Consider the following 144,179-nt stretch of genomic DNA (forward strand, 5'->3'; position numbering starts at 1 on the left):
GGAAATACAAAATATGTAAAAAATTTTAAGTAATTTTTACTTTTGGTGAAAAGGTGCTTGGATCTTAACTTTTAGGCTGTGTGCACACGTTTGCTTGTTTTTTTTTTCGTTTTTGCAGTGTTTTTCCGCTGCAGTATCACCGCGAAAATGAAAAAAAAAAACGCATTCCATGCAATACTATGGGATTACGCAATGCTGTGCTAATGCTACGGATTTTTCCGCTGCGGAATCGCATAGCGGAAAAATCTGCAGCATGCTTATTCTTTTTGCGGAATCGCGGCGATTCCGCACCCATAGGTTTGCATTGAAATGCTCATTTTACGCATGTGGCTATGCTCACCATGCGTAAAGTGAGCGCTCAATGTGTGGATGGTACCCAGGGTCTGGAGGAGGGGAGACTCTCGTCCATGCCCTGGGCACCATAATCCTGTAAACAATAAAAAAATAGATATATAATCACCTTCCGACGGCCCCCGGAGTCCTTCCCGCCTTTCACCACGCTCCCGGTATCTTTCGGTCCTAGTGATGCTTTGCGTGAATCACCTGAGATGACGTTGCACTCGCGAGCGTGACGTCATCAGCGGTCATTCGCGCAAAGCATCACTGGACCGGAAGATGCCGGGAGCGTGGTGAAAGGCGGGAAGGACTCCGGGGGCCGTCGGAAGGTGAGCGTGAGAATAACAATATTTTTTACTCTTTTTATTATTTTATACATTCTATCTTTTACTACTGATGCCGCATAGGCAGCATCAATAGTAAAAAGTTGGTCAAACTTGTCAAGCACTATGCTTGACAAGTGTGACCAACCTGACAATCACATTTCCAAGCGATGCTTCATATCGCTTGGAATGCGCAAGCATTCCGCAAGCGAAAATGCTTGCAAAACGCTTGTTTTTCGCGGGTAAAATGCATGCGAATTTGCATGCGTTTTACCCACGGCAGGAGTTGCGGAAATGTTGCAGAAATTTCCGCAGCATTTCCGAACGTGTGCACATAGCCTTAAGGTTTTTCACACACAGCAGATTTTCTGTACAACGGAGAAAACCGCATTTATACTACATAAGAACGTGCCTATAGGTCTGTTTCCACTATTTCCTTCGCTCAGCATCAGTGGCGGATTATAATGAGGTCAATTTGGGCAGTTGCCCCGGGCCCAGTGGGGTTAAGGGGCCCACAGCCCAGGCCAGTAAATTGCCCCATTATAATCCGCCACCGCGCAGGGCCGGATTATAGGCAGGGCAGGCGGGGCTTCAGCCCCGGGGCCCCCACCACAAGAGCTTCTAAGGGGGCCCCCACCACATTCCTGCTGGCTGCTGCAATGGCACTCCATCTTCTCCCCACCTAAAAGTGAGTGACCGTGGGGGCGGCATTATGTGCTCTGCTACCAGCAGCATCTACAAGTAGCCTGAACGCTGATGCTGCTGGTAGCGTGCAAAGGCTTGTGATGAGATCACAGGAGGTAAGGTGTCAGGGCCTGCGATCATGTGACCCCTGTCTCCTCCCCTCCTGTGACCTCATCACAGGTCCTGTGCGCACAGCACAGAGCACTGAGAGCAGCCATGTATGTGGAGTGCGGCTCTGCGGGTGGAGGTAGGTGCTGGAGGCTCCATTATTCTCTATGTGGAGTGTGGCTCTGCGGGTGGAGGTCGGTGCTGGAGGCCCCATTATTCTCTATGTAGAGTGCGGCTCTGCGGGTGGAGGTCGGTGCTGGAGGCTCCATTATTCTCTATGTGGAGTGGGGCTCTGCGGGTGGAGGTCTGTGCTGGAGGCTCCATTATTCTCTATGTGGAGTGCGGCTCTGCGGGTGGAGGTCGGTGCTGGAGGCTCCATTATTCTCTATGTGGAGTGCGGCTCTGCGGGTGGAGGTCGGTGCTGGAGGCCCCATTATTCTCTATGTGGAGTGCGGCTCTGCGGGTGGAGGTCGGTGCTGGAGGCCCCATTATTCTCTATGTGGAGTGCGGCTCTGCGGGTGGAGGTCGGTGCTGGAGGCCCCATTATTCTCTATGTGGAGTGTGGCTCTGCGGGTGGAGGTCGGTGCTGGAGGCTCCATTATTCTCTATGTGGAGTGTGGCTCTGCGGGTGGAGGTCGGTGCTGGAGGCTCCATTATTCTCTATGTGGAGTGCGGCTCTGCGGGTGGAGGTCGGTGCTGGAGGCTCCATTATTCTCTATGTGGAGTGTGGCTCTGCGGGTGGAGGTCGGTGCTGGAGGCTCCATTATTCTCTATGTGGAGTGCGGCTCTGCGGGTGGAGGTCGGTGCTGGAGGCCCCATTATTCTCTATGTGGAGTGGGGCTCTGCGGGTGGAGGTCTGTGCTGGAGGCTCCATTATTCTCTATGTGGAGTGCGGCTCTGTGGGTGGAGGTCGGTGCTGGAGGCTCCATTATTCTCTATGTGGAGTGGGGCTCTGCGGGTGGAGGTCGGTGCTGGAGGCTCCATTATTCTCTATGTGGAGTGCGGCTCTGTGGGTGGAGGTCGGTGCTGGAGGCTCCATTATTCTCTATGTGGAGTGGGGCTCTGCGGGTGGACGTCTGTGCTGGAGGCTCCATTATTCTCTATGTGGAGTGCGGCTCTGCGGGTGGAGGTCGGTGCTGGAGGCCCCATTATTCTCTATGTGGAGTGCGGCTCTGCGGGTGGAGGTCGGTGCTGGAGGCCCCATTATTCTCTATGTGGAGTGCGGCTCTGCGGGTGGAGGTCGGTGCTGGAGGCCCCATTATTCTCTATGTGGAGTGCGGCTCTGCGGGTGGAGGTCTGTGCTGGAGGCTCCATTATTCTCTATGTGGAGTGCGGCTCTGCGGGTGGAGGTCGGTGCTGGAGGCCCCATTATTCTCTATGTGGAGTGCGGCTCTGCGGGTGGAGGTCGGTGCTGGAGGCCCCATTATTCTCTATGTGGAGTGCGGCTCTGCGGGTGGAGGTCGGTGCTGGAGGCTCCATTATTCTCTATGTGGAGTGTGGCTCTGCGGGTGGAGGTCGGTGCTGGAGGCCCCATTATTCTCTATGTGGAGTGCGGCTCTGCGGGTGGAGGTCGGTGCTGGAGGCCCCATTATTCTCTATGTGGAGTGCGGCTCTGCGGGTGGAGGTCGGTGCTGGAGGCTCCATTATTCTCTATGTGGAGTGCGGCTCTGCGGGTGGAGGTCGGTGCTGGAGGCCCCATTATTCTCTATGTGGAGTGATGCTCTGCGGGTGGAGGTCGGTGCTGGAGGCCCCATTATTCTCTATGTGGAGTGCGGCTCTGCGGGTGGAGGTCGGTGCTGGAGGCCCCATTATTCTCTATGTGGAGTGTGGCTCTGCGGGTGGAGGTCGGTGCTGGAGGCCCCATTATTCTCTATGTGGAGTGCGGCTCTGCGGGTGGAGGTCGGTGCTGGAGGCCCCATTATTCTCTATGTGGAGTGTGGCTCTGCGGGTGGAGGTCGGTGCTGGAGGCCCCATTATTCTCTATGTAGAGTGTGGCTCTGCGGGTGGAGGTCGGTGCTGGAAGCTCCATTATTCTCTATGTGGAGTGTGGCTCTGCGGGTGGAGGTCTGTGCTGGAGGCTCCATTATTCTCTATGTGGAGTGCGGCTCTGCGGGTGGAGGTCGGTGCTGGAGGCCCCATTATTCTCTATGTGGAGTGCGGCTCTGCGGGTGGAGGTCGGTGCTGGAGGCCCCATTATTCTCTATGTGGAGTGCGGCTCTGCGGGTGGAGGTCGGTGCTGGAGGCCCCATTATTCTCTATGTGGAGTGCGGCTCTGCGGGTGGAGGTCGGTGCTGGAGGCCCCATTATTCTCTATGTGGAGTGTGGCTCTGCGGGTGGAGGTCGGTGCTGGAGGCTCCATTATTCTCTATGTGGAGTGTGGCTCTGCGGGTGGAGGTCGGTGCTGGAGGCTCCATTATTCTCTATGTGGAGTGCGGCTCTGCGGGTGGAGGTCGGTGCTGGAGGCTCCATTATTCTCTATGTGGAGTGTGGCTCTGCGGGTGGAGGTCGGTGCTGGAGGCTCCATTATTCTCTATGTGGAGTGCGGCTCTGCGGGTGGAGGTCGGTGCTGGAGGCCCCATTATTCTCTATGTGGAGTGGGGCTCTGCGGGTGGAGGTCTGTGCTGGAGGCTCCATTATTCTCTATGTGGAGTGCGGCTCTGTGGGTGGAGGTCGGTGCTGGAGGCTCCATTATTCTCTATGTGGAGTGGTGCTCTGCGGGTGGAGGTCGGTGCTGGAGGCTCCATTATTCTCTATGTGGAGTGCGGCTCTGTGGGTGGAGGTCGGTGCTGGAGGCGCCATTATTCTCTATGTGGAGTGGGGCTCTGCGGGTGGACGTCTGTGCTGGAGGCTCCATTATTCTCTATGTGGAGTGCGGCTCTGCGGGTGGAGGTCGGTGCTGGAGGCCCCATTATTCTCTATGTGGAGTGCGGCTCTGCGGGTGGAGGTCGGTGCTGGAGGCCCCATTATTCTCTATGTGGAGTGCGGCTCTGCGGGTGGAGGTCGGTGCTGGAGGCCCCATTATTCTCTATGTGGAGTGCGGCTCTGCGGGTGGAGGTCTGTGCTGGAGGCTCCATTATTCTCTATGTGGAGTGCGGCTCTGCGGGTGGAGGTCGGTGCTGGAGGCCCCATTATTCTCTATGTGGAGTGCGGCTCTGCGGGTGGAGGTCGGTGCTGGAGGCCCCATTATTCTCTATGTGGAGTGCGGCTCTGCGGGTGGAGGTCGGTGCTGGAGGCTCCATTATTCTCTATGTGGAGTGTGGCTCTGCGGGTGGAGGTCGGTGCTGGAGGCCCCATTATTCTCTATGTGGAGTGCGGCTCTGCGGGTGGAGGTCGGTGCTGGAGGCCCCATTATTCTCTATGTGGAGTGCGGCTCTGCGGGTGGAGGTCGGTGCTGGAGGCCCCATTATTCTCTATGTGGAGTGTGGCTCTGCGGGTGGAGGTCGGTGCTGGAGGCCCCGTTATTCTCTATGTAGAGTGTGGCTCTACGATTCGTGACCCCCGTCACGTGACGAGGGGGGCCCACAGAGTCTGAACTGCCCCGGGCCCTGGCTACCCTTAATCCACCCCTGCTCAGCATAGAGGGATCACTTCTTGTGACACGGCACCTGTAAAGGTATGAGATAAATTAGGCAGTAAGTGAACAGTCCTTCCTGAAGTTCATGTCTTTCAATCATGAAAATAAACACATGTAATTCTCTAAGCACTTTGACAAGGGACAAAATATGATGGATGGGACATGATTTAGAACATCACAAAAATGGTACTTCATGTGAGGTGTTATCAGAAATGACCAACCAAAAATGGACGTAAAAAAGAATGGGTCATAGGTGCCCAAGGCCATTGATGCCAAACTAGTAAAGCCTATCCCATAGAAAGCTAGCACAAATTGCTAGAAAAATGAATGCTGCCTATGATGAAAAGGCCACTAGATATAATGGTTGGGCTGCAATGACAGTTGTCCAATCAAAGGTGTCAAGACACACAGGGCATGACAGCTTAATTGTGTATGGGGTTGTGCAGCTACAGATCGGTCAGTGTCCATGCTGATCCCTGGCCACCACCGAAAGCATATCCATTGGCAATGTGAGCCTCTGAATTGGACCATGGAGTTATAAAATTGCCAGGTGAAGGCAGCATTGTGCATTCAGCAGGAAACTTTGGGTCCTGGAATTCATGTGAATGTTACATTTTTTATAAGATCATCAAAATTATCCGTACAGTAGAGAACAATATAAACATACAATGTCTGTGTCATCAAAAATGAGCTAAGATACCTGTGACCACGAGAAAGACCCATACCAACCCACCCACTCATTCATACTCCAGCATGTGCACCATTTAAATGTAACTTTACTTTCATGAAAATTTGCATAAATCATGCAGTTAAATATAAGAAACTTTTTGGAATATACCATATCAGAGAAATCACCTTCCTTCCCCACTTATGAGACTCTTTTTCCCTTCCTCATTGCTTTCTTAACTTATCATCCACTCTGATTTACTCAGAAAAGACGGACTGCCTGCTCACAGGGCCGGCCCGAACGTATAGGCGAACTAGGCGGCCGCCTAGGGCGCCGACCCAAAGGGGGCGCCAGAGAAAAAATAGAAAAAATTATAAAAAATCTTTTCAAAAGGCAAAAAATTTTAGGGATGGAAAGAAAAGTGTACATATTTAAGGGCAAATATGACGCAAGAGAGGTTGGTTGGGTTGGCAACAATTTCGATAGAATCTGAAGTTGCTAAACAAATTAATCTCGGTGACTTAGTGTCATCCTTTTCAAAAAAAGGCAAGGAAACAAAAATTTTAATTACCTATGGTCGTTTTTGTTTTGTGTTATTGATTACTTTGTATATATTTGTCCTATACAACTTCTCAGAAGATTAAAGAGTTAGGAGAGAGTTAATCATTGTTGTGGTTTATTTTGCTCCTAAATTTATATCCCAAGTTTTCATCTACTGCCAAGAATAGTAGGGGCGCAACAAAATAGTTTCGCCTAGGGCGCCGTAATCTCTCGGTCCGGCCCTGCCTGCTCACTGTAGTATCCTGTGACACAGCCCATTATACTCCAAAGAGAGTTAAGAAGGAGCAGAGTGAGGAAACAAGCAGAGGGAGACGCAGCTGAGCTTTCTAACAGGTCCTTTCCTTTACCTTCCCCACAGCTGGATTCACGTCTACACTGCTCACTAATGCTGTGCAATTTCCTCCATGCCGCTGCTTTTCTCCATGTTTTAAGAAAATAAATGATGAGCAGGAATCCCACCTTGTGGGCTGCGCAGTGTATATGAAAGTTCATAGCAACTAAATTGCAAATTAAGAAAGAGAACCAGAGGAGGAAACTGGTGAAAATCTAGGATACAAGTCATATAATGGCCAGAAATAATGAAAATCACAATGTACTTGAAAGTTTGGATACTTTAATGTCAAGTTTAAAGATATAAGGCAGCAAATATGGAAATATTACATCACATTTGTATTATGACATTTCCATGTGACTTTTCTTTTAGATAAGAGCAGTTTCAATAAATCTTTTCTGTGGTGTGAAAAAATGTGTCTGTTTTTTATCTTCATGGTTGCCTCTGTCCAATCCATGTGCAGAAAGAATATTTTATTAAGCACTAGCTGAAGAGCCCGGTGCTGCCCGGGCATAGTAGCTAACTGTGGATAGTTATAACAAATTATAATTATCCTCCATCCCATAGTCGCGTGCCTATATACCCATCATACATATTCTCCATCCCATAGTCCCAGTGCCCATATACCCGTCATACATATCCTCCATCCCATAGTCCAGTGCCCATATACCCATCACACATCTTCCATCCCATAGTCGAGTGCCCATATACCCATCACACATCTTCCATCCCATAGTCGAGTGCCCATATACCCATCACACATCCTCCATCCCATAGTCCAGTGCCCATATACCCATCACACATCCTCCATCCCATAGTCAACCATTATGACATCATAATGAGCAGCGGGGCTTGCAACCTATGATGACATCAGTGTCGCCATGGCAACCATTATGACATCATAATGAGGGGCGGGGCTTGATGCGCGCGCACTTTTTCCCCATTATGTAGATAGGGGCAAAATTGTTTGGTGAATTGGAACGCGCGGGGTTAAAATTTCGCCTCACAACATAGCCTAGGATGCTCTCGGGGTCCAGACGTGTGACTGTGCCAAATTGTGTGGCTGTAGCTGCGACGGTGCGGATGCCAATCCCGGACATACAAACATACACACACTTGAGCTTTATATAATAGATTAGGCCCATAGCTGAAGGAGTGGGATGATCCCAGCAGTGAAGAATGCTGTCACACAGTACTGCCTGGGGTAGTGGCCTTTTTTCAGCAGGATAGCCTGCATTTCTCCAACTGGTGGATATCTTACACTTGCACAACAGCTATCTTATCCCAGCACTTACACGAGGAGAACAAGGAGAGTTCTTTGTGCATGATTACAGCAGATCCAGTATGACTGGTCCAGTATCAGGGGACTAGTAGAGGTATTTAATGTTGCGCAACACTTTTGAAGGGTTTTTACACTGCTTAGACACTGGCTGGCCTATCCTAGGGATATAGTGCCTTGTGAAAGTATTCGGCCCCCTGGAAGTTCTCAACCTTTTCCCACATATCATGCTTCAAACATAAAGATACCAAATGTAAATTTTTGGTGAAGAATCAGCAACAAGTGGAACACAATTGTGAAGTTGAACGAAATTTATTGGTTATTTTATATTTTTTTGGAAATACAAAAACTGAAAAGTGGGGCGTGCAATATTATTCGGCCCCTTTAACTTAATACTTTGTTGCGCCACCTTTTGAAATTCTTGCCCATTCTTCCTTGGCAAACAGCTCGAGCTCAGTGAGGTTTGATGGAGATCGTTTGTGAACAGCAGTTTTCAGCTCTTTCCACAGATTCTCGATTGGATTCAGGTCTGGACTTTGACTTGGCCATTCTAACACCTGGATACGTTTATTTGTGAACCATTCCATTGTAGATTTTGCTTTATGTTTGGGATCATTGTCTTGTTGGAAGACAAATCTCCGTCCCAGTATCAGGTCTTTTGCAGACTCCAACAGGTTTTCTTCCAGAATGGTCCTGTATTTGGCTCCATCCATCTTCCCATCAATTTTAACCATCTTCCCTGTCCCTGCTGAAAAAAAGCAGGCCCAAACGATGATGCTGCCACCACGTTTGACAGTGGGGAGGGTGTGTTCAGGGTGATGAGCTGTGTTGCCTTTACGCCAAACATATCGTTTGGCATTGTTGCCAAAAAGTTTGATTTTGGTTTCATCTGACCAGAGCACCTTCTTCCACATGTTTGGTGTGTCTCCCAGGTGGCTTGTTGCAAACTTTAAACAACACTTTTTATGGATATCTTTGAGAAATGGTTTTCTTCTTGCCACTCTTCCATAAAGACTAGATTTGTGCAGTGCACGACTGATTGTTGTCCTATGGACAGGCTTCTCCCACCTCAGCTGTAGATCTCTGCAGTTCATCCAGAGTGATCATGGGCCTCTTGGCTGCGTCTCTGATCAGTCTTCTCCTTGTTTGAGATGAAAGTTTAGAGGGACAGCCGGGTCTTGGTAGATTTGCAGTGGTAGGATACGCCTTCCCTTTCAATATGATCGCTTGCACAATGCTCCTTGGGATGTTTAAAGTTTTGGAAATCATTTTGTATCCAAATCCGGCTTTAGGGTGTGTGCACACGCTGCGGATTCTGCTGAGGATCCACAGCGGATTTGGCCGCTGCGGATCCGCAGCAGTTTTTGCTGCGGTGTACAGTAACATTCAAACCTATGGAAAAAAAAAAACACTGTGCAGACGCTGCGGATTTTTCCGCGCGGATTTGCTGCGGTTTCAAAACCGCAGAAAGAATTGACATGTCAATTCCTTCTGCGGATTCCGCTGCGGTTTGCCATCTCCTCCATTGTGGAGATGAAAAACCGAAGGGCAAAACCGCAGGCTAATCCGCAGGTAAAACCTCAGGTCTTTTGACCTGCAGATTTACCTGCGGATTTTATGAAATCCGCGCGGCCAAATCCGCAGAGCATTCCGCAGCGTGTGCACATACCCTTAAACTTCTCCACAACAGTATCACAGACCTGCCTGTTGTGTTCCTTGGTCTTCATGATGCTCTCTGTGCTTCAAACAGAACCCTGAGACTATCACAGAGCAGGTGCATTTATACGGAGACTTGATTGCACACAGGTGGATTATATTTATCATCATTAGTCATTTAGGACAACATTGGATCATTCAGAGATCGACAATGAACTTCTGGAGTGAGTTTACTGCACTGAAAGTAAAGGGGCCGAATAATATTGCACGCCCCACTTTTCAGTTTTTGTATTTCCAAAAAAATATAAAATAACCAATAAATTTCGTTCAACTTCACAATTGTGTTCCACTTGTTGATTTTTCAGCAAAAATTTACATTTGGTATCTTTATGTTTGAAGCATGATATGTGGGAAAAGGTTGAAATGTTCCAGGGGGCCGAATATTTTCGCAAGGCACTGTAGGTGATAAATATCAGATTGGCTGACTATCCAAACATTCAGCTATTATCAGCCCGGCAGCAGCTGGATCAAAACACCACAGTTCAATACATGCAATGCCGGATGATGGGTACTCCAGATTATCCTCCATTCAAACGATTAGGACCTGATCTGCAATACCCAGAATGTGAATATAGCACTGGTGGGTGGGGTAAAATTATGCAATCACGTTGTGTTATTTCAAATACGCTGCAAAATTTTTTGCAGCTGTATAATTGACAACTTTCTCTTTAAAAAGATTGGAAGGTGCTTTGTTGTTAGTGTGTTGATATCATCTATGACAATCCCACCACGTAACCCCCCCGGAGCTCAACAGCTTTTATGGATGACTGCGAACGTTCTCTGTGTGGTCAGATTGTATTCTGAAAATAAAGTACCATAAAAATTACTCACTGATGGAATGGTTCCAATAAATGTCATGATGAATGTTTTGTCGGTGTTCTGGCTATTATCTGGTGTTACGGAGTCTGTTAGGTTTTTCAGCTGCTGCAGGCAAAAGATGACATTTACAGACTGGACGTGTTAATGGCAGGTTTGATTTTTCTCACATTCTCAGCTCAGCTTTGAAGTAATGACTGTGATATATTGTGATGTCATGTTCAGCTAGAACTCACTCTTTGGATATGTCCTTCTAGATTTATGTCATCATCCTTATATTTGTGATAATCCGATGATGCAGAAGATATTCTAACATTCTAAAGCCTAATATAACTTACCAGAAGTGGCAGGTTCGGGACCTATTTATAAGGGAGTATTGCTCTCTAAATTTTCTGAAACTCTATAAAACTAGTTGGCCAGTGCGCAATTTTCGCACATTGATAGTCGCGGGCGCAGGCAATTTCAGAAAAAGCAAGCTGGTCAAAAGTAAATGTATTTCATGAGCTGATGAACACAGATAGGTATTTATATATGTAGATTGGTAATACAATGAATTGGTTTGATAAGTAGAGGCCAAAAATGTCTTCCGGTTGAGGTGCCACCTGCAGGTCATTGTGTCTTTCTGCAGGTTTATGAAAATGAATGTTTAAACTGTATTTAGTGATAAAATCGTGGATGCGTGGTTTGTTTGGCTGTTTTCTTGCTGAAGGGAGCAAGTTTACCTTTCAAATGGTGTATCTTGTGTGTGTGTGTGTTGTGTGTGGGGCGAAGTAATCCCCGAAAAAGCAGTGCATGTATACAAATGTGTTGGTAGTGTACTGTGGGTTACTGTGGTGCCACCTGCAGGTCATTTTTCCTTACTGCAGGTTTATGAAAATTAATGTTTATACTGTATTTTGTGATCAAATCGTGGATGTGTGGTTTGTTTGGCTGTTTTCTTGCTGAAGGGTGCAAGTTTACCTTTCAAATGTTGTATCATTTGTGTGTGTAGGTGCAGTATGAATGGGGATACAAAGGAATCACCGAAAAACAGTTTTTAGAAATAATAGAATAGATCCCCAAGCAGCCGTGATCGACAACAATGATTTTATATAGCATAATAAACTAAAGTAGATCTTAGACTACGTTCACACATGTCTGTCTACATAATCATCTCTTAGTTTTTAATCACTCTCTTGACATATTTCTAACTTGTAATCAAACTGCAGTCAACCAACTACTTGTCAGACCAGGGATTTGAATTTTCTTTACATCACAATCGGTCAGTCTCTTAATTAGTTGTACATGCTCTTATTACGGATTCTATTCTGAGGATTGAAAATTTCTGAGTCTGCAGTAGTTGTTAAAGTGAATCTGTCACAAGGTTTTTGCTATCCATCGGAGAGCAGCATAAGGCAGAGACAGAGATCCTGATTCAAGTGATGCGTCACTTACTGGGCTGCTTGCTGTCATTTTGATAAAATCACTGTTTTATCTATTGAAGATCTAGCAGGGATGAACTTGGTCTAACCTTACCCATCCCACTGATTATCAGCTTTGTGCAGATTTAAAATGTACGCAGAAAGCTGCCAGTCAGTGGTAGGGGCGGGGTTTATGTAAAGCTCATAAATGTGGTTGACTACCTGGTAGGTTTACTAGTCCTCTAGTGATAATCTCCTGTTAATAAAATTGTGATTTATCAAAACTACAGCAAGCTGCTCAGTAATTGATACATGACTGAAATCGAGGTTTTTGCTCTTATATTATGCTGCAGTCAGATTAGGTGGAAAAATAGCTTAGTTACGCACCGATAACGGTGTTTCTCGGAACCCATGACAGCACCACGGAGAGAGGGGATCCGCCCATCCTGGACAGGAATCTACAGATAAAAAGGGCGGTACTTCCCCTCCGCCTTCAGTTGGTTACAGCGCATCAGTGGGTCTCCAGATTAGTTAAACAGAAGTATATACACAACATTATAATATTGCTTATTATCAAGAAGCACCGTGCCTAAACGGAAACACTCCACGGACAGTAAAACGTGCTCACCACACTCGTGAAGGGGGGAATAAGCGGGTGCTGTCATGGGTTCCGAGAAACACCGTTATCGGTGAGTAACTAAGCTATTCTCTCTCACCCATGACAGCACCACGGAGAGAATTACAGAGATTGGTAGATTAGGGAGGGACCACCGCCTGAAGGACCCTTCTCCCGAAGGTCAGGTCAGACATAGAGGCTAGCTCTAAATGATAGTGTCTGAAAAGAGGTAGAAGGTGTTGGCCGGGTGGCCACCTTACAGATCTGTTCTATCGATACCTCGGATCTTTCAGTCCCCGAGGTCGCTACTGCTCCTGTGGGATGAGCTCTCAACCCCTCCGGAATGGTATTCCCACTGGATGTATATGCCAATCTCATCCCTTATCCATCTTGCCAGGGTACTCTTAGATGCTTTGAGTCCCCTCCGAGGTCCCTGGAAACACACAAAGCGAGAGAGAGAGCCTTCCTTCCTACAACCTTTGGTGGCCTCTAAATACTGAACTAGGCACCTCTTCACATCTAGGGTTTGAAATCTTTCTTCTCCCCGATTCCTGGGATTTGGGTAGAAGGAAGGAAGGACTACCTCTTGGGACCTATGAAAAATGTGATGCCACTATAGTTAGATATGCCGGGTCAGGCTTCAAGATGACTATCTTCTAGAATTTTGGTCAATGGTGGCGCTGTTGATAGAGCCTGAATATTGCTTACCCTGTGAGACGATGCTAGCGCTGCTAGAAGCACAGTTTTAATGATAAGATATTAAGGGGAGCTGACTGGATAGGTTCAAATGGGGGACCTGTTAGTGCAGATAGTACGAGATTTGGTCCCATGATGGTAATTTCAGGCTAACTATTGGCCTAGACCTGGTTGCGGCCCTGATAAACCGTGCTACCCAGGGAATTGCCTGCCACATCCTGGTTATAAAAGGCACCTAAGGCCGCTATCTGTACTTTCAGTGTGTTAACCACCAGTCCCTGCTCTAAGCCCCTCTGCAGAAATTCAAAAATTTTGTCAATCTGGACTCCATCCTGGACCCTGGAGGTGGACAGAAACTTCCTTCAAGTTCTCCCATAGGCTCTTGTCGTGACCGGTTTCCTACTCTTTTGTAGTGTAGAAACTAGGCTTTCAGAGAAACCCCTTTCCCTCAGCAGTGCCCTTTCAAATTCCATGTGTTAAATGGAGGTTCACTGCTCGAGAGTGTAACACTGGTCTCTAAGACAGTAGGTCTGGGAGATCTGGTAGGACTCAAGGGTCGGTTATTGAGGGCATTCTCGGCCAGGAGAACCAAGTTCTTTTTGGCCAGAAGGGAGTCACTAGTATCATTCTCGCTCCGTCCTCTCTGACTTTCCTTATGACTGCCGGAATGAGAATGATCGGGGGAAAGGCATACATTAGGCTCTGTGTCCACGGGAGCATAAGAGCGTCCAGGGCCCGAGTATTCCCTCTGGGGTCTAAGGAACAAAAAAAGGTTTCACTTTTTTGTTTTTGTAGTTGGCATACAGATCTATGTCTGGGGTTCCCCACATTTCTACAATCTGCAGAAAAAAGGACTGTTTTAGGACCTATTCTCCCTGGCGTAATATGGTGCGACTCAGAAGGTCTGCTCTCCAGTTCTCTGTTCCCCGTATGTGCAGTGCCAAGAGAGATACTCTGATAGGGTGAGGATTTTGGAAGACGGTTTCATTAGGGCTCGGGACCTGGTTCCTCCCTGATGATTTATATAAGCCACCATCACCTGATTGTCCGAAAATATGTGGACATGATGACCTCACAGCACGGGTAGGAAGTGTGTTATGGCGTAGCCTACTGCCCGAGTTCCTTTTGGTTCGAGGAGGCTTCTAATTCCTGGCCTCCCCCTTCCCTCTGGACCACCCTGCTGTTCATGTATGCTTCCCATCCTGTGGGACTGGCATCCGGGGTAATTATATGTGGATTTTTTTTTTCTTACCCAAGGAATCCCTTTGGATCGGTTGTCTTTGTTTCCACGCCAGGCTAGGAAATTAATAGTTTTAGAATCTAGGGTAATGCGGCCCCCTAAGTGACCTTGTAATGCTAACTGGCTGGCTAATACATCCTATTGGAGAGGTCTCGTATGTAGCTGTGCCCATTGGACCGCCCGTAGGCAGGCAGAGAGAGACCCTAGTAATGACATTGCTTTTCTTAGTGTCATGGAAGGGTTCTGAATCACTCTTGTTACCATTTGAGCGATGCTCTCTTTTTTGCGGTCCGGGAGGTATTGCTCTTGGGTGTTTGAGTCCAGTGTTAGTCCTAGGAACTCCCGATCGTGTTGGCTCCAACCTCAATTCTCTCAGGTTCAGAAGCTAGCCGAGGTTCTATAGAGTGTTCATCACTCTGTCCCTCTGTTCCTTGCATTTTAGGGGCGAGCCGCTATTAAAAGTCATCCAATATGGGATTATTAATTTGTCCTGCTCCCTTAGGCGGGCCATCATTTTTGCTACTAGTTTTGGGAATACTCGTGGGGCTATAGATATTACGAACGGCAAGGTCCCATATTGGACCCCTTTTATTTCGCCCTCTATAGCGACCGCCAGTCTGAGGTATTTTCTGGAGTCTTCGTGGATGGAGATGTGATAGTACGCGTCACTGAGATCTAATACTGTCCTGAAGCAGTGTGGGAACAGGATTCTGGTGGTTAATTTGATTGACTCCATTTTGAATTTTTGTTTTTTGACAAACGTTTAGACTTTTTAAATTTATAATTTCCGGAAGGTGCCGTCTGGTTTGGTCACCAGAAAAAGAGGGGAATAGAAGCCTCTGCCCCTCTCCTGCAGGATAACCTCATGAAGGACTCCTTTCTTTACTAAGCTTAGGACCTCGTTTTCGAGAGCTTTTATTCTCGTATAGAGGATCTTAGTGGAGTTACTATGTATTTTTTGAGGTGGGAGAGAGAGAGAAAGTCTATCCTTAGGCCCAAGGCGATCCGAATTAATAACCAAGGGCTGTCCGAGATTTCCTTCCAAAAACTGTCAGAAGGTTTTTGTCGAGAAGGCCGCCTGCTCCCCTTATTCTTGGAATAGATTCCCGAATCTTTTTCCCTGGGTGTACCTTCCCTCAACTATTTATCTAGTTGATCCACCCATACCATAAGGCTCTGGAGGTACATGTTGCCGCTATAGCTTGCATATTGCTTCCCAAGCACCCTTGAGGAAGGTATCGGCCTTTTTATCTAAGGGGTGATTCAGAGTACCCCTGTCCTCAAAGGGGAGTGAAAACTTTTTTTTTTTTTTTTTGAGGCCTTGGCGACAGCTACTTCAGATTTCGAGGCCTTGTCCCAAGATGTGGACGCCCCTTCGTCTTTCCTCTTAAGGGAAGAGACTGGGAAGAGACTGCCTATCCGGCTTTTCCCCCTTTTTTTTCCTTTTTTTTTTTCCCCCCTGTACATTCTCGTTTAGCAGGAACACCCTGCGTTTCTTTTGGCCCAGTCCCCCTACATTATGTCCTGGACTGGCCTATCAGGGCGAGGGTCTGCCACCCCCATGGTAGATCTTACTGCCTTTACCAGCGTGTCTACCTCCTCTAGGTAAATCAATGACGGCCTCCCGTTTGCTGGTCTTAGGATGATGAGCCGGTGTCCGAGGTATGTGAGGTAATCTCCTGTGACGTTGAGACATGTGACTGGGAACCCGCTATGGCGTCCCTCCCTTTAACTTTTTCCCCCCATGTCAGGGATGAAAAGGGGTGTACTCTGAACCGATTACAGCTCTTAGGTCCGTGGGATTCACGGAGCCTATTATCTCATGAGATTGTTAGGGATCTGCTACCAGTGGGGCATACCCCGTTCTTTGTTTTCCCCCTTCTTATTTCCCTGATAAGGGAAAAGAAGTTTGTTACAATGGTGAACATTCTCGAAGGTCACTCACCAGGTATGCGCGGTTGCAGGTACCAGTTCGGGAGGTGGATTCAGATCCCGTACGGGCTGATCCAAGGATGGTGACTGCTCCTTGCAGCCGATCTGCTGTGCTGCGTGGAGTGGCTACTAGACCGGTCACCACGCCTGTCCGCTCTTTTTTGCTGGAGATGGTGGTGTCGCTGCTGCCTGGCTCCTGCTTGGGCTGTTCCCCTGTCCCCCACTTCCAGGATGCTTCCAGCCAGGAGCACTTTCATTTTCGAATCTCTCGGCGTGCGACGTCACCTCCTCTCCCAGGCTGCACCGCTCTCTGTCCGGGGAGTGCACCGTGCGCATGCGCCGACCACGGGGACCCGGAAGTCGTTTGTTCATTTCCGGGGCAGCGCCATATTGGTACACCTCTGTTCCATAGCATGGCCCGCACGTGTCCTGGGTCCCCACCAGCCCCAGCCTGCTTTCCGGAGTGGCGGCTCGGTCCTCTACCCCCCGCCCACCCTGTCGAGCCCGTCGGCTGCAGCGGTGGCGGCTTCAGGAACCGACCCCGCCGTGACAGGGGCCTCCCCGCTGTCAATCCTTGGACGAGACGGCCCTGGATCTCCTCTTAGGTAAGCTGCTGCTGCTGCTGCTTGTTCTGTAGGTCACCCATCAGGGACAGGAACCCAACTGAAGGCGGAGGGGAGGTACCGCCTTTTTATCTGTAGGTTCCTGTCCAGGATGGGCGGATCCCCTCTCTCCATGGTGCTGTCATGGGTGAGAGAGAAACCAGGTAACAGAGTCCCTTTAAAGCATCATTTTGTGTTTAATTTGGAGAATCCACTTGTGATGAAACAAGAACAAGTGTGTAATTTGTGTCATGTTACTTGTTCTTGTTTCATTGGTTTATTGAAACCAGTTCCAACATAGAAATAGGAGCTTATCTATGTGACCAGCCTTAAGGCCCCGTTACACATAACGATGTCCCAGCGATCCCACCAACGATCTGACATGGATGGGATCGCTGGGACATCGTTAGACAGCCCCTCCAGCGATCAGGACCAGCCAGCAAGCTGGTTTCTAATGTAAACATCGGGTATCCAGGAGCCGCGGCTCTTGGATACCCGCTGTTTACCTTGGAAACCGGCGTACACGCTGGTTTCCAAAGTAAACATCGGGTATCTAAGAGCCGCGCGGCTCCTGGATACCCGCTGTTTACCTTGGAAACCAGAGTGTACGCCGGTTTCCAAGGTAAACATCGGGTATCAAAGAGCCGCGGCTCCTGGATACCTGATGTTTACATTACAACCAGGGTCGCTGATCTCTCGCTGCCACACGCAGCGATGCGTGCTGGCCAGCGGGAGACCAGCGATCAAAAAATGGCCCAGGCTGATCGAGGACGATCAGCGATACCCGGCAGGGGGGCCGGTCGCTGATCTCTGTCGCTAGCGAGATCGCTGTGTGTGACGGGGCCTTTAGACACCGCACAGATAATGTATTGTTTGATTACACATACACATGGAAATCCAGTATATGCCGAGCATTTAGCAAGAATCATATTTATCTGCTTTAAGATTTATTTACATTCTGACTAAATCAACAAGAACGCAGATAAGAAGCAGTTATCAGGTGCCTCTTTTAAGATAAGTCATTTATTGAAGGTTAAGGCAGGATTCACACTTATGTTGGAGCCTCTATTTCACAATAGGAAAAAAAGCTCAATGCTGCAATATGGTTTTTCTGATAAAATGGCAGATAACCTATTGGAAACCAAAATTACCCCATTAGAAACCTTGTTCCATCATCCCATCAGAAGTTTGGGTCAGGTGCCCCAACGTAAACTTCACAAAGCTAGCAAAAAATGAGAAGGGAGAATTTTGGTGGCTTGGTGATAACAGGGGTTGTGTGGATCGTCTGCACGTGGTGTACGGTAGAGCACTAGTTCACCTGTGAGTTAGTTCGACTTAAAGGGGTTGTCCAGTCCAAATTGATAAGTCTGCAGTCACTACGTTTGACTGCAGACTTCTGAATCCCCCCGTGCACACACTGTGTGCTGTGGTGATTTGCCGCCTTCTGATCCGGGACAAGAGGGTATGTGTGCGTTATACATATTCTTGGCCAGTGGGCACAACCTCACTTACCGTATTATTCGGACTATAAGACGCTCTTTTTTCCCAAATTTTTTTTGGGGAAAATGGGGTTGCATCTTATAGTCAGAATATACCTACAAAAACTGTGGCGGCAGCAAGAGTAGGGAGATTCTGCCACGGTCCCTGTCCGATGCTGCCGGGTAATGATTACACTCCCTTCCAGGCTGGTGCAGCAGGTTTAGCAGGTGTAGCAGGTTCGGTGGTGGTGATCTGGGGTGCAGGGGGGCTCAGACAGAATTTTGTGAAAGCCCGAAGGCCCAGCATATCCATTACGGTGGCCTCCAGGAAATCCCATCCCAGGCTTGTTGCTGAGATCTCAATCTGAGCATTTTCCCGGAGGCCACCGATGGAGCCCCGAGCACCACCATCGGACCTGCTGCACCAGCCTGGGATGGGATTTCCCGAAGGCCACCGCACCAGCCTGGAATGGAATTCATATCGCCGGACCACCAAACATCTCCTGTGACCCCACTCCACCAGCGCTGCTGATTTTTCCCCGGGTAACCTGAATTAAGATTGTAAGACGGGCCACCATTTGACACATTAATTTTTTTCCCTATTTTCCTTCTGAAAATTTGGGGTGCGTCATATAGTCCGAAAAATACGGTACATACATTTGTACGGAGCCAGGCTGCGCCCTCTAGTCGACCACACCCACTGGCCGGCCTCATCACTAGACGAGGTGCGGCCTCACTCAATACAAGTGTATGGAGTGAGGCCACACCCACCAGTCGGGCTCAGGCCTGAAGTATGTATAACTAATAGTGTTGAGCGATACCATCCGATACCCTAAAATATTGGATCGGATGGTATCGGCCCGATACGAAAAAAGTATCGGGTATCGCCGATTCCGATACCGGAAGTCACATTCAAGTCTATGGGACTTCCGGTATCGGAATAAGAAAAACCCTTTTCTGTCCTTGTACAGCCTCTCGGGGGTGTGTACGGACTGCCGGGGGGCTGTGCCGACTGTCCGGGGGTCTGTGCGGACTGCCCGGGGTCTGTACCGGCCTGCCGGTGGTCTGTGCCGATTGTCCGGGGGTCTGTGCAGGCTGCCGGGGGTCTGTACCGACCTGCCGGGGGGTTGTGCCGGCCTGCCGGTGGTCTGTGCCGACTGTCCGGGGGTCTGTGCAGGCTGCGGGGGTCTGTGCAGGCTTCGTCCGATGGGACTACAAGTCCCATTGGGCGATGCCTGCTACCATGACGGTGATTGACACATTAGCCAATGATGGGACAATAGTAGTCCCATCATCCGGCTAATGTGTTGAATGTAAAAAAGTAGTATATATGTAGTATATATGTATGTTGCATGCATGTAGTATGCATGAAGTATATGTGGTATATACTACATGCATGCAACATACATATATACAACATATATACTACATGCATGCAACATGCATACTACATATATACCACATATATACTACATGCATGCAACATACATATATACTACATATATACTACATGCAACATACATACTACATATATACTACATGCAGGCAACATGCATACTACATATATACCACATGCATGCAGCATGCATACTACATATATAACAAATATATACTACATGCATGCAACATACATACTACATATATACTACATGCAACATATATACTACATGCATGCAACATACATACTACATATATACCACATGCATGCAACATATATACTACATGCATTCAACATACATATATACTACATACAGTCATGGCCAAAAGTATTGACACCCCTGCAATTCTGTCAGATAATACTCAGTTTCTTCCTGAAAATGATTGCAAACACAAATTCTTTGGTATTATTATCTTCATTTAATTTGTCTTAAATGAAAAAACACAAAAAGAATTGTCCTAAAGCCAAATTGGATATAATTCCACACCAAACATAACAAAGAGGGTGGACAAAAGTATTGGCACTGTTCGAAAAATCATGTGATGCTTCTCTAATTTGTGTAATTAACAGCACCTATAACTTACCTGTGGCACCTAACAGGTGTTGGCAATAACTAAATCACACTTGCAGCCAGTTGACATGGATTAAAGTTGACTCAACCTCTGTCCTGTGTCCTTGTGTGTACCACATTGAGCATGGAGAAAAGAAAGAAGACCAAAGAACTGTCTGAGGACTTGAGAAACCAAATTGTGAGGAAGCATGAGCAATATCAAGGCTACAAGTCCATCTCCAAAGACCTGAATGTTCCTGTGTCTACCGTGCGCAGTGTCATCAAGAAGTTTGAAGCCCATGGCACTGTGGCTAACCTCTCTAGATGTGGCCGGAAAAGAAAAATTGACAAGAGATTTCAATGCAAGATTGTGCGGATGTTGGATAAAGAACCTCCACTAACATCCAAACAAGTTCAAGCTGCTCTGCAGTCCGAGGGTACAACGGTGTCAACCCGTACTATCCGTCGGCATCTGAATGAAAAGGGACTGTATGGTAGGAGACCCAGGAAGACTCCATTTCTTACCCAGAGACATAAAAAAGCCAGGCTGGAGTTTGCCAAAACTTACCTGAAAAAGCCTAAAACATTTTGGAAGAATGTTCTCTGGTCAGATGAGACAAAAGTAGAGCTTTTAGGGCAAAAGCATCAACATAGAGTTTACAGGAGAAAAAAGAGGCATTCAAAGAAAAGTACACGGTCCCTACAGTCAAACATGGCGGAGGTTCCCTGATGTTTTGGGGTTGCTTTGCTGCCTCTGGCACTGGACTGCTTGACTGTGTGCTTGGCATTATGAAGTCAGAAGACTACCAACAAATTTTGCAGCATAATATAGGGCCCAGTGTGAGAAAGCTGGGTCTACCTCAGAGGTCATAGGTCTTCCAGCAGGACAATAACCCAAAACACACTTCAAAAAGCACTAGAAAATGGTTTGAGAGAAAGCACTGGAGACTTCTAAGGTAGCCAGAAATGAGTCCAGACCTGAATCCCATAGAACACCTGTGGAGAGATCTAAAAATGGCAGTTTGGAGAAGGCACCCTTCAAATATCAGGGACCTGGAGTAGTTTGCTAAAGAAGAATGGTCTAAAATTCCAGCAGAGCATTGTAAGAAACTCATTGATGGTTACCGGAAGCAGTTGGTCGCAGTTATTTTGGCTAAAGGTTGTGCAACCAAGTATTAGGCTGAGGGTGCCAATACTTTTGTCCGGCCCATTTTTGGAGTTTTGTGTGAAATGATCAATGTTTTGCTTTTTGCTTCATTCTCTTTTGTGTTTTTTCATTTAAGACAAATTAAATGAAGATAATAATACCAAAGAATGTGTTTGCAATCATTTTCAGGAAGAAACTGAGTATTATCTGACAGAATTGCAGGGGTGTCAATACTTTTGGCCATGACTGTATATACCACATGCATGCAACATGCATACTACATACATGCTACATGCATGCAACATGCATATATACTACATGCATGCAACATACATATATACTACATGCAACATACATACTACATATATACTACATGCATGCAACATACATACTACATATATACCACATGCATGCAACATGCATACTACATACATACTACATGCATGCAACATGCATACTACATACATACTACATGCATGCAACATGCATATATACTACATACAATACATTCATACAATACATACATATAGACATACAGTACATATAACACAGAGTATATACTCACCATCACTTGTCACTTTGTTCCCCGAAGCCATTGTCATCTATGGAATAAATATTAAAATAACAAACCACCAATATACTTACCCCTGATCCGCAGAAGTCCACGAGTGTCCCACGACGATCTTACGTGGAGAACAGCAGCATCAGCTAGACTAAGGACTTTTTTTTTTTACTGTGGCGGAGGAATACAGTGCGGAAGGATACCTACCTCCCTTCATTGGATTCCTGGAGCCCGTAGAGAACGGTAGCATCAGCTGATGCTGCTGTTCTCCACGCAAGATCGTCGTGGGACACTCGTGGACTTCTGCGGATCAGGGGTAAGTATATTGGTGGTTTGTTATTTTAATATTTATTCCATAGATGACAATGGCTTCGGGGATCAAAGTGACAAGTGATGGTGAGTATGTACTCTATGTTATATGTACTGTATGTCTATATGTATGTATTGTATGAATGTATTGTATGTAGTATATATGTATGTTGCATGCATGTAGTATATATGTAGTATGCATGTTGCATGCATGTGGTATATATGTAGTATGTATGTAGTATGTATGTTGTATGTAGTATGTATGTTGCATGTAGTATATATGTATGTTGCATGCATGTAGTATATATGTAGTATGCATGTAGTATATACAGTATGTATGTTGCATGCATGTGGTATATATGTAGTATGCATGTAGTATATATGTGGTATATATGTAGTTTGTATGTTGCGTAGTATATATGTATGTTGCATGCATGTAGTATACTGTATATGTGGTATATATGTAGTATGCATGTTGCATGCATGTAGTATATATGCTGTATATATGTATGTTGCATGCATGTGGTATATATGTAGTATATATGTTGCATGCATGTAGTATGTATGTATGTTGCATGCATGTAGTATATATGTAGTATGTATGTTGCATGTAGTATATATGTATGTTGCATGCATGTAGTATGTATGTTGCATGTAGTATATGTTGTATATATGTATGTTGCATGCATGTAGTATATATGTAGTATGCATGTTGCATGCATGTGGTATATATGTAGTATGCATGTTGCATGCATGTGGTATATATGTAGTATGTATGCATGTTGCATGCATGTAGTATATATGTAGTATATATGTATGTTGCATGCATGTGGTATATATGTAGTATGCATGTAGTATATATGTAGTATGTATGTTGCATGCATGTAGTATGTATGTTGCATGTAGTATATATGTAGTATATATGTATGTTATATGTATGTTGCATGCATGTAGTATATATGTGGCATATATTTAGTATGCATGTTGCATGCATGTAGTATATATGTTGTATATATGTATGTTGCATGCATGTGGTATATATGTAGTATGCAGGTAGTATATATGTAGTATGTATGTATGTTGCATGCATGTAGTATATATGTAGTATGTATGTTGCATGTAGTATATATGTATGTTGCATGCATGTGGTATATATGTAGTATGCATGTAGTATATATGTAGTATGCATGTTGCATGCATGTGGTATATATGTAGTATGCATGTTGCATGTAGTATATATGTATGTTGCATGCATGTAGTATATATGTGGTATATATATGTAGTATGCATGTTGCATGCATGTAGTATATATGTAGTATGCATGTAGCATGTTTGTTTATTTTTTTATGTTTTTTATTGTTTTTTATGTAGCATGTATGTAGTATATATATAGTATATACGTAGCATGCATGTAGTATATATGTAGTGTGTATGTTGCATGCATGTAGTGTGTATGTTGCATGCATGTAGTATATATGTAGTGTGTATGTTGCATGCATGTAGTATATATGTAGTGTGTATGTTGCATGCATGTAGTATATATGTAGTATGTATGTTGCATGTAGTATATATGTATGTAGTATATATGTAGTATGTATGTAGTATGTATGTTGCATGCATGTAGTATATATATGTAGTATGTATGTTGCATGTAGTATATATGTAGTATGTATGTTGCATGTAGTATATATGTAGTATGTATGTTGCATGTAGTATATATGTTGTATATATATATGTTGCATGCATGTGGTATATATGTAGTATGCATGTAGTATATATGTGGTATATATGTAGTATGCATGTTGCATGCATGTGGTATATATGTAGTATGCATGTTGCATGCATGTGGTATATATGTAGTATGCATGTAGTATGTATGTGGTATATATGTCGTATGCATGCAGTATATATGTTGTAGGTATGTATGTTGCATGTATGTAGTATATATGTGGTATATATGTAGTATGCATGTTGCATGCATGTGGTATATATGTAGTATGCATGTATATATGTGGTACATATGTAGTATGCATGTTGCATGTAGTATATATGTATGTTGCATGCATGTAGTATAAATGTGGTATATACATGTAGTATGCATGTTGCATGCATGTAGTATATATGTAGTATGCATGTTGCATGCATGTAGTATGTATGTAGCATGTATGTAGCATGCATGTAGTTTGTATGTAACATGTAGTATGTATGTAGTATGTTGGTTTTTTTTACATTCAACACATTAGCCGGATGATGGGACTACTACTGTCCCATCATTGGCTAATGTGTCAATCACCGTCATGGTAGCAGGCATCACCCGATGGGACTTGTAGTCCCATCGGATGATCCTGCACAGACCCCCGCAGCCTGCACAGACCCCCGGACAGTCGGTACAGACCACCGGCAGGCCGGTACAGACCCCCGGGCAGTCGGCACAGACCACCGGCAGGCAGGCACAGCCCCCCGGCAGGCCGGTAAAGACCCCCGGCAGTCGGCACAGACCCCCCGGAAGGCCCGAACTGACGGCGCATCATGAGGCGCACAGACCGCGCATCATGATGACGTCATTTCGGCAGCCAATCAGAGCCACAACAGTGGCTCATTGCATTATGGGAACTTCCGATTCCGATATCGAAAAAATATCGGTACTCGGTATCGGAATTCCGATACAGCGAATATCGTCCGATACCCGATATTTGCAGTATCGGAATGCTCAACACTAATAACTAATACATAATCTAGGGTCTACAGAGTGACAACCCCTTTAAAGGGAATCTGTCACCCTTTTTTTTGGACTATCAGCTGCTGGCATTGACATCAGGGGCTTATCTACAGCATTCTGTAATGCTATAGAATAGTGCTGTGCGCAGGCGCCAGACCTCTCCCGACGCCTGCGCACTGCAGGACTCTGCCCTCAACAGGACAGAGCAGTACGCCTGCGCCGGAGCTACTACAGGAATGGAAGAAGAGGACGGCATCGTATGAAGATGGGAGGCGCCGGACCGGACTGCGACACCCATTGGACCGGACCGCCCCCTCCGGTGAGTATAATCTAACTTGTTTTTCTTATCTTTCAGGTTACATCAGGGGCTTATCTACAGCCCCTGATGTCAATGCTGGCAGCTCATAGGGCAAAAAAAAGGGTGACAGATTCCCTTTAAAGCCAATTTCACCTGGGAAAATAGCAATGTACTGGAAACCAGTGCTGGCTTTGGCCTTTGAAATTGGGGGCATTATTGGATTGGAGGCTTATGCTAGCCATACACATCAGATAATTGTCAGCAGACAACTCAGAAGACTATCCCGACTCCCGCATACACATCAGCAACATGAGCAACAAGCGTTCAACATGTGTTGTCAATGAGTGAGAAGATAGCTATCATTAGAGAAGTATCCCCTGAAAACTAAAGAATTGACTGCAGAAATTCCAACAGCTTAATTCTTCTTCCCCCAACATCATCTGTCAGAGGAGAGTGGAGAGGCCCTCATAGCCATCAGATGATTGGCTGGTCCAACGAAAGTTGGTCAATTAGGTCCACTTTCATCTGCTGTGTATTTTGGCCAATAGAGCTGTTTGCCTGATAAGAATGGAAGTTAAGCTGGAAACCCAAAGGCATGCCGAAGGGCCTAAGAGTTGCTCTATTGAGATTAACTCGGCATACTTGAGCTAGTCTTTGGAAAGGAGTTCAGTAGGCTTAGTTGAGAGGGGTAAGGATTGAGTTAATACAGTGACTGCTTATTTTTACACTTGATAGGAGGAAGACTGTTAGTGGACAAGGGTGCTCTGCAGTGTTCTGTGAATGCAGGCCAGAGATCCAAAGCACCGAAAAATCTCCTTCGAAAAAACTTTAATACCAGTGTAGAAATAAGAAAAAAAAATGCAACATTTTGGCCACACAGGGACTTTTCTGTGCACGCCGCTGAGGCAGTATAGTGATACAGACAAGACGTGCACTCTGTGGATATGAGATAGGTGCAAGCTGAACCTGGAACTTAGTCCAGATGGTCATCCAGTGAAGAGAAAACAGCTGCACTCTGGGAAATTTTGATTTTCAATGCAAAAAAATTGCAGTGGAATAGTCACCTCAACGCACTATTCCCCTGTGGTGTCTTCAATAAAAAAAATTTTCGCATTGAAAATCAAAATTTCCCAGAGTGCAGCTGTTTTCTCTTCACTGGCTGAGGCAGTATAGACAGAATGTACTGTCAGCTTGGGTGGGGATAGCACTGTGGAAAGTCTCCTGAGCCTGGGGATAGCGTTTGCTTTCAGAGCAAACTATGGAAGAGTTAGCAGTCCAGCGTTGAAGCCTGGAGGAGGATAAAATTCTGTGCAGTCAGTGCTATAAAAATAAGCCAGTTTTCTTGAGACTTATAATAATAATAATAATAATAATAATAAATTTTATTTTTATAGCGCCGACATATTCCGCAGCACTTTACATTTCAGAGGGGATTTGTACAGACAATAGACATTACAGCATAACAATAATCACATACAGTAGATTATAACAAATAACAAGAGGAGTGAGGGCCCTGCTCGCAAGCTTACAGTCTATGAGGAAAGAGGGAGACACGAAAGGTGGGTGGTAACAGTTGCTCTGATTGTATGGACCAGCCATAATGTTAAGTGTGTAACAGTACAGACACAGAGGGCTAATGGATGCATAAAGCATGTGGGAACATGATGCTGGGAACCTGGTTATGGTAAAACTTTTGGCTCTGCCACACAGGGATAGGTTAGGTTAATGTGTTGAGGCGATAGGCCAGTCTGAATAAATGCGTTTTCAGGGCACACTTAAAATTGTGGGGATTGGGGACTAATCATATTGACCTGGGAAGTGCATTCCAAAGAATTGGCGCCGCACGTGTAAAGTCTTGGAGACGGGAGTGGGAGGTTCTGACTATTGAGGATACTAACCTCAGGTCATCAGCAGAACGGAGGGCGCGGGTAGGGTGGTATACTGAAACAAGGGAGGAGATGTAGAGTGGTGCTGAGCCATGGAGGGCTTTGTGGGTGAGGGTAATAAGTTTATACTGAATTCTGGAGTGGATGGGTAGCCAGTATAATGACTGGCACAAGGTAGAGGCATCGGTGTAACGATTGGCGAGGAATATGATCCTGGCTGCAGCATTCAAGACAGATTGGAGAGGGGAGAGTTTGGTAAGAGGGAGACCGATTAGAAGAGAGTTACAATAGTCGAGACGAGAATGAATAAGAGAAACAGTAAGAGTTTTTGCAGAGTCAAAAGTAAGAAAAGGTCGAATTCTAGAAATGTTTTTGAGGTGCAGATGACAAGAGCGAGCCAGTGATCGAATGTGGGGGGCAAAGGAAAGCTCGGAATCAAGTATGACCCCAAGACAGCGGGCATGTTGCTGGGGAGTAATAGTGGAACCACACACAGAAATAGCAATGTCGGGTATAGGATTTAAATAATCCAGTTCTGTGCACACAAGAGAAGAACTGTAGTGGAGGCCATACAGTCTGTGTGGCCTTAGATCCTCTTGAAGAATTATCCATGCTACATACAATTGGTTATGTTGGCTTTACTGATGTTATATGTATTTTTTTTAATTAGGATGCTCCCTACAAGGTAGAATTACTCCTATCCATGAAGGTCCATGTCCTTGTCCATATAGTCAATGGGCCCAATTCATCAAAGCATTCATGCTTGAATTCTGGCTTTAGAGCTTTGAAAAGTTGCAAAATTTAAATACAACTCAGAGTTGCGCCTAAATTTTGAGGCTTATGGCATCTTCATGCCAGTTTCTCCCAGCTCTGCCGAAATTGAAGAGCTGGGTCAGGACGGAGATGCGGCGGGGTTGGGAAGCAACATCCCATCTAATTCATGACAAGGTGTGGCGTTCCCTACGCCAGAAATCTCACTCCCTAACCTACCTGGAGTGAGATTTCTGAAATGGCGCGTGAATGGAAGCGCACACCACTTGCAAGACTCTTCAGACAAGACCAACTGGATCAAGGTCTTGAAGTTCAGACACTTATTTCATATTAGCATTTTGAGACCCTGACACTGCAATGTAGAAGATATTTTATCATTAATGTTAATAATTTGAGGATAAGTGTGGAGTAGATTTGGTAACTCGGCTGAATTTATTACAATGTACTAAAACTTAGAGCAAATTCTCCTTAATCCTGTAATAGATGAATCTTGACGTTTTGTCTCAGTAGAAAAATTCCATCTGAAAACATATTCCAGTCACACAGCATGAGAACTTGTGTCCTCCTGCTCCCAATGAACGATTTTCTTCATAGTTTATTAATCTTGACATTAAATGTTTTTAACACCTTCAGGACTTAGGCTGTTTTGTCTTTTAGGACTGAAGTATTTTAAGTTTTCAGGATTCCCACATTCAGGCCCAAATGTGGTAAGCCAAAAATGTCCAAAATTCTATGATGTGACATTATGTATCTTTTTCTGTTGCAGAACATGCTGTACTTTGTCATAACAATATGTTGGAGTACACGCTGTATTTATCAGTTTTATTAATTATCTTTAATCTAGTTACAAAATGTATTAAGGCTGTAGCAGTAACGTGGATTACAAATAAGTATAACATATTTGGTAAATATTGATTTTCTTTTTAGCCAATAAGGGATTTTCTTTATTGATCGGTTTTCATTTGCAGTTTATAATATACAGGATGGCCGAAAAAAAAGAATACGCACTTCGATAGTGGTTATGCCCCTTTTAAAAATTTGAATTAAATTATGGGAAATGCGATGGGAAAATTAAATGTTATTTTAGTTGCATAATAATTCTGCACACTAATAGTTGCCCAATAGTTATGCGCACATACAGTAGATAGTCTCCTGATAAGAAAGTACCATAACAGTGATGATTTGTCTTTAAGTATTACCTTTGTGAGTGACAGCACTGTAGTTGTTCATTTACCTTTTCAAGCCATGGCCATTTTCATTTTTTGTTCCCCTTCTTCCAGAAGCCATAACTTTTTTATATTTCTGTCATTATAGCCGTGTAAGAGCTTGGTTTTTTTTTTCCAGGACCAGTTGTAATTTTGAAAGGTATCATTGATTTTACCATATAGAGTACTAGAAAATAGAAAAAAAAATTTCCAAGTGCAGTGAAATTGCAAAAAAAAATTGCAATTCCCCAATGTTTTAGTTTTTATTTACCATGTTCACTATATGGTTAAACTAACCTGGCAGTATGATTCCCCAGGTTAGCATGAGTATGTAGGTACCAAACATGAATAGTTTACTTTTTATTTAAATGGTGAATTTAAAAAAAAAAAAAATTGTTTAAAAAAAGTTTTTGTGTTTCTCACCATTTTCTGAGACCATAGCATTTCCATTTTTCAGGATCTGCACCTGGGTGAGGGCTTATTTTTTGCTCCCCTAGCTGACGTTTTTATTGATACCATTTTGGGGTAGATATGACGCTTTGATCGCCTCTTATTGCATTTTATTGCAATGTTGCAGCTGCTAAAAAAACACATTCTGGCGTTTTGATTTTTTCTCGTTATGCTGTTTAACAATCAGATTAATCTAATATATAAAGCTCAATGTGGGTATGTCCGGGATAGGCATCCGCACAGTCACGTCTGGACCCCGAGAGCATCATAGGCTATGCTGTGAGGCGAGATTTTAACCCTGCACGTTCCAATTCACCAAACAATTTTGCCCCTATCTACATAATGGGGAAAAAGTGAAAGGAAAAGTGTTGGAGGCAAATTGACAGATGCCAGATGTGAACAAGGGGGACTTAAAGAATGAGAGCGATGACGCCAAACAGCATATACCGTACAGTTGCTAAGGTGGGGCCCTGACATGGAATACTCACCACACACGGGGATATGAACACACACAAAATGCGCCACACACTACCACGTGCTTCAACACCTATACCACCCTCAGCACACATTTCACCACACAGACACCAACCTCGCCACATAAAAGTCGAAACACAAAAGTCACCACTCAAAACTCGCCACGCTGTCCCAGAGCTGTTTAAAAGATGAAAAATGAGCTGTGATTGGTGGCTATCAGCAACAGTTTTCTTTGTAGACAGTTGTGGTAACTGAGGCCTATTATTCTTATCATTTCTATGGTGTTATCGTCCTTCTGTAATGCTGGAAATAACCCAATTTATTACCGTGCCAACACAGACCACCCTCTGACACAGACTGCAGGGGGAGCCCAGTATCACACAGGATAGGTTTAGATACACGGCTTAGCACACAGTATCACACAGGATAGTATTAGATACACGGCTCAGCACAGTATCACACAGAATAGGATTAGATACACGGCTCAGCAGTATCACACAGAATAGGATTAGATACACAGCTCAGCAGTCAGTATCACACAGGAGAGGATTAAATGCACGGCTCAGCAGACAGTATCCCACAGGAGAGGATTAGATACACGGCTCAGCAGTCAGTATCACACAGAATAGGATTAGATACACGACTCAGCAGTCAGTATCACACAGGATAGGATTAGATACAAGGCTCAGCAGTCAGTATCACAGGATAGGATTAGATACACAGCTCAGCAGACATCACACAGGATAGGATTAGATACACGGCTCAGCAGTCAGTATCACACAGGATAGGATTAGATACACAGCTCAGCAGTCAGTATCACACAGGATTATATACACGGCTCAGCAGTGTCACACAGAATAGGATTAGATACACGGCTCAGCACAGTATCACACAGAATCTCTGATTAGATGCATGGTTTTTATGTGCAATATACTCATTATAATTTGTTATAACTAACCACAGTTGGTTACTATGCCCAGGCAACGCTGGGCTCTTCAGCTAGTTTACTTTATATTTTGATAGATCTGATATTTCTGAACACAGTGATACCAAATATGTGTACTTTTTTAATAGCTTGATCTCCGGCTGTCATGACAACTCATGGGCACCACGCGTTCACGTGACAGGGGCAGCTGGAATGACGTGTCCATCTGGTCCCTGTTAAATGCCGCTGTCAGAGAGTGACAGCAGGAGATAACAGCCATGGGCGGAGTTCCTATCGACTCGTGGCTGTTTTTCTAGCTTTACATGACTTGAGCCCCTCCTCTAGGTGCCTGTTACGAACTGTTCTTCCCATGCACTTCACCCCAGCTGCCATTTTCCATTCCTTTTGTAGGTCACTTGATGTCATCCTGCGGTTGCTGAGTGACATTTGAATAAGATGGTCATCCCGGTCAGTGGAGAGACGTTTTCGCCCTCTGCCGGTCTGTAGCTTTGTTCTCAATGTCTGCTGCTTGACCCTGTTGTAATGGACTGCCGTCTTAGAAATTTTAAGGATGGAGGCAGCTTGACGCTCACTGGATCCCTCTGCTCGTAAAGCCAGAATTGAGCCCTTCTTTTCCTCACTCAAGACTTTTCTTTTTAACTCCTTTGGCATGGTTAAAAGTTATTTTTTCATTCCTATTACTTTTGGGACATTACTAGCACTTGTTTTGCCATCCAGCTTGTCCTATTGCAAGAGGATTGTGAACACCACAGCAGGGTTTTTCTTTATACTTTCCTTTGCTAAATAAGATTTGGTTCAAGTGATCACCTAATCAGAAGCACATTAAGTACAATGAGGTGTACTCTGGTTGGAATTCAACTGACACTGGAATGGAATGGTTGTCAGACATGTAGAGAAGCTGATTTTTATAAAACTGTGCAGTGGTTTCTTAATTTTTGCCAGAGCTGCATATATGTATACACATACATATACAACACACAAACACACATTATATTCACCTCAGCCTAGTGTCAGTTTGTAACTGAAATACTGCCACCATGTGGTTGGATGACCTCATAACATGCTAAGGTATTTATATATGTTGGCCAATAAATTAGGATTTGACACCTAATTGTTTATATTGTAGAAGGCACTAGAATCCAACATAATGGGCAGCACTTTGAACACATTTTATAAGTGGTCATAAACTTGTAAATAGCTCATGAAAGAATAGTTACGTTCAAATCAAGCACACCATTGTTTTTCTTGTGAAATTCTCAATAAGTTTGTGTCACATGACCCTCTTCCCATTAGAAAAAATAAAGATGGATTCAAAATGGCTGACTTCAAAATGGCCACCATGGTCACCACCCATCTTGAAAAAAAATTTTTCCCTCCCATATTCTAATGTGCCACAAACAGGAAGTTGATATCACCAACCATTCCCATTTTACTTAGGTGTATTCATATAAATGGCTCACCCTGTAGTATAATGGGGCTCTGACACACCTTCTACTACAGGCAACCCACCAGATGGAGACCCAACTTGAAGTCTCCACATTTCAAAAAATTGTTTGTAACATCAGCAACAGTAGGCACAGAAGCCATGACCAAGGTGTCACAGACTGCAATAACGCAAGATCAATGCAGCACACTAAAAACTACACCATCACCTAGTCTGCGACTGGGTTGCAGAAGTCATTGGAGATCCATGACTTGTTTATCTTGATGAAAGTTAGGCAGTCTATACTTTCAGGGGACAGCCGGATGCGCTTATCCATTAGGACACCACCAGCACTAGGTCTCCCAGTACTTACCTGCATTCAACCTCCAATCCTCACAAGATCTCCTTCCCTACTCCCCTCTTCCCAAAATCGCATACAAGATATCTCACATGCATCTCCTCTACCCCAACATATCAGAATCTTGACTACTATGAAAACTATTAAATTCATTGCAAAAAGCAGCCTAGCTGTCCTTCAAAAATATCTCCTCCTTTCTCGCAAATCAAAGCAGAAAACTTCAGTGGTATCGTGAGTGATCTTGCAAAATCATACCAAGCTAGGGGGATGCAACTTATCCTTGAAACTTCATTTCTTGGGCTCACACTTGGACAACTTCTCAAAAATCTTGGAACTGTCAAATTTCTACGATAGAACAGAGGTACCAAGTCAAGGGAAGCCCAAGTATGCTGGCTGACTATTGCTGGACCATGAAGAGACATCCAGAGAGTAAAATTTTCCAGTAAATCATCAATTATTTTATAGGTATGGTGCATTTCATATAATGTTGACTTCATAAGTCATTTTTTATATTTCCTAAACCCTGTCTGATGAAAAAAATAAAAATCTGAAAGACCATTTGATTTCAGTGCAAAAAATTTATTTAGATGCAGTTAATTTTGTTTTTGTAAGTAAAAAAAAATAAATTTTTTGTCGACCAGTGTAATACATGTAAGAATTATATCCATTTGGAAGAGCAAATTAAATACCCGATACATTTCTGTGCTTATTCTATGTGGCAAAGCCGAATGCTTCTCTGTCCCTCGGGCACTACCATATGAGCTCCTCATTCTGAGTAACTTTTCTTTATTCTTGGTGTAGTAGTCATAATTGCAGGGTCCATTAGTAAGCGGATGTCTGGCAACGGCAGAAGAGAAACTCTTAATGAGGGACGATTACATGCTGCTTGATTCTCTCCTGAAAATGATTAACGTGTGGCCCATAGTAGAATTGCAGCGACCTGTGAAAATTGTCCTAGGAGTTTACCTCGTGCTGTTCTAATTTCAGAAAACTTAATTAAATACATTTTTAACAAGAACATTTTCCCCGATGTCACCTCAGTTTTTAATCAGCTACCAAACATACTGAAAAAAAAAAAAATAAAAATTTATATATATTTTATTTGCTCATTATCAAAGCTGTAACACTAAGATTTTGGACCCCAATTCATCAATTCTGGCATTTTGTACACCAGTCTTGAAGAGTGCGCTGGAGTAGGTTGCGCCAAGAACCAAAAAGAGCTGTGCACTTTTTCACAAATTTTGTGCATCTGTTTTGTACCACCACCAGAAAATATACAGCAGAGACTGGCACACATTTCTGTTGTAATTTGCCATTTTTGTGGCAAAAATTCTAATGGATTTGTTGGCCTTCATCAGCCTCAGCTGGCTGAAAACATACTTTTCAAAAGTTTGGGATCAGTGTAAAAATGCTAAATATTGATTCTAACAAAATTGCGACTTTTCAACATTTTTATGCCAGAAAACTAGGGCACACAGTGTGCTGAATCAGCCCGTTAGATTTAGCGGACTTAACGCCACATTAGGATCACATGATGAGTGTATAGCCAAAAATACACAAGATTCCCAAGAGCCTCACGTCAAGGTGCTCTTTACTACACACATTATTGTAGTACTCCAGCTGTTTTTTTATACTAACCCATCCTTTAGCTTGCAGTAATACGTGAACACTGTGCATTAGGATCCTTACCACCACTGCCTGCTTTACTTTCCTGCACTATGACAGAAGACAGGATTAGCAGACCCTCTCAGTGGCTTGTATGTGGACCGGATGTCACTTTCTCTGCAAGTCTATGAGGCTCACAAAGAACTTGCATGGAAAAAGCAACTAAGAATCCACTGTAAGACCCAACCAGGTATAGCAGGGGCACATGGTGCAGGACGGGCCCTCAGCATTCCTGGAAAGAAGTGACTGCATGATACTTACCCAGGATCTGCACTGTTCACATACTATAGAAGGGTAAAGGACTGGTTAATCTTTTACTTAAATGTAGGTATTTGGGGCCAAAAATAATTGTATACAATGTTTGAAACTGAAAAGTTTACCTTATTTTGCCTATTTTTTTGCCATGTCAGTTCTTTTTATATTTTTAACATTCTCTTATTTTAGGAGTGCTGGTTTCCTCTTGGTCTTCCCTGTTTCTTTGATCAGAGTGTGCTGCCCCATAAAGATTCATATTCCATATTGAGGAAATTTATATCGTTATCACTTGTCTATTATTTTGGAAATTTACAGATTAACAATACTGTATTAATTTTATACTATTATGATATATATGTATGATATCTGCTATTATGTTCCATTTGTATGTGACAAGGCACGTAAATCTGTGTGTCTATATAGGGGCAATGCCCTTTTGGTATTTGAGTTAAGTCTGTCTCACAAACATATGGATACTAATACTAGTCACTATACATCTTATTATATTACTTCTAATTATGATGCAATGTCGAATATGTCCTGTGTTCTATTTGTGATGACGTGATTTATCCAACAACCAAGTTAGATTTCCTCAGATCCATTATTGTCTTTTAGCGTCTATACCGATGATTTGTGGCTGTGTATGCAAGAGTGTCATATCCTCCCTCTGTCCTTCGGCTCTCGGAGTCTCTTGGGGTGGCTGACGTTAGGTCACATGGTGTGCGCCCTGGCGCCGCCTCCCCTTGACTCGGTCGCCGACGGACATGGGGGATGCCTTGACTGTGCATGAGTCGTATGCGGCGTAGATGATCAGCATTCTTTATACCGCTATCGGGCCTCCCATCGGCCTGTTTTCTCCTGCATCCCCGTTGAGGTAGTGCTGTGCAGAGTTTATCCCGGCGCAGCCCGGGTTAATGCGGTGAGGGCGGCCGACTTGGATGTTGCCCTGGCAACATGACAGCACTTCGGGTTGATACTGATTAGTTCCGGCCCCTTTTTAAACACCTCACTATTGTTCACTGTACGCCCCGACGAAGGCATTGCCGAAACGCACGTCGGGGTGACACGAGTGTGCTGGTGTTCTCCTTCTCCCCCCTCTTTGCCTCCCTGGTGGTCCACAGGATATTCATTGGTATGCTTATTAGTACCTTAATTTGCATATGTATAACTGCTGTGTGATTGCTCTGCCCATCTATGCCCACCATGATGTATTGTCTGGTGAGCTTTTGATAGTGAACTATATATACTAATTTAATATACTATTGATGTCAGATTTCTCTGGGGCGAATATATTATAGCAGTTGTATATTCTATATGTTTTTTACCATTATAATTTGATATAATACCATATAACTGCTACGCCAACACACCTACGTCCGGTGTTTGCAACATATCTTTTTTCTACCTTTTTAAGCATGTTTCCTTAATTGTATTTAATAAAGTATCTATATATTTTAATACAATTTGGACTAGATGATAGTTTTCTCTTTCTTTTGTTCTGTTATTATTTTGCCTATGTGTTGCACTCCCTAGTTCTTGTTGCAGAATGAGCTAACTCCTTAACTCTCCATTAAGTAGCATTGGACTTCAGAGTAGACTGAGAAACAGAGCGCTCTACAGACAGCAGATGCCGGCTGTTTTATACAGCCGGCATCTATCTCCAATAGCGGCAATAGGACACACGCCCCCCGTGGCACAATTGCAGAGAGCCGATGGGCTGCTATGACAGCCGAGAGACGACTATGACTGGGCGTCATAGGAGAATGTCATCTTCATTATATAGACCAAAAGTAAAGGCCACTTTTAGAACCATCTACACATACTTGTAAAAAAAAAAAAAAATACATAAGCATGTGAAGAAATCATCAGACAAGTGTAATATAGACAATCATTTTATTACAAAAACATGGCAATGACAAAGGAAGAAGACACTTTAAATAAGTAAAACACTGTTCTAGTGAATGCGAGTACATGGAGAAAGTAGGCAGTTGCAGAAATCGCAGACATTTCCCAAGTGCATTTAAACTGGAGATATTTTCTTATCAGATCTGGTAGCTGCTATTGCTGGGAATAAAACAGGTCATTGAATCCTAACCTAAAAAGGTCAGCCGAGCCAAGAATGGCAGCCATGAGAGTATATGCCGTCTTCTGCACCACATGACCGGAGATGTGACCTGCCGGATCACGCCCGTGTCTGCTGTGCGCACCGACCCTCCTCAATGCCAGTGTACAAGACTCAGGAGGAGCTTTCATACACGTTCATTAGAAGAGATAGTGACCATTGACTTCTGGGCAGTCAAAGCTGCGGTCACATGCCAGTGTAGACTAGTGCACAAGACGGCAACCAGCAAGTAATTTATTATACACAGTGAACAAACATTACTGTTGCCACTCTGGCGCTGAAATTAATAAAAAAAATTAAACCGCAGATGTACTTTTTAGGATAGAGATGCCTAAATCCCAGCCGGGCTAGCAAGGCCAAGATATGGTGTAGCAAAGAAGCTGGGAGCTGGACGTTCATGATTGTAAGAAGTGGAGAGAGGCTGCCTAAAATATCAAGAAAGGGGTTGTCCATTTTTGGGGACAAGTTTATTTTACTTAATTACATGTATATTGGCTAAAATTCTTATGTTCGATTCCATTTGATAAAACAGAAAAAAAACAAACAAAAAAAAAAAAAAAACATTATTTGCCTTCTATATAGCCTCTGAATTGCATAGTGTGTTGCCGGTTGTAATGCGAGTCAGTTGAGAAGCTTGTCAGTGAGCGCATTCTGAGGGTCAGACAGTTTATAACTCCTTTATAATTTTCTGCGCTTTCAGATAATTTCTGACCAGAGATCATATCAAAGTTCAATGTGCTGGGGAACAGCCTGTAAAAGCCAAATAGTACAACATTTTTAATGAAACCCCATGACAAAAATAATTTTGAGCCTGAAATATATGCATTTGTGAGTTAAAAAAAAACATACCCAAAAGGAAGATAACCCCTTAAATGATTTACATCTTGTGCCTTAGAATATAGGACTTTATTAAGTACAGGGAGTGCTCATTTAAAACTAGGAAGAAAAATACCAGGACAAACGTAACACATCATAGGAAAAACAAATGTAGTTTAAGGGAAACCATCAGTAGCTTTTTCCGTACGGATCTCTGCAGGGTAAACCATAGAAACATGCAGCAAATGCCCGGGATTGAGCATTCAGAAATTATTAATCCTAAACCTAACATACTTTATATTTATGCTCGATCCTGGGCAGCCTCTATCCTACATGCCCATCATTAGCTGCCTGTCTGGGATGGAGAAACATGCATAAAAAATAGCTTCTTTCCAGGTAAACAGGGATTTGTACGCCCAAGAGACCATGTTGGAAGTCGCTCTTGTGCCGCCAAAAAGAGACTTTGGATGTCATATGGTTGCCTACTGGATATGAGCGAATGTGCTAGGATAAGATGTTATCCGATCATGCTCAGGTGCTAAGAGTGTCTTCGGCATGCTCAAATACTATGTTCGAGTCCCCGCACCTGCATGTCTTGTGGCTGTTTGACAGCTGCAATACATAAATGGATTGACTAACAAACAGGCAATCCCTCCATGTGTTGTGGCTGTCGAACAGCTGCAAGACATGCAGCCGCAGGGACTCGAACATAGTATTTGAGCACGCCGAAGACACTCTTATCACCTGAGCATGTGGATAACACCTTATCCCAGCAAATCGCTCATCACTACACAAGAAAACCACCCAATCACCTCCCAATATCAGCTCTGGACTTCTGGTGGGACACAAGAACGCCAGTAATATCGAGGGTGCCCTATAATGCAGATGTACCCTTTATTTCATCTCAAACCCTGTGCAGAGGGGTTCCCATAAGCCGCTGGTAATGAGCTGCTGAAAAACTATTAGTTCCTTCCAGCTTCCATCAGTATTTCGAGAAGGTCCGTGATCTACAAGTTATACTACAAGGCCAGAAGTGTGGTTAATGAACCAACCCTCCTCTAGGTCTCAAGCTTCCTTCACCGTCTATAGAGCAAATGAAACATCAGTAGTGAAAATGAAATCCAAATACATGCAAAAAAAAAAAATATGGAGGGGAGCGCACCAGGGTCAAAAACTATGGCCAGTAGCCATTATAAGACTATCCACAGTCCCAAGTAATTCTCATCTGTTTCTTTCTCCATTGTGTAAGACCTGAAAAAAAAGCAAAGAATTCACAATAATATAAAAAAAAAGTTTTACTGGTATAAACTTAGGCCTCATTAAATGTTTTGATTTTGCACATGAAAAGAAAAAAAAGAATTTCATCAGTATGCTGGATCTGATTTTCAGCCATTTTTGGTCACTATTTTTACCATCAGCCTACTGTAATTTATTTGGTAGAATGGATTTACGCTGCAATACTGTAAGGAGAGATGTATATCCATAAGATCTGTAAAATATGGATCAATCTGCAGACAGGCCGTAATGTAGACCCTTCGCTTTATGGAACGTAATATATATATGCCGTTCCTAAATACAATTAATCAGATCAGTAATCAATGGCCCCAGAGCACAACCATATGGAAATCGTTATTCCTTGCTGAGCAAAAATCTAATAAGACATCACTTCTATTACAGAAAAGAAGCGTGTGTAATACACAATACCAATTACATGGTCCAAAAACACTAAAAATGTCAGGGGGTTTTCTTTTTTCTTAAAGTGCCTCAGTCTTTATCCTGTACCCTAAACCATATGATTATGTACAGTCTGAAATGTAAATATATTCTGAAATGTATTCTTCCGATTGGAAGACACAGATACATTAAAGGAGGTCTAAAACAATTGGGACACCATCAGCCCAGGGGTCTCCTTCATGGATGATAGCAGGATGCAAGTATGCTCAAAGTAGGGCGACCTCAAGGCCTCGTTCTGTATCCATATAATGAAAAGTAACAACAGGCTCGACCAAGGTCCATATGTGTGTCGGGGTTGAAATTTTGTTGTCTCCCTTTACTTGTGATGAAGAAATAAAGAAGAGATTTTGCGATTCTGGAAGCTTTTGCTACTTTTGTTTTTCACTATATGAACATTTAAAAAAGACCTGTAAGATTTACCATATATGTTGTAATATGTAAGGAAACATGGAAAACCTGAAGCAGGGAATGTTCACATTGCGCATTTTGGTTGCGTAAAATACGCAGCGCTTTATAAAACCAGCGTAAATCAATGAGACTTCTGAAATCTCGTGCACACGACGCTTTTTTTGTGTACGTACTTTGAGCCCTGCTGCAACCCATTCTGATCAAATTATATCGCCTTGCAAAAACAGAAGGAAACATGAAATATGATGTAGTGACTGGGTAATAGCCATGTCTGATAATCAGTACTTGCTTTCTTACTGTTTTTCCAGATTTTTCAACACCTCTTTTGCACTAAGGAGATATATTAACAAAAAAAAAAAAAACGACAAGAGTTATAGAAAAGAATTGGGGAATTTCCTTGTTGAGTTCACAATATTAAAAGTTAAAAAAAAACCCCGAAACAATGCCGTGAAAACTAGGCAAAAAAAATGTCCTTGGACCTCAGCATTATTGGCTAGGTAATGACTAAGGAACAGGATGCGCCTTGCTTAATCCTGGCAATTGTCTGGAAGGTTTATGATGCTGCAAGTAACCTCTCAGAGAGAAAGAATCTAGGATAAGACACTGCAATATGCAAAGAATATTGTTTCATCTGTACCTGTAAGACATTTTACCACCCTATAGATTTTGATGATAGAAAAAAAAAAAAAAAAAAAAAGTGGAGTATTGGAGAATGCCAACTTAATAAGTGAGGACATTTATATTTAGGGAACATTCCTATTTAGAAGGTTTAGCGGACTTTAGGCGTTTGTAAAACTAGCATGATTAAAGTGACGGACAGATAGATCATATCCTGCCATGGCCTAAACACTAAAGGGATGAAGTAGACGTGTACATTTTCGGTTTGATCACCTTTCTATTTCTCACATTGGGACAAAACATTAACCAAAACAAAACAAAAAAAAACACCTAAAAATAACAAACAATCACTTACATTACATAATAATTTCACAGTTCTGCAAAACGGAGCAGGTTACAAATATTCTCAATTTACATTTGTTACCAAGGATCACAATTGACACGATATGGACTACAATGAGCTACAATCGGCATCACGAGCTCCGGCATGAAACCACTGAAGACATCGGTATCTACACTCATGGCGTCCAAATTTACAGGCCTGTATGTACACTTTAAAACTTGCATGTGAGGTCTATCGTATGATTTGTGGGACCGTACTTGTTAAACAATAAAATGGGGGTCTTAGGGTGGCTTTTGAGGTATTCCATTTAGTTTCACAATGCATACCCATTCTGAAGGCTGGTGAATCCATCATACACAGCTGGAAGTCCTTCAGCCTCTAGATATAGTAGACAGCTTGTAATAGTTCCAGTAGTGTGGGATGAAGCATAGTTAAAAGGTAATGGTGGCGCAGGTATGTGGCGTCTAAGGCACCTCCTCCGTGTCTGGGAAATCTGTTGCTCTGCTTTGCTTTCATACGTACAACAAGAACGGAGAAGTAACAGGCGATGCCCAGGATGAGTGGAGAAGTAATGGGCGATGCCCAGGAGGAGCGGAGAAGTAACGGGCGATGCCCAGGAGGAGCGGAGAAGTAACAGGCAATGCCCAGGAGGAGCGGAGAAGTAACGGGCGATGCCCAGGAGGAGCGGAGAAGTAACGGGCGATGCCCAGGAGGAGCGGAGAAGTTAAGGTGATGCCCAGGAGGAGCGGAGGAGGAACGGTGATGCCCAGGAGGAGTGGAGAAGGAACAGAGATGCCCAGGACAAGCTGATGTACACAAGGTGCTTTCTTCTGGACAGAACCAAGTCAATTACATCAACGGGGAGAAAAGCCTGTTGCCAAACTGCAACCCACTGTTGGTGTCATGTCCCAGATCTATAGAACAGAAAACCAAATATTACATATATATATTTTTTAGACAGAAGAATACATTAAATTTGGTTAATGACCCCCATCCCAATGTATATTATACGTATAGATTATAAAATGCTTGTTTTCCCATCAAGAAAGTTGTGCACAAGTGTCTTAGGCCTTGTTCAGATGTTCACGTTTGGAATCATGCACTAAACAGACAGTACACAGACTAATGTAAGTGAATGCACTAGTCTCTTCTGTTTATCAGACAAGACTCCAGCAAAGAACGTAATAGGTGCATACTAGTATGGCACTATCCACATGGCAGTGATTACATAGGAAACAGTAAGGTTTAGTGAAGCTTATCATTTGCTTTACAAAGTTTTCTGCTGCTTGAACCATAAATTTAACATAGTATGGCCACATATACCAAGACTAGAAGAAGAGAACCATATATATATATATATATATATATATATATATATATATATATATATATATATATATATATATATATATATATATATAAAAAAACTAATTTTATTAATTACTTTTAAAAATTGTCAGTAAAAAACCACATCAATATTGACACTACAATAGTACCCCAAAAAAGGGGGGAACGCACACCATAAATAGATCAAAAATTATTAGTTTGTAAAAAGCACACAAATAAATCTATAGGCTTATATAGAAAAAATATATATGTTTTTGCATCCTTTTAAAATAAAATTCCATGACAGAGAAAAGGGGCTATGCGTGTTATAAACAGTGCCTAAAGCATCTCATAGCATAACATATATCCTTCCTGGATCACTTCATGTATTAATTATTTCAAGTGCAACATAACTAATATATAGCCCAATTAGAAAAATAGTGCTTCATGTAACATCCTTCATAAAGTAACCCACATTATTTTCAATATATTACTTACAAATAAGTCTCTATCAGAGTGTAAATAGTGGCGGTCCAGGAAGGATATATGTTATGCTATGAGATGCTTTAGGCACTGTTTATAACACGCATAGCCCCTTTTCTCTGTCATGGAATTGTATTTTAAAAGGATGCAAAAACATATATATTTTTTCTATATAAGCCTATAGATTTATTTGTGTGCTTTTTACAAACTAATAATTTTTGATCTACTTATGGTGTGCGTCCCCCCCTTTTTTGGGGTACTATTGTAGTGTCAATATTGATGTGGTTTTTTACTGACAATTTTTAAAAGTAATTAATAAAATTAGTTTTTTTATATATATGGTTCTCTTCTTCTAGTCTTGGTATATGTGGCCATGCTATGTTAAATATATGTGTTTTGAAGTGCCATATGATGATTATTGGACAAATTTGGATTTAATTGTTTGAACCATAAGTGGTCTTAAATCCAGATGGGGACCTTCATTATAGAGTTATTATTTGCTCTGAAACAAGGCAGCATGATAGATTAGGAATAGTGATGAGCGAGTATACTCATCGCTTGAGTTTTCCCGAGCAGGCTCGGGTGTCCTCCGAGTATTTTGGCGTGCTCGGAGATTTAATTTTCTTCGTCTTATCTGCATGATTTGCGACTTGTAGACAGGCTGAATACATGTGGGAATTCACAAACAAACAGGCATTCCACACATGTATTCAAGCTGTCTAGCAGCCACAAATCATGCAGCTGAGACAACAAAAACTAAATCTCCGAGCACTCCAAAATACTTGGAGGACACCCAAGCAACGAGTATACTCGCTCATCACTAATTAGGAGTAGAATTAAAAATGAGCCAGGCACAAGGAGAAGAGTCCACTTCTCCCAACTCCACTTGGGTGGCAGGTCTCTCCTTGTACATGAATATGCAGAATCCCATCTATCAAACCAAGCAGATATGGAGAAGCTGCCCAACGCTCACTTTTCCCTTTGCCAAATCATTTTTTAAAACAATATTTTCGACAAAGCATTTCAGAGTAAAACATCGTTCCTACAATAAAGGATCCAGATGGTATTTAAAGAGGTTTCCCACTAATCAGACAAACCCCTTCTAAATCCCTAGGTTTTCCCCCATTAATATAATACATATACTCACTTGAGAGGTTGGCGCCATTCTAGCAGTGTCAGCAATGGTTCCCCCGGGCTCTGGCTTCACTCCCCTCTCCTTCAGGCAAATCGAGACATCCGGACAAGTGAGAGAAGCCACAGCTCTCACTTCTGTTGGCTGTCAAATATGTCTGCAGGAAAGGGTAGTGAAGCCAGAGCATAAGGCCACAGGGATCACGTGACAGAATGCCACGCAAGCCCCGGGGGAGTCAGTACTGACACTGGTGGGGAGTATAGAGGTTCTTATTTTACTGAGGGGAAACACAGGAATTCAGAAGGGGTTGACCGAGTAGTGGACATCCTGTTTAACGCTGCTTGTAGTTTTGAACAGTATGAAACTAATGACAAGTTACCGTTAAATGTAAAATAACGCTATTAACCTAGAGATATGGGGTACATTTTTTTGGTTACTAGTGTTCCAACAGCGCAAGAGCTCCGCTGAGAAGAGGAAATTAACAAATTAACTTTTTTCTCCCCAGGCAGCATTCAGCCTACAGTCATAGGGATGGTGCCGTACGGCTGTAACTGTGCGCCCCTGACACTGTCTTACCGCTAGGCGCACAAAATTTCAATAATCAAATGTTTATTTATACATCCACAGTTGCTGAGAAACAGACCAAAAGGAGTAGTCATCCACGACCTGTGAAATGTGCGTTACCTAGATCACAACATGTGAGGATTGATTGGATTGTCTCGGACTCCTCTATTAGGGAATTAAGGCGTCAGGAAATGGAAGCACGTTTCCGCAGCAGGGGTTACCCCATTCAGGTACTTGAACAATCCGTATTCATTAATATTACATTACATGTTTTTTCCCACGACCGAATTTTTCCTTTGTTATATTTTTAACATTTAATCTGTATGTTCCTGTTTTGATATACGGTAACTTTGCAATTATGATTAGACTTGTGATGGTTTGCTAACGGGTGCAATGGTACAATAATTTGTGAGTGACATTATATGAATTCATTATCATTACTATCATCTAGGGAATAATGGTTTGATCTAAATAATGATAATGTCACTGGTACTTATCAGAGGCATGATGTATAATATTCAGAGAGAATCGAAAACAATATTTAGTATAGTTGGGTTACTTTATTATCAATCTATCCTTTTCTCCTTTCCCTTTTAGCTCCAAACGGGTCACACCCGTGGGAAATAATTCCTTTCATCCGCACATTTAAATTGGCGACGGCGCACTTGTTCTTTAAAAACACTGGCAACTATTCCGACTGAGCTCGGGACTTTCTGGTGATCTCCCGACACATGACGCTCATCGGTGAGCACACTTTGGCTGTTTCCGCATGCGCACTGCAGTTCACTTTCACGGATGCTGATCTTTACCCCGGAAGTCTATAGTCATGTTGACATAAGAGGGCACGTGTGCTCACATGGCAGCGGCAGAGCACCTCTCCCCGCGGATTGATGCGTATCGGCACGTCATCCTGATATCCTCACATAATTGGTGTGTTTTAACGGAGCATATTATCTTTGCTTGGCTAGATACTGCACCTCAGTATTGGTTTTCCTTTTGATGTGGCCCTTTATTATGCATTTGTTTATTTTCGTTATATAAGGTAACCCACACTTTCAATGTGCTGTAAGCATAGGAGGAATCCTGCTGATGCTTTAGGACCATTATTCATACAGGTATTGGATTTATGTGCATCTCAGAAAATAACATATTGGTTTGTTATACACAGTGCAAATGGGAGGAGTCTTCTCTCGGATAATAATTGTCTATGATAATTTCACGAGTCGTATCAGTAGTATCATGATGCGATTATTTTTTCAACATGTTTTATTTTTGTAATTACATTTAGTCTGAGACCTAGATGTAACACATGAACTGATGTCTTTTTGTACATGAAAGACTTTTTTTTCTTTTACTTTTTTGATCTTTTATTGTTTGGTTTATTTCAGATAAATTCTTGATAAAGGCTCAATATCGATTTTTTTTTTTTATCTGTGGATTCTTGATTACTTGTATCAATTTTTTGGTCCGTTTTTCAGCAACTGTGGATGTATAAATAAACATTTGATTATTGAAATTTTGTGTGCCGAGGTTTTTCTATGTTATATTAGCAGTGAGCACCCCAATTATCTTTAATAGACTGTCTTACAGCTGGTGCTAAAGCTGAGCTGCTGTCAGTCACTGCCGAGGGCATGGTTACAGCCGACGCTCTCTGTAACCATGCACCCCTGCACTGACTGACAGCTGGCCCTAATGTGGAGCTGCTGTCAGTCAGTGCCGAGTGTGCGGTTACAGCCGTTGCTCGCTATACACAGAGCAGTGACTGAGCCCGTGTCTGCGTCATATTGATGACTGGCAGAGTGAGCCTGCCGGGAGAATAGCTTAGTTACTCACCGATAACGGTGTTTCTCGGAACCCATGACAGCACCACGGAGAGAGGGGGTCCGTCCATCAAGGACAGGAACCTACAGACAAAAGAGCGGCACCTCTCCTCCGCCCCCAGTTGGTTACAGAGCATCAGAGGGTCTCCCGGTTAGTTAACAACAAAAGTATATACATAACTTTACAATTTGTATACTTATAGAGAAGTCTCGTGTCTAAGAACACACTCTGCACACATTAAATCGTGCTCACCGCACACGTGAAAAAAGGGGGGGAATTAAGCGGGTGCGGTCATGGGTTCCGAGAAACAACGTTATCGGTGAGTAACTAAGCTATTCTCCCTCACCCATGACAGCACCACGGAGAGAATTTCAGAGATTGGTAGCTTAGGGAGGGACCACCGCCTGAAGGACCCTTCTCCCGAAGGTCAGGTCAGACACAGAGGCTAGATCTAGGCGATAGTGTTTGAAAAAGGTAGAAGGTGTTGACCAGGTGGCCGCCTTACAGATCTGTTCTATTGATACCTCTGATCTTTCTGCCCATGAGGTCACCATTGCTCTCGTAGAGTGGGCTTTTAGACCCTCCGGGACGGTATTCCCGCTGCATGAGTATGCCAGGGCAATCGCATCCCTTATCCATCTTGCTAGGGTACTTTTGGACGCCCCGAGCCCCTTACGAGGTCCCTGGAAACACACAAAGAGAGATCCTTCCTTCCTACATCCCTTGGTGGCCTCTAGGTAGTGCACTAAGCACCTCTTCACATCTAATGTGTGAAATTTCTCCTCTCCTCTATTCGTAGGGTTTAGGCAGAAGGAAGGAAGGACTACCTCCTGTGATCTATGGAAGTGTGTTGCTACCTTGGGCAAATATGCAGGGTCAGGTTTCAATATAATTCTATCCTCCATAATTTTAATGAATGGGGGTAATGCCGATAAGGCTTGTAAGTCACTCACTCTGCGAGCCGATGTTAGGGCCACTAGCAATATCGTTTTTAATGATAGGGTCTTTAGTGGAGCTGACTGAATAGGCTCGAATGGGGGTCCTGTTAGGGCTGACAACACTAAGTTCAGATCCCATGATGGTACTTTCTGGGTAGCTATTGGTCTAGACCTGGCTGCGGCCCTCATGAACCGTGATACCCAAGGGTCGCTTGCCACCTCCTGATTATAGAGGGCGCCTAGGGCCGCTACCTGTACCCTCAGTGTGTTAGTCGCTAGTCCCTGTTCTAACCCCCTTTGGAGGAATTCCAGGATTTTATCCATTTGTATTCCATCCTGAACCTTTGCCCCCGAACTGGATAGGAATTTCCTCCAGGTTCTACCATAGGCTTTGATTGTAATTGGTTTTCTACTTTTTTGTAACGTGGAAATTAGATTTTCTGAAAATCCTTTCCCCCTCAGCAGTGACCTTTCAAATTCCATGCTGTTAAATGGAGGTTCACTGCTTGGGGGTGTAGCACAGGACCCTGCGATAGAAGGTCGGGGAGATCTGGTAGAACCCAGGGGTCGGTTACTGACATTATTCTGAGCCATGAAAACCATGTTCTTTTTGGCCAGAAAGGGGCTATAAGTATTACCTGAGCCCCCTCTTCCCTGACTTTCCTTATCACCGCCGGGAGGAGAATGGTCGGTGGGAAGGCATACAGTAGTCCCCGTGTCCATGGGAGCATAAATGCGTCCAGGGTCTGAGGATTTCCCTTGGGATTTAGAGAACAGAATGCTTCCACTTTTTTGTTTTTGTGGTCTACAAATAAGTCTATGTCTGGGGTTCCCCACATTTCCACAATCTTCTGAAAAACGGACTGATTTAGAGCCCACTCCCCTTGATGTAGTTGGGTACGGCTCAGAAAGTCTGCTGTCTGGTTCTCTACTCCCCGTATGTGTAGCGCCGATAGGGACAGTAAGTTTTCCTCGGCTAACCTGAATATCTCGGAGGATGCCTCCAATAGCGTTCTGGACCTGGTTCCCCCCTGGTGGTTTATATAGGCCACTGTTACTCGGTTGTCCGAGAATATCCGGACATGATGGCCCTTTAATGCTGGCAAAAAGTGACTCAAGGCATAATTTACTGCTAGCAGTTCTTTTTGATTCGAGGAGGCTTTTAGTTCTTGACTTCTCCATCCCCCTTGAGCCACACTGATGCCCATGTGTGCTCCCCATCCCACAGGACTGGCGTCGGTGGTAATTACATGTGTGATCTTGGCCTCCCAGGGGATCCCTTTGGACAAGTTGTTTTTGTCCTCCCACCAGGCTAGGGAATGAATAGTTTTTGAAACTAGCGTAATATGATGTTCCAAGTGGTCTCCTAAGGCCCGCTGGTTGGTCAGGATATCCCACTGCAGATCCCTCATGTGTATTTGTGCCCACTGGACCGCCGGCAAGCATGCAGAGAGGGACCCTAACAGGGACATTGCTCGTCTTAGTGTCATAGAAGGGTTTTGCCTCGCTTTTTGTACCATATGGATAATTCTGTCCTTTTTGTGATCTGGCAAGTAACACACTTGGATGTTTGAATCCAGTGTCAGGCCTAGGAACTCCTGGACTCTCCTTGGCTCCAGCCACTTTTTCAGGTTCAGAAGCCACCCGAGGTTTTTTAGAGTGCTCATCACTCTGTCCCTCTGTTCTGTGCATTTCTGGCCCGAGTTGCTCGCTATTAAAAAGTCGTCCAAATAAGGCACTATCAGAACATCCTGTTCTCTTATGTGAGCCATCATCTCTGCCACCAATTTCGTAAAGACCCGTGGAGCAACCGAGATCCCAAATGGCAGGGCCTTGTATTGGAATTCTCTTATTTCTCCTGCTATCGAGACTGCTAGCCTGAGGTATTGCCTGGATTCTTTGTGAATGGGGACATGGTAGTAGGCATCGCTGAGGTCTAAGACCACCATAAAGCATTGCGGAAAGAGAATTTTGATGGTCGATTTGATCGATTCCATCTTGAATTTTTCGTTCTTGATATAGCAATTCAGTCTTTTTAAATTTATGATGGTGCGGAAGGTGCCGTCTGGTTTGGTTACCAGGAAGAGAGGCGAGTAGAACCCCCTGCCTCTCTCCTGTGGGGGAACCTCCTGTAGGACTTTTTTGTCCAACATACTCAGGACCTCCTTTTCGAGGGCGTCCTGTTCATTTTTTGACGACCTTATCGGGGTAATTATATATTTTTGCGGCGGGAGAGAATAAAAGTTTATCCTTAATCCTGATCTTACAAGATTTATCAGCCAGGGATTGTTGGATATTTTCTCCCAGGCTGGGAGGAAAAACTTAGTCTCCCTCCCACCCTGGGCCCACAGTCACTTGGCGGGTTTTTTATCCCGGGACGAGTTACCGAAGATGAACCCCCTGTCCCTTCTTCTGTCTTCCCATTTTTGGTCTCTCGGGGGTCTCCTCTGAAAGAACTTTTTGTTCCGAAAGGACCGTTTAAAGCCTGTGGCGCTCACTGGTCCTAGGTTTGGGAAGCCTTTCTTTTTGACGCCTGCCTTTTAGAGGATGTCATCCAAGGTTTCCCCGAAGAGGAATTTTCCTTCACAGGGAATGGCGCATAACCTCATTTTTGTCTGGAGATCCCCAGGCCAACATTTTAACCATAAAGCTCTTCTAGCTGCATTCGACAAGGCTGCCGTTTTAGATGACAATCTTATCGAATCAGCCGAAGAGTCGGCCAGGAAGGCTGCCGCCCCTCTTATCATTGGCATGGATTCCAGGATTTTATCTCTGGGAACCCCTTCCCTTATCTGTCTCTCCAATTGGTCTATCCATACCATAAGAGCTCTGGAGGTGCAGGTTGCCGCTACCGCCGGCCTGATGTTTCCCCCTGCTGATTCCCAGGTGCCCTTAAGTAGGGTATCCGCTTTTTTATCTAACGGGTCTTTCAGGGTACCCATATCTTCAAAGGGGAGAGCAAACCTTCTCGAAGCTTTGGCTACCGCCACGTCTAGTTTGGGGGCCTTATCCCACGATGTGGATGCCTCCTCATCAAATGGGTACTTTCTTTTGATGGAAGGAACCGTAGAGCTTTTCCTATCCGGTTTTTCCCATTCTTTATCTATGAGGCCTTGGACGTTCTTGTTTAACGGAAATACCCTCCGTTTCTTTTGACCCAGTCCCCCGAACATAATGTCCTGGACTGATCTATCAGTCCGGGGGTCTTCCATCCCCATAGTGGATCTTACCGCCTTTACTAAGGCATCCACTTCGTCCAGGGGGAAACAATGACGACCTTCCGTCTCCTCTTCGGAGGATGACGAGTCGGTATTTACAGTATGGGAGGTGACTTCCCCTGACGACAAGCTCTCTGATTGGGACTCTATTACCACGTCCCCCTTCCTTCCTTTCCCTTCCCGTTTTTTGGATGAAAGGGCACTCTGAATTTCTGCGCGGATTACCGCCCTTAGGTCTGCGGCATGATCCGGGGTTTCACCGCCGAGGACCTCCTGTATACAGGAGTCACACAATTTTTTCTCCCAGGGCGTTGGTAATGGCTTCCTACAGGTGGGGCATTCCCTGTTCTTGGTTTTTTCTTTCTTCTTTCCCTGATAAGGGAAAGAAGTCTATTACAATGGGGAACATTCACGAAGATCCACTTACCCCTCATGCGCGGTTGCAGGTACCGGTTCTGGAAGTGGATCCAAATTCCTCACTGGGCGATCCACGGCAGGTGACTTGCTCCTTGCAGTTGAATGTTGCGTGGAGTGGCTACTGGACCGGCTCCCCCGTCCGTCTTTATCCTTTTGGCGGTGCTGGTGATGCTGGCTATGTTGCTGCTGCTGCTGCTTAGGCTGCTGTAGCTCCTCATGCGGGTCGCTATCCATCGCGCCTGAACGCTTCCAGCCCTGAGGCTGCTTCAGCGTTCCAAATCCAAATTTGAATAAGCCGCCCTGGCGTCACCTGTCTTCCCGGCCTGCACCGCTGCTTCCCCCGCGGAGTGCGCACTGCGCATGTGCCGACCGCGGGGACCCGGAAGTTCCTCCTTCTACTTCCGGGGCAGCGCCATCTTGGTACACCTCTGTACCCGGCGCTACCCCTATACCGGCGTCCCCTGGCCCCTACTCCTCCCGGAGCGGCGGCCCGGTCCTCCCCGCCCGCTCACCCTGGACAGCCCCTCAGCTGCAGCGGTAGCGGCTTCGGCAACCGACCCCGTCGCGACAGGGGCCTCCCCGCTGTCTGACCGCGGACGGGACGGTCCTGGATCTTCACCTTCCGGTAAGCGCTGAGCTCCTGCTGCCGTGGTTCACCCGTCAAGGACAGGAACCCAACTGGGGGCGGAGGAGAGGTGCCGCTCTTTTGTCTGTAGGTTCCTGTCCTTGATGGGCAGACCCCCTCTCTCCGTGGTGCTGTCATGGGTGAGGGAGAAAAAGTGAATTTCCTCCCAGAAACCGGGCTTTCACTGCGCGTGCTGTAAAGTGTCAGAATACTATTAACCTGCAGATTAACCCCATATCTGCTGGCTAATAGCATCATCTTACATGTCAGGTTCCCTTTAAAGAGATTTATCTGTACATGGACACAAAATGTACAATAATACAGTGTACGAGTACTTCCAATTCAACTGCAGGCCCATGCCAACAGTGCCGACCCCCTCCACTCCTTGTGCCGCTGACATGATGTATAGTCAGAATGAACATTGTGCACAGAGGATCATCATCAGGAGCGATGGGGGATGTAGAACACTGACCAAGCGGAGATTCCAATACCCCTTTAACTGGAGGAACCCTTTGCTGACTCTCCAAAAGGCTTTTCCAAGTTACTGTATCCCTATCTTAGTCATCTCTATGCTGTCAGTCATCATTTATCTAATTCTCTACATCAGCTCTTGAACTAATTTGAAAAAACAAAAACGATACCTTGACTAGTCGATCTGTGCCACATGTAACCATAAGGCCTCGGGAGACATCCATTGTCATAAAGCAGATGTTGTGTTTACCCTCATGGAACGTGGCCAACGATGCTCGGCTACACAGAAGTATTGGAGGCAAAAAGGCTATTAGTACCAATGTGTTCAACCATTATCCACTCCCCCTCCACCCCCCAAGATGCCACTCTGTACACATGGCAGTTCTTTTCCCTTAAAACACATCTTTACCAGCCAACGTAACCCAATAGGGTCTGATCCACCAAGACTGGCGATGTTCACACCAGTCATAAAGAATGCAGCGCTAGAGTGAGATGCATCACATTCATTAAGGCACGTGCATGTCACTTATAGGGAATTATCACCAGTTCTTTCACTACTCCAAGTGAGGGGCAGCATGGTGAAGGGGCAGAAACCCCGATTCCAGTATTGTGTCACTTACTGGGATGCTTGCTGCAATTGTAAAAATAAACAAATCAGTTTTCTGTGATGCAGATCTACTAGTTCATTGAATGCAGAGCTCTGTATAACCTGCCCACACCACATATTGTGAGCATTCTGTGTACACTGTGCATAGGCAGAAAGCTGCTAATCAAGGGTGGGCGCAGGGCTGGATTACAAGGCAGCAGGCCAAGTGGTCCTCTATTGATTATCTCCTGCTGATAAAACTGATAATAAAAACTACAGCAAGCAGCCCAGTAAGTAATACATGGCCGGAATCAGGATCTCTACCTCTACATCAGGGCACATCTTACAACCGGCAGTCACCGTCTCAAAAAATGTTACTAGAGTCAGGAACTGGAGTAGATTACCAAAGATTTTGATAAATTTGCTAGGTGGGCGTAACCACAACTTATCCCACCCACATTTGCAGATCTGGTTGAGACTGGCATAAAAACGGCAAAAGAGAATTTTTGCGCAACTTCGAGCCACGTGAAGAGTTTGTGACATTTCAATGTGGTTTACAGTAGAATTCTGGCCCACAGACTTTAGTTCTTTTCTAACATTATGCAGCCATTATCGCGGGAGATTTCAGACTGGATTTTACGCTGAAGATGGTTATGCGCACAATTACACTGCCGTTTTGAACAGTCATTTTGAACAGTCATTTTGTAAAGCCCTGTTCACATTGCGCTTCTGCAGTGCTTCCCAGTGTTCCTCTCATATTCTCCTAAAAGCAGGATTGAGACAAACCCCCAACAGGGCCAGAGACTGCAACAACATGAATGGAGTTCAAAATGTGCTTTTTGTTTTTTTCTTTTTCACCCTGAAAGTGTCCATCTTTTCAGACGGCCACAGAAACTGACTACGCTCCTGCGCCCGTCTGAAAAGACAAACACTTTCAAAATAACAGAAAAAAAAACAATTAAAGTTCATTTTAACTCCATTCGTGTCTTTGCTGCCTATTGCCCTTTCTTGGGTTTCGTCTGAATCCCGAGATTCAGGTAAAACCACTGAACACATTGCGGAAAAGCAGAGTGAACCGGGCCCGATTATTAGAATAATTCAGAGTAAGCCCTCATGTAGGAGTGTCAAATGATCAGGATATCGCAGCTACCAACTATCCTCAACTGATTTTTAAAGGGTTTGCCCCTTACTGGTCTCCAACAACATCCAACCACGGTGGTGATGCTAAACCAAGCCTAGGTCGTCTGCAACGACCCAAGTAAGGGTCACCAACTTCGCCTGCAACGACCCAAGTAAGGGTCACCAACTTCATCTATAGTGACCCAAGTGGGTATAATTAAGGCTGACAACACCTGTAACACTGCAGTCATCTTTTCCAGCCATCTGGCAAGGGGGCATGTTACTCTATGTGGACATTGCGGCTGTCTGCTGTGGATCCTAGAAAAAGCTTGCCAGTCAAACATTTTTATGCCAGAGAACCTCTGATTTAGATTTAATGGTTGACCAACAGTTTTAACTATGGGACTGTGAACAACTACAATGCAATCAGTCAGAATACTCACTCCTCGTCTTTTATGCTCTCATAGCAGAAGTCACAGACCCGCACCTGGAACTCGAAACCCATAATGGGGTAGCTGGACCTCTTGGAGCTGCATTTCCCACAGACTGCCTGGCCGCATTTCCTGCAGTGATGCTACAGCGACAAAAGGAGCAACACAAAGCTCCTCAACATGTCAAGAAGTATGACACAGACACTGAGAAAGTACTGAAACGAGGCAGAGGGACAGCATCCTTCTCTCCGTTCTATTACCTGGCGTAACCCCATAGTCCTTGTGTCCCACATCTGTTTTAAGTTCCAAAAGAAGGGCTGGGCACACTTTTGACATGAGTCGCTTTCCAACCATTGAGGAGCCTTGAATACAGAAAATAGGGAGAAATTAATTCCAATTTGTAATCAAAACATGTAAGCCTCTGTTCACATCAGAGTTGTGGTTCCACCATGCGGGGTCAGAAGGGTGAAAGGACCTCACTGACTTATAATGAAATGTGATGACCTGAAATAGGGACTCCTGAAAGAGTCACCAACACATGGCATCTTAGCTTCCTATGGAGCTACATAGGAGAACGTCAATGGCATCATATACCACAATACTGTAGTTCAATAGAAGCTATCTAGCGATCGTCAGTTCAAGTCCCTTAAAGAGATTAAAAAGTAAATATATTAACCCCTTAGGCTACTTTCACACATCAGGTTTTCGGCGTCAGGCGCGATCCGGCATCGTGCCGGAATGCCGGATCCGTCTTGTTCTTGACAGACAAAACCGGATCCGTCTCATCCGGTTCATCCGTTTTTCTATCCGTTTTTCGACGGATTACGCCGGATCTGGTTTTTAAAATTGACCCTTGTGGCCTTCCGAACGGGATTGGCTACTGGAAAACTATATATAGCATGTTCCTACAGCCCTTCTTTGACAGGTTGTAGAGGAGAAAGTGCAGGTTGGAGAGAAGAGCAAGTTACTGGCGAAGATGGATGTTGTCATTGGAAATATTACCACTAGAAGTTCTGTGACGGTTTCAGTAATGATGGACATTTTTGCACTATACTTTATGTCACCTCAAGGCAGAGTACACTGGCAGGATGACAGAGTGTGAAAGATTTGTGCCCTAACCAAACTTGTGTACCTTCTGGACCAACAGTATATACCTTTGCCAACCAAAGTTGGCTATCTTGTCATGGTCTTACTATTTTTAGCTTTAGGCCACAGGTGTGTACCTGGTTGTGTTTTATGCAAAGTATTTCACCTTTTAACAAAAGTTGTGTACATTGTTAGGAAATCACCAACAATAAACACAACTTTTCAGGTGAAATACTTTGCTTCAAACACAACCAGGAACACAACTGTGGCAAAAAGCTAAAATTTACCCACAGTTATATACCTGGTTTTGAATACCTTTTTACCTTTTAAATACCCTGTATTTAACCTTTTTTTTAAACATATTTCGCCGCAGAAAGAAATGACAGACAACCATTGTGAAACGATAATTTAACTTTTATTTAAAATATTGTTTTTTGTGTAAACTGTTTTTAAAGTTAAAAAAACTTTTTTAATAAAGGTTTGAAACCAACCAAATGGGCATTTTTATTACAAAAAAAACATTATAACTCGGTGTAGTGTGGGGTGGAAATACTGCTGGAGGGGCTGCGGGACACTTCGACAATGGGAGTGTGGAGAGAGGACTGGGATCGTGGTGGGGAAGGTACAGTTAGAGGTGATGGTGTGGAAAAAGCTACAGAATGGGTGGACATGTGGGAGGCAGAAGAGGTGGTGGGCGGTGGAGTGGAGGGTTGGGCAGGGACTGTAGGAGCAGATGATGTTGATGGAAAGTTGTATGGGGAAGGAGCTTGGTACGGGGGAAGGAGCTCGGTACGGGGGAAGGAGCTCGGTACGGGGGAAGGAGCTCGGTACGGGGGAAGGAGCTCGGTACGGGGGAAGGAGCTCGGTACGGGGGAAGGAGCTCGGTACGGGGGAAGGAGCTCGGTACGGGGGAAGGAGCTCGGTACGGGGGAAGGAGCTCGGTACGGGGGAAGGAGCTCGGTACGGGGGAAGGAGCTCGGTACGGGGGAAGGAGCTCGGTACGGGGGAAGGAGTTTGGTACGGGGAAGGTTGCTGGAAGTGGGGAGATGTCTGGTACTGGGGAGGTTGCTGGTACTGGGAAGGTTGCTGGTACTGGTGAGGTTGCTGGTATGTAATAGGAGGGGGAGGATGGAAAGTGGCTGGAGGGGGTGCAGATGTAATAGGAGGGGGAGGATGGAAAGTGGCTGGAGGGGGTGCAGATGTAATAGGAGGGGGAGGATGGAAAGTGGCTGGAGGGGGTGCAGGTGGAGGAACTACAGTGGTGGGAGGTGGAGGTTGGGATGTAACCTGCTGTAGAGCACCGTGGCACGAATGCATTACATGCATCTGCTGGGTAGGAGATAGTGTTGCCATGCGCTCCACAACAGACCTGAAAAAGGTGTGGTTTGGCGAAGATCTTGCTTCTGAATGCATGGTTTGCAGAAGTGTCTTCACCTCCAGAATGCTGGAGTTGATCTGCTGAAAGCCTGCGGAGATTTGCTCTGACAAGACTTTTAGACAGTTCTGGAAAGATGCATTCAGATGCAAGAACTCTGGCGCATAACTCTTTTCCTGACCCCTCTGCCGCTGCCGCCCAGTACCCGCAGGTGTACTAGAGGTGGCAGGGGCAGAAGGGTGGGGTAAAGGGAAAGCGATCTCCTCACCAGCAGCTTCATGTAATGTAGGCGGCCACGATGCTCCTGTGCTGGTGGATGGGACAGATGGGTCGAATGTGTGGGAAGGCTGGGAAGGTGCAGATGTACCGGGGCGGTCGAAGTGTCCCTCGGTGCCGGTCTCCTCAGGGATCGCCTCAGAAGGGTCCAATCGTGCAGGCTCCCGAGTGCTGCTCACCGTGCTGTGGAATAAAGAGAAAAAAAAACAATTAAAATACTGACATGGTATGGCCCTGGCTGAAAAAAAAAAAGTTACATCTAACATTTTTTTTCACATGTGGTGTGTAATATTTACCTTCTAGTGACCATTGTTTCCCGGAGGAACGACAGGGCTTCTGCGTACTTGTACTTGCTCCTGCGTCCTCCAGATCCACTCGGGGCCCGCATCTCTTTATTGAACTCCTTCTTGAAACGATCCCTCACAGACCGCCACCGATTCACAATTCTGTTCCCTGAAACGAGAAAGGAGTGGTTAGTATACAACATCAGTGTTTCACAAACTCCAGTCCTCATGGTCCCCAGGGGTCATGTTTTCAGGATTTCCATAGTAAATAGAAATCCTGAACACATGATCCGTGGGGACCACGAGGACTGGAGTTCGGGAAACACTGGTTTACATCAAGCAACCGGTACTGTATATACTTACGCTCTTTAATCTGGGCCCGAACATCGAGGTCCTCCCAGCGGCCCACAAGGAGCGAACAGATTTCCTCCCAGAGTCGTCGGGTAACGATAAGGTCAGCGTGGCGGCGGTCAGCCATATTCCAGAGCGGCTCCCTTTCTCTGACGAGATCGATGAGGTGGTCCACATCGAGTCCTCCATCCTCACCGTCAGAGTCGGGAGCACGCTGTGAAGGCTGTTAAAGAAAAAGACAAAAATAACAATTAGCCTCCACAAAAGAAATGAAATAAAAAGTGCAAAAAAACAAAGCAAAAATATTTATACTTACACGCTGGTGACCGCCGCGTTGCTGTCGCCGACGACCCTGGGAGGCACTGCGAGGACCTCTTGGCCGAGCACCAGATTGGGAAGACTAGAGAAGAAAACAAAAAATGTTATGTCTTTGGATGTAGGCATTTGTTTGCTGTGTGTGGTCTGCAGAACATTGTTTTCTATGTGTTGTGTGTAGTGTGATGTTGTGTTTGATGCAAAAAACTTACCAATTGTGAGCCCACTCCAAGTGTCTGTCCACCCCTTCCTTCTTCTTCTGGGAGCTCCTCTTCATCTTGTGAATCCTGTTTTGAAATAAAAGGCAATGAATAGACATATATTACAGAGATGATGGATTTTGGAAATAAAAACTTACCGTCAAACGCTGACGATGCGAGGGAGGGCTCCCAGAAGATGATGTGCTGTCTTCCTGGTGGCCACACTCCATGCCTGTGGGTGGTGTTCCAGCTGCTGCCATTGCTGCTGCTGCATCTATTGGGCGGCTGTTGAATAAAGAGAAACAAAGGGCCAATGAATATCTTGATATTCAATAGCCCTAGTTTGGAGGAATGGGGGATTTGATAATTACCGTCTCTCATCTGCTGCTGGCCTCCCCTCCTCAGCATGTTCCATTTGCTGCTCCATTTGGGGTGGTGGTGGTGCTGATGGTGCTGCAGTGGTCTCCTGCCTTCTCCTGCTGCGCTTGGTTGCTTTCTTGGGTGGCATGTTGGGTGTGGCTGTGGGTCCCACTGTCTTGCTTTTATATATGTCTTGTGGGCAGAGCTACTGAGCATGCTCAGACCAAAAAAAACGGATCCGGCCACCGGATCCGGCTTTCGCCGGATCAGGCGCATTGCGGCGCTCATAGGCTTTCATTGTGTGAAAAAGCCGGACGCGCCGGATCCGGCGTGTCCGGCTTTTTCGCCGGAGACAAAAAACGTTACAGTAGCCGTTTTTTCCAGACGCCGGATCGCGACACATTGCCGGATCCGGCGAAAACCGGATGAAACGCATGGCCATCCGGCGCGATCCGGCGCAAATGCAAGTCAATGGGGGGGAAACCGGATCCGGCATTGCATTTCGCCGGATCCGGTTTCTGTCAAAAGCGCCGGATCGCGCCTGACGGCGAAAACCTGATGTGTGAAAGAGGCCTTAGTGACAGAGCCAGTTTGCAGCTTAATGACCGGGCCAATTTTTACAATTCTGACCACTGTCACTTTATGAGGTTATAACTCTGGAATACTTTAATGGATCCCGCTGATTCTGAGACTGTTTTTTCGTGACATATTGTACTTCATGTTAGTGGTAAAATTTCTTCGCTATGTCTTGTGTTTATTTATGAAAAAAACGGAAATATGGCGAAAATTTTGAAAATTTTGCAATTTAATTTTAAAACTTTAAATTTTTATGCCCTTAAATCAGAGAGATGTGTCACACAAATTTCTTAATAAATAACATTTCCCACATATCTACTTTACATCAGCACAATTTTGGAAGCAAAATTTTTTTTTTTGTTAGGAAGTTATAAGGGTTAAAAGTTGACCAGCGATTTCTAATTTTTACAACAAAATTCACAAAACCATTTTTTTAGTGACCACATCATATTTAAAGTCATTTTGAGGGGTGTACATGACAGAAAATACCCAAAAGTGACACCATTCAAAAAAAACTACACCCCTCAAGGTGCTCAAAACCACATTCAAGAAGTTTATTAACCCTTAACGTGCTTCACAGGAACTAAAGCAATGTAGAAGGAAAAAATTAACATTTAACTTTTTTTTGCAAAAAATTTACTTCAGAACCATTTTTTTATTTTCACAAATGTTGAGAAAATGAACCACAAAATTTGTTGTGCAATTTCTCCTGAATACGACGATACCCCATATGTGGGGGAAACCATTTTTTCAGCGCACGGCAGAGCTCACAAGGGAAGAAGCACTGTTTGACTTTTTCAACGCAGAATTGGCTGGAATGGAGATCGGACGCCATGTCACGTTTGGAGAGCCCCTGATGCTCCTAAACAGTGGAAACCCCCCACAAGTGACCCCATTTTGGAAACTAGACCCCTTAAGGAACTTATCTAGATGTGTGGTGAGCACTTTGAACCTTCAAGTGCTTCACAGAAGTTTATAACGTAGATCCGTGAAAATTAAAAATCTTTTTTTTTCCTCAAAAATGATTTTTTTTAGCCAGCTATTTTTTATTTTCCTAAGGGTAACAGGAGAAATTGGACCACAAAAGTTTTTGTGCAATTTGCCCTGAGTATGCTGATACCCCACAAGTGGGGGGGGGACCGCTGTTTGGGTGCATGGGAGAGCTTTGGAAGGGAAGGAGTGCCATTTTGGAATGCAGACTTTGATGGAATGGTCTGCGGGCGTCATGTTGCGTTTGGAGAGCCCCTGATGTCACTAAACAGTATAACCCCCCCCACAAGTGACCCCATCTTGGAAACTAGACCCCCGAAGGAGCTTATCTAGATGTGTGTTGAGCACTTTGAACCCCCAAGTGCTTCACAGAAGTTTATAACGCAGAGCAGTGAAAATAAAAAGTCTTTTTTATTTCCACAAAAGTGATTTTTAGCCCCCAATTTTTAGACCCCCCAAAGCTGGTAAATAGTGGAAACCCCTCAATTCTTGCTCCAACCCTAACCCCCAACACACCCCTAACCCTAATCCCAACCGTAATCCCTAACCAAAAATGAAAAAAAAAAAAAAATTTTCTTTATTTCACTATGTTTGCCTAACTAAGGGGGTGATAAACAGGGGGGGGGGGGGGTTATTTACTATTTTTTTTATTTTGATCACTGTGATAGTTTATCATAGTGATCAAATTGAATGAATGGAATCTGCCAGCCGAAGCCTGCAGATTCCCGGCGGGCGCACTGCGCATGCGCCCGCCATTTTCTCCGGACTCAAGATGGCTGCGCCCACCGGAGGACGCAGGACCACCGGGAGGGGACCCTGGACCATGGAGAGGTACGGGGGGGGGTAAATCGGGGACCCTCTTTCTCTCTCCTCTGATGTGTGATCACATCAGAGGAAAGAGAAATTAAATGCAAAATCACGGCTTTTTTTTTTCCACAGCAGAAACCGACCCGATTCATGTTCTCTGGGGTCTCGGCTACCCCCTGCAGCCGAGACCCCAGAGAAAATCCGACACTGGGGGGCGCTATTTACTTACTAAACAGCGCTGTGGTTTAAGTACCCTTAATTACCGCCGTTAAAAGGCGTATCGGCGGTCGTTAAGGGGTTAAAAAATATATAAAAAGTATGAATTGCTTTCTTTTCTTTGATTAAAAACCCCCACCATACTTTGAATAGTCACCTTCATAGAAGCTCGATCTAAAGGGGACCTGGTCACAAGGTCAAGAGTGGCGTCAACAGGTCAAGAGTGGCACCGACAGAGAAAAGTTATGGGTCTCAAACTATCATAAAAATTCTCTTTTGAATGTTCAGGATTTTTTTGGAACAAAAAAAAAACAAAAACAAAACAAAAAAAAAAACAACCTAGTTTGGGATTGCTTTCTCCACACAGTGAATACAGTCAGAATAACCCACCTAAGCACCCGATGGCAGAATTGCATTTTTTTCTTCATTATTTCACCCCACTTGGAATACTGTTTTCGCTTTTTCCAGTACAATGTATGGCAAGATGAATGAAGTCATTCAAAATTACAACTCTTCCCGCATAAAACAAGCCCTCGTACAGCTATGTCAAGGGGAAAAAAAAAATAGGGATATTGGAAGAAGAGGCGGGAAAAGTAAAAAAGAACATGAAAAAAATAATCTGAACAATTGCCAATTCTTAAAAGGATTAATGGTGAAGGGATTCTGCCAGCATATGGCCTCATGTATGTGGCCTGTACATACAGTTCTGCCATAAGGTGCCTCTCAGTGGCATTATATTCTTTTCTAGAAGCAATTCTGTTGTATCATCACGGGCTGGGGTCTTCTACACTGACAATATTGAAACGACAGATGCATAAATGTGCAAGACTGAAAACCAAGACTTAAAAGGTTCTGTTACCTCTTCTCTTTCGACATCCATATTCCAAACACAGATTCCTCCATCGACTGAGCAGGAGACGAGCTGCCAAGTGAGCTGCAGATAGCACAGGCCTTGTACCTTATCACTAGAATACAGGGAAGAGACCAGATTTACCACCACTTACCATCAGACACGATTTACCATCACTCTCCCATATCGAATGTGCAGAAATGTCTGATTGTAGGAAAAAAAATCATTTTCCAATAATACACAACGATAAGTGACATTTCATCTGTGAAGCACAGCTAGCGACGGTGGCGGACAATGACGTCTGCTGGCTGCCTGCTCCTGTGCTTTGCTCTCTAAGTCATCCACTCTAACATTACGGCACTTCAGTATTGAGTGAGTGCACGTCATTCAACATCTTCAAAGCAGCCATTGAAGTAAATTAAAGTGCGGACTTGGCTCGGGGCCAGGAATCGGCTGTTCACTGTCAGACATTGGACCATGTCACGCACTTTCCGAGAGCAAATGCAATGTGAAATTCTTACTGGTGTCCTTGCAGGATGAGTGTCCGTCCTTGTCTCCCTCCAATATCCCACAAGATGATGCTGTGATCAGATGAACCTGAGAACAGATAGCGCTGGACAGGATCCCAGTAAAGACACGAAATGCTGCCTAAAATGAGAAAAAAAAAACAAATGTAGCAATAAATGTGGTTCATAATCATTAGGTGAAGAGAACAGTCTGATAGGAGCAGTGGTAAAACTGCCCTATGGGGAAATTTATCGAAGCAATTATTGCAATTTTTCTTAGTATCAAAGTTGCATTTTTTGTGCGCCCCTTTCCATTGTTACAGCAGCCCCAGCTCTCTATTAAAACGTGCTTGGGTCTTTATAGTAACAAGCATGGCCAGATAGACTCCATGGCGCACCGCATGCCATAAAAATTACAAAGATGTGCCACATTTATTAGGGGAATATTAAAGCACCACTCCAGCATTTTGCATTCAGTACTAGAGAGGGACTTTAAATGCAAGCCCCTTGGCCCCGTTCTCATACTCATCTCTGGCATCTTCATCTTTTACCAATGCCGCTCCGGTCCCGCGGCGCCATCTTGTGCCAGCAACTTCTCACTGGCGTGAAGTCAGACGTTACGTCACAAGAGCTCAATGCGAGTCTATGAGAGCCAGGATGCGGCCAGAACGAGGCTCTCAGACTTACAATGACTACTGATCTCCGGCGCACTGTGAAACACCGGAGCTGCCGGCAGGGTGACTTCACCAGAGACCAACGGAAGCGATGCTGGAAAAGGATGAAAGTGGCGGCAGGGGAGAGACGGGGCAGAGGAATTCCATTTCTTCACTCCAATGGTGCGTTGACAAAACGCTGGAGTGGGGTTTTTAACTGCCACACCTTACTCCAGTGGGATTATGAGCAAGACTGGAGTAGGAAACACTAGTCTGACGGATGTCCCCCGTAGAGATATTGAGGGGAATGTAACATAGAACAGATGAGGAGGTGCTGGAAATGTACGACCTGATAGTCTTCCTGTTCCTAAAGGGGACCGGATTAAAACTTTTAATGAGAAATCTATAATAAAGTCACAAACCCATTTTTTCTACATAGAATGTAACATAAGCAAACAGCTACTAACAGACGGCGTCTCCACTGATTCAGCTCTGTACTTAGCTCCTCTAACAGCCCCCTTAGCAAGAGATTACAAAGAACGCCCATGCCATATTTTACATCTAATAAGGAAAACAAACTTATAACACGCAGTCTGTAGAGCGTCTAATGCTGGGTTTGAACATATGAAAAAAATCTGTAAATTTCACGAGTCTTCAGCTATGGTCCCCAGAACAGCTGCGATGAGACCTCCTTTAATAAATGGTAAAATATTTTCAGCCATAGACAAAATCCTCCTGTTTCCTGTTTACACCGCTGCCATTTCTGACTGGTCACATACAAGCCAAAAATATCTGCCGGCACTTTCCTGGATGATCAATTTGAAAATCTGCAATCAATTTATGCAATGGTTGAAATTTCTAGCACAATCCACATTGAAATCTTCCCCTCTCTCTCAAAAAAAAAAAAAAAAAAAAAAAACACACACGAAAGGTTTGGATACTCTATATTTTAACAGCGTAGACTCACAGGGATTCAGAAGGGGCTGTCTGAGTAGTGGACAACCCCTATAAGGACTCATACTCACATGCGAGAAACTGGGACGAGTCTTGTACGTCAATCCCCGGCACTGTCACCAGCACTCGTATCGGAGCGTTCAGCTGCATGTATTTCTATGCAGCTGAACGCTCCGATCCGAGTACCGGTGGCAGTGCCGGGTATTGACGTACGAGACTCGTCCCAGTTTCTCGTATGTCAGTATGAGCCCTAACTCAGTTTCCCGACAGTAAAACAATAACATCTATATTCACCTCCGGTGCCGTTCCAGCGATGTCGACACTGTCTCTCCCGGAGCTCAGGTGACAATGTTATGGTAAGCAATTCCTGCAGCCAATCAGCACTGCCATCACCCAAAGCGATAAAGCAGCCAGAGCCATCATTTACGCCGGATGTCAACTACGTCAGTAAGAGAGGAGTGAAGCCAGTGCTGATTAGGAGCAGGGATTGCATGACAATGTCACGCAAGCGCCGGAAGAGCCAGTGCCGACACAGCGAGAACGGTGCGGAGTATAAGTGTTATTTTATAGTGGAAAACACAAGAATTCTGAGGGGGTTGTCTAAGTTGTGGAAAACTCTTAAAAAGATCAACAAACTTCTACAGATAATTAAAGTGACTGCCAAATATGAAAAAATTATTTTGAGTTATCTCGCGGTCCAAGTCCGGTCACCCCCACCGCTCATTCATCAGACCCTGTAAGAAGGGTGCAGCTCAGGAGACAAAAAGGGTAGAGTATAGTACGGGGGTCAATACCCGCTCTGTGTGTGACCAGCGTGCTCCTGTCCCGAGCTGTGCACTTCTCGGCGGTCTATTGAGCGATCGGTGGGGGGCACAGAGCCTGACCGCCACAGATCTGTAGTCAATTAAAGTGTCTGAAAGTTATGGAGGAAAAAAAAAAAGATATTCAGAGTTTAGTTAGTCTAACTCTGTACTATGCAAAAAATGAAAAGTGCCACAAAATCTAAATGGAAATCTGCAACTACAGTTACATGTATGGGTACACTAACTGGTTTTCATTTGTTACTTGGATTATTGAATGAATTTTACTACAAAACTCACTAGAAATACTCAAGTGGCAAAATGCTCCTATGGTGTCTGCGGTGCCATTTTATCCACACACTTTTCTGAGCATTTCCCGATAACAAAAAAAAGTAAAACAAAGTTTGTTATCCAATGTCATTCATGGAGCGGTGTGTGGAGAAGAATATTACAGCAAAACCTAAACACCAATTACTAACATACAGATTTGCATCTGAAGTTACCTTCATGACCTTTGAGGGTCGAGATGACAGAGCAGGTGTCCAGCTTCAACAGTGTGATCTGGCCAGAGAAGTCTCCCACAAAAGCATATTTTGTTTCCTCATCATACCTGTACGGGGGGTTGTTAGGGATCATGTCGCTTCATACAGAGGTTGCCCATATAAAAGTATCCCCCCACCGCCAAAAAAAAAACCCATACAAAATAAATAAAACCTTACCTCTGTACATGTATGTGAAGATTGAATCAATGTATGTAGTTATTTCTATGCCGTGCTTTCCCATCAGCTTTGCTTCATTTCCCATCACATCACTGAAGGTGTAACCCTGGGAAAAGCTATGGGTGATATTGGATCTGGGTATTAACACCTTTCATTTTTTGCTTTTGCGCTTTCGTTTTTTCCTCCCCTTCTTCTAAGAGCCAGAACATTTCTGTGCGCACAGACGTACAAGGACTTATAATTTTGAATGATACCATTCATTTTACCATACAATGTACTGAATAATAAAGGGAAAAATTACAAGTGCGATGAAATGGTGAAAATCATGCAATTCAGCCATCGGGGGTTTGTTTTGTTGCATTCATTATATAGTTAAAAAAAAAAAAAAAAAAAAGACCTTCCTAATATGAATTCCCATGTGAGGACGAATACGTAGGGGCTTATCTACAGCATTCTGTAATGCTGTGGATAAGCCCCCGATGTAACCTGAAAGAGAAGAAAAACAAGTTATATTACACTCACCCAGGGGCGATCCGGTCTGGGCCCGATGACGTCCTCTTCTTTGATTCCCGGCACGGCTCCGGCGCAGGCGTACAGCTCTGCCCTGTTGTGGGCAGAGCAGAGTACTGCAGTGCGCAGGCGGTGGGAAAGGTCAGAGAGGTCCAGCACCTGCGCACTGCAGTACTCTGCTCTGCCCTCAACAGGGCAGAGATGTACGCCTGCGCCGGAGCCGCGACTGGAAGCAAAGAAGAGGACGTCATCGCTAGAAGATGGAAGGCGCTGGACCCGTACCGCGACACCCATTGGACCCGGACCGGACCGCCCATGGGTGAGTGTAATATAACTTGTTTTTCTTCTCTTTCAGGTTACATCGGGGGCTTATCTACAGCATTACAGAATGTTGTAGATAAGCCCCAGATGGCGGTGGCCGCATCATATATGCGAAAAAATAGGTGACAGATTCCCTTTAAAGATAACTTGGCTAACATACACTGCCATGAGAGCATGTAAGCCTATGGGCTACATTCACATGATCAGTTTTTTTCTTTTTTAAAAAAAAACAGCAATTCTGGTGCTTGGATTGTTTTCTCTTCATTACATTACCTTATGGGCTAATTAAGTTTATATTTACATACAGATCAGACTTTTACACTTGCGGCAATAGTAGAATTTCAATTGTTTTTAAAACAAGGGTGTCTGTTTAATCTTTAAACCTTTTTTTCTATTATTCCTTTTCCTATGAGTGTGATTGGGCTTTGGAAAATGTCTACCGTGTTTTGGCAGTCTGAAAATATAGCTCAAGAGCCAGCACTGACACAGCGAGGTATACAAGCCTGGAAGTAGGAGATGAAAAAACAGGACCTCAACTGCAAAATGAATGTTTAAAAGACATAGAAAAGATTAACTCAAAACCCAAGATAAACCAGGCCATAAATAACTCTGAAAGCATTTATAACCCATACTGATCCTCCATAGAAAAATATACACGATGGCTTGTAAACATCATGGAAAAGTTATTCCCGCCCAGTTTGTGTTTAATTTTCCACCCATTCTTACTTCATAAAAAGCTTGCAAAACACTTTATAAAACTGCTGGCTGCGGATTTCAGTATTTCAGTGCGTTCATGCAATGTACCTTTATTTATAGGTGTTAGCCAGAATAAGAAAGACCTGCTTTTTATAGCAAGAAATGAAACGCCATCCCATCCATTTACAGTGTCTGATACTGCTGCGTTCACCTGAGTACAGCTGCCACATCAAGCATAGCACATGGACAAGAAAGGCTCGATTTCTTGTAAAAGTATTTTTACACAATTCTGGCTACTCAAAGCGTAACCTCCACTTTCAAAAGAAAGACGATCACAGTACAGGACTTCACAGTACACTCACCACTCCATTAGAGAGCTTTCCTGCTAACCGGCAGCACGGACCGCCGCCCGAGGCTTGAGCTGCAGGCTCCGGTAGGTTTTCTTTTGAGACTGGAGGCACGCTTTAAGTTAGGTCACCTCTATAATGTCACAATCTATACGTTCATGCTTAATCTAATCTAAAGACCCGTACAAAGGATACTGGAGGCAGGAGGCCCAGGAAGTGAATGCATGTCGTCCCACCAGCGACCCGCTCTGCGTGCACATCCAGGTGAGAAATTTATCCTGCCCGGTGCTAATCACCCATTCTGGGTCCGGAGAGAAAATTACTTCTGTCACACGGTTCTGATGAGCTGTAATGGTTAATCACAAGTGCGATAATTAGCTGAACCTAGTGAGAAATAGTGAAATTAGTTATAACTGACCTAGTAAGACAATGAGACACCAGTACATGGGGCGTTCACCTAAACTGCACAAGAGAACCAGTAGCACCTTCTGCTCCCTTCCACCCTAACGCACACAATATCAATAATATAGTGGGATCTCATGCTTTAGAACAAATACCTTTCACTAGAATTATCTAGTAAAGCAGAGTACTCTACCTACCAGGGTACGTCTTCACAAAGCTCATTTTGTTAAAGTCGTCAGAGACCAAAAACTCCTGCCCAACAAGAAACGTAAAGAAAGATTTTAGACACAATGTCTTACTACATAGGAAAACAATACATAAACATGTACAATAGTCTTCATGCTTGGCAAAATATAAAAACAATTAATTCAACTTTTATGGTTCACAAGAGATCAAGTATGGAACAATGTACAGACATTCTGCTGGTCTCCAGGCCCAAACTCAAAAACCTCATAGGAAATGATCTACATCTATCTATAAAACACACGAGACTGCTAAGATGGAGTCAGGACAAGAGACCTGTGATCAGTCCGTGCATCACAGCTCACACCAGGACAGTGAAACCAGCCTACACAGATACTTACAACAATAGCGCCGCTATCTTGCCCCACAAAAATCATTCTACTCTCATGGTGGTATCTCAGAGCTGAGCAAGGTGCTGAAATAAAAAAAAGAGACTGTTAGAATAAAACAACTAACAAGTACAAACATAATATTAAAAAAATAATTATTATATGTACACATACAGCTCTGGCTAAAATTAAGAGACCACTTTCAAATGTTCAGTTTGTCTGATTTTTCTCTTTATAGTTATATTTTTGAGTAAAATGCAAATTGTTCTTTTAGTCTATAAACTTCTGACATGTCTCTGAATTTCCAAGCAATAAATGTTGTATTTTTTTCTGACAAAGAAAAATAGTCAAAAGAAAAAAAAACAAACAAACAGTGCTTTCAGACCTCATATAATGCAAAGAAAACAAAGTTCATAATCATTAAGAAACAACAATACTAATGTTTTAACTCAGGAAGAGCTCAGAAATCAATGGCGATAGTAGACAAGGATCTGAGGACAGCAATGATAATAGATGTGGCAGTGCCAAGTGACATCAACATCAGAAAGAAGGAATATGAGAAGCTGGCAAAATACCAGATCCTCAAAGGAGACTTGGAGAAGATGTGGAAGGTGAAGGCAACAGTGATTCCAGTGGTGATAGGAGCACTTGGAGCAGTGACCCCCAAGTTGGAGGAATGGCTACAACAGATCCCAGGAGCAACATCTGAGCTCTCTGTCCAGAAAAGCGAAATGCTGGGAACAACTAAGATCCTGCGCAGAACCCTCAAACTCCCAGGCATCTGGTATAGGACCCGAGAATGAGAAAGGACAACAAAGACCACCCCCATTGGGGGGTGAGAAGGAACTTTTTTGTACAAACACAGTACATTATATATACACTGCTTAAAAAAAAAAAGGGAACACTAAAACAACACTATGTAACTAGAAGTCAATCACACTTCTGTGAAATCAACCTGTCCAGTTATGAAGTAACACTGACTGAGACTCAATTTCCCCTGCTGTTGTGCAAATGGAACAGTCAGCAGGTAGAAATGATAGGCAATTAGCAGGGGGTGACCACAGACCATTTCTCTGTTCTCATCCTTTTGGCTATTTTGGTCACTTTTGCATTGTCATTGCTCTCAAACCTATTAGTTACTGTACAGAAGCATGATGAAGTGTCTACAACCCACATAAATTGCTCAGGTAGTGCAGCTCATCCAAGGTGGAACATCAATGCAAGCTGTGGGAAGAAAAGTAGCTGTTTTTGTCAGCACAGAGAGTCCAGAGCATGGAGCAGATACCAGGAGACAGGCCAGTACATCAGGAGAAGTGGAGGAGGCCGAAGGAGGGCAACAACCTAACAGCAAGATCGCTACCTCCTCCTTTGTGCAAGCAGGAACAGCAGCAGTGCCAGAGCCCTGAAAATTACCTCCAGCAGGCCAATAACATACATGTGTCTGCTCAAACTATCAGAAAGACTCCACGAGGGTGGTTATGAAGGCCCGACGTCCACAAGTGGGAGTTGTGATTACAGCCCAACACTGTGCATGGCAATTGGCATTTGCCAGAGAACATCAAGATTGGCAGATTTAACATTGGCACCCTGTGCTCTTCATGGATTAGCGCAGGTTCACACTGAGCACATGTGAAAGCCTGAAGATGACATGTAGAACGTTCTGCTGCTTGCAACATCCTCCAGCATGACTGGTTTGGCAGTGGGTCAATAATGTTGTGGAGAGGCATTTCTTTGGAGGGCCGCTCAGCCCTCCATGTGCACACCAGAGGTAGCCTGACTGCCATTAGGTACCGGGATGAGATCCTCAGACCCATTGTGAGACCATATGTAGGTGCGGTTGGCCCTGGGTTCCCTCTGATGAATGACAGTGCTAGGCGTCATGTGGCTGAAGTGTGTCAGCAATTCCTGCATGATGAAGGAACTGATGTTATGGACTGCCCTACCAGTTCCCCAGACCTGAATCCAATCGAGCACATCTGGGACATCATGTCTCGCTCCATCCACATATGGCACTGTGCACCACAGACTGTCCAGGAGTTGACTGATGATCCCTCAGGAGAACATCCATTGCCTCATCAGGACCATGCCCAGGCATTGTAGGGAGGTCATATAGGCCCGTGGAGGCCACACACACTACTTACCATTATTTCCTTGTCTTGAGGCATTGCCACTAAAGTTGGATCAGCCTATAATTTAATTTTCCACTTTGATTTTGAGTATCATCCCAAATCCAGACAACCGTGGGATATTAATTTTGATTTACATTGATCACTTTATGTTTTATTGTTCTCAATGCATTCCATTATGTAATGAATAAAGACTTGCAACTGGAATATTTCACTCCGTGATATCTAGGATGTGGTATTTTAGTGTTCCCTTTATCTTTTTGAGCAGTGCATATATTTTTTTTGTCATTTTGTCCAGTATGGAAGAGAATAATCTCCTGCAGATGCTTTTCCCCAGAGTTAGGGCTGAATCAGATGGTATAACTCCAGGGCTGTGGAGTCAGTAAGCCACAGTTGCGACTCCGACTCCTGGATTTTATCCGACTCTGACTCCTTCATAAATGGCCAATTCATAACAACAAATTTACTGTTGTAAAATATTAAACATCGTGCTTATTCAGTTTCTCACCATCATATAAGTAATCAGACCACTTAGAGCAAAAACTACATTTATTAGAATACAATTAGAATATAGCAAATAACTTTTATAAACTTTTCTAAACTGTAAGTAAATAAGCAATAAACACTTTTATGCAGTTAATAAGAAGAAATCTATAAATTTGTCCTCAGAAAAAGTATTGCCTATGTCAGATCCTCCTTCATGGATGCCCTCAAATCTGATCTAATTATTTTGAGAGCAGAGAACAACCGCTCTACACTAAGTTGTGTTGGTGGCAAAGCAGTAACCACTCGGGCAACATCTCTGACAATGTCAGGATACAGAGGAATCGCTTGTTGCACTGTTATTTTTGATAAACGGTCAAATTTCTCAATTTCTTTTAGTGCACATGAAAAATTCTGCTGAAATGTACTGGCTGTGTTCCTTGATGGGGATGACTCTTCTTCTATGCGGGAACGCTTTACACGGTCCTTGTGATCCAAATATTTATCGAAATTAAATTCTTCATCAGTTGATGATGAGGGTGAAGATGTGGCAGGACGACCAAATTCTTCTTGTTCCTCCTGACTGTTCTGCAACCCTTTCATCCTTACTGCTATTTCAAACAGAGCTTCTTTTCCTTTACTTAGCTGTTGATCATCTAGAAGAATCCGATGCATTGGGTCTACATAAACAGCTGCCAAAAGAATGTTATTTTGTAATAGTAGCTCCTCTCTCCGTTTCATTGATGTAGCAATGCCACTTGCAATTAACCCTCCTCTTTGGGACAGGCGAAACATCAGGTTCTTCCACTCCTTTAAGAAAATACCTGGAGTTAAGTCCTCTGCTTGTAATTTTTTAGTCACTGTAAATGGGTGCTCTAGCAATTTTTCCAGCTCAGTCACCTGATTCCACTGACTTTCATTTAGCGTCAGTTGAGGGTTAGCCATGTCTACAAGAAAGGTTTTCAGTTCAACCAAGCGCTGAATCATTAAGTAAGTACTGTCCCATCGTGTGGCTTGATCAATAATTGCCCCTTTTCCAGCACGTCTCTTCAAAATTGAGTCAACTTTAGGGGTTCTGGCAACAGTAGCCAATTTTCTCACCTTGCCAATCAGTGCAGCAGCATGTCCTTCTTGCAGACTGTCTCTTATAGCCAGCTGTAGCGTATGCACAACACAGCGCATGTGATGAATGAAAGAACATATTGACAGTTTCAACAAGATCATCTAAACTATCATGTTGCTGTTCATCTGAAGCAACTTCAGTTTGCTCCTCAGTTACAATACTGTGTTCCTCTATTTCAAACATTTCTGTGTCTGTGGACCCAGAATGTTCTTCTAGCTGCTGGTCACCATCATTACTCTCATTCATTAGCTTAATAGTACTTATCATATTTGAAGCATTGTCAGTTACGACAGAAAGAACTTACTCTTTTTTAAGTTCATAGTCTTGCAGAACCTTTTCCACCAAGACCTGGAGAAACTCACTGGTGTGATGAGCTTTGGTGTCTTTTACTGCCAATGTCTTGGTAACTATTTCATTTTTGTCACAAACAAATCGGACATTGATGGCAAAATAGTTCACTCTGTGACGTGTGCAGGCATCCATTTTAAGAAACAAAAAGCGTCCCTTGAGAGTTTTTTTAAGTTCTTCCTTTTGTTTAAAAGCTTCTTCGATTACTAATTTTCTAATACTCACTCTCTCTGCAGAGAAACACCAAGCTTGCGGGCCATTTCCCCATTCAGACAAAAAGCTGGTCGTGAAAATAATGAAATAGGCACACTATCCTTTACAACAAGCTCTATGATCTGTTTTTTAAATGTATCTACTGACATTGTCACAGTAACTTTGTCACTGACAAAATATCTTGCAACTGATGGCTGCAAAGTTCTCTGCTCCTTTGTTTGGCTGGAAGAGCTGGGCACTGGTTCATTGGTTTGGATGCAGTCTTTCTCATCCACTGCTTTCAGTACTTCTGGATGAAAGCGCTGTAAATGTCTCTTTAGATTAGAAGCTCTGGTAGGAGCATTTTTATCTTTGCCTGAATATGCACTCATCTTGGCTTCACAGCATTTATTTTCGTCTGGATCATTTGTCATACACTGACAGACAATGTTTTCTATCTTGAGTGATGGTGAAATGTTCAAATACAGCTGATTTAATGTGATGCTTCTTTGACATTCTCAGGTTTTTAATTCTGCATTCACAATCCAAATGACAATTGTTTTTCCTAAAAACAATTGTACAAAATTATTGCCAGGTCGTACAACTGATATAGTGGTCAGTAATACTGTTATTATTCCTCATGTACTCACAGTTAACTGATGCAAAGTTTGTTGAAAGGATAATACTTCTTACAGTCTTCCTCTTCTGAGTAGCAGGCAGCTGTGAGATGCTTGGAAGACGCACACCTAGTATGATCTAGTCTAGAGGAGGAGCTTTACTACTAAGAATTTGCAACACATTTTCACTTTCAGTTTCATACATTGTAAGTAGGGTGGTTGGTGCAGCATGAGGTTAACCAAGTATAAGATTAGATAAGGGCAGTGGAGAACAGTGACACACAAGAAGTAAGAAATGTCTATCTCCAGCAGAACTGCTTATCACTGTTGTTCATAGTTTGATAGAACATATATATTTGAGTAACATTTATAAAATTCATATGAAAGTTCAATTATGAAATATTAATACATTTTTTTTAAAGCTGGAGTCGGAGTCGGTACATTTCTACCGACTCCAACCAAAACTAACTCCGACTCCGACTCCACAGCCCTGTATAACTCGTATGTGAAAAACTGTTTTCCAGATAGAACTAGTACCTATTATAGTCTATGGAGCAGTTCACATGTCCATGTATTTTGTTGACTGGCTGGTCAGCACAAAAATCACAGCACAGAGACATGTTCAATTTTGATCTAAGTCTAGGATAAATATCGTCAATACAAAATCATATTGCACTCGGATACCATCTGTGTGCTGTCCATTTTTCACAGATATGAGAAGCTGGAGAAACATTTTTTCGGTAAGAGAAAAACTGATGGCAAACAATGACCAAATTCTGATCAAAAGAACTGATGAACTCAGACCTTCTTACTGGACGAGAAAAATCACTGCTATCTGAATGAGTACATTGTAATATCAGCGCAGCTGAGTTCAGTTACTCTTTAGGCCTCATTCACACATCAGTTTTTTGCCATCAGTCACAATCCGTCAGCTCCACAGATCCGTCGCAGATTGTGAAAAACTGATGCGGCAGATCCATTTTTTCGACGGATTCGACTGACTGTTCCGTCGAAAAAATGGATCAGTCGCATCCGTTTTTTAAAATAGAGATCGAAAGAACAGATAGAAAGAAAGAACAGATAGAAAGAATAGAATAGATACATTACCTGCGGTAACCTCTTCCCTTGGATTTTCCCACGCTTCAGAGTTCACTCCAGGTCAGGCTGTGAGGGGGCAAAGCTTCAGTGAAGTCAGCGCTAGTCACTGAACCTCTGCTCCCAGCAGCTCATTCCTCACTGATTTACACTCGGAGTGGTCACATTAGCACCGCTATCGGTTGTAAAGTATTTACCCCACAGATATGGATTACACCGTGGGACTTGACTTCGCCAGACAGGTATGGGTATATTGTTGGTTGTTTATTTCTTTCAGGAGATCGAGGACTTCGATTGGATTAGGAGAACAATACAAATGGAAAACCTGCGTGTTTATTTATTTAATTAAAAGACTTTATTCTTATTGTGTGTGTGCTTATTTAACCCTTGAATGACTCTAGTATTAGTAATGGAGAGGTGTCTTATTGACACCTCTCCATTACTAACCCGGGCTTGTCACCTTACAATAGCAAGGTGACATTAACCCATTATTACCCCACTTGCCACCACTACAGGGCAAGTGGGAAAAGATGTGCCTTTTCTGGGCAGCTGCGGGCTGCTATTTTTAGGCTGGGGGGGGGGGCCCCCCAAGATCAATGGCCCCTTACCAGCCTGAGAATACCAGCTGTCAGCTTTAGCAAGGCTGGTTGTCAAAAATGGGGGGGACGGGACTCCACTTTTTTTTTTTTAAATTATTCATTTAAATATTTTTTTTTTTGGGAGCATGGGAACCCCTCTATTCTTGATAACTATCCTTTCTGAAGCTGACAGCTGAGGGTTGCAGCCCCCAGCTGTGAGGTTCGCCTGGCCGGTTATCAAAAATAGGGGGAGACCCACGCCATTTTTTTAATTTTTATTATTTATTTACACTCAGCGCAGGAGCGACAGATGAATACTTCCATCCGCCGCTCCTGCTTTTACTGCAATTAGTGGTAGTAGGTGTCGGATGATGGGATCAGTTGTCCCATCAGCTGACATCAGTGACCAGAGGTAAACTGAGCATGCTCAGTGAAGAAAAAAGGAATCCGTTGTAGACAAAAAAACGTTGGTTTGTTAATTGTCTCCGGCCGACGGACATAGAATTTCCGCCGGATCCGTCGAACGACGGATGAAACATGAGGCCATCTGTCACTAATACAAGTCTGAGAAAAAAACGGATCCAGCGCCATGAGTCACCGGATCCATTTTTTTCTTAAAAAACAACAGATTGCAACTGATGGCAAAAAACTGATGTGTGAAAGAGGCCTTAACTGCTTGGTGTTGCAGCCATCTTTCCCTTCTGTTTTTTCCATCTCTGCTTTCCAAGAGGCACAGTTTTAACAGCTTTCTCTCTCTCTCAGCAGTAAAATGTATATGTTAACTTTACTCCGGGCGTCCTTATGAATACAGAGATACAACTTTAGCTCTGTAATTTTTGTATTACTTTCAAGAAGGATAAAGAAGTTTTGAAATACAGTGGCTTGCGAAAGTATTCACCCCCTTGGCTTTACATCTATTTTGTTACATTACAACCTGCGTTTAAATATTTTTTGTAATCTGATTTGTGTGTGATGCATCAGCACTAAAAATCGTCTAAATTGGTGAAGTCAGAAAAATACAGGCATAAACTAAATTTATGGGATCAAATAACTAGAAATTGGCATGTGCATAGGTATTCACCGTGTTTTCGAATGAAGCCCCTAAAAATTTCTAGTGCAATCAATTCCCTTCATAAGGCCGGGATCACACATGCGAGAAACTCGGACGAGTCTCGCATGTTAATACCTGGCACTGGGATTGGCGCGTGCGGCTGCATAGAAATACATGCAGCCGCACGCTCTGCTCCCGAGTGCCGGTGGCAGTGCTGGGTATTGACGTGCGAGACTCGTCCGAGTTTCTCACATGTGTGATCCTGACCTTATGAAAGGAATTGCTTGCACCAGAAATTTTTAGGGGCTTCATTCGAAAACACGGTGAATACATATGCACATGCCAATTTCTAGTGTTACATGGACTATCAGTATATTCCCTTTACCTTATCTAAGAGGTCAAAGAGGCTGCAACACTATTAAGACAGAGGAACCACTAACTAAACACCCCGAAGACCAAAGGAGATCCCCAGACAAGTCAGGGACAAAGTTGTTGAGAAGTACAAATCAGGGATGGGTTATAAAAAAAAATATCCCAATCTCTGATCATCCCCTGGAGAACCATCAAATACCTAATCACCAAAGGGAAAGAATGCGGTGCCAAAACAAACCTTACAAGAGAGGCCACTCACCAAAACTCTCATCCTGGGCAAGGAGGACATTAATCAGAGAGGCAGCACAGAGACTAAAAGGTAACCCTGATGGAGCTGAGAAGTTCCCAAGCAGAGATCAGAGTATCTGTCCATTCAACCACAAAAGAGTGGGCTGAAAAAAGCCTTTACTTAAAATGAGCCTTACAATTTTTGTGAGTTTGTCAATAGACATATGGGAGACTGCCCAAATGTATGGAGGAAGGTGTTGTGGTCAGAGGAGACCAAAACTTAACTTTTTGGCCACAGAAGTAAAAGCTATGTCCGGCATTAAATAAACAAACCTCATCACCACCAAGAACGCCATCCCCATAGTGAAACATGGTAGTGGCAGCATCATGTAGTGGGGATGTTTTTCGGCAGCAGGGACAGGGAAAATGGATGGTGCAAAATACAGGGATATTCTTAAGAAAAAACTGTTTTATTCTGTCAGTGATATGAGACTGAGATGGAGGTTCACCTTCCAACCAGACAATGAATCGAAGCATACTGTTGGCTTAAGGAGAAATGTGTAAATGTTCCGGAGTGGCCTAGTCAATGCGGTTCATCACAGGACACTATCTAACTTGGAAGAGCTGGAGCAATTTTGTTTTGAGAAATGGACAAAAAGCCCAATGGCAAGACATAAAAGGCTCAGAGACTTATCCAAAGTGACTTCAAACTAGTTGCTGTAATGGAGACTCTACAAAGTACTGACTTTAGGGGGATGAATAGTTATGCACACTAAAGTTTTCAGTAATTGTGTCCTATTTGTTGTGTGCTTCACAGTGAAAAGAAAACCAAATTTTCACACTTGTAGGCATGAACTGATGCTAACCCTCAAAAAAAACAAAGTGAAATTCCAGACTGTACGGTAGTTAAACACGGAAAATGTCAAGGGGGTGAATACTTTCAAAAGCCACTGTAACTTCATTTTTAGTTTGTTTTACCATGTTGACTTGACTTTTATTGCATTTTTTTTTAGGGAGGCAAAATAACAATAATTCTGTTATTTTTTACTGCATTAATTGTGCACGATAACCATACTAAATTATTATAAGGGCCAAGTTCCCTACAACACAGTATAGCTCATTAAAAGTGCATTTTGGTGGCAACGGTTCACTCATGATGGATCTATTGCTGGTTCAACACAGAAATGCTTCTGCATCACCGTGTATCATCCAGTCAGGGTTCTCATATTAACTTTTTCATCACAGGGCAACTTTCCGTTTTTTGTTTTTTACAATTTTTTTCCTCCCCTTCTTCCAAGAGCCATAACTTTTTTTTTCTTTTTTTCCCCATCCATATAACTGTAAGCTGCGGGGCTTGTTTTTTGCAGGACAAGATGTACTATGTTATGACACCATTCATTTTACCATATAATGCACTGGAAAGTGCGAAATACATTTCAATCGAGTTGAAATTACAAAAAAAAAAAAAAGTGCAATTTTTCAACTGGTTTAGGTGTTTTTAATCTACCATGTTTGTTATACGGTAAAAGTAACCTGGAAATATTATTCTGCAGGTCAGTACGATTACACAGATACCAAATACGTATAGTTTAGGGAGGAAGGTGGTGGGGGTGTTTGTTTAGAGGGAATGTGTCACCCTTTGACTATCAGCTGCCGGCACCGACATCAGTGGTTTATCTACAGCATTCTGTAATGCTGTAGATAAGCCCCCCCCTGATGTAACCTGAAAGATAAGAAAAACACTTTAGATTATACTCACTAAAGGGGGCGGTCCGGTCTGATGGGTGTCGCGATCCAGTCCGACACCTCCCATCTTCATACGATGCCGTCCTCGTCTTCCCTTCCTGTAGTAGCTCAGGTGCACTGCTCTGCCCTGTTGAGGGCAGAGCAGAATACTGCAGTGCGCAGGTGCCAGACCTCTCCCGACGCCTGCGCACTGCAGGACTCTGCCCTCAACAGGACAGAGCAGTGCACCTGCGCCGGAGCTACTACAGGAAGGGAAGAAGAGGACGGCTTCGTATGAAGATGGGAGGCGCTGGACCGGACCGCGACACCCATCAGACCAGACCGCCCCCTCCGGTGAGTATAATCTAACGTGTTTTTCTTCTCTTTCAGGTTACATAGGGTGCTTATCTACAGCATTACAGATTGCTGTAGATAAGCCCCTGATGTCAATGCCGGCAGCTGATAGTCAAAGTGTGACAGATTCCCTTTAAGTGGTAAAACAAAAACTAAAATTTTTTTACAGATTTCCTTAAAAAAAAAAAAAAAAAAAAAATAATAATATGATGTTGCCATTTTCAGACACCCGTAACATTTTCAATTTTTGGAATATGGGGCTGTATTTAAGGCTTATTTTTTTGCACCCTGAACAAATGTTTCTACTGTTACTATTTTGAGGTAGATATAATGTTTTGATTGCCTCTTACTGCATTTTATTAGTTTTGCGGCAGCCGAAAGAAAGCATAATTCTGGCAATTCAGTTTTTCATCTTGTTATGCAGATTAATTTATTTTAGATTTTGACAGACCGGACTTTTTATGAACGAAGCGATACCAAATGTGTATTTTTAATTTTGTTGTTTTATAGTGAAAATCACGGTCTCTTATGAACATCAACTAAACGCTGACTTTCACAAGGAATTAGTCACAACAAGCACGAGGTCTTCAGCAGACCCCCGGCTGTCATGGCAACCCATCAGCGCCCCGCGATTACATTGAAGGTGAGCCAATGGGTGACTGGAAATGACGCACTTGCCTGCCACCGGACTGTGACAGCAGAATTTAACATGTTAACAGCAGGGGGAAAATAATTTGAATATTCTGTGACATTTCCTGTTTCCATAACTGCAGTTTCCCCCGGAAACACGTGGATATTCCGCCGGAGAAAAGCGAGCGTATACTGCTGTCATTCACCGCCAGGTAGCTACACTAATACACAGTGTTTCCAGGAAGTCACAGTATACACAGGAAAACCTGCCGGATTTACACAGCTGGAAGACAGCAGCACTGACACAAAGACAGGGTACCACCACACTGCTGGCCATTAGGGAACAGAACACTTCAAAAGTGAAAGTTTTGAGGCTATGTACCCACGTATGCAGAAAATTCCTGACTGAAAACCGGACTCCTTCCCAGAAAATGCGCTTTCTTTCCGCACGTTTTTTATGCGTTTTTTTCTGGAGCGTCCCCAGTCTCATATAAAATAGTTAGAAATGCGGATTTTTCCGCAAAATTAATGAGCATGCTGCATTTTTTACTGCGATGCATTTTTTTCGCGGAAAAAAACGCATCAATATGTATAAAAAGTGCAGAATTCAATAAAATGAATGGGATGCTTCTTGTAAGCGTTTATGCCAGTAAAAACGCTTAAATGTGCACACACCCTAAAGGGATTTCACACTGATAAGATGTCCCCACACGGCAGACCACACCCCACTATCTCTATATACACAGGGTGACATCGGTAGCTCTTACATGACATGGTGTGATAGATGCTGGGCCAGTACTGCCCGCTGTCTCTCTTCAGCCATATTCGCAGTGTCCTGTGGATACAAATGAAGCTGTTATATATCATTGTTACAGTACAAAAACTAAAGCTATTTCAGGAAACTATTACATTCCAATAGTGTTTACACAGTTACAACAGAGAAAGGTTATAGGGAACCTGTCAATATGTCATTAGATTCATGCTGCCCAAACCATGGGAGAGACCTGTCAATCGCCTGGAGAGGGGCAGGTAGAAATCGGAAAGGAGCTGCCCTTACTTCATCAGCCAGACTAGCCAGGGTTGTGAATAGGTTCTTTTTTGTGTTTTTAAGACACCCCCTTTAACTCTTTGATGTCATAACCAGCTTTGGCCTTTATGGCAGACTATTTTTTTGCCCCATTTTTCTATTGTCGAGTTCCTGGAGACATAACATTCAAGAAAAAAAAATTGTCAACAGTCATACGAGGGCTTGCTCTTTTGCGTGATGAGTTGTATTTTTCAGTGGCATCATTTTGGGGTTCAACTTTTATTATCTCTTCATGGGATATAATAGAAACAAAACAGCAGTTCTGCCAGTGATTGTTTGTGTTCTAAGGGTGTGTGCACACGCTGCGGATTCTGCTGTGGATCCGCAGATTTGGCCCTGCGGATCCGCAGCAGTTTCTGCTGCGGTGTACAGTACCATCATAATCTATGTAAATCAAAAACAGCAGTGCAGACGGTGTGGAATTTTCTGCGCGGATTTGCTGCTGTTTTAAATCCGCAGCATGTCAATTCTTTGTGCGGATTCCGCTGCGGTTTGGCACCTGCTCCATGACAGGTGTCAAATTGCAGGGGAAAACCGCAGGCTAATCCGCAGATAAACCGCAGGTCCTTTGACCTGCGGATTTAGACAAATCCGTGCGGAAAATTCCGCAGCAGAATCCGCAACGTGTGCACTTACCCTAAATGTTACATTATTCATCACACTGCACAAATAAAGTGCTAGAGAAGCACTTCCATCAAAGTTTTTATCCTTTCAATATATTGCAATAATATTATATAGCACTGTGTAATTACAATGATTCATTTTTCCTTTCTATCCAGATAATTCTTCTCTTTTCTATGTAGAAACATGAAGCCTCTTGTCCCAGCACATCATTCCCCTCTTCAACTCACCCTAGCACGACACACCCACCTGCCAGGGACTTTTGCAGTGACCAGGGCTGTGGAGTCGGAGTCGGTGCTCATTTTGGTGAAGTCGGAGTCGGTATAAAATGGACCGACTCCTAAAATATATAATAAATTGGGTACACTAGTTCAATGCAGAATATTTTTTCATAGGAATTTGGGAAAGTTATGAAATGCCCTATAAATGGCTGTTCTATTCCTGATCTAAGGCTGCATTCACACAAGAACAGGTTCTTGCTATTGTAACGGACAATGCTTCAAACATGATAAGTACAATTACACTGATGAATGAGAGTAATGAACAACAACCAGAAGAAAATTTAGGATTCAGTATGTTGGAGATGGAAGGCCACAGTGCTGTTCATGTAACTGAGGAACAAACAGATATTTCTACAGAAGAACAGCAAAATTATACTGTAGAAATAGATGATCTTGTTGAAGCTGTTTCAAAACACTTTCCTATTCATCACATGCGCTGTGTTGTGCACACGCTGCAGCTGGCAATAAGAGATAGTCTGCAAGAGGGACATGCTGGAAATCTGATTGGAAAAGTGAGGAAATTGGTTATTGCCGCCAGAACCCCTAAAATTGATTCCATCTTGAAGAGACGTGCTGGGAAAGGGGCAATTGTTGATCAAGCCACTCGGTGGGGCAGCACTTATTTAATGATTGAGCGATTGCTTGAACTAAATCCATTTCTTATAGGTATGGCGAACCCTCAGGTAACCCTAAATAAAGGTCAATGGACACAGGTGGCTGAATTGAAGGAATTGCTTAATCACCCATTTACCGTGACTAAAAAATTGCAAACTGAGGATTTAACTCCTGGCATTTTCATAAGGGAGTGGAAGAACTTGCTATTTTGCCTGTCCCAAAGAGGTTTAATCGCAGATGGCATTGATGCTTCAATGAAACAAAGAGAGACACAGCTATTGGAAAATAAAAATTTTCTAGCAGCTGTTTATGTGGACCCAAGTCATCGTATACTGCTTGATGATCAACAGCTTACTAAAGGAAAAGAAGCTCTGACTGAGGTAGCAGTTAGAATGAGTGGCCTACAGGAGGACTGCCAGGCGCAAGAGGACTCGGGTCCTGACAGTGCTACTGCTGCCATATCTTCATCCTCATCAGATGAGGTGTTTGACTTTGACAAGTATTTGGATGACATGGAGCACGCAAAGCGTTGCTGCAAGGAAAAAGATTTCACTCCGTCTCCTATAGCAAGAAGACTGACCATCTTTCAGCAAAATGTTTCACTTGCTCTCAAAGAAATAGAAAAATTCAACCGTTCATCAAAACTGTGCATGAGGCAATTCCTTTGTACCCGGAAATTGTTAGAGATGTTGCCCATGTGGTTACGGCTTTGCCTCCAACCCAAGTTAGTGTAGAGAGGCTGTTCTCTAGCCTTAAAATTATTAGGTCAGATTTGAGGTCATTATTATTATTTATTTATATAGCGCCATTAATTCCATGGTGCTGTACATGGGAAGGGGGGGGTTGCATACAAAGTTATACATATCGTTACATCCAAAGTTATAGATATCGTTAACAGTAAACAAATTTACAATGACGGACTGGTACAGAGGGGTGAGGACCCTGTCCTTTCGGACTTGCATTCTACGGGAAAGTGGGGAAGAGACAGAAGGTCGGGAATGCAGCAGCTCAGGCGGTGGTGAGGCGGCAGAATGGTTATTGCAGGCTGTAAGCTTTCCAGAAAAGATGGGTTTTCAGGTTCCGTTTGAAGGATCCGAGGGTGGTGGATAATCGGACGTGTTGAGGCATGGTATTCCAGAGGATAGGGGATATTCGGGAGAAATCTTGGAGGCGGTTGTATGAGGAACGAATACGTGTGGAGGAGAGTAGGTGGTCTTGGGAGGATCGAAGATTACGTGAGGGAAGATATTGTGAGATTAGTTCAGAGCTATAGGGAGGGGAAAGGTTGTGGATGGCTTTGTAGGTCAGTGTTAGTAGTTTGAACTGGATTCGTTGGGGAATTGGGAGCCAATGGAGGGATTTGCAGACGGGAAAGACAGGGGAGTAGCGAGGAGAGAGGTGGATTAGTCGGGAAGCAGAATTGAGGACAGACTGGAGTGGTGCAAGAGAGTTGGCAGGGAGGCCAGAGAGGAGAGTGTTGCAGTAGTCAAGGCGTACAGACTATAGGAGAGAAAGAGCGCAATAGGGTCTTATCCGGGTAGATATTGGAAGAAATAAAAGAAATTTACTCACCCTTTCCAGGAGAGATTAAGGCATATAGATCAGTTGCCAGCTTGCTGTACGTCCAAAGGTCCACTCCGTGACCGCCAGTATAAATCCTTAATGGAATAAAATTCTTGGACTTATGTGCGCTGCTTGACAAAGTATCACATCCAGGTTATATAAAGAGTTTAACCATTTAAATGGTTAAACTCTTTATATAACCTGGATGTGATACTTTGTCAAGCAGCGCACATAAGTCCAAGAATTTTATTCCATTAAGGCTGTAGTCAAGGCGGGAGATGATGAGGTGGGCATGTACAAGAGTTTTAGTAGACTGAGGACTGAGGAAGGGACGGATTCTGGAAATATTTTTGAGTTGGAGGAGACAGGAGGTGGCAAGAGTTTGGACATGTGGTTTGAAGGACAGGGCAGAGTCGAGAGTTACGCCGAGGCAGCGGATTTCAGGTGCGGGAGAGAGCATGATGCCGTTTACCATAATAGATAGATCGGGTAGGGAAGATACGCGAGATGGAGGAAAGATAATGAGTTCAGTTTTGTCTACGTTGAGTTTTAGGAAGCAAGAGGTGAAAAAGGAGGATATGGCTGATAGACACTCTAGGATTCTGGACAGCAGAGAGGCAACATCTGGGCCAGAGAGGTAGATCTGAGTGTTATCTGCATACAGGTGGTACTGGAAGCCATGGGACTTTATGAATTGTCCTAGGCCAAGAGTATAGATGGAAAAAAGTAGGGACCCCAGGACAGAGCCTTGGGGAACTCCAACAGTGAGGGGGCGGGATGAGGAGGTAGTGTGGGAGTGGGAAACGCTGAATGTGCGGTCAGAAAGGTATGAGGAAATCCAGGACAGGGCAAGGTCTTTGATGCCAAGGGAAGAAAGAATCTGTAGCAGTAGGCAGTGGTCAACTGTGTCCAAGGCAGAGGACAGGTCAAGAAGGAGGAAGATGGATAATTGTCTGTTAGCTTTGGCTGTGAGTAAGTCATTAGTAATTTTGGTCTGGGCAGTTTCAGTGGAGTGGTGGGGGCGGAACCCAGATTGCAGGATGTTAAGGAGGGAGTTAGATGAGAGGTGGGAGGAAAGTTGAGCATGGACATGCTGTTCGAGGAGTTTGGAAGCAAACGGGAGCAGTGATATGGGGCGATAGCTGGGCATAGCAGTTGGGTCAAGGTTTGATTTTTTTGAGGATGGGTGTTATGGTGGCATGCTTGAAGACAGAGGGGAAGGTACCAGAAGTTAGGGATAGGTTGAAGAGACAGGTTAGGGCTGGAATGATCATGTTGGTGAGGTTGGGGAGCAGGTGGGAAGGGATGGGGTCAAGTGCACAGGTGGTGAAGTGTGATTTGGAAAGGAGATGAGTAAGCTCTCCTTCAGTGATGTTGGAGAGGGAGATTATAAGGGAAGGGCAGAGGTCTGGCATGTGGAGTGGTTGGGGTGGTGGAACTGTAAAGATTTGCCTTGTTTGGTCGATCTTGTTTTTGAAGTAGGTAGTAAAGTCCTCAGCAGAGATGAGGGGAGTTGGAGGTGGCAGTGGTGGGCGGAGGAGAGAGTTAAATGTGCTGAACAGTTGTTTTAGGTTGTGGGATAATGAAGATACAAGGTTTGTGAAATAGGTCTGTTTAGCAGAGGTGATGGCTGATTTAAAGGCAAGTGTAGCTTGTTTGAAAGCAGTGAAGTCGTCTGGCAGGCGTGTATTCTTCCAACGCCGCTCCACGACCCTGGATGCTTGTCAAATTTGTTTGTTGAGGTTGTTGTGCCAGGGTTGCCTATTGGTTTGTCGCACTTTGCCATGCATGAGAGGAGCGACTGAGTCTATGGCTGATGTGAGGGTGGCGTTGTAAAAAGCGGTGGCACTGTCCGTGTTGTGGAGTGAAGATATGGAGTACAGAGGTAGAAGAGAGTCTGAGAGGTCACCTATGAAGGAGGCAATTCTATTTCTTAGAACAAATTCATAGACTGCACAAATGTAATTTAGTATGTTTTTGCTGAAAACTGTTTTTTGCCACTTACATGGCGCTATATATATATATATATATATATATATATATATATATATATATATATATATATATATATATATATTCATTCAATATTACATAGTGTATTACATATTTACAATTACAGTTTTTTGTGTTCTAAAGTTGTATTCCAATACATATATATTATGTTCTATCTAAATATCTTGATTATTGTATCATAAAAATTATTAAATGTCTGATGTTCACATTGTACTACACTAAATTTTTCACTTAAATATAAGCAATATATGTGGGAGTCGGAGTAAGGGAAATTAAGGAGTCAGAGTCGCAGGTTTGGCTTACCGACTCCACAGCCCTGGCAGTGGCTCATGACTCATACAGGGAAAATTGTCCTCCTCTACAAAGAGCTTTGGAGGATTTAGCGAGTCAGTTTGTAATCATGAGATTGAGCTGGTCGGACCCCTGGATGTTTGACCAAACAGTTAAAGTTTGGGTTCGTGTAACAGAACACTAAAGTCATTACCGTCGGTCTGACAGTCGCGGTTCCCACTCTGTCAAATGACAGCATCAGCTGTGATCGGAGGTAACAAGTTTACCTCCGGTCACAAGCGTCAGCAGATGGGACTACTACCGCTAATAACAGCGAGATGGGAGTATCCATAAGCTGATGCATGTGCTCTAAATATTTAAAAAAAAAAAAAAAAAAAATAGCGTGGGTTCCCCTGTATTTTTGATAACCAGCCAGGCAACAGAACTCACAGCTGGGCTGCAACCCTCAGCTGTCAGCTTTAGCAAGGCTGGTTATCAAGAATAGATGGGGGTCTCCACACTTTTTTTGTACATTATTTAATTAAAAATAAGGTGTGGGGTACCCCCATTTTTGACAATGGGAGCAGTATTCTCATCATCCGACATCGGTGACTGAAGGTAATCTTTTTACCTCCGATCACAGCTGCGAGCTCACGCCGTCAGATGCTGCCTTGACTGAGCACCTCTGTCAACACTATAGTGACTGTGGCTGGGTACTGCTTATCTACGCTATAGAAACACGGCTATTACATACCTGGTAATGTGTTTTTTCATGAGACATGACAGCACCACCAGAGAGGGGATCCGTCCTTCAAGGACAGGAAACCTTCAAGATAAAAGGGGCGGCTCCTCTCTCCACATCAGTTGTTTTACAGAGCACGAGAGGAACTCCGCAGGTTAGTGTACATATAAATAATACATCCTTTACACTGCTAAATTTCCAACACCCAATGGAGTGTATAATGCTAATAATGCACCGAACTAATGATGTGATCAATAGGGAGGGAATATAAGGGTGCCGTCATGTCTCATGAAAAAACATTACCAGGTATGTAATACCCGTGTTTTTTCATCATACATGACGGCACCACAAGAGTTACAGAGATTTGTATTCTCTTTAGGGAGGGATCACTGCTTGTAACACTCTTCTCCCGAATGCGAGATCAGAGGTAGCAGATAGGTCTAACCTATAATGTTTGACAAAGGTAGATGGAGAGGACCAAGTGGCCGCCTTACAGATTTGGTCAATGGGAGCGTCTGCTCTCTCCGTCCAGGGTGTCGCCATGGCCCTCATGGAGTGGGCTTTTATACCTTCTGAAACAGCCCTGCCTGCACTGCTATATGCTGGCATAATGGCCTTTCTCACCCATCTAGCTATAGTCTGTTTAGGGGCTTTAAGGCCCTTCTTTGCCCCCTGGTATGAGACAAATAAGGCCCTCTGTTTTCTCCAAGGTCTCGTTACCTCTAAATACTGCAGGAGACATCTCCTCACAAATGAAGCCTCTCCTCCTTCTGGTTGTTAGGGTTAGGACAAAAGGATGGCAAGATTATCTCCTGAGCCCTATGGAATTTTGATACCACCTTGGGAAGGTATTTTGGATCTAATTTTGACACAACTCTATCGTCCATGGCCTGAGTGTAGGGAAGGTCTGCTGATAAAGCTAGTAAATCCCCAATCTACGGGCCGATCTTGAGGGTTCCCATCAAGGATAGGAAACCAACTGATGCGGAGAGAGGAGCCGACCCTTTTATCTTGAAGGTTGCCTGTCCTTGAAGGGCGGATCCCCTCTCTCGTTGTGCCGTCATGTATGATGGAAAAATTATAGAGCTGCTATGTCCTAGCTGCATCCGAGAATTTCCAGAAAGCTTGGCAACAGTTGATCGGCAGGGATGACGGGTGTTGCTCCCATACAGATGGAATATTGATAGCCTATCCTATGGCTAAGCCATCAATAAAAATGTAGTGGCCATCCCATTTAATTCAACTGAAAAATCATGTCTGGTGTGATCTAACAGTAAATAATATTTATTTGTAGGACAACCCCCTTCAAATGTCACATCTTTCATGAATCCTTTTAGACATCACCCTTCTTCCAGACATCTATGTGACAGAATTTGGAAGCATTGTAGTAAATATGCCACTGTGGTTCTTATATGAGAACAGAAGCAGGACCCTTCACATGCCTAAGGGAAAGCATGCCATGTATAAAGATCACATGAACGGGGTGAAGGGTTAAGTGTGACTCCTGATTTCACATGTTATGTATTATACAAGAATTCCTTGTTCTTCAGGGAAGTAGCACAACACCCTCTTTATTCTCAGGCATCTAACGCTCATCAATAGGGTTTAACAGGAGGATAAAAAAATACTGAGAAGACATTGTGACAAGTCTCCGGTGGTAAAAATGCCCAGAATAGGAGATCTGAGAAGTATCTATGCTTCACAGAGTCACGCGTGGCTCCTGCAGAGCACAATTCCTTCATGCAGCAATGAATGGGATTTTCCAAGCACAGTCCATGGCGGCTGCATTATTCTACACCACAGCAGATCCTCCCATGGCTTGTCATTTACCTGGTGTAAATGTCGCTGCTCTCCTGAATCTAGCTGTGTCTGTTTTATCCCTGAGATATGGTGTCCTCTCCCTTGTATGTAAATCTAGTCTTTTTAGCCAAGTGGGCGTGGTGCTCAGCTCTTCTCTGTGGTAGTGTTCCTGAGGAGGGGGCCATATTTCTATAGTGGGGGAATACATCATATTCAGCTGAAAGGCGACATTTACACCATGTCATACAAATGTATGACAAATAGTAAATGTATCAGCAGGATTCGCTCAGCGGGGTCCATAAGTACTTTTCCCTACTATATTAGAAAGCCCAGTATTCTGCCTTCTCCTATAGAGAGTACTGCACAGTATATAATCCTACCTCCAATGACACGCAGTGTGCACGGAGCCCAATACCACAGGGGAACGGAGGTGACGTGTTTAACACGTAGATGGCTGCAGTACAAGCTTCACCAATTCTCCAGACCGGCACACCGCACGCCTTCTATATTAGCCTCCATCTGTGGTTACACTGAGGCCGTAGAAAAACTGAAAAAGGAAACATTTAAAAAAAACTTTTTCCAAAAAGACGACACTATAATTGTCATATAGAGAGCTTTTCTTCAGCCATGTGGAATAAAGAATGAGCTGGACATTTAAGTATTGAACCTTGGCCACTATAAGGGCTCATTCACATGATCACAGTTTCAGTCCGAGTGCTATCTGTGGGGGGAAAAAAAAAAACGGACAGAACTCGACAAATGTTATTCAATGGGGCCGACTCCTCAATTTCCCTGACCCCCACACCACCGGTCACTACCGAGCATGTGCATAAAGTGCAGCACCAGTCACTACTGAGCATGTACATAAAGTGCAGCACAGATTCATCTCATCTACGACTCCACAGCACTGGTCACTACTGAGCATGTACATAAAGTGCAGCACAGATTCATCTCATCTCTGACCCCACAGCACTGGTCACTACTGAGCATGTACATAAAGTGCAGCACAGATTCATCTCATCTATGACCCCACATCACTGGTCACTACTGAGCATGTACATAAAGTGCAACACAGATTCATCTCATCCATGACCCCACATCACTCGTCACTACTGAGCGTGTACATAAAGTGCAGCACAGATGCATCTAATCTACGACCCCACAGCACTGGTCACTACTGAGCAAGTGCATAAAGTGCAGCACAGATTCATCTCATCTACAACTCCACAGCGCTGGTCACTACTGAGCATGTACATAAAGTGCAGCACAGATTCATCTCATCTACAACTCCACAGCACTGGTCACTACTGAGCATGTACATAAAGTGCAGCACAGATTCATCTCATCTCTGACCCCACAGCACTGGTCACTACTGAGCATGTACATAAAGTGCAGCACAGATTCATCTCATCTATGACCCCACATCACTGGTCACTACTGAGCATGTACATAAAGTGCAACACAGATTCATCTCATCCATGACCCCACATCACTCGTCACTACTGAGCGTGTACATAAAGTGCAGCACAGATGCATCTAATCTACGACCCCACAGCACTGGTCACTACTGAGCAAGTGCATAAAGTGCAGCACAGATTCATCTCATCTACAACTCCACAGCGCTGGTCACTACTGAGCATGTACATAAAGTGCAGCACAGATTCATCTCATCTACAACTCCACAGCACTGGTCACTACTGAGCATGTACATAAAGTGCAGCACAGATTCATCTCAGCTCTGACCTCACAGCACTGGTCACTACTGAGCATGTACATAAAGTGCAGCACAGATTCATCTCATCTATGACTCCACAGCACTGGTCACTACTGAGCATGTACATAAAGTGCAGCACAGATTCATCTCATCTACAACTCCACAGCGCTGGTCACTACTGAGCATGTACATAAAGTGCAGCACAGATTCATCTCATCTACAACTCCACAGCACTGGTCACTACTGAGCATGTGCATAAAGTGCAGCACAGATTCATCTCATCTATGACCCCACAGCGCTGGTCACTACTGAGCATGTACATAAAGTGCAGCACAGATTCATCTCATCTACAACTCCACAGCACTGGTCACTACTGAGCATGTACATAAAGTGCAGCACAGATTCATCTCAGCTCTGACCTCACAGCACTGGTCACTACTGAGCATGTGCATAAAGTGCAGTACAGATTCATCTCAAGTAAAAGCCGAGATCCTAAGATCAGGAACAGGACAGACATTTATAGGAGATTTTATAATGTTTCCAAATTCTTATGAAAAAAAACATAGCACATCCTGCACTGAACTACTGTCAAAACCACAGCAGATAATCCAGCTCACCACTTGCAGTTCCACACTTCTGGAGCACGGATAGCACCTGGGCAAGGTGCGAGTTCCAAAAGAGAAAGCAGAAAAATCCAGCTCACAGATGAAATCCAAAAAAAGTGCATTTTATTTATTTTCCAAGGTACATGAAGCAAAGATTAAAATTGTGTGTTCACAAAAATAAAACTACAGGTATCTATTGACGCGTTTCAAGCGGCAAGCGCTCCTTCACAAACAGCACATGCAGACACCTGGGGCTCAGCTGGCGAGTTCAGTATCATGTAAATCTCCCCTAAGGCCCTGTGCACAAGGTGCAGATTCTGCTGTGGAATTTTACACGCAGATTTTGTTAAATCTGCAGGTAAAATGACCTGCGTTTTACCTGCAGTTTTAGTGCGGATTTCCCCTGCAGTTTTCACCTACACATTTCTATAATGGAGCAGGTGGAAAACTGCAGCAAAACCGCACAAAAGAAGCGACATGCTGCTTCTTTTAGGCTAGTTTCACATTAGCGTTTACGGCCGCAGCGTCGGGCTGCACACAGCCCCCTGCCGCGCCTCCGCCGGTAGCTCCGCCTACAGATGCATGACACTGCATGCGTCCTGCGTCCCCTATCTTTAGCACTGGGGAAGCAGGCCGTGCGCAGTATGCGTTTGGCGGCGCATGCGTCCTTTTGACGCTGCACCGACCAGCACCAAACGCAGGTTGCAATTTGGTGCGCTCGGCGCAGCATCAAAAGGACGCATGCGCCGCCAAACGCATACTTGCACGGCGGAAAAATCCGCGAAATTAATGAGCATGCTGCATTTTTTACCGCGATGCGTTTTTTTCGCAGTAAAAAACGCATCAATATGCACAAAAAGTGCAAAACGCATAGAAATTAACGGGAAGCTTATTTTTAGCGGTTTTATTGGCAAAACCGCTAAAAATACCGCTAAGAAAAACGCTGTGTGTGAACACAGCCTAAGGGGGGCACATGCGGACACCGGGGGCTCAGCTGGCGAGTTCAGTATCATGTATAGCCTCCCTAACACTTGATATAACAGGGGCACATGCGGACATCGGGGGGCTCAGCTGGTGAGTTCAGTATCAAGTATATCCCCCCCAACACATGGTATAAGGGGGGGCCACATGCGGACACCGGGGTCTCAACTGGCGAGTTCAGTATCATGTATATCCCCCCTAACACTTGATATAAGGGGGGGCACATGCAGAACCCTGGGGGGTTCAGCTGGAGAGTTCAGTATCATGTATATCCCCCTAACACTTGGTGTAAGGGGGGGCACATGCGGACCCCTGGGGGGGGGGGCTCAGCTGGCGAGTTCAGCATCATGTATATACCCCTAACACTTGGTATAAGGGGGGGCACATGCGGACACCGGGGGCTCAGCTGGCGAGTTCAGTATCATGTATATCCCCCTAACACTTGGTATAAGGGTGGCATATGCGGACACCGGGGGCTCAGCTGGCGAGTTCAGTATCATGTATATCTCCCTAACACTTGGTATAAGGGGGGCATATGCGGACACCGGGGGCTCAGCTGGCGAGTTCAGTATCATGTATATCTCCCTAACACTTGGTATAAGGGGGCACATGCGGACATCGGGGGCTCAGCTGGCGAGTTCAGTATCATGTATATCCCCCTAACACTTGGTATAAGGGGGGGCACATGCGGACCCCTGGGGGGCTCAGCTGGCGAGTTCAGTATCATGTATATCCCCCTAACACTTGGTATAAGGGAGGGCACATGCGGACACCGGGGGCTCATCTGGCGAGTTCAGTATCATGTATATCCTCCCTAACACTTAGTATAACAGGGGCACATGCGGACACCGGGGGGATCAGCTGGCGAGTTCAGTATCAAGTATATCTCCCCAACACTTGGTATAAGGGGGGGCACATGCGGACCCCTGGGGGGCTCAGCTGGCGAGTTCAGTATCATGTATATCCCCCCCTAACACTTGGTATAAGGGAGGGCACATGCGGACACCGGGGGCTCATCTGGCGAGTTCAGTATCATGTATATCCCCCCCTAACACTAGGTATAAGGAGGGGCACATGCGGACACCGGGGGCTCAGCTGGCGAGTTCAGTATCATGTATATCTCCCTAACACTTGGTATAAGGGGGGCACATGCGGACACCGGGGGCTCAGCTGGCGAGTTCAGTATCATGTATATCCCCCCCTAACACTTGGTATAAGGAGGGGCACATGCGGACACCGGGGGCTCATCTGGCGAGTTCAGTATCATGTATATCACCCTAACACTTGGTATAAGGAGGGGCACATGCGGACACCGGGGGCTCAGCTGGCGAGTTCAGTATCATGTATATCTCCCTAACACTTGGTATAAGGGGGGGCACATGCGGACACCGGGGGCTCATCTGGCGAGTTCAGTATCATGTATATCTCCCCAACACTTGGTATAAGGGGGGCCACATGCAGACACCGGTGGCTCAGCTGGAGAGTTCAGTATCACGTATATCCTCCCTAACACTTAGTATAATGGGGGCACATGTGGACACCGGGGGCTCAGCTGGCGAGTTCAGTATCATGTATATCCCCCTAACACTTGGTATAAGTTGGTATAAGGGGGGGGAACATGCGGACAACGGGGGGGGGGCTCAGCTGGCGAGTTCAGTATCATGTATATCCCCCTAACACTTGGTATAAGTTGGTATAAGGGGGGGGAACATGCGGACAACGGGGGGGGGCTCAGCTGGCGAGTTCAGTATCATGTACACTTGATCATTTAGGCCTGTTTCACACTTCCGTTTTTTTACGTCAAAATCCGCCAATTTATGAAAAAAAACAGATCCCCCATAGACCTACATTTGTGGCGGATCTTGACTGACGGTTGTTCGTCCATCCGTCCGTCCCACCCGTTTGATGGATTTGCCAAGATTTTAGTGTCTCCCGGGAGGATGAGACGGACCCTGCAACGTTTTTTTTTCTTTGACGGTCCGCTATTTTCAAGTGCGCATTCATTCTCTCTCACTTATATTTCCAACACATTTCATCGTCGGCGGATCCGCTACTTTTCATTTTGGGCGGATGTAAGCTGTCCGCCAACAACGGAAGTATGAAACAGGCCTTACCAAACCCTCAATGAAATGTGGAGCTGCTCACAGCGACCAATCAGGCTGAGTTCACACGTGGCGGTTTTTTTGCGTTTCCGCGGCGGTTTTAACCGCGCGATTTTGCCGCGAAAACGCGAAAAATAAGCATCCCATGCATTCCTATGGGATTCCGCAATGCTGTACTAATGCTGCGGTTTTAAATACGCTTGCAAAATGCTAGTTTTTCCGCGGGAAAATCGCGGGAATTTAAAATGAGATTTTCCCGCGGACTGGAATTCCGGAATTCTCGCGGTAATTTCCGCGAGAGTTCCGGTACGTGTGCACTTAGCCTCACAGTTTATGTCTCATATTTCACAATTATGTTGAAAAATGAAAGCAAGCACCTGATTGGTTGATATGGCCAACCCCACGTTTGCTTTGCACTAGTTCCTCCCGCACAGTCTGAGCCCCGAGCACTCCGCCCGTGACGTCACCAGGTGATGCAGGACAATAGCCGTCACCCTGCATTAATATCATCCCGACCGCTCAGCTACGAGTATAATTACCGGTCTTCGCTAGCGGTGATGACACCGTCCTCTCGCGGGATGAGGCAAGCAGAGGTCACGTGCTCCCGGTGCCCGGGTATTTTGGTAAGGAGGACAGGGCCGCGGGGAGACCGGGAGTGGATCTCAGCCGCCATCTCGAGTCATGTGACCTGAGCAGGCCCGTTGCCGTAATACAAAACATAGCTGCGCACCATCCCTTGGATTCACCGTAGTGAGCAGTGTAGGAGCGCCTGCGGTAATTACTGGAGTACGGCCGCCACAGCGGCTGTGAGGAGGACACTGAGGAGACGCGGGATGTGGTCACTGCACAGCCTTATTATACCAGCCAGAACTTTTCTTTATTTTGGGGTATTTTAAAAAACATAAAACGTTTATTTATTTTTTTTTTTTTGCTTTGCTTGTTAGTCCCCTTAGGGCACTTGAACCTGTAAAAATAGAAACTACCATCTCACCCCGCTATATAACCGAGATCCTCGGCCGCTCCTGCCAGACTCGGCGCTGTATAGATCCAATAGAAAAAACTCCTCCAGCCCAAAACCCAAATTCATACTCTATTGCTGGATGAAATAGAAGGGGTCATTCATTTTGTAATCGCACTGGAATAAAGTTCTGTTTTTTCCTGGATTTTTAGCTGGAGGAGTTTTTTCTGTGGCACTTCAACCTGTAACTGTCTGAACTAAGTCGAGCTAAGGCTACTTTCACACTAGCGTCATGTGACGTACGTCGCAATGCGTCGGGCCGACGTACCATCGCACGCTGTGAAAGTTTTGCACAACGGGGGCAGCGGATGCAGTTTTTCAACGCATCCGCTGCCCCATTGTAATGTCCGGGGAGGAGGGGGCGGAGTTTCGGCCGCGCCTGTGCGGTCAAAAATGGCGGACACGACGCACAAAAAAAGTTACATGTAACGTTTTTGTGTGCGTCGCGGCCGCCAAAACCCGACGCATCCGGCGCACGATGGATGCGACGTGTGGCCATACGTCACAATGCGTCGCTAATGCAAGTCTATGGAGAAAAAACGCATCCTGCGGGCAACTTTGCAGGATGGGTTTTTCTCCAAAACGGCGCATTGCGAAAGTAGCCTAAGTGTGATTGTTTGCTGTCTGCAACACTGTACTGAGCGGCGGCCGCAGACAGCAGCCAGTGATGACAGCGCACACTGACACTGAGCCCAACTTTGCCCTCGCTGTGTCCGTGCAGAGCCACTGATTAAGTTCTAGCAGCGCCCACTTGTGCTCTGTCAATCAAGATATGTCAAAGTGCTCTTTAGGCCGGTTTCACACGTCAGTGGCTCCGGTACGTGTAGTGACAGTTTCCTCACGTACCGGAGCCACTGACACACGTAGACCCATTTAAATGAATGTGTCTCTGCACATGTCAGCGTGTTTTCACAGACACACGGTGCGTGTGAAAAACACGGCGACATGTCAGTGTGTGTGGGAGCGGATGGTCCGCAAAAGTGCTGAACACGTGCACACGGAGAACAGTTCACACTGTCCTCCATGCTTACGGACGGCTGCCGGGGAAGAAGCGCTACAGTAAGCGCTGTTCCCGGCGACTGGTGCTGACCGCAGCTATCCTTCTCTCCTGCTCTGCCGGCAACAGCGAGCAGGAGAGAATGAAAAAAAAAACGACGTGGGGTCCCCCTTATATTTGTAACCAACCCAGCGAAACTCACAGCTGGGGGCTGCTATTCTCAGGCTGGTAAGGGGCCATTGATCTTGGGCCCCCACAGCCTAAAAACAGCAGCCCCCAGCTGCCCAGAAAAGGCACATCTATTAGATGCGCCTATTCTGGAGCTTTGTCGGGTTCTTCCCGCTTGCCCTGCAGCGTTGGCAAGTGGGGTAATAAGGGGTTAATGCCACATTTCTATTGTAAGGTGACATTAAGCCCAGATAATTACTAATCGTATAGTAATCAAAGAGTTAAATAAGCACACACAATAAGAGTATTTTAATGAAAGAATACGCTACACACAGTTTTAAAATCTTTGTTATACTCTAATTCCATTGCGACACCAAGGTTCTCCCGTAAAAAAGGTTAACATAATAAAACAACAATATACATTACCTGTCTGGCGCTCAGTGACGTCCCACAGCGTAATCCATCTCAGGGGTTAATCAGTTGACAGGTGGAGCAGTGCTAATACAGCCACTCTGACGGTAAACTACAGGGGAATGAATGGAAGCAGAGCGCAGACTCAGTGATGACATCACCGCTAGTTACTGAGCATGCACTGGCTGCTTCCATTCATTCTACAGTAGTTTACAGTAGTACTTTGCTCTTATTGTGTGTGTTTATTTAACCCTTTAATTACTATGGGATTAGTAATGGAGAGGTGTCTTATTGACACCGAAGCGTTTTGACGATGCGGCGACCGCAACAAATTGCAACACGTTGCGTTCGACACGGGTCGCTGCAGCGTGAAAACGACACAAGTGGACACATCCACATACATCCGCACGCAGATGTAAGCGGAGCTGACCAGAGGAGGTGTGGCAGTGGGCGGAGCTTCACGGAGGAACTACGCAGCCCTCCGCAGCTCTGCCAAACGCATATGTGAAGCCGGCCTAATTAAAATTATGGATGACATTATCCAGGGGTGGGACAAAGTATTTTGGTGCCCTAGGTAGATTAAGCCAATTCCCCCTCCCCCCGTTGAACCCTCAGCCCCCAAGTAAAGGAATAGGTGAGGGACTAACGTAACAGGACCTCTAACACTCCCTCCTCAGCACTTCAGATGGGTCAGGTAAAAAGCTCTGACAACCACTTTCACTACAATTATTACCTTTTTCACCAAAAAATATCAGCAATAGTAAAAAAAAAAAAGTGAAGTACTTTAGGGGTGAGGTTCAACAGGAAGTACGTTTTCAAAGTTGGATATGGAATCATTCATTGTTTGTGGACCACTTACCTAATGCAAGGAGTAAATAGTGATATTCATCCCTGACGTCCTATATTTTAAATGTCAGACCCAAGGATGGTCATGGAAACTAGTATAACTTAACTATAATGGGGGCTGTGTGGTTTCAATTAAGGTGTCCATCATTTGGTGAATACCCTAATGGAAACTAAACAGATCCCATTATCGATAAAGGGACATGGATAATACGTATGATTGTGACAAATACGGTTTGCAACCAAACGGATGGTGGTTCTGGTGCTCTATTCCTGTACGTCACCAGAACCACCGTGAGTACATGTACATGTCCCCAGAACCACCATCAGTACATGTATCCTTCACCAGAACCACCATGACAAGTGAGTTGGATGTAGAAGCATTGCCCTTTTTTTGTATAACATTCATGTATGGCAGATAAGTGGCACAGGGGTTTTGTGCACATGGCCCTGGGTCTGAATGTCTGTATATTATTAACTTATAATGTATGATGAAATCTACCGTTCTAATGTTGGTCATGAGAATATACCATGGACTTTACAGAGCCAAACGTCAGGACAGATCATTTCAGTTGTAATATCCCTAGATGGTGTCAGTATTATGTCTGATTGTGGCGCTGTTCTTTTTATGTAAAGGTTACTTTTTTCCATTATTGTGTCTTTTAAAAATGTAAAATAAAATAAGAATAATCTCAGTTATACCGCAGCCACGCTGTATTGGCTGTGTGCCTGGCTGTTCCAGACAGTGCAGAAGGGCGGAGGCTCATGGAAATAACAGAGGCCTTGCATGTGGTCTAAGCTATGGTTCTTATTTGGGAGTAATTGTTTCTAGATTCACACATTAGTTATGCCTTTTTACCTGCAAAAAAAAACGTACACTGCAAAAATATCTGTCAAAATGTGATACAGTTAGTATCAGCTGAATTGACTTGTTTCTTTTTTCCTAACCCCTTCACGACCTATGACGTATATATACGCCATAGGTCGTGTCTCCCCCTTTAATGCGGGCTCCGTCAGTGAGCCCGCATCCTTTCCGGCACATGATAGTTTATCATAAACAAACAAATCGCACTTTACCCACCATCCCAGCGCTAAGTCTCTGCCACAACTCTGGGCGTCCGGCATTAGCGGGGCAGTGACGTTACAACACCAGCGTGCCAGCCAGTCAGTGAACACAGCACCTCTGAGTGCAGAGAATCCATCCACAGGAGCTCAGTGATTGGCTGCCACGCTGTTGTTGTAACGTCAGCACCTCTTCTAATAGCAGACAACAGGAGCAGCGGCAAAGACTCAGTGGTGGACCTGGGAATGGTGAATAAAGCATGTGTTTTTGTTTTTTTTTATATTTGCGCCCAAGGACCAAGGTTTTCTGAAAGGGGATAATCCCTTTAAGGGCTCATACTCACTTGCGAGAGACTCACACGATTCTCGTGCGAGTCTCTCACATGAAAACCTGGCACTGACGCCGGCACTTGGATCGGAGTGTGTGGCTACATGTATTTCTATGCAGCTGCACGCTCCGGTCCAAGTGCCAGTGGCAGTGCCAGGTTTTCAAGCGAGAGATGATCCTTTAGCACCCTGCTCCTGTTACCACTCTGGACAAGGCTATCCGTTCGTCCTGGGACACCCACACAGCGCCCCGTAGCGGACACAGTGGTCATTACACCACCGGGCTCATACTCACTTGCGAGAGACTCGCACAAGTGTGGGTGTCCCAGGACGAACGAATAGCCTTGTCCAGAGTGGTAACAGGAGCAGGGTGCTAAAGGATCGTTATGTATCTCAAGGTTGGTGGCCTTGGGATGGAGGCTTGCTTATGTGCTGATCAGCAGAGCTGATCTTTCGTTCCGATGTGTCAGGGAGAAGTCTCCAGGTAGCTGGTGAGACAGGCAGCACCAGTTACCTACAAACCCACCCAGGGGGTGTGTTTAAGAACGCTATTGTAAAGTGTGTATGAGTGGTTGAAGGACCTTTGATGAGGTCATAGCCATGTGACCCGGTGGGCGTGGCTACAGACCATATAAGGTGGCCACGGTAGGTCACATGGAGTGAATGCTGGGACCCGGTTGGTCCGTTTTGGAAGATCCCATCTGAGAGAGATGGGGCTGTCTTCTTGACAGCAAGTGAACGCTGTGTTTTAATGGCTGCACGTGCCTGATAGAACGAATGAACGTCTGCAGCGTGGTGAAGCAGCCATGAGGTAAACCCAGAGAGGGGATATAACTGTGAGGCTAAGAGAGCCTGTGTGCTGGACATGGCACAACCTGTGTGACCACAGTGATAACAGAGTGAAGCTCTGTCATGGACGCTATGCTGTTAATATGAACTTTATGTTGCTGGTCATGGTTTATGATGCCTAAATAAACCACATGGACTGTGATTGTTTTATGGAAAACCCGTGCCGGATGTGATTACTTGGCTGCCAAGCGAGTATCCCCTACCCGAATGACAGCGCTACCTTACAGCCCTAGGAGAAGCTTTGAAATGTATTTATTTTTTTCATATGAGAAAATCACTGATGAAACATTGATGGCAAAAACTGATACACTGACCAAACACTAAAATAAATCAACATAGAGTAACCAAGAACCACTGAAAATATGTATGAAAGATAAAAGTCAAATTTTATTGATACAATACTAGTAAAAACATCATATATTTATATTATAAGAATATATTGTAGATAGGTAATAAGGAAGAACATTTGACGACAAACAGGGAGATAACCCATGTAGTGATAGAATAGGGTAAGGAAACACCTAATAAAATATTCAAAAAGTATAGGAAAAGACTATCTTAAATTGATAATAAGATGTATATAAAGTGCAATAGTTAGATAGTTACGGTGTCGAATGTGCAGCTATATTGTACCATAGGTCTAGCAATTATTAGCCTACACATATTAGGAGGTCACTGCTATAATGCTAATGTTACAAACTGCCACTTCAAATATAATGTGAAATGCCCCGCTGATCCCCGACGAGCGTTTCACCACGGCTTTCTCAAGAGGAGGTGTCTGTATTGTGTAAACCACCGGGTTTATAAGAGCGGTGTGTCAGGTGAAGCCCATTAAGTCGGCGCACGCCCAGTGTATTCAAGCGGCGATCGCAGAGTGAACCGTCGCCATCTTGAGGTCGCACGCATGTGTGATGAAAACATCACTCTCTGACATCATTAGTATGCGTGCGCCTCATAAATGGCCGGAACTTGGCGTGCCGATGCATGACACACTGCGCATGCGCACAGAGCGGAAACCATTCTACCAGAGTATTACTGAGAGTGGCCATATTTGGTGAGTTAGTTCACTAAAAAGGACATATTGGCATGCCAGTACATTACACACTGCGCATGCGCACAGAGCGGAAACCATTTTACCGGAGTATTGCTAAGAGTGTCCATATTTGGTGAGTTAATTCACTAAAGGGGACATATTACGTGCCGATACATTACACACTGCGCCTGCGCACAGAGCTGAAACCGTTTTACCGGGGTATTGCTGAAAGTGGCTATATTTGGTGGGTTAAATCACTGAAAAAAAGTATAATATGCTAACTACTAAGGGGCAAAGATTGAGGGACACTGGGAATAAAGGGTCCAAAGTATAAAAAGGAATGGATAAAGAAGCCCAGGCAAAGAAGATAACCAAAAACAAGTCAGCTCCTATTTTTAAAATGTATAAATATTGAGAAAAATCAACATATGCAAATAGGTATCCCCCCCAAAACCACACCCCTCCCGCAGTTCCAGGGGCTAAATAAATTCATGCATCAAAGTAGAAACCCACCCACTCCAAATGAAAGAAATGTGGACTTATTAGAGATACAGTCCATGCACAAATGTCCACTATTACGGTCTTAATGGTCCTCCGTTGTTTGACACAAATATGATCCACAATGCGAATGGTGTGCAGGTCTCGTGGATGATATCAGGGCCACCACTCGTCAAATTACCAAATACTTAGAATACAAATATGTGATGGCTAAAAACAAACACAGACAATAAAAATACAAAGCACAAGGACAAAATACATATATCTACCAAGGAAACGTGGTGGGGATAAAGAAAAAGCAGGAAAAATACATCAATGCACATGTGAACAGTGTCATCATAAAAAAGACCCTTGGTTTCTCATTTAAACCAAGGGGCACCAAAGTATCTAATGTAACAATCCATTTGCATTCGTGTTGTGCTAAAATTTGTTTATCATTACCACCTCGAATGCCGCAATCAATTTTATCAATTCCTCGGACCATAAGGCCCTTGGGGTTGGCATTACGAAACAATTTGAAGTGTTTTGGGAGAGTTTTTAGTGTTGAGTCCTGAATTTCTTTGGCCTCCATGATGTCTCTTTCAGCTTGTGAGACGTCAGTCCAATATAGATTTTGTCACATGGGCATGTGGCATAATACACAACATTCGAGGTGTTACAAGTAATGAAATCCCTAATGTAAAAAGTTTTTTGTTCCATTAGATGAAGTAAAGGAGGTAGAATGTAGATTTAGAGATATTCGGACAAACAATGATGAAAATCTGATCCAAAACTCTGATGAAAGTCGGAACGATTGTGTTCAAGAGAAATCGCTGGAGTAAGATTTCTGGCTTACGGATGCCCACAGCTCGTCTTGAATTAGACGAGCTCTGACGCCTCTGACCTGCTCCAGTTTCGCCAATTTTGACGGAGCTGGGAGAAACTGGTGTGAAAATGCTAAAAGTTGCACCTTTGAGTTGCAGAAAAAGTTTGCCACTTTTAAAAACACTTTATGACATAATTTAGAAGTCAGACCTAACGGTTAGAGTTGAGCGAACTTTTCAAAATTCTGTTCCGATTATGATCGATGGCGAATATTGTTTTTGCAATATTCGCCTAACACAGCCAAACGTCATTGGAGTCTATGGGAGTAGAAATGACCAAATATGTTCGTAACCGATCATCAAAAACAAATTCGGTACGAATAGGGTACCAATATGGCATGAATATGGCAAATTTGGATTTGGAGACCGATCCCTAACGTATTCTCTCAACTCTACGATCTCAAGCTCTCAATGCCAGTCTATGAGGCCTTTTTCTGGCCTCGTTCCGGCTCTCATAGACTTACATTGACAAGTGACTTCTGTCCTCCCCAGCAAACACTGGAGCCATCAGGTCACAAACTGCAGAAGGAGACGAGAGCGGCGCCGAGAACAGAAGGCGACCACTGGTAAGAATATTAGGAGGGGCAGGAAACTTAAATTAGTGATACAATGCCAGGGGTGGAGAAAAAAAAAACGGAAGAGTGGTGCTTTCGAAAAAAAATCCCAATTAACCTTAGGCTACTTTCACACATCAGGTTTTTTCCGACAGGCAGGATCCGGCATCGCGCCTGAGCGACGGATCCGGCGTAAATTATGGAAAACTGATGAAACTGATCCGTTTTTCCGCCAGATCCATCTAGCTGGCTGGTAATGGATGAGGGCCACACTATATCTGTTTCCTGGTGGCTGGCCAATTGGATCTGAGCTTGGTCAGACTTAAAAAAATGGATCCGGTAGCCGGATCCGGCGCATTCTGGTGCCCATAGACTTGCATTGTAGCAAAAAGCCAGTAGCGCCAGATCTGGTGCTGTCGGGTTTTTCGCCGCAGACAAAAAACGTTACTTGAGACGTTTTTTTCCAGACACCGGAATCACAATTTTAGCCGGATCCAGCAAAAACCGGAAGAAATGGAAGGTTTTGTGGCGCGATCCTGCACTAATACAATTCAATGAGAGAAAACTTGATCCGGCGGCAGATTTTGCCAGATCCGTTTTTTTAAAAAGTAGCCGGATCCTGCCTGTCGGAAAAAACCTGATGTGTGAAAGTAGCCTTAATTAGCCACTTGGTGCAAAAATGCTGCAGAGAATCTTCAGAATCAAAACCGCACCAAATGCTCATCGTGGGAAAATTGCTTAAAGCTACAGTCACGTATCCATGGTACACATCCTGTGCTGTCTTCTGACCCACAGAGGTTTCTTGATCCATGCAGACATCTGTTTTAAAAATGGAGACTCAGAATGTCTCCTATTCTCATCTATTTTGCTAATCAAATTTGGCCATTAAGGGGAACCTGTCATATCAGATCATGCTACCGACTTACAGATGCACTGTACCTGGCTGCCGTACTATAAATACGTGTAAATTAAATGTTAACATGTTTGTATTCTAAAAAGTTTCCTTAGCAAAGTTCAGTTTATTTTTACAAAATAAAGATCAGAAAAAGGCTTCATATTTTTGCTTTGGAGTAAAAATAAAGGAATTTTCCAAAGGGAAAAACAAAACAAATCCTCGTGTCCCCCCAAAAAAACGTTCTAATGCGGAGTCCTGTAGCAGATAAATAACATTTGAACATTTAGACATCATACATAAAATGTCCAGCAGCCGATTGTTATTGCACCGATCTTGAATGACATAATGTTCTCGCTGGTCACAGTTATAGCAAATTTATACTATAACACAGCTCACGTGCGGCATTTACCCGGTAAATATGTACCTTTTTTTTGGAATTTTTACAATGATTACAATTGCAGGAAAAGCAATTATTTTTTTAAATGGCAAAAATTGCAGTAGAAATCCACTGGATGTGCCATATTCTGAGAAAATAGTTCACGGTGCACACAGTAAATGTGTTGAATATGGTGATGAGCGAACGTGCTCAGATAAGCACCCAAGCATGCTCAGAAAACACCTTATCTGAGCTTGTTCGCTCATCACTAGTTGTATATGAATAATACACCAGCAGGGGGCAATGATGAGTTGAAATAATGCAAAGCATCTAAAAGTTATCTGCCAATCATTATTCATGCTTTCCTGCATTTAACTTATAACTGGAGGTTTGCTCACTTATCCAGCGGCATTAATACCACAGCGCTTTACAGACATTATCAGCACTGTCCACAACTTAGATTGCCTATCAATACATTTTTGGAGTGTGGGAGGAAACCCACGCATACACTTGGAGAACATACAAACTCCTTGTGGATTTTGTCCTTGGTGGGATGTCAACCCAGGAACCCAGCGCTGCAAGGCTGCAGTGTTAACCACTGAGCAACATTGCTGCCCATACATGATACTCCTCCTGAGGAATAGCAAAAGCAGAGAGCAACTTTTTTACTTACAGTATCTGATAGACAGCATTGGCTGCAGCCAATCACTGGCCTCGGTGGTCTAGCGCAGTACGTGTCTGCAGAGCTCAGTGATTGGCTGCAGTGGTCACATGCTGTAGACAGGTTGTAACGACCAGTGTCAAAGCAGCAGAGAGACATATAGAATACATTTTTTTACTTTTTCACAATGAATGAATGTCATAATGTGAATTATTCTTTACAAATGTAATAAGTTAAAATGTATTTAATCTCTCTGATTTGTCTGTCCGTGGTGCCTTTAAACTCGATTTCCCTGAGCTCACTGTTTAGTTTTCAGTGTCCTATCCCACAGTGACATCATTCAGGCCCAGCTGGAAGTGGAAAAGAAATCCTTTGTGTTTCAGCCTGAACCCAAGCTGAGTACATGCTATCCGAATGATGCAATCAGACCGGCTAATACAGCCACACATACCTCCCTCTGTCTGCTAAAGAGCAATCGATGAAGCAGGGGAGAGATAGATATCAGTATATACCAGGCTCGGACTGGCCCATAGGGGAACAGGGGAATCCCCCGGTGGGCCCCTGTGCAGACATGGATCCCCAACCCCACTCTATGGGCAGTACTTGGCATAATTCACATTATTTTCTCTGTACAGAAAAAAGCAGAATCTCATAATTCATTAACCAAACTACCTAGTTTATTATTATTATATAGAGATATAGGTACATTGTGAACGGGGGTAGCGTAATATTTGTATGCAGGTGAAACATGGGCCCCCAAAGTCATTGTTACTGGTGTTCCCTTGCCACACCTCTACGACACTGATATATACAGTAACACCCACGTTCTACTTTCTATATTGCTACACATGAGATTAAAAACTATCAGGAAAGTGGTCTTAAAGGGGTTGTCCGGTCAAAACTAATAAGTCTGCAGTTACTCTGAGTGACTGCAGACTTATGAATCCCACACGCACTGTGCGCTGCAAGGGTTCGCCAGCTTCAGACCGGGGAGCGGAGAGTATGTATGAGTTATACATACCCCTGGCCAGTGGGCGCAGCCTCGCTCTCCATACACTTCTATGGAGCGAGGCCACGCGCTCTTGTCGGATACACACACTGGCCATCCACGTCACTGATCAGGAAATGGCCTCGGCTCAATACAAGTGAATGGAACTAGGCCGCTCCCACTGGCTAGGGGTATGTATAACGCATTCATACTCTACATCCCTGACTCTTAAACCGGCGAATTCCCGCAGCGCACCCACTGTGTGACTGCAAACTTATCGGTTTTGACCAGACAACCACTTTAAAGAGCTTTCTCAGTATAATAATGTAGCCCAATAGCAATTTCAATTATTACAACTATTACAAATTTGTCTTTGTGATATTAGATGGTTTTATTACAGTGGTAGCAGCTGCCCCTGGGCTTTAGTGACTAAGGGGACTCCTCTACCACATAAGACACCAGTACAATAAAGGGTACATTGTTATAGATTTTGCATCATAATCTACCAGCTTCAAGTTATGCCTCGACTAATATGGGTACTATTTTAAATGTGATATACCGTACATAGAGCTCGCGAGCCCCATAGCAAAAGTCCAAACTGGGTTCCCTTCTCCACATATCCCCAAAAAATATTCTGTAGAAAGTGGGCTCATAACTCACAACTTTTAGAAACAGAGCAAGGGACATGTATTTGGGCACCTTCCCAGTAATTATGCTCCTACTGAAGCCCACTAGTGCTCTCACCTAGTATACCACATTGATGACCCCCATAGAATATGATGCTCCCAGACACAAAAACACATACAGTATACTATGATATAATCACAGTAAATCCCCTCACATAGTTTGCCCCCACAGTGACCCAACACCGAAAATATGGTGTCTCGACATCCAAAGTACTATATGCCCCTAAAGTGCCCTCCACACAGTATCATATCCTCATAGTCTCCACACGCACAGTATGATGTCCCCCAAACAGACACACTGTCATAAATTCAGTTAGAGTATACAGATCAAAGGCTGGCGACATTGGATCACTTCCTGAACCTCCTGCTGTGTACAGGTAATACACTTACGCCCCCCAAAGAAGCAAACCGCAAAACGCGCGCTGGGGTCTGCCTCTCAATTCTGCAGCAGGTTGGTCATTGGGTTATCAGCTATTTGCATTCTGTCTTATCGGTTCCCCTAAAAACCAGGGTTGATCGACATTAGGACTCTCTATTATACTTGTTAGCCCTCATTACTCATGAATTAATTTCTTTTTACAGCTGGAGTTAAATATTCAGTATCAAGTCATTTTTGACCATATTTGATTGGTTGTTATTTACATCTAGCTGTATTTTATATGTACCGTATATTTCCTGTGGTTGGCATTACCTGTGTTTCTTGGCACTTTACCTTGATTACTAAATTTACCAGTTTTCTACTCATTGCACAGGCACTTTATATTGCCATACTGACTCTATGCATATATACATGTTTTTATGTACCTGTTTTGTATACTGAACATCTTTTTATGACAGCTTCCCTTTTGTGTGGAAAATATATATTTTTGTTCTCTCTGTTTTTTTCCCTATTGTTATTGTGGCGCCCCTGAGGATTCAGTTGCCACAGAGGTACTGCACCTCCTCCTGAGGTGTGGTACCCCACCATCCAGGTAGGTTGGAGGCTCCTGACCACATTCCAACACCTGCATCCCACACAACACAGTAGTTCAGCAAAGCCACATTGCGGCTCCCTGGTTGGAGTGTAGCAGAGCACCTTTCGTGGCTCCCTGCTTGGAACACGAAACGTGGAGTTGGAATACATAAAAGAGTGGGAAGGTTTAGGATTTCAGGTCAGTCAGTCAGTGAGTAGGAGAGAGTGAAGAGAGAAGATCCCTGGGAGAGGGATGGAGGAAGGAGGTGCTGCAGCAGACCTCAGTGACCTGGGTCTGCTGGCACGGGAAAGGAAAGAAGGAGAAAGACATTGAACAGAATCCTGATCTTCCATAAGGACAGATTAGTACAGAACGCAGGAGTAAAAGAGAACAGAGGACGTGGGTTAGGAGAGAACCCTGCCTAGAAGTTCTAAGCGCAACGCCGGGGCCCGGTCACCGAGGTTGTATGGATACTAATGGTCCTACAGCACACACCGGTGGAGTAGTGAGCTGTAAATGCACTACTCCCATCTAAGACTTGGGGGCACAACAGCAACTTGGATAGTGAGCCGGGACTCAGGAGTAAGGAGTCCCCGAAGCAGGCTACAACTGTCTGCCGTACAAGTATGGTTCTTGGGAACATCTGTCAGGAGGAACTCCAGTGTAACTCAGTACTAGGAGTACTTCACACCAAAGGCGCTATAAGAGGAGACTTCAGAAAGGCACATGTTGGCGGAGTGTTAGAAGGGAGCATTCCATCTGACCTGGAGGTTGACTGAGTCCCTGACCCGGAGAACACAGCACGGATTCAGGCACCTGTGTGTACTACAGACTGTGAGTAAAGCTTTGGAACTACATGCCCTGGTGTCCTCCAGTTATTCCTGCGCTAACACACCCGGTGCCACTACATCGGGGTACCAGCTTCTACACCGCCTGTGCTTCTCCTCTAACCCTACATCTACACTGCCCTGGGACTACAGCTCCGCCTGTGGGGAGCTACACCATCTTGACTGCACCACACCACCAGTCCCAGAGGATCTGCATGCAGCGTCGGCTTAACACCTCACTTGCCGAACACCACAGGTGGCGTCACAAACTATTCCATTATCTACATTCCACCATTCAAACTTCCCCTATTAATTGGGCTCCCAGGGCCACGGACAGGGTCGCCGCTGCTGTGACACATCCCGCCGACACCGGCCCGGTACCGAGTACCCCACGGCCCTGGGACGGCGACCCATTATCCATATACTTACATATCCCATACGAGTTTGACTCTGCTCGAACATGGCACTATGGTGTTGCTGCCCTTTTGGTTAACAGTCTTTTATTTGCATCTTACTCCTTTTTTGTTCTTATGAAATTTTAATAATAAAATCATTGATTTTTTTATATGCTCTTGTGCTTTTTTTCTTTTCTTTTTTGTGTATAGGTAATTGAAGCAGGTTATCTGATGGAGAGCAGACATGGAGTGTAAATACAGAGTAATTAACAATTATCTGATAGTTGTTGAAAAGGGAAACTTTGACTGTGTACATCCTAATTACTAAAGAGGTGCTAATCAATGCAAAGTGAAGATACTGGCTCCGAAAGCAGACAGAACCGCTCTATATCAGAGTGCTCACATGGCAATGGAAGTCCAATATTTAACATGCCACATCTATAAAAACCGAGTTTAACACAATCCATGGATATAGCCACGATCAAGATACATATTCGCATCTGTGGATAAAATTGCAAACATTTTGGTACCTGGCAATATCTCCTTGAATGATGGATTTGTCATATTCATGTGCAGTATGTATAGAATGCTTGAAGGATGTTTGGTGAGATGATGGCAATTTTGTTTCTCTAGGAGGTTCCTAGGGGAAAACTTTTCCAACAGCAGAAATATGGCCTAAAACTAAATTAGAATCGAATCAGCCGTCCTCTTACTTGAGATGGGAGAGGAGTGATGGGTCTATTGAGACCTTTTATAACAGGTCATCTAAGGAATATCAGTGTCAGACCCTAGGAGAAGCAATGAGTATTACAGATCTGTCCATGTTTCCTTCATCGTTTTCCTCTGCCTCACAACAATTTGTAAAAAAAAAGTCTGTATATCATCCCTTTTTTATACTGTTTTTGCCTGTGTCTTTTGATTTAATTTTTTGTAACCTTTTTAAGCACTGTTCTTCTTTTTGTATATTAAATCTAAAATATAATAAATTTGTTCCTTTCTGCTCTTAATGTACCCATAAACGCTGAAGAGGGTGAGAATAGCCAGAGTGTAAAGGGGGTTTTACACATGGCGATATCGCTAGCGATATCGCTATAATGTCACCGATTTTGTGACGTTATAGCGATATTGCTAGCGATATCGCTATGTGTGATACCTCCGACCGGCTCCCCCGCTGTCCATCGCTGATCACGCGAGAATGTCCGGCTCCATTTCTCGTCGTCCGCTTCCTGCTGGGCTTCCTGCTGGCGCCGACGAGCGACGCGTGGAGGCGGGCGGGAGGACGTCAGTATCGCTGTGTGTGAAAGGTGAGTATCGTGCGCTGCATCGCTGTGAGATCTTTCTGTGTGACAGCTCACTAGCGATCATTTAGCGATGCACCAGCGATCCTGACCGGGTCGGATCACTGGTCGGATCGCTGGTGCATCGCTAAATGTAAAGGAGCCTTAAGAACAGTACCTTTCGGCTATATGCACACGATGCGGATCCTCCCTCGGATTTTTCCACGCGGACTTTACTAAATCCGCAGGTCAAATGACCTGCATTTTTCCTGCGGATTTCTTCCTTTTTTTTTTTTGCGGTTTTACTGCTGTTTTTGTGCGGTTTTCCACCTGCGGATTTGTAGAATGGAGCAGGTGAAAAACTGCAGAAAAACCGCACAAAAGAAGTCACATGCTGCTTATTATTTTCCACGCAAAAACCATGCGGAAAAATCCGCGGCATGTGCACAGTGGTTTTTTTTTTTCATAGGCTATAATGGTACTGTACATCACCTGCAGTTCTGCTGCAGATCCACAGTAGAAACCGCACCGTGTGCACAGACCCTTCAGGTGCCCGGGAACGCTGGGTGGCATGTGTGTTAGTGTGTAACCCCGTGCAGGCGCCTCGCTGGTCTATCAAAATGGCTAGTGGTGGCAGTGAAAAGTGTGGTGTGGATATGAGAACTGTCTGTGGGGTGCGCTTAGCTCATTGTCATTGTGAGTGGACGAGTGAGTGTGAGAAGCAGAGTCCCCCTTTAAGGTACTGTCACACTTAAGGCCCTGTCACACTAAGCGATATCGCTAGCAATATCGCTGTAACGTCACTGGTTTTGTGACGTAGCAGCGATATTGCTATATGTGATACCTCCGACCGGCTCCCCCGCTGGTGATCGCTGATCGCGCGAGAACGTCCTGGGCCGTTTCTCGTCGTCAGCTTCCTGCTGGGCTTCCTGTGGCGCCGACGAGCGACGTGTGGACGCGTGCGGGAGGACGTCAGGATTGCCTCGTCTGACAGGTAAGTAGCGACCCCCGACCGCTGCTATGTCGCTGGTGAGATCTGCCTGTGTGGCAGCTCACTAGCGACCACTAACGATGCACCAGCGATCCTGACCGCGTCATGTCGCTGGTCGGGATCGCTGGTGCATCACTAAGTGTGACAGTACTTTTAGCGATGCACCAGCGATCCCGACCAGCGATATGACGCGGTCAGGATCGCTGGTGCATCGCTAAGTGGTCGCTAGTGAGCCGCCACACAGGCAGATCTCACCAGCGACATAGCAGCGGTCGGGGGTCGCTACTTACCTGTCAGATGAGGCGATGAAGACGTCCTCCCGCCTGTGTCCACGCGTCGCTCATCGGCGCCACAGAAAGCTGACGAGAAAAGGTCCAGGACGTTCTCGCGTGATCAGCGATAATCAGTGGGGGAGCCGGTCGGAGGTAGCTAGCGATATCGCTGCTACGTCACAAAACCAGTGATGTTATAGCGATATTGCTAGCGATATCGCTTAGTGTGACAGGCCCTTTACAGTAACATTGTGTGTCGTGAGCAAGTGGTGTTTGTGACAAATTGGTGGCAGCGGTCGTGGTGATCCTGACACACACAATATCGTGCCCTCCACAAAGTATGATGGCTGCAACATGTCTGGTTGCAGAATGAGCACTTCATACTGCATCTGCCAATTACCCTGCTAAAGAAGGTCCATTGATCGTGCTCTATGCTGAATAACAGATAGTGTTTTGTGCCACTGACTTGCAGCACTGAGGTCCTTCATTAAATCCAACAGGTTACAGGAACAACATCTGTGTGCAGTTTATATGGTCTCCCTGTGTTTGCATTGGTTGCCCTACAAAACTAAAAATGTTAATTTGGACTTTAGATTTACAGCCCCAATATGTACAGGTACCAATGTGGGTAACAATATTAATAAAATAAATATAAATTTGGCATTAATAAATGAACTTTGCAGAACAAGGTTGTGCCCACTATGCTGTACTGATGGTACTGTTCAGTGAAGGCAGCATTATATGGGGAGAAAAAGTACCCGCCCCCAGTGAAAATTATCTGATAACACCTACTTGGACTTAAAAAAAAGTTAACTTATAAGTGCCACATATTTCAGTTGCTATTATCTCCACAACAGAGAGGTGAAAGTAAAAAGAAAAAAAAATGTTTTATTCCACTTTGCAGCCACTTTTACCTCCTGTGTCTGCTGCAACATGAAAAATTTGGTGAAGGGTCTATTTTCATGACATGTATGGCAGTGGCTCTCTCACAGAAAAGAAAGGAGTGCTCGGCCAGGAGAGCACTCCTGTGTATAGGAGAGACATCAAAGATAGCTGACATCCAACTGACAGCCATCTAATGTGTTCGGAGGCATGAGAAAAAACGAGACAACTATATTTATTGGTTTATGTAAACATTCATTTCTAGGTGTAGTGTATACTTTCTCACTTTCCCTCTTGCTGGAAATCTTTACACTGGAACATATTTCTGACAATGTTAAAGACATTATAGGATACTTGTAGACACTTTCATAAGTCACAACCTGTGAAGTCGCTCAGTAATCTACAGTCTGCAAATGAGCTTCTGTTCCAACAATTCTGGGCAAGTCATTGTTAGTGTTACCTGTACATACTGTATAAAACGTTTCTGAGTTCAATCCCATCAAAGAGAGAGAGGAGGGTGATGATAGTACTCATAGGGGCGGGGGTCTGATGGATTTTCCATCTTGCTACAAGCAGCTGGAAACTAGTGAGTTACAGTAATTATTTGTGGATATCATTGTTCTGAGATTTTCCCATAGGCATTGGTAGAAAGCTAGACTGTGTAGCACTTAGAGAACAAGCAATTTCTTGGTAATTCAATTGGAGCCTCATGATAGACTCAGTGTAATAAATACTGTGATAATAGGGATGTGCAAAACTGTAGAAGTTCGTGTTTGGCCAAACTTGAGTCCAAAGTTTTGTTCGGGTACCCAAACTTGACCCCAGACCTGAACCCAATAAAAGTTAATGGTGATCCAAACTTTGTTGCTGTAAAATGGCTGTAAAATGGTCATAGCATTAAAAAGTTATAGAGAAAAAAAATAAAATGTGTAAAAAACAAATACATTTAGCAAAAGTGGAAACTGAGAGACTCATTGCTAAGGAAAGTAAAACAAACCCCAAACTATTCTTTAATTATATAAACAGTAAAATGATTAAAATTGATGGTGTCGGCCCTTTAAAGAACAATCAGGGTGAAATCAGAGAGAGCGATGTGGGAAAAGCAAATGTTTTAAATACTTTTTTCTCAACAGTGTTCACACAGGAAAAGGATTTGCCAGGGGAAATGCAGAGTGATAATGTAAACTCCCCATTAAGTATTACCTGTCTAACCCAGGAAGAAGTGCAGAACCGCCTTAGTAAGATTAAAATTGACAAATCACCAGGCCCTGATGGCATTCACCCTCGTGTATTAAAGAAGTTAAGTAATTTGATAGACAGGCCTCTATTCCTTATATTTAAAGACTCTATAGAAACAGGGTCTGTTCCTTTTGATTGGCGGCAAGCAAATGTGGTATCAATATTCAAAAAGGGGTGTAAAAGGGAACCTGGAAATTATAGGCCAGTAAGCTTAACATCTGTTGTGGGTAAAATTTTTGAAGGGTTTATGAGAGATACCATTATGGAATATCTCAATGTTAATAAATGTTTAACTCCATATCAACATGGATTTATGAAGGATCGATCCTGTCAAACTAACCTGTTCAGCTTCTATGAGGATGTAAGCTCTCAAATGGACCAAGGAGAATCATTGGATGTCATTTATCTCGACTTCTCTAAAGCATTTGACACTGTCCCACATAAAAGATTGGTAAGTAAGATGAGAAAGCTTGGGCTAGGGGAAAATGTGTGTAGATGGGTAGATAGCTGGCTTAGTGATAGAAAACAAAGAGTGGTTATTAATGGGGCATACTCAGATTGGGCCAGGGTTACTAGTGTTGTACCACAGGGTTCTTTATTGGGCCCCCTACTATTTAATATATTTATTAATGATCTAGTGGATGGCTTACACAGTAAAATATCAGTATTTGCAGATGATACAAAACTATGTAAGGTAGTTAACACAAAGGAGGACAGTGCAACTACAGACAGATTTGAGTAAATTGGAGAATTGGGCTGAAAAATGGCAAATGAGGTTTAACACAGAAAAGTGTAAGGTTATGCACATGGGAAGGAGAAACAGACGCTACAATTACTTACTAAATGGGAAACTGCTGGGGAAATCAGACATGGAAAAAGACTTAGGCATCTTAGTCAATAAGAAGCTAAATTGGAGTGCCCAGTGCCAGGCAGCTGTCACCAAAGCAAATAGGGTCATGGGATGCATTAGAAGAGGTCTGGGGACACGAGATGAAAACAAAATTCTCCCTCTGTACAAATCACTCGTCAGACCACACTTGGAGTATTGTGTGCAATTTTGGACGCCGGTGCTCAAGAAAGACATTACTGAACTTGAAAGGGTTCAAAGGTGGACTACTAAAATGATAAATGGAGTTGGTTCACTACAATACCCAGAAAGGTTATCAAAATTAGGTCTATTTACTCTAGAAAAGAGAAGACTTAGGGGAGACCTAATATATATGTACAAGTATATCAGAGAGCAATACAGAGATCTCTCCAATGAACTGTTTGTACCAAGGACTGTGACAAGAACAAGGGGGCATTCTCTTCATTTGGAGGAAAGACAATTTCTGCACCAGCATAGAAGAGGGTTCTTCATGGTAAGAGCAGTAAGGCTCTGGAATTCTCTTCCTGAGGAAGTGGTGATGGCCAACTCACTGAATGAATGTAAGAATGGAATGGATGCTTTTCTTGTGAGTAACAGTATAGAAGGTTACGAATAACAATATTATAGGTAGATGGTTGACCCAGCTTAGCCCCTTTCCTTCATTGGACGTAATATTCCGTCCATGTGACCTGGGCCCTAAGTACCATGGACGGAATATTACGTCTAGCGCGATCAGCGGCGCCCACCTGGTGGGCGCCGCTGATCGCGGTCGGGTGTCAGCTGATTATCACAGCTGACACCCGGCACAATGTGTCAGGGGCGGTCACGGAGCGCCCCCGACACGTTAACCCCTTGCACACCGCAATCAAACACGATCGCGGTGTACCAGGGGTTAAAGGGAAGCATCGGCAGGGAGGGGGCTCCCTCCGTGCTTCCCTGACCCCCCACAGCAGCGCAATGTGCAGCGCTGCTGCGGGGGTCTCTTTCCCTACAGGTCCCCAGATCCAAGATGGCGATGGGGGCCTGCAGGGAGCTGGCTTCCTCAGTGCCTGCAAAGCGCAGGCATGAGTAATTCTGCATCTATGCCTGTGACAGATCGCTGATCTGTCACAGTGATCTGTGATGTGACAGATTTCTGATCTGTCACAGTGATCTGTGATGTGACAGATCAGCGATCTATCACAGGACAGTGATGTCCCCCCTGGGACAACCTAATAAAGTAAAAAAAAAAAAAAGTGTAAAAATAATTGTAAAAAAATCGCTAAATAAATAAAAAAGAAAAAAAAAAAATATTCCATAACAAATTCATTTTTTTTAAATAATAAAAAAACAATAAAAGTACACATATTTGGTATCACCGCGTCCATACCGACCTGCCCTATAAAACTGTCCCATTAGTTAACCCCTTTAGCGAACCCCTTAAAAATTAAAAATAAAAAACGAAGCAAAAAATAATGATTTATTATCATACTACCGAACAAAAAGTGCAATGACGCGCGATCAAAAAGATGCATATAAATATCCATGGTACCGCTGAAAACGTCATCTTGTCCCGCAAAAAACGAGCCACCACACAGCATCATCAGAAAAAATAAAAAAGTTATAGCTCGCAGAATAAAGCGATGCAAAAATAATTATTTTTTATATAAAATTGTTTTTATTGCATAAAAGCGCCAAAACATAAAAAAAGACATAAATGAGGTATCTCTGTAACCGTACTGACCCAAAGAATAAAACCGCTTTATCAATTTTACCGCACGCGGAACGGTGTAAACGCACCCCCCAAAAGAAATTCATGAAACGCTGGTTTTTGTTCATTCTGCGTCCCAAAAATCGGAATAAAAAGCGATCAAAAAATGTCACGTGCCCGAACATGATACTAATAAAAGCGTCAACTCGTCCCGCAAAAAATAAGACCTCACATGACTCAGTGGGTCAAAATACGCAAAAATTATAGCTCTCAATATGTGGTGATGCAAAAACTATTTTTACAATAAAAAGCGTCTTTTAGCGTGCGACAGCCGCCAAACATAAAAACCGCCATAAATAGTAAATCAAATCCCCGTTATCACCCCCTTAGTAAGGGAAAAATAATAAAATTAAAAAAATGTATTTATTTCCATTTTCCCATTAGGGTTAGGGCTAGGGCTGAGATTAGGGTTAGGGGTGTGTTGGGGTTAGTGTTGGAGTTAGAATTGGGAGTTTCCACTGTTTGGGGACATCAGGGGCTCTCCAAACGCAACATGGCGTCTGATCTCAATTCCAGCCAATTCTGCGTTGAAAAAGTCAAACAGCGCTCCTTCCCTTCCAAGCTCTGCCATGCGCCAAAACAGTGTTTTACCCCCACATATGGGGTATCAGCCTACTCAGGACAAACTGCAAAACAACGTTTGGGGTCCTATTTCTACTGTTGCCCTTAGGAAAATAAAAAACTGGGGGCAAAAATATTTTTGTGGGAAAAAAATACGATTTTTCTATTTCACGCCCGGGCGTTATAAACGTCTGTGAAGCCCTTGGGGGTTCAAAGTGCTCACCACACATCTAGATAAGTTCCATAGGGGGTCTAGTTTCCAAAATGGTGTCATTTGTGGGGGGATTCCACTGTTTAGGTACATCAGGGGCTCTCCAAAGGCAACATGACACCCGCAGACCATTCCATCAAAGTCTGCATTCCAAAACGTCACTACTTCCCTTCCGAGTCCTGACGTGTGCCCATACAGTAGTTTTCTCCCACATATGGGGTATCAGTGTACTCAGGACAAATTGGTCAACAACTTTTGGAGTCCATTTTCTCCTGGTACCCTTGAAAAAATAAAAAAATTGGGGACTAAATGATCATGTTTGTGGAAAAAATACGATTTTTTTATTTTCACGAACAGGCGTTATAAACTTCTGTGAAGCACTGGGGGAGTTCAAAGTGCTCACCACACACCTAGATAAGTTCCTGAGGGGGTCTAGTTTCCAAAATGGGGTCATTTGTGGTGGGTTTCCACTGTTTAGGTACATTAGGGGCTCTCCGAAGGCAACATGACACCCCCAGACCATTCCATCAAAGTCTGCATTCCAAAACATCACTACTTCCCTTCTGAGCCCAGACGTTGGCCCATATAGCAGATTTCTCCCACATATGAGGTATCAGGGTATTCAGGACAAGTTGGACAACAACTTTTGGGGTCCATTTTCTCCTGGTACCCTTGGGAAAATAAAAAAAGGGGACTAAATGATCATGTTTGTGGAAAAAATACGATTTTTTTATTTTAACACCCGGGCATTATAAACTTCTGTGAAGCCCTTGGGGGTTCGAAGTGCTCACCACACATCTAGGTAAGTTCCTTTGGGGGTCTAGTTTCCAAAATGGTGTCATTTGTGGGGGGATTCCACTGTTTAGGTACATCAGGGCCTCTCCAAAGGCAACATGACACCCGCAGACCATTCCATCAAAGTCTGCATTCCAAAACGTCACTACTTCTCTTCCGAGTCCCGACGTGTGCCCATACAGTAGTTTTCTCCCACATATGGGGTATCAGTGTACTCAGGACAAACTGGACAACAACTTTTGGGGTCCATTTTCTCCTGGTACCCTTGGGAAAATAAAGAAAAGGGGACTAAATGATCATATTTGTGGAAAAAATACAATTTTTTTATTTTCACACCCGTGCGTTATAAACTTCTGTGAAGCACTGGGGGAGCTCAAAGTGCTCACCACACATCTAGATAAGTTCCTTAGGGGGTCTAGTTTCCAAAATGGGGTCACTTGTGGGGGGAATCCACTGTTTAGGTACATCAGGGGCTTTCTAAACACGACATGGTGTCCGATCTCAATTCCAGCCAAAAAAGTCAAATGGCGCTGCTTCCCTTCCAAGCTCTGCCATGCGCACAAATAGTGGTTTACCCCCATATGTGGGGTATCAGCGTACTCAGGACAAATTGCACAATAACTTTTAGTGTCCTGTAACCCTTGGAAAAATAAGAATTGAGGGTGAAATGATCATTTTTGTGGAAAAATATGATTTTGGAATTGAATGGCTGTACGTTATAAACTTCTGTGAAGCCCTTGGGGGTTCAAAGTTCTCACCAAACATCTAGATAAGTTCCTTGGGGGGTCTAGTTTCCAAAATGGTGCCATTTGTGGGGGGTTTCCACTGTTTTGGTACATCAGGAGCTTTCCAAACACGACATGGTGTCCGATCTCAATTCCAGCCAAAAAAGTCAAATGGCGCCGCTTCCCTTCTGAGCTCTGCCATGCGCCCAAATAGTCGTTTACACCCACATATGGGGTATCAGCGTACTCAGGACAAATTGCACAATAACTTTTAGGGTCCTGTTACCCTTGGGAAAGTAAGAATTGGGGTGAAAAGATCATTTTTGTGGAAAAAATATGATTTTTTAATTGTACCACTGTACGTTATAAACTTTTGTGAAGCCCTTGTGGGTTCAAAGTTCTCACCACATATCTACATAAGTTCCTTGGGGGGTCTAGTTTCCAAAATGGGGTCACTTGTGGGGGGTTTCCACTGTTTAGGTACATCAGGGACTCTCCAAACATGACATGGCGTCCGATCAGAATTCCAGCCAATTTTGCATTGAAAAAGTCAAACGGCGCTCCTTCCCTTTTGAGCTCTTCCATGCGCCGAAACAGTGGTTCCCTCCCACATATCAGGTATCAGCGTACTCAGGACAAATTGCACAATAACTTTTACAGTCCAATTTCTCCTTTTACCCTTGGTAAAATAAAAAAAATTGAACCTGAAATATTTTTTTTGTGAAAAAAAGTTAATTGTTCATTTTTTTTAAAATATTCAAAAAATTCCTGTGAAGCACCTGAAGGGTTAATAAACTTCTTGAATGTGGTTTTGAGCACCTTGATGGGTACAGTTTTTAGAATGGTGTCACTTTTGGGTATTTTCTATCATATAGACCCCTCAAAGTGGCTTCAAATGTGATGTGGTCGTAAAAATAAAATGGTGTTGTAAAAATGAGAAATCACTGGTCAACTTTTAACCCTTATAACTTCCTAACAAAAAAAAATTTTGGTTCCAAAATTGTGCTGATGTAAAGTAAACATGTGGGAAATGTTACTTATTAAGTTTTTTGTGTGCCGTATCTCCGTGATTTAAGGGCATAAAAATTCAAATTTGGAAAATTGCGAAATTTTCAAAATTTTCGCCAAATTTCCATTGTTTCACAAATAAACGCAAGTTATATGAATGAAATTTTACCACTAACATGAAGTACAATATGTCACGAGAAAACAGTGTCAGAATCACTGGGATCCAATGAAGCGTTTCAGAGTTATTACCTCATAAAGGGACAGTGGTCAGAATTGTAAAAATTGGCCCGGGATTAACGTGCAAACCACCCTTGGTGGTGAAGGGGTTAAGGGAAGGAATTTTTTTCCCTATGGAGAAAATTGGCTTCTACTCTGTGGTTTTTTTGCCTTCCCCAGGATCAACAATGGAGAACAGCTGCACTAAAAATAGTCTGAACTAGATGGACTTAAGGTCTTCCTTCAGCCTTCAAAAAACTATGTTAAACTATGTTAGTAAAGGCTAGGGGGCTGAAAAAGGAAGCAAAACGGGAGTAACAGCAAGCGACTGCCCTGTTAATAAATGGGGATAAGGAAATTACTTAAAATTACATAGAATTAAAAAAAAAATAATATTGAAACAGTAGGTGCAGATTCAAGTGGAAGAGTGGAGCAGTGCCTTGCATGTGTAGTTTACTGTACTTGTTAATACGTCTGAAAAAGTGTTTGCCCCTTTTCTGATTTCCTATTTCACATGTTTGCCACTCTTTAAATGTTTCAGATCACCAAACAAATTTAAATATTAGACAAAGATAACACAGGTAAACACAAAATGCACTTTTTTTTAAATGAAGGTCTTTATTATTATTAAGGGAAAAAGAAATCCAAACCTACAGGGACCTGTGTGAAAAAATGATTGACACTCACCCCCCCCCCTTAAAGCATAAATTAACTGTGGTTAATCACATCTTTGAGAAGCTGCGTTCAAATTCCCAATCCCAGGCCTGATTACTGCCACACCTGTTGTCAATCAAGAAATAACTTAAATAGGACCTGCCTGACAAAGTGAAGCAGAACAAAATATTCTCAAAAGCTACACATCATGCCACAATCCAAAACAATTCTGAAACAAATGAGAAACAAACTAATTGCGATCTATCAGTCTGGAAAAGGTTATAAAGCCATTACTCAAGCTTTGGGACTCCAGCAAACTAAAGTACATTTAGAGCCATCACTGACAAATGGCAAAAAACATGGACAGCAGTGAACTTCCCAGGAGTGGTCAGCTGACCAAAATTACCCCAAGAGTGTAGCGACGACTCATCCAAGAAGTCATAGAAGACCCCACAACAACATCCAAGGAGCTGCATTCCTGACTTGCCTCAGTTAAGATCAGGGTACATGACTCCATCATAAGAAAGAGACTGAGCAAATATGGCCTTCATGGCAGAGTTCCAAGAGGAAAACCACTGCTGAGCAACAAGAACATAAAGGCTCATCTCAGTATTGCCAGAAAACATCCTGATGATCCCCAAGACTTTTGGGAGAATACACTCTGGACTGAAGAGAAAAAACTTGAACTTTTTAGAAGGTGTATGTTCCATTACATCTGACGTAGAAGTAACACAACATTTTAGAAAAGGAACATCATACAAATAGTAAAATATGGTGGTGGTAGTATGGTGGTCTGGGGCTGTTTTGCTGCTTCAGGACCTGGAAGACTTGCTGTGGTAAATGGAACCATGAATTCTGCTATCTACCAAAAAATCCTGAAGGAGAATGTCCGGCCATCTGTTCGTGACATCAAACTGAAGCGCACTTGGGTTATGCAGCAAGACAATGATCCAAAACACACCAGCAAGTCCACCTCTGAATGGCTTAAGAAATACAAAAGTAAGACTTTGTAGTAGTCTAGTCAAAATTCTGACCTTAATCCAACCGAGATGCTGTGGCATGACCTTAAAAAGGTGGTTCATGCTTGGAAGCCCTCCAATTTGGCTGAACTCTGCAAAGATGAGTGGGCCAAAATTCCTCCAGAGTGTTGTAAAAGACTCATTGCCAGTTATCACAAACGCAGTTATTAGGTTTAGGGGGTAATCACTTTTTCACACAGGGCCATGTAGGTTTATTTCTTTTTATCTTAATAATAAAGACCTTCATTTCAAAACTGCATTTTGTGATTACTTGTGTTATCTTTGTCTAATATTTAAATTTGTTTGGTGATCTGAAACATTTAAGTGTGATGAATATGCAAAATAATAGGAAATCAGGAAGGGGCAAACACTGTTTCACACAGCTGTAAATAGATAAATAAATGAATCAATGAATGAAAAAAAAAAAAGCAACATTCGGTCCTGCTTATTTTTAGCAACCAGCCAAGGGAAACAGACAGCTGTGAGCTGTTCTTGTTAAGCTGGGAAGGGGCCAATATCAATTACCAGACTATTAATACACAGCTAATACCAATCCCAGTCCCATTACCCTGATTGCCAACACACCAGGGAAATCAGGAAGAGCCGAGGATAAGTGCCAGAATTAACGCATCTAATGGATGCGCCATTCCTGGGGTGGCTGAGGGCTGGTCTTACTGATTTGGGATGAGGCCAATATTCATGGGCATTCCCAGCCCATTAATATCTGCTCACAGCAAGCTTTATTAGGCTGCCAAACCCGAACAGTGTCACGGACATACACTAAGTAGTCCGTCTTCGGAGTTCGGTACCGAACACTAGATAACCAGTACGAACCTCGAGCTTTACAGTTCGGGTTCGCTCATCCCTAATAATTATGACAATCCTCTACAGAACATAACCAGTAGATATCTGACAAGGACTTATTGGCAACCAGCAGCAGTCACAGGAGAAGAGCTCTCTGTCTCCATCAAGGGTTGTGTCAGACAGTTTCTTTTTCTGCATTTAAACATTACAATGAGTGATAGCTGGAACAATAAAAAAGACTTTTTTATGTGCTGCTAAGGAAGAAGAAACTTTTAATGTGGGCAATAGGTAATGTTAGAGATATTGCATAATGTGTCTCCTTTAGGGTTGCAGAATGTGTGCTGATCGTGTCATGGTTGGGGTTATCAAACAATTGTCTGGATAGTGCTGCGCTGCTGGAAAATAAATAAATCCAGCATTTCTAATATTCAAAAGATATCCGGTTTATTCTCAACATGTTTCGAAGTGACGTCTAACTTCTTCAGAAGAACCAAAGAAGAATATATACAGTGGCTGAGCCATGGTTTAAAGAAGACAAATATTCAAACCATGGCTCTGTCACTGTGTATAATTTTCTGTGGTGCTCCTGAGGAAGTCAGACCTGACTTTGAAACGCATTGAGAATAAACTGCAAATCAATTTGAATATGCAGAGTCCTGTATTTACAGTATTTACCTATCAGCAGCACAGAACTATCTACCTTCTAGACTAGACGTGGGCAAAGTGCGGCCCCCGGGCCACATTCGGCTCTCTGGCTGTCTCAGTCTGGCCCGTGGACCGAGACAGCTGTGGGGCTGGAAACCTGAGGTCCGCCGGCCGCACTATGCCCCCCTGCTCGCTGTCTCCCTAGGTGCAGAAAGCATTGGTGGAGGAGGGCCACTTCCTCCACCAATCAGCGTGTGAAATAGCTGACACGATGACGTCATTGCATCGCGTCAGCTGTGTACCGCCGGAGAGTCAGCGCACCGAAGACAGCAACAGAAGCAGAAGCAGGGCACCTGGGAACGGGACCAAGATGAGTATGTGGTGTTTTTTTTCATGTGTATGAACATGAGGGTTCTATGGGAGTGAACATGAGTATTCTATGGGGGTGAACATGGGTATTCTATGGGGGTGGACATGGGGATTCTATGGGGGTGGACATGGGGATTCAATGGAAGTGAACATGTGGATTCTATGGGGGTGAAAATGGGGATTCTATGGGGGTTACGTGCAGCACATGGGGATTCTATGGGGGTGACGTGCAGCACATGGGGATTCTATAGGGGTGACATGCAGCACATGGGGATTCTATGGGGGTGACATGCAGCACATGGGGAGGCTATGGGGGTGACATGCTGCACATGGGAAGGCTATGGCAAGGCTGTATACTGTCATGCAGTATATGGGAAGGCTGTGTGGTGGGGCTCATGCAGTATATAGGGAGGCTGTGTGGGGCTCATGCAATATATGGGTAGGCCGTGTGAGTCTCAATCATTATATGGGGAGGCTGTGGGGACCTCATACAGTATTTGGTAGGTTGTGTGGGGCCTCATTCAGTATGTGGAGAGACTGTAGGGCTCATGCTATATATAAGAAGGCTGTGTGGGGCTCATGCAGTATATAGGGAGGCTGTGTGGGACCTCATGCAGTATATGGGGAAACTGGGGCTCATGCTGTACATGGGGAGGCTGTGTGTGGCTCATGCTGTACATGGGGAGGCTGTGTGGGGCTCATGCTGTATATAGGGAGGCTGTGTAAGGATCATGCTGTATATAGGGAGGCTGTGTGAGGCTCATGCTGTACATGGGGAGGCTGTGTGGAGCTCATGCCGCATATGTAGCAGGCTGTGTGAGGCTCATGCTGTATATAAGGGGCTGTGGGGGGGTTTAAAGATATATAGGGGGTGTCAGCATTCTTAATTCTGCTCAATATTAAGTGATACAATTAATATTAATACATTAATATTGAGTAGAATTAATTTCAAGCTATTGGTTCGGCCCTCCACAACAGTCATGGTCTCTCATGTGGCCCCTCGGGAAAATTAATTGCCCACCCCTGTTCTAGACAATTCTTTGATACCTACTTTGGAACTTCAACTGGTGGAGCAGCAGCAGCTGGATACATTATTGAACTTTTATAAGAGTTGTGTCTATCACATCTTTGGAAGACAGGGGTGCAGGGTAATGGAACAATGTTTGCTAATATATTGATTACACATTGTATTAGTCCATGTAGCTTGTTGACCTGCAAATAGTGAAGGACAAACAATGCAGATTGATTGAATGCTCCAACAAAGAGAATTGAATGTTAGGCGTCGGGTTCCTGCAGCAGCACAGAAGGAACCTGGAGCCTCACATTCTGCGGTCTCCCATTCCCCATCAACCACAGAGGAGCTTGCTCAGCAGCCCCGTCGTTCCCGACACTCTGCCCAGACCTGCTCTGTGGGTCTGGCTGTTTCTGCCACATTTGGGCCAGCAATAGCAATGCAGGCTGTTCAGCAGCAAACTGTCATGGTCCAGTCCAGAGTTTATCTTCTGCTGTCTTCACTCCGGACTAGTCATGTGGGGGTTAATCTCCTCAGCCTCGTTCTGGAGCTAGCTGGGCTATTTCAATCCCTCACAGCCTGCTGACCAGTGTTAGTGATAGCTCAAGCTTGCAGTTTAGAGCCGCTGACTAGAGTTGAGCGATACCGTCCGATACTTCAAAGTATCGGATCGGAATGGATCGGCCGATCTTAAAAAAAAGTATCGGTATCGCCGATTCCGATACCGGAAGTCCCATTCAAGTCTATGGGACTTCCGGTATCGGAATAAGAAAAACCCTGTTTTTGCCTTGTACAGCCTCTCTGGGGTCTGTACGGGCCTTTCGGGGGGCTGTGCCGGCCTGCCAGGGGGTCTGTGCAGGCTCCGGTGGTCTGTGCCGGCCTGCCGGGGGGCTGTGCCGGCCTGCCGGTGGTCTGTGCAGGCTCCGGTGGGCTGTGCCGGCCTGCCGGGGGGCTGTGCCGGCCTGCCGGTGGTCTGTGCAGGCTCCGGGGGGCTGTGCCGGCCTGCCGGGGGGCTGTGCCGGCCTGCCGGGGGGCTGTGCAGGCTTCGGGGGTCTGTGCAGGCATCGTCCGATGGGACTACAAGTCCCATCGGGCGATGCCTGCTACCATGACAGTGATTGACACATTAGCCAATGATGGGACAGTAGTAGTCCCATCATCCGGCTAATGTGTTGAATGTAAAAAAAAAATAAAAAAAAATTACATGCTACATACATGCTACATACATACAACATGCATACTACATACATGCTACATTCATACTACATACTACATACATGCTACATTCATACTACATATATACTACATGCAACATACATACTACATATATACTACATGCATGCAACATGCATACTACATATATACTACATGCTACATACATACTACATATATGCTACATACATACTACATATATACTACATGCATGCTACATACATACTGCATGCTACATACATACTACATGCTACATACATACTACATATATGCTACATACATACTACATATATACTACATGCATGCTACATACATACTGCATGCTACATACATACTACATGCTACATACATACCACATATATACTACATACATACTACATACATACTACATGCATGCTACATGCATGCTACATGCTACATACATAACACATATATACTACATGCATGCTACATACATACCACATGCTACATACATACCACATACATACTACATACATACTACATACATACTACATGCTACATACATACCACATACATACATACTACATACATACTACATACATACTACATGCATGCTACATACATACTACATGCTACATACATACTACATATATACTACATGCATGCTACATACATACTACATGCTACATACATACTACATATATACTACATGCATGCTACATACATACTACATACATACTACATGCATGCTACATACATACTACATGCTACATACATACCACATACATACTACATATATACTACATGCATGCTACATACATACTGCATGCTACATGCATGCTACATACATACTACATACATACTACATGCTACATACATACCACATATATACTACATACATACTGCATACAATACATTCATACAATACATACATAGACATACAGTACATATAACATAGAGTAACATACTTACCAATACTTGTCACATTGTTCCCCGAAGCCATTGTCTTTTACGGAATAAATATTAACATAACAAACCACAAAAATACTCACCCACGATCCGAAGCAGTCCACGAGTGTGTCCCACGACGATCTTGGGTAGAGAACTGCAGCATCAGCTGATGGCTGCCGTTCTCTACGGGCTGCAGGAATCCAATGACGGAAGGTAGGTATCCTTCCGCACTGTATTCCTCCGCCACTTAAAAAAAAAAAAAGTCCCTAGTCTCACTTTATGCCATTGCTGTGTGGGAATTTCCCACGCAGCAATGGCATAAAGTGAGACTAGGGACTTTTTTTTTTTTAAGTGGCGGAGGAATACAGTGCGGAAGGATACCTACCTTCCGTCATTGGATTCCTGCAGCCCGTAGAGAACGGCAGCATCAGCTGATGCTGCAGTTCTCTACCCAAGATCGTCGTGGGACACACTCGTGGACTGCTTCGGATCGTGGGTGAGTATTTTTGTGGTTTGTTATGTTAATATTTATTCCGTAAAAGACAATGGCTTCGGGGAACAATGTGACAAGTATTGGTAAGTATGTTACTCTATGTTATATGTACTGTATGTCTATGTATGTATTGCATGAATGTATTGTATGTAGTATGTATGTAGTATATATGTGGTATGTATGTAGCATGTAGTATGTATGTAGTATGTATGTAGCATGCATGTAGCATGCAGTATGTATGTAGCATGCATGTAGTATATATGTAGTATGTATGTAGCATGTATGTAGTATGTATGTGGTATGTATGTAGCATGTAGTATGTATGTAGCATGCATGTAGTATGTATGTAGTATGTATGTAGTATATATGTAGTATGTATGTAGCATGTAGTATGTATGTAGCATGCATGTAGTATATATGTAGTATGTATGTAGCATGTAGTATGTATGTAGTATGTATGTAGTATGTATGTGGTATGTATGTAGCATGTAGTATGTATGTAGCATGCATGTAGTATATATGTGTTATGTATGTAGCATGCATGTAGTATGTATGTAGTATGTATGTGGTATGTATGTAGCATGCATGTAGTATGTATGTAGTATATATGTGGTATGTATGTAGTATGTATGTAGTATGTATGTAGCATGCAGTATGTATGTAGCATGTATGTAGTATGTATGTAGTATGTATGTAGTATATATGTAGTATGTATGTAGCATGTAGTATGTATGTAGCATGCATGTAGTATGTATGTAGCATGTAGTATGTATGTAGCATGCATGTAGTATGTATGTAGTATATATGTAGTATGTATGTAGCATGTAGTATGTATGTAGCATGCATGTAGTATATATGTAGTACGTATGTAGCATGTAGTATGTATGTAGCATGCATGTAGTATGTATGTAGTATGTATGTAGTATATATGTAGTATGTATGTAGCATGTAGTATGTATGTAGCATGCATGTAGTATATATGTGTTATGTATGTAGCATGCATGTAGTATGTATGTAGCATGCATGTAGTATGTATGTAGCATGCATGTAGTATGTATGTAGTATATATGTGGTATGTATGTAGTATGTATGTAGTATGTATGTAGCATGCATGTAGTATGTATGTAGTATATATGTGGTATGTATGTAGTATGTATGTAGCATGCAGTATGTATGTAGCATGCATGTAGTATATACACTCACTGGCCACTTTATTAGGTACACCATGCTAGTAACGGGTTGGACCCCCTTTTGCCTTCAGAACTGCCTCAATTCTTCGTGGCAGAGATTCAACAAGGTGCTGGAAGCATTCCTCAGAGATTTTGGACCATATTGACATGATGGCATCACACAGTTGGCGCAGATTTGTCGGCTGCACATCCCTGATGCGAATCTCCCGTTCCACCACATCCCAAAGATGCTCTATTGGATTGAGATCTGGTGACTGAGGAGGCCATTTGAGTACAGTGAACTCATTGTCATGTTCAAGAAACCAATCTGAGATGATTCGAGCTTTATGACATGGCGCATTATCCTGCTGAAAGTAGCCATCAGATGCCTGTTCTTAGCTGAGAGGAGTGGTACCCAGTGTGGTCTTCTGCTGCTGTAGCCCATCTGCCTCAAAGTTCGATGCACTGTGCGTTCAGAGATGCTCTTCTGCCTACCTTGGTTGTAACGGGTGGCAATTTGAGTCACTGTTGCCTTTCTATCAGCTCGAACCAGTCTGCCCATTCTCCTCTGACCTCTGGCATCAACAAGGCATTTCCGGCCACAGAACTGCCGCTCACTGGATTTTTTTTCTTTTTCGGACCATTCTCTGTAAACCCTAGAGATGGTTGTGCGTGAAAATCCCAGTAGATCAGCAGTTTCTGAAATACTCAGACCAGCCCTTCTGGCACCAACAATCATGCCACGTTCAAAGGCACTCAAATCACCTTTCTTCCCCATACTGATGCTCGGTTTGAACTGCAGGAGATTGTCTTGACCATGTCTACATGCCTAAATGCACTGAGTTGCCGCCATGTGATTGGCTGATTAGAAATTAAGTCTTAACACACAGTTGGACAGGTGTACCTAATAAAGTGGCCAGTGAGTGTATGTAGTATGTATGTAGCATGTAGTATGTATGTAGCATGCATGTAGTATATATGTAGTATGTATGTAGCATGCATGTAGTATATATGTAGTATGTATGTAGCATGTAGTATGTATGTAGCATGCATGTAGTATATATGTAGTATGTATGTAGCATGTAGTATGTATGTAGCATGCATGTAGTATGTATGTAGTATTTTTTTATTTTTTTTTTTAACATTTAACACATTAGCCGGATGATGGGACTACTACTGTCCTATCATTGGCTAATGTGTCAATCACTGTCATGGTAGCAGGCATCGCCAGATGGGACTTATAGTCCCATCGGACGATGCTTGCACAGACCCCCGGACATCAGCACAGCCCCCCGGCAGGCCGGCACAGCCCCCCGGCAGGCCGGTACAGACCCCCACAGGGTGCACAGACCACCGGCAGGCCGGCACAGCCCCCCGGCAGGCCGGTACAGACCCCCACAGGGTGCACAGACCACCGGCAGGCCGGCACAGCCCCCCGGCAGGCCGGTACAGACCCCCACAGGGTGCACAGACCACCGGCAGGCCGGCACAGCCCCCCGGCAGGCCGGTACAGACCCCGGGCAGTCCACACAGCCCCCCGGCAGGCCGGCAGAGACCCCCGGAAGGCCCGAAATGACGGCGCATCATGATGCGCACACACCGCGCATCATGATGACGTCAGGCTGTCAATCAACTTTGAACTTCCGATGCCGACTTCCGATATTGAAAAAATATCGGAAGTCGGTATCGGAATTCCGATACAGCAAGTATCGGCCGATACCCGATACTTGCGGTATCGGAATGCTCAACACTACCGCTGACCCTTGTACCCTGGTGATCCTCCTGCCTTGGACTGATATTCACGTGTATGACCCGGACTGATTTCTGACCCCGTCTCTTGGTATTTGTGTCTGCTGTTACGTTCCCTCTCTGGCATCTGACTCCCTGGCTTGTACCCCGACCACGTATTTCATCTCACGTTTTGGACCCTGTGCTCATGTTCTGGCTTTCTGACTCTCAGCTTTGGTATTTTGACTATGTGTATTGCTGCTCCTTCTGGTACGTCTGCTCCTGTTAGTTTCTGACTCGGTTCGTCTGACTATTCTCTCTCGTTACCTGTGGCACCTGTGCTGTTGCTCAGGGTTGCTGCTCTTAGTGTATAACCTCTCTTCCCTCACCAGCTCCCCCTGGTGGAGGTTTCACTACACAAACCACTCCAGAGGCTGTCCTTCTGTCGCTCCACTGAGCATGCTCACGAGACGATCTCCCATTGGAGATCGGGAGTCACATGCCCAGCTCCTCCAGATCTGATTGGTCCAGCTCAGGGATCTGGAAGCTTCCAGAAGGTCCCGGCTATAAAAGGTTCGCATGGCCACTCGGCCATGCGCTAGTATAGACTCTAATTGCTACCATTTGAATGATGATGGATGCATGAACCTGCGAATGACTCATTAAGATTCCCCTCCCTCTGATATTATGTGTGTGGATAGGGAATAAGTCATAGAGTCAGCGCCAGTCAGGGGCACGCTACAGGCCACAGTGCATATCTCCACAGAACTAGCGTCCGACAGTGCGCCCCCTTCTGGGCATTGTATAGCGGCTGTGTCAGTCGTCACGCTGCTGTCAGAAGCACGGTAGGTCTAGACGGACACTGACCCTGTGTCTTGGGCCCTAGTCCTGTGACCATATACCGTGCGAGCATTCCGCTGAGACCTGTGAGTCCAACAGGCTCAGTATTTATGTTTATTGCTTTGACGCCTCTGTGAATCAACAGAGTACGCCCAGCGCACACCGGGTGACGTTCAACCCACGTGCGATATACCGCCATATTGCGTGTCCGCCATTACCTAGCAGCAGTGTAATACCTTCTGCACGGTGGACCCCGGGCGGCAAACGCACTTTCTATTATTTATTACTTAGTGCGTTCCGCCATCCCTAACATTGAAGGACAGATGTGGGTATAAAAATTTACCTTTATCCTTCTGCTGGGAATCTCTATTGAATAGCGGCCAGGACACCACGGCTCCAACTGGAGGAATACAGATTTGAGAGGTTTCTATAGGATGCCAGCTTAAGGGACCACAGCCATACCTGGAGGAATATAGGTCTGCTCCATTGACTATCACTGAACCATCAAAATGTTTGTAGAAGACAGGTTGGGACAATATGTTCACCTGGCCATATGGAGACGTTCAAATATGCCAGGTTGAGACCATCTCAAAAAAAAGGGAGAAAAAGACTAGGCTAATGATGGTATGCAAATCCCAATAGACAATAAAAAACTTTATTTCATATTGGATACAATAAGCTAAAAAGATTTAAAATACAAACAAAGAACCAATAACCCAGACACCCCCAAAAAACAGGTAATATGAACCTAAGATGTGGCCCATATTGGACTATTCATAGCCACCCATAAGCAGGCACATATCATGCAATTCTATATAACAAGACAGCCATGTATATTGCAGGCAAAGATAAGGCAGAAAAACAGACTTGATATCGAGCATATAATAAATGTAAGAAAAAATGTAAATCCTAAGTGCCCTAAACCATGTGGAACTAAGCACAGAATGAACTGTGGCAGGGTACAGCAGGGACTTAGTCCAGCCCCTGAAACGGAAGTCACGATGACGCTTTGCTTCAGGGTGGAGACAGAGGCTGTGGCAGTGACTACAACCTCTGCCCCATGATCACTTCCTGTTTGATTATCCCAGCATGCATTAGATTATCAAACAAAACATTATCAAAATGGAAATAATTTTGTTACACAAAGTGAAGGTTACAAATAGGTCAACAAAACTTTATTTATCAGTCAGAATACTAGTCTGTAGCAAAAGTAATACAAAACTTTAACAAAGACGGAACTGTAACCATCTCACAGAGAAGTCCAGGCCGACCACGGAAGTTAATACCTAAACAGCATCTTCTGATGAGAAGAGTTGAAGAAAATCGACATGCAAGTTCAGATAACTAGAAAAGTAGAAAGCTAACCCATAGTGAGTGTTTCTTATGGCACAATATAGCGTACACTGCAGAGGAATGGCATGCATGAGAAAAAGGAGGCGTTTGGAGCTTACCACGCTTGTAAGATTAAAGTCCATGGGAGGCAAAACAGGTGGGTGCCATGTCTCCAGCTGGGAAGCACAGCAACAATACAAGGATTTTATTTAGCAAGCCATAAAGAAAGACAAACAGGGTTAAAAAGCAGACGTGTTTCTGATGTCCAGGACGCTCTTAATCAAGGACGTTCTGAATGCCAGAAACTCATCCTTTTATAACCCAGTTTGTCTTTTTTATAGCTTGTTAAATAATTTATTGAACTGCTGGAAGTGCCGTTCTCCCACTTTTTTCCTTTGAATGGCATGCATGTGTGTTGCCTGGCTGTCTTCAGAAAGACTGTATAGACAAGGGCTCATCCCACTGAATGCCCGCACTCCTTCCCTATGGGCAGAATACTACGCAGTCAATACAGGGTGAGGGTAAAACAGTGTGGCAATACTTTACAATAACACACAGTACAGTCCCAGCAAATACACAAGATGGTGCAAATTGCAAAGTCTCACCCTTCTGCTGGCTCCCTGGGATTAGAGCAACTGTGACTTTGGGGCTTTCAGGGCTGACTATCCCCACTAGTGGCAGGCACCCACAGAGAGAAGGTAATGACAAGCTTAGGAAGCTGAGTCTATTGAGAAACATGGCTGGCTTCTCCAGAGATCTCCATGGGGCCAGGTGACCAAAAGGTCTAAACCTGGCTTCGCCGAACGTCTCCATGGGGCCAGGTGACTGGATGGTGTCAACCTGAAATGCAAAAGGAGGGGTGCACTACTGTCATATTTCAATCTCCAGTGGAGTGCAATACCTAGCCCGTAAGCAGAGAAGCAGAAAAAGACTAGGCTAATGATGGTATGCACATCCCAATAGACAATAAAAACCTTTATTTCATATTGGATACAATAAGCTAAAACATTTAAAATACAAACAAAGAACCAATAACCCAGACACCCCCAAAAAAAACAGGTAATATGAACCTAAGATGTGGCCCATATTGGACTATTCATAGCCACCCATAAGCAGACACATATCATGCAATTCTATATAACAAGACAGCCATGTACATTGCAGGCAAAGATAAGGCAGAAAAACAGACTTGATATCGAGCATATAATAAATCAATGTAAGAAAAAATGTAAATCCTAACTGCCCTAAAGCATGTGGAACTAACCACAGAATGAAATTGCACCAGAAGGGATCCAGCGCCTGCGCACTGCAGTACTCTGCTCTGCCCTCAACAGGGTAGAGCAGTGCGCTTGCGCCGGAGCCGCGATGGGAAGCAAAGAAGAGAACGTCATCGCTAGAAGATGGGAGGCGCCGGACCGGACCGCGACATCCTCTGGACCCAGACCGGACCGCGACACCCTCCGGACCCGGACCGCCCCTGGGTGAGTATAATATAACTCGCTTTTCTTCTCTTTCAGGTTACATCGGGGGCTTATCTACAGCATTACAGAATGCAGTAGATAAGCCCCTGATGGCGGTGGCCGCATCTTATATACCAAAAAATAGGTGACAGATTCCCTTTAGGGAGCCTTATTCTCAGTACTAGGCCCGTCCCCATCTTAGCCTGTGTAAACACCTCTGATCGTTACACTGGCCCTAGCGGGGGTCTTTGGTATTTCCCGCTAGGCCGCAAGTCCTAGATATGCGATTCACTGAGTATACAGTGTGCTCTGCGCACTGTCGGTCTCTATCTCCTGAAGCAAAGCCCCAGTCCACATCCTCTACTGTATGTCTGTGCAGGAAGTAACGGCCCACAGGAACGGTCCTCTGCTATAGTTGGTTCATCTCCCAAGCCTGCTTCGGAACTGATCACAGTCTTCTACTGTAACAAGGTATGAATCTTCTGCTGGCGCGAGGTACAGATCTTCTACTGGCACTACTTAGTCTTGTACTGGCATGGGCTCTGAACCTTCCTCACAGTTCATTCCTTCTCCGACATCTGATAGCTAATGGGCCATTATATGATGATGGTTGCTGTAAGCCCACCTACCAACCACATGATCTGTCCTGGTACAGGTTCTGGTGACAAATGTTCCTTCTTGATGAGAAAATGGAAAACGGTCTTAGGAGCGCAGGAAAGAGACTCAGACAAGAGATGGGTTTAAACCACAACATGTTTCGACGGAGGATCCGTCTTCATCAGGTGGAAGTTACGGATCCTCCGTCGAAACGCGTTGTGGTTTAAACCCATCTCTTGTCTGAGTCTCTTTCCTGCGCTCCTAAGACCGTTTTCCATTTTCTCATTGCTCCTATCCTCCATTGGAGGTTTTCGGCTGGAGCTGCGGTGGAGACCTGACATTCTTGTCTGCCCCTGGGTTGCTTCCTAAGCGCTCCTTTATGACTGCTTATCACTGACTCTTAATTGTTTCTTCTTGGCTCGGCCAGGCCTTTTATAATTAGCCACTGTGACTTAGGTGTCACCTGACCTGGAGACGTCTTCAATCTCTTCCTGTGGAAACATAGGTTCCTAGTACTGTAATTCTTTCTTTTGACCAGTGGAAGGTGGTGTTCGCTTACAGTTACTCAGCTAGGAATTAACTTTATTTGTCTTCCCTCTTGTCCACTTCATCACAAGTGCATAGTGACACTGCGCTAAGGAGACTACCTGGTGAGCAGGAAGCACAGAGATTAGCCCCTGAAAGTGACCTTTGTTTTGTGGGTGGGGCTGAACTCTGCTCACTGAGTAATCTCCTTACAATGGTATTGACAAGTTGTTCTCTTGTTTTCTCATCACTTCCCATGAGAGCCAGCGAGGGAGTGCACTGTCATTGAGAACTGAAAAGAATATTACAACTTTATTTATTAAAACTTTAACTTTGCTCCTAAGACTTTCATTGTGGTGTACTTATTTGTGCAACATGGTCTTTAATGAATTTGTTATTACATTTTTGGGTTTGAAAAATAGTAAATCTTATCTACAATCAATGGCCCACGTTTGTGACAGTATTTTGTAGTAAAGATGCATGAGAAAATATTTATTCTGAAAGGACACTAAAGGGATCACACCATTCCAGACTTTAAAAAAAAACAGATCCCTGTCCGGTCTGCAAAACACAAGGAGTGTAGATCATATCATGAATATGAGGAAAGGAGCAGGACATATTCACCAAGGCTGCAGTCCTTGCGTGAAACACTCCCCTCTCAGAGTAATGATGTTGCGAGTCCTGGGCCTCCTTACATTCACTTCACACAACAGAAGGACAGCAAGTAGTGTTAGTGCAGAACTGCTATACTTACATTCTTGCTGCCGCAGGATGATTTGATGAAGCAGCAGGGGATAACTGGAGCCACAGAGCTTCCTCCTCCTCAGCGCTGGCTTAAGTCTTCCCTATTGAGAGTGTTCATTTAATCTGTCTTCTGACTGGTGGAACATCGCACAGCAGCCCCTGATTACTGCCGTTACACCAATCAGCGCTAAGCTTTCTTTTTCTTCACTGCCTCACACTCCAGCGCTTTGTTTCCTCCATTTCTGGGTGCTTCTTGAAGTATCTTTGGAGAAATTGTCCTGCTGGAGGACTCATGACATAGGACGCAAATCCAGCTTTCTGACACTGGGCACTACATTGCGAACCAAAATCCTTTGGTTATCTTCAAATTTCATGATGCCTTGTACATAGTCAAGGTACCAAGTGCCACAGGTGGCAAAACAACCACAAAACATTTTGAACATCCACCATATTTGACTGTAGGTACTGTGTTCTTTGTCATTTGGTTTTCAGTAAACTGTAAAATGATGTGCTTTACCAAAAAGCTCTATCTTGGTCTCAATGTCCATAAGATAAGTTCCCAGAAGGATTTTGGTTTACTCACATACATTTTGGCAAACTGCAGTCTAGCTTTTTTTATGACTCTGTTTCATCACTTGGGTCTCCTGCCATAGCGTTTCATTTCATTCAAATGTCTACTGACACTGATGCACCCTGTGCCTGCAGGACTACTTGAATTTCTTTGCAACTTAATTGAGGCTGCTTATCCACTATCTAGACTATCCTGTGTTGCAACCTTTCATCAATTGTTCTCTTCTGTCCACATCCAGGGAGATTAGATACAGTGCCATGAGTTGTAAACTTCTTGATTATTTGTTTTAACTGTGGAGCAAGGAACATCAAGATCTCTGGCGATGGATTCGTAACCTTGAGATTATTGATATTTTCAACAATTTGTTTTTAAGTCCTCAGACAGTTCTCTTTTCCTCTTTCTGTTTGCCATGCTTAGTGTGGCACACACCTACACACAATGCAAAGAATGAGTCAACTTCTCCCCTTTTTATCTGGCTTCAGGTGTGATTTTCATATTGCTCACACCTATTACTTGCCACAGATGAGTTTGAATGAATGCTTGAAACAAAACTTGAAGCAAAATTGTTTGCCCACACATTTGGAAAGATGCCAACAATTTTGTCCAGCCCATTTTGGGGTTTTGTGTGAAATTATGTCCAATTTGCCTTTTTTTTCTGTTTTTTTTGCCTTGTTCCAATACACAGAAAAGGAAATAAACATCTTTATAACACAACATGTGTAATTGCAATAATTTTCTGGGAGAAATACTTCATTTTCTGGAGCAATTTCAAGGGTGCCAACACTTTGGGCCATGAATGTGTAAATAGGCTGCAGTTTGCCTAAATGTACGAAAGTAAGCCAAAATCCTATTGGGAAATCATCTTATGGACAGAAGAGACCAAGATAGAGATTTTTGGCAAATCACATAATTTTACTGTTGACTGAAAACCAAATGAGGCCTAAAAAGAACACAATACATGATCTCACAGGTTTCTATCCTGTTTTTCACTTGCATGCTAAATTCAAAGGTAAAATTTTGCAGCTTTGTCCTGTCACATTCATGACCGATGGAGGACAAGTTTATTATCTGCTTCACAGTTGAGCTGCATCTGTGCTATTCTTGACCGTACTGTTTAGGACATTGTGTTATCCATGTCGGATGCACATGCTTTTTTTCTACCCACTGGTTATTTATAGATGGATTAAGGTGACAGACAATTTCGAAATAGTGGTATAAATAAGATCTATGGTAAATGTTAAAGTAAGAATATAATAACCGACAAGGAGCACATTAACATACAAGCATCAAAATACTGTAACATGAAAACAAGCAGATAAATACGAGGGGGTATTGATACACATTTGGCCTAGGCTAGAAAATTGCTGCATGTTTTTGAAGTAATACTAATTTATACAACAAAATCATCTTTCAACTCTACAAGGGATGCATGAACCAAAAAGTAATGTCTTTTCAAAACTAAAATGTTATCTGTTCTACAAATCACAAGTCCACAGCTTCAGATACCATCTTGTTTGTTGTAAATTTTCCACCTTTCAATAACTTTCAGTTTCAGAAAGTTATAATATATGAGATAGGGCCAAATCGTGAGAATATGGAAGATGATTGACAATTTCAAACAGATTTCAATGTGTTTTTGCAGTGAAACATGAAACATGGTGCAGGCACATTATCCTGCAAAAATAAGATGTATTTGGAAAGTTTTTGCTGAAGTTATGATCATCACGTGACAGATTTCACTTTTGTTAACCACAATTTCAAAATGACGTAACCTTTTCTAGCACGTTCTCTCATCAAACTTAATACTTGCTTCCATAGGATCAGGATTCATTTTTTGTCAATGGCAAACATTTATCAGTACCTCCTGGTAAGAGCTAACAGTAGCAAATATGGTAATCAGGGAAATGGCTATGATCCTGTGCTGTCCTGTCTGTATCCTCTCTTTTGCCTCCTCCCCTGCCCAGGAGCTGTGGTGTGATCAGACCATGTCCCTGTATGATCAGACACGGCCATTACACAGTACACAGCAGGGGCACATTCATAAGATTATCTCAGCACAGGAACATTTTACAGTTGTGCTCAAAAGTTTACATACCCAGACAGAATTTTTGCTTTCTTGGCTTTCTTTTTTTCAGAGAATATGAATGATAACACCAACTTTTTCTCCACTCATGGTTAGTGGTTGGGCGAAGCCATTTATTGTCAATCTACTGTGTTTTCTCTTTTTAACCCCTTAGTGACAGAGCCAAATTGCTGCTTAATGACCAGGCCAATTTTTACAATTCTGACCACTGTCACTTTATGAGGTTATAACTCTGGAACGCTTTAGCGGATCACGCTGATGCTGAGACTCTTTTTTAGTGACATATTGTAGTTCATGTTAGTTGTAAAAATATTTTGATATGACTTATGTTTATTTATGAAAAAAGCAGAAATATGGCGAAAATGTTTAAAATTTTGCCGTTTTCAAACTTTTAATTTTTATGCCCTTAAATCAGAGAGATATGTCACACAAAATACTTAATAAATAAAATTTCACACGTCTACTTTACATCAGCACAATTTTGGAAAGGAACTTATAAGGGTTAAAAGTTGACCAACGATTTATCATTTTTACAACAAATTTTTCACCCCCCCCCCAGGTGTTTTTAAGTAAAAGAGTCACTTTGTGCAGCACTAATGCTGCATTCTGTCAAGGTGGCTCTTTTATTTAGCGTCCCTTTCACCGCAGAAATAAGCATTTTTAAAATTGGTCAGCATACCTGAAGTTTGACCGGGGGGCAGGTCTTTACCCCTCGGACACAACACACGCCTCACATCCATCAGTCATATCCTCCTTCAGTCTTTGCTTCGCCTCCTCAGCGGTCATTTCAAATTCTGGCGCCTGCACTGTACTATATTTTCTTGCGCAGTTAGTGCTGCCCGTGCTCTGACATCACATCATATCCTTCCTATCGTGCCTGCGTGGACGTGCGGCCAGAGATCTCGCCCCGCAGTCTCTTCTGATTTATTCACCTGCGGGGTGGGATCTCGGGCCGCACACCCAGGGCCGGTTTTAGGCAAAGTGGGGCCCTAGGCAAAGTTTAAAATGGAGCCCCAAATGTTAACATATTGCACATCACACAGAAGCATTTCGATTGTATTTACATGCGCTGAGTTCAGGCCGCTAAATGATCGACAAAATTGAAGAAGTCGTTCAACAATACTTGTTTCCAGCCTCTTTCCATCGTCTGAGAAATAATGATGGGGACAGAACAATCACTAATGAATCACTAAGGGTGTGTGCACACGTTGCGGTTTTTGCTGCGGATCCGCAGCGGATTTGGTCCTGCGGATCCGCAGCAGTTTCCATGCGGTTTACAGTACCATGTAAACCTATGGAAAATCAAATCCGCTGTGCACATGCTGCGGAAAATTCCGCGCAGATTTGCTGCGGTTTATTTTCCGCAGCATGTTACTTTGTTGCGGGACTGCAGCTGCAGTGTACATTCCGGGACATACAAATCAATCAATCTCTCTCTCATCCGCACTGCCAATCCGCAGTAGAACCTGCATCAAATCCGCTGTACACATGCTAAGAATCCACAGGAAACATGCATGTGTTTTACCCTGCGGTTTCTGCCAAGAGATATGGATTCTCTGGAGAAAAAGCCACAGACTAATCCGCAACGTGTGCACACACCCTAACAGATCACCATACAGTATCATGTTATCAGCAGCACATCTACAGTTTACACCCCATAGTCCTCCATATAATATAATGTGCCCCATAGTCCTCCATATAGTATAATACACTCCTCAGTCCTCCATATATTAAAATACACTCCCCATAGTTCTCCATATAGTACAATACACTCCTCATAGCCCTCCATATATTAAAATACATTGCTCAGTCCTCCATATAGTATAATACACTCCTCATAGTTCTCCATATAGTATAATGCACCGCAATAGTCACCCATGTAGTAAAATTCACTTCCCATAGCATAATGCAACCCATAGTTCTTCATATAATGTATTCCCCATAGTCCTCGATACAGTATAATGCAGCCCACATACAGTATAATGCAGCCACTCAATAGAGCATAATGCAGCCACCCCACAGAGTATAATGCAGCCCCACCATACAATATAATGTAACCCCCATAGAATATAATGCAGCCCCCCTCTTATAGTATAATGCAGCCACACCTTAGAGAATAGTGCAGCTACCCCAGAGTATAATGCAGCCACTCCACAGAATATAATGTAACCCCCCATAGAATATAATGCAGCCACTCCACAGAATATAATGTAACCCCCCATAGAATATAATGCAGCCCCACCCCCCATATAGTATAATGCAGCCCCTCCATAGAATATATGGCAACCCCCTCATAGGATATAATGCAGCCCCTTATATAGTATAATGTAGCCCCTCCATAGAATACAATGTAGCCCTCCTCATATAGTATAATGCAGCCCCCATCGAATATAATAAATATAATACACCCCCCATAGAATATAATGTAGCCCCAAATAGAATATAATACAGCCCACATCCCCATAGCATATAATGTAGCCCCCCATATTATATAACACAGCCTCCCCCTATAGAATATAATGTAAAATGTACCCCCATGGTATATAACACAGCCGCATATTATATAGCCCAGCACCACATGGTATACAGCCCAGCACCACATGGTATACAGCCCAGCCCATCATGGTATACAGCCCAGCCCACCATGGTATACAGCACAGCATGGTATATAGCCCACCATGGTATAATACAGCCCAGCATGGTATACAGGCTGTATACCATGCTGGGCTGTATACCATGCTGGGCTGTATAATACAGCCCAGCATGGTATACAGCCCACCATGGTATAATACAGCCCAGCATGGTATAATACAACCCAGCATGGTATATAGCCCCACCAGAATGGTATACAGCCCAGCATGGTCTAATACAGCACAGCATGGTATATAGCCCCCCAAAATGGTATAATACAGCCCAGCATGGTATTTAGCCACCCCCAGAATGGTATAATACAGCTCAGCATGGAATATGGCCCCCCAGAATGGGATAATACAGCCCAGTATGGTATAATACAGCCCAGCATGGTGTATTTCCCCCCCGAGAATGGTATAATACAGCCCAGCATGGTATATAGCCCCCCAGAATGGTATAATACAGTCCAGCATGGTATAATACAGCCCAGCATGGTATATAGCCCCCCCCAGAATAGTATAATACAGCCCAGCACGGTATAATACAGCCCAGCATAGTATATAGCCCCCCAGAATGGTATAATACAGCCCAGCATGGTATATAGCCCCCCAGAATGGTAAAATACAGCCCAGCATGGTATATAGCCCCCCCAGAATGGTAAAATACAGCCCAGCATGGTATAATACAGCCCAGCATGGTATATTACAGGCCAGCATGGTATATAGCCCCCCCAGAATGGTGTAATACAGCCCAGCATGGTATAATACAGCCCAGCATGGTATATAGCCCCCCCAGAATGGTATAATACAGCCCAGCATGGTATAATACAGCCCAGCATGGTATATAGCCCCCCCAGAATAGTATAATACAGCCCAGCACGGTATAATACAGCTCAGCATGGTATATAGCCCCCCAGAATGGTATAATACAGCAAAGCACGGTCTAATACAGCCCAGCATGGTATATAGCCTCCCCAGAATGGTAAAATACAGCCCAGCATGGTATAATACAGCCCAGCACGGTATAATACAGCCCAGCATGGTATATAGCCCCCCCCAGAATGGTGTAATACAGCCCAGCATGGTATAATACAGCCCAGCATGGTATATAGCCCCCCCCCAGAATGGTATAATACAGCCCAGCATGGTATATAGCACCCCCAGAATGGTATAATACAGCCCAGCACAGTATAATACAGCCCAGCATGGTATATAGCCCCCCCAGAATGGTATGATACAGCCCATACGGTATAATACAGCCCAGCATGGTATATAGCCCCCCAGAATGGTATAATACAGCCCAGCATGGTATATAGCCATCCCAGAATGGTATAATACAGCCCAGCATGGTATATAGCCCCCCAGAATGGTGTAATACAGCCCAGCATGGTATAATACAGCCCAGCATGGTATATAGCCCCCCCAGAATGGTATAATACAGCCCAGCATGGTATATAGCACCCCTAGAATCATATAATACAGCCCAGCATGGTATAATACAGCCCAGCATGGTATATAGCCCCCCTAGAATGGTATAATACAGCCCAGCACGATATAATACAGCCCAGCATGGTATATAGCCCCCCAGAATGGTATAATACAGCCCAGCATGGTATAATACAGCCCAGCATGGTATATAGCCCCCTCAGAATGGTATATAGCCCCCTCAGAATGGTATAATACAGCCCAGCATGGTATATAGCCCCCCAGAATGGTATAATACAGCACAGCACGATATAATACAGCCCAGCATGGTATATAGCCCCCTCAGAATGGTATAATACAGCCCAGCATGGTATATAGCCCCCCCAGAATGGTATAGTACAGCACAGCATGGTATTTAGCCCCCCAGCATGGTATGATACAGCCCAGCATGGTATATAGCCCCCCCCAGAATGGTGTAATACAGCCCAGCATGGTATATAGCCCCCCCAGCATGGTATGATACAGCCCAGCATGGTATATAGTCCCCCCAGAGTGGCCCCACAGTCCAGTACTCACACTGATTTAAAAAAAAAAAAAACCTCTCCTCACCTTCTCCTCGTGCCTGCGTTGCTGTCTGCTCCTGTCTACTCCTGCTCTGTCTGGCACACAGTGAGAGCGCAATGACGTCATCGCTCCCCCGCTGTGTCAGAGGCAGAGCTGGGAATGATGGGAGAGTGAGCGTCAGCTGACGCTCTCTCCTCCATCACTGCCTCCTTCAGTGCGGCGGCGGCGGGAGTTGGCGCTGGGGTCAGGCGGGCCCACCTGCCTGACAGGGGCCCCATAGCGGCTGTGTGATGTGCCGCTGGCTGGGGGCCCCTGGAGGAGCGGGGGCCCTGGGCAGCTGCCTGGTCTGCCTGCCCATAACGCTGGCCCTGCGCTCATCCACGCAGGTGCGATAGGAAGGATATTATGTGATGTCAGAGCATGGGCAGCGCTAACTGCGCATGCCCAAGAAAATATAGTAACAGCGCAGGTGCCAGAATTTGAAATGAAAGCTGAGGAGGCGGAGCAAAGACTGAAGGATAACATGACTGATGGATGTGAGACGTGTGTGTCCGAGGGGGAAAGACCTGCCCCCCGGTCAAACTTCAGGTATGTCTGACCAATTTTAAAAAGGATTATTTCTGCAGTGGAAGGGACGCTAAATAAAAGAGCCACCATGACAAAATGCAGCATTAGTGCTGCAGAAGGTGGCTCTTTTACTTTAAACCGCCTGGGGGGTGACAGGTTTCCTTTAAGTCACTTTGAGGGGTCTATATGGCAGAAAATACCCAAAAGTGACACCATTCTAAAAACTGCACCCCTCAAGGTGCTCAAAACCACATTCAAGAAGTTTATTAGCCGTGCTTCACAGGAGCTGAAGCAATGTGGAAGGAAAAAATTAACATTTAACTTTTTTTTACAGACATTTTACTTCAGAACCATTTTTTTTTTATTTTCACAGGAGTAAAAAGAGAAAATGAACCACAAAATTTGTTGTGCAATTTCTCCTGAATACGCCGATACCACATTTATGAGGGTAAACCACTGTTTGGGCGCACGGCAGAGCTCGGAAGGGAAAGAGCTCCGTTTGACTTTTTCAATGTAGAATTGGCTGGAATTGAGATCAGATGCCATGACGCGTTTGGAGAGCCCTTGATGTGACTAAACAGTGAAAAAACCCCACAAGTGACACCATTTTGGAAACTAGACCCCTTAAGGAACTTATCTAGATGTGTGGTGAGCACTTTGAACCCCCAAGTGTTTCACTAAAGTTTATAACGCAGAGCCGTAGAAATAAAAAATCATTTTTTTTCCACAAAAATGATTTTTTTGGCCCGCAATTTTCTATTTTCACTAGGGTAACAGGAGAAATTAGACCCCAATAGTTGTTGTCCAATTTGTCCTGAGTACCCTGGTACCCCATATGTTGGGGGGCAAACCACTGTTTGGGCACACGGTGGGGCAGACACAGACTGTAGTGGGCCCCTGTGCAAGAAATTTTTCGGGCCCCCCCCAACACTTCATAGGGCAACAAAGTTATTTGTTATTTGTTGTTATCTAATCTAATATTGAGGCTATGCAGGGCTGGATATAATATCTGTATAGAACATAATGTAACCCCCCCATAGAATATAATGCAGTCTCCCCCCATATAGTATAATGCAGCCCCTCCATAGAATATATGGCAACCCCCTCGTAGGATATAATGCAGCCCCTTAAATAGTATAATGTAGCCCCTCCATAGAATACAATGTAGCCCTCCTCATATGGTATAATGCAGCCCCCATAGAATATAATAAATATAATACTGCCCCCTATAGAATATAATGTAGCCCCAAATAGAATATAATACAGCCCACCTCCCCATAGAATATAATGTAGCCGCCCATAGTATATAACACAGCCTCCCCTTATAGAATATAATGTAAAATGTACCCCCCATGGTATAAAACAGCCGCATAGTATATAGCCCAGCACCACATGGTATACAGCCCAGCCCACCATGGTATACAGCTCACCATGGTATATAGCCCACCATGGTATAATACAGCCCAGCATGGTATATAGCCCCCCAGGATGGTATAATACAGCCCAGCATGGTATAATACAGCCCAGCATGGTATAATACAGCCCAGCATGGTATATAGCCCCCCCAGCATAGTATGATACAGCCCAGCATGGTATATAGCCCCCCCAGCATGGTATAATACAGCCCAGCATGGTATGATACAGCCCAGCATGGTATATAGCCCCCCCAGCATGGTATGATACAGCCCAGCAAGGTATATAGCCCCTCCCAGCATGGTATAATACAGCCCAGCATGGTATATAGCACCCCAGCATGGTATAATACAGCCCAGCATGGTATATAGCCCCCCCAGCATGGTATATAGCCCCCCAGCATGGTATGATACAGCCCAGCATAGTATATAGCCCCCCCAGCATGGTATATAGCCCCCCCCAGCATGGTATAATACAGTCAAGCATAGCCAAGCATAGTATATAGCCCCCCCAGCATGGTATAATACAGCCCAGCATGGTATATAGCCCCCCAGCATGGTATGTAGCCCCCCCAGCATGGTATAATACAGCCCAGCATGGTATATAGCCCCCCAGCATGGTATATAGACCCCCCAGCATGGCCCCACAGTCCAGTCAGTACTCACACTGATTTAAAAAAACAAAACACACTCCTCACCTTCTCCTCATGCTCCCGGCTCCTCTCTCCTGTGTCAGAGGAAGAG

The 144,179-nt window shown here is 44.1% G+C and overlaps 1 protein-coding gene across 3 annotated transcripts; it reads right to left on the reverse strand.

Annotated features, from left to right (window-relative positions):
- Nucleotides 1–38,477: 38,477 nt before the first annotated feature.
- Nucleotides 38,478–94,194, reverse strand: WDFY1 (WD repeat and FYVE domain containing 1). Of its 3 annotated transcripts, none has more exons than XM_073581147.1 (12): nucleotides 94,009–94,194; nucleotides 79,843–79,910; nucleotides 68,166–68,239; nucleotides 67,779–67,833; nucleotides 67,375–67,525; nucleotides 65,090–65,196; nucleotides 62,195–62,321; nucleotides 61,683–61,788; nucleotides 54,248–54,349; nucleotides 54,000–54,130; nucleotides 52,022–52,130; nucleotides 38,478–39,004 (listed from the first exon to the last, which is right to left on the reverse strand). In XM_073581147.1, the coding sequence occupies exons 1-12, from the start codon at nucleotides 94,140–94,142 to the stop codon at nucleotides 38,975–38,977; spliced, it is 1,194 nt and encodes a 397-aa protein (XP_073437248.1). In that variant the 5' UTR covers nucleotides 94,143–94,194; the 3' UTR covers nucleotides 38,478–38,974. The 3 variants fall into 3 exon arrangements, with proteins under 3 accessions (XP_073437248.1, XP_073437247.1, XP_073437246.1); XM_073581146.1 differs by lacking the exon at nucleotides 38,478–39,004 and adding an exon at nucleotides 39,268–41,770 and having other exon boundaries at nucleotides 94,009–94,192; XM_073581145.1 differs by lacking the exons at nucleotides 38,478–39,004; nucleotides 52,022–52,130; nucleotides 54,000–54,130; ... (7 more) ...; nucleotides 79,843–79,910; nucleotides 94,009–94,194 and adding exons at nucleotides 39,268–41,770; nucleotides 46,707–52,011.
- Between the last annotated feature and the right edge of the window lie 49,985 nt (nucleotides 94,195–144,179).

This window comes from Dendrobates tinctorius, unplaced genomic scaffold (assembly GCF_039654945.1).
Source record: "Dendrobates tinctorius isolate UK_male_01 unplaced genomic scaffold, ASM3965494v1 ptg000069l, whole genome shotgun sequence".
Taxonomy (NCBI): Eukaryota; Metazoa; Chordata; class Amphibia; order Anura; family Dendrobatidae; genus Dendrobates; species Dendrobates tinctorius.

Bases quoted from the DNA above. Each gene is read 5' to 3' on its own strand.
- WDFY1 (XM_073581145.1), bottom strand. From the start codon at position 49,076: ATGCTTTATGGTGGTCTTAGACCTCAGCGATGCCTACTACCATGTCCC. The intron at 41,771-46,706 runs GTATCAATAGAA...TCTGTTCTATAG, and splicing joins CATGGGCAGAAAGATCAGAG to ATCTGGGACATGACACCAAC.